This window comes from Lagopus muta, chromosome 23 (genome assembly GCF_023343835.1).
Source record: "Lagopus muta isolate bLagMut1 chromosome 23, bLagMut1 primary, whole genome shotgun sequence".
Lineage (NCBI taxonomy): Eukaryota > Metazoa > Chordata > Aves > Galliformes > Phasianidae > Lagopus > Lagopus muta.
The window spans coordinates 4,004,160-4,143,535 of record NC_064455.1 but is presented as its reverse complement, the minus strand read 5'-3'; the positions used below and the strand labels follow the sequence as shown (position 1 = coordinate 4,143,535).

General features: G+C 50.0%; 6 protein-coding genes across 22 annotated transcripts; 2 read left to right on the top strand and 4 right to left on the bottom strand.

Annotated features, from left to right (window-relative positions):
• Positions 1-50,075: 50,075 nt before the first annotated feature.
• On the top strand, positions 50,076-59,788 carry ZC3H12A (zinc finger CCCH-type containing 12A). Its single transcript, XM_048968884.1, has 6 exons — positions 50,076-50,227; positions 50,371-50,940; positions 54,990-55,129; positions 55,858-56,092; positions 56,629-56,735; positions 56,848-59,788. Exons 2-6 carry the CDS (start codon positions 50,414-50,416, stop codon positions 57,882-57,884), a joined length of 2,046 nt encoding a protein of 681 aa, XP_048824841.1. The 5' UTR covers positions 50,076-50,227; positions 50,371-50,413; the 3' UTR covers positions 57,885-59,788.
• Positions 59,789-67,261: 7,473 nt separating this feature from the next.
• On the bottom strand, positions 67,262-73,461 carry MEAF6 (MYST/Esa1 associated factor 6). 10 transcript variants are annotated; one of them, XM_048968920.1, is made up of 8 exons: positions 73,333-73,461; positions 73,094-73,209; positions 72,906-72,993; positions 72,670-72,715; positions 71,878-72,067; positions 69,225-69,254; positions 68,415-68,448; positions 67,262-68,020 (listed from the first exon to the last, which is right to left on the bottom strand). In XM_048968920.1, exons 1-8 carry the CDS (start codon positions 73,426-73,428, stop codon positions 68,012-68,014), a joined length of 609 nt encoding a protein of 202 aa, XP_048824877.1. In that variant the 5' UTR covers positions 73,429-73,461; the 3' UTR covers positions 67,262-68,011. The 10 variants fall into 10 exon arrangements, 5 of the variants coding, with proteins under 5 accessions (XP_048824877.1, XP_048824875.1, XP_048824879.1 ...); XR_007380980.1 differs by lacking the exon at positions 69,225-69,254 and adding an exon at positions 69,064-69,121 and having other exon boundaries at positions 67,940-68,020; XR_007380979.1 differs by having other exon boundaries at positions 67,961-68,020; positions 69,225-71,597.
• A 1,749-nt stretch (positions 73,462-75,210) lies between these two features.
• Positions 75,211-78,925, bottom strand: SNIP1 (Smad nuclear interacting protein 1). Its single transcript, XM_048968895.1, has 4 exons — positions 78,691-78,925; positions 78,515-78,611; positions 77,420-78,006; positions 75,211-76,755 (listed from the first exon to the last, which is right to left on the bottom strand). The coding sequence occupies exons 1-4, from the start codon at positions 78,846-78,848 to the stop codon at positions 76,491-76,493; spliced, it is 1,107 nt and encodes a 368-aa protein (XP_048824852.1). The 5' UTR covers positions 78,849-78,925; the 3' UTR covers positions 75,211-76,490.
• Positions 78,926-78,960: 35 nt separating this feature from the next.
• On the top strand, positions 78,961-82,090 carry DNALI1 (dynein axonemal light intermediate chain 1). The gene is made up of 6 exons (XM_048968916.1): positions 78,961-79,111; positions 79,178-79,311; positions 79,382-79,551; positions 80,029-80,207; positions 80,466-80,630; positions 81,980-82,090. Exons 1-6 carry the CDS (start codon positions 79,031-79,033, stop codon positions 82,013-82,015), a joined length of 765 nt encoding a protein of 254 aa, XP_048824873.1. The 5' UTR covers positions 78,961-79,030; the 3' UTR covers positions 82,016-82,090.
• Positions 80,664-94,498, bottom strand: GNL2 (G protein nucleolar 2). 2 transcript variants are annotated; one of them, XM_048968882.1, is made up of 16 exons: positions 94,355-94,498; positions 94,172-94,256; positions 92,346-92,440; positions 91,753-91,892; positions 90,457-90,641; positions 90,008-90,074; positions 88,616-88,774; positions 87,957-88,070; positions 87,160-87,288; positions 86,670-86,774; positions 86,414-86,572; positions 86,159-86,266; positions 85,413-85,846; positions 84,703-84,782; positions 83,928-84,022; positions 80,664-82,858 (listed from the first exon to the last, which is right to left on the bottom strand). In XM_048968882.1, exons 1-16 carry the CDS (start codon positions 94,416-94,418, stop codon positions 82,853-82,855), a joined length of 2,025 nt encoding a protein of 674 aa, XP_048824839.1. In that variant the 5' UTR covers positions 94,419-94,498; the 3' UTR covers positions 80,664-82,852. The 2 variants fall into 2 exon arrangements, with proteins under 2 accessions (XP_048824839.1, XP_048824838.1); XM_048968881.1 differs by lacking the exon at positions 80,664-82,858 and adding an exon at positions 82,942-83,123.
• Positions 94,499-99,446: 4,948 nt separating this feature from the next.
• RSPO1 (R-spondin 1) lies at positions 99,447-124,842 on the bottom strand. Of its 7 annotated transcripts, none has more exons than XM_048968911.1 (8): positions 113,674-113,753; positions 113,227-113,548; positions 112,683-112,860; positions 105,773-105,872; positions 103,676-103,867; positions 102,623-102,772; positions 102,087-102,275; positions 99,447-101,478 (listed from the first exon to the last, which is right to left on the bottom strand). In XM_048968911.1, exons 4-8 carry the CDS (start codon positions 105,813-105,815, stop codon positions 101,321-101,323), a joined length of 732 nt encoding a protein of 243 aa, XP_048824868.1. In that variant the 5' UTR covers positions 105,816-105,872; positions 112,683-112,860; positions 113,227-113,548; positions 113,674-113,753; the 3' UTR covers positions 99,447-101,320. The 7 variants fall into 7 exon arrangements, with proteins under 7 accessions (XP_048824868.1, XP_048824863.1, XP_048824866.1 ...); XM_048968906.1 differs by lacking the exon at positions 112,683-112,860 and having other exon boundaries at positions 105,504-105,872; positions 113,227-113,338; positions 113,473-113,548; XM_048968909.1 differs by lacking the exon at positions 112,683-112,860.
• Positions 124,843-139,376: the final 14,534 nt, after the last annotated feature.

Sequence of the window (139,376 nt, the reverse complement as noted above, 5' to 3'; positions counted from 1 at the left end):
TCTTCCATCACCAAGCAGCTCGCACTGATGGAGGGCAGCTCTGCATGAGAGCAGAGCCTGGATGGACAGACAGACAGCAGCAGTGGGTTTTGCAAAGGTAGGAGAGAAGCAATGGTGCCTGGTGTGGGGATGCTGGTTTCAGTGTGCTCACATTCACAGCAGTGCATGTCATGAGGTGGCATCTATCGGTCTCTGGGCTTCTCTCCATTGGGAAATGTGCACTCGGTTATAAAGCAGTTTGTTAAATTTGTCAGAACTTTAAACTTGGGCAGGGTTTTTTTCGCCTTTTTCAGCTGGAAATGCCTTTTGGTTAACAAATGCTTTGCGACAACAAATCAATGTTCTTCTGTGTAACAGAATTAACTCAGCTTGCACTGCTGCAGACCTGCTCGGCACTTATATGTCGATAACGAATCTTTTCATGGGTGAAATGAAGGACCTCAGCTCATTAGCACGTGCGTTTCTGAGTGTAATTTGTCAATAGGAAGAAGTTAAAACTGTCAAAAGGTGTAAAGGCAGTTGGGGTGAAGGAGAACGTTAAAGAAGAAAAGCATTGCTGGGCAAGGCGAGGACAAAGTGAATAGCTTGGTTGGAAGTGGAAGGGAAGCTCTGCATGGGATCCCAATGCCAAGCAGGGGCTGGAGGTGAATCCATGGCAATGGCAGAGGGGTTGGTCTGGCTGCAGTGTGAGATGAGAGCAGTGAGATGCTGAGAAGAGCAGCATCCATCAGGGCACTTCCACCCAAGTGTGTCTGCGTGTGGCTGGTGCTGTGGGGCGAGGGAACCCGAATTCCTGACCTCCTCAATTCAGGCCACAGTGCAAGTTGCCATGGTGACTCTCCGGTGATGGAGGCTCGCTGCCAGAGGCATTTCTTCATCTGATTTCTATCAGTTTTTAAAGAAGGTACAGTGGTGGTATCTCCTGCTCCTCTCGTGAAAAAGGCATTTAAACACTTTATGGACAGAACAGGCTTTGGTGACTTTGCAAATGAGGCAAACAAAGAGGCAGCATTGGACGCTGTGCTGAGCAGGGCAGTGTTCTGCATGGAGCACTGCTGCCTTTGAGCGTTGCCTCTGCTCCTGTGGGGTTCAGAACACAGCTGGGCTCAGCATAATGGACCCAGTGGGATCGTGCCTTGGTCCCCATGCTCACAGAATCACAGAATCACCGAATCACCAAGGTTGGAAATGACCTTCAAGATCACCCAGTCCAACCATCCACCTATAACCAATAGTTCTCACTAAACCACGTCCCTCAACACAAAATCCAACCGTTCCTTGAACACCTCCAGGGTCAGTGACTCCACCTCCCTGGGCAGCTCATTCCAGTGCTTGACCACTCTCAGAAAAGTAGTATTTCCTAACGTCCAGCCTAAATGGCTTGAAGCCATTCCCTCTAGTTCTATTTCTAGTTACACGAGAGAATAGGCCAACCCCCATATCAAGGCATGGGAGGACACCCAACCAGAGGCACCTGGAGCAAGCAGGAGCGTTTTGCAGTCTTTACACAACTATTGCAGGAGCATAAGAGCACAGATATCAGTAGCAGTGCTCTGAGGAAGAAGTGGCTATTGGTGGTTACTTCTTTATGTTTATTTAGCTAAGTGCCATACGGGTCTCAACAATGGCAGCGTTTCCACTTCAGCTCTAAGCAGACAGAAGCACCTCTTGTCTGAGTGAATCACAGCCGACTCCACTGGGGCCATTGTAAGTCACAATAAAAATGACAGACAGAGCCATGCAGGATGCCAGCCAGGAGCAGAATGGGTGAAAGAAAAAAAAAGGAAAATTATGGCCCTTATCGCTCACTCCTGAGAACAGCAGCCCCCAAACACCTCGCTGCAGTGGGACGGAAGGGATAAGGTGCCGGTTCTATTCCCACACCATGGTGGCCTTCAGCATCGTGGTGGTGCTTGAAGATATTTGTTAGGCTCTGGCTTTATTAAACAGCGCAAACACTGAAAAGCTGGCCTTACTGGGAAGGCTGGTGTTGTGAGTGCTGCACCTGATGGCAGGAGGTGAAAGGATTAGGGGGTGAGACCACAGTGAAGCCATCCCATCACTGCTGGGTGGCACAGCGTTGTCTCCTGGCTGTGACCCCATACCATGCCAAGCCCACTGCTACCCCATAGCAACCTCATAGCACTGGGGTGACCCCAAGGACCGCAGCATCACAGATCCACGGCCTGCTGCTGTGCTGCCAAAGCCCAGCAGAATTCACTCCCAGCACATAAAATGCAGAAATATGAGAGCTGTTTGCCAGAGTATTATCTAATCGTGGAGCTAAAGTGATGCGTGCGATGATACGGGCACATCTTTTACATGAGTAATCTGCGAGGAAGATGCTCTACATAAATGTCGCCTGATTTTGTTCCGATTTAATCCCCTTTATTTATTATCCTCTTGTACCTGTTTATTATTTCCAATTTTTCTTCCCTTCGCTGCACCTGCCACTTCCGATCCTATCACACCCTCCTTATGAGGACGATGAGGCACGCTCGTGTCGTTTCCTGCCTTCATATGGAAGTAAGAGAGAGAAGGAAAACAGACACTGTGAAACCTGCACATGCCTTCTAGAAATAGTGCTGCAGATCCACCTGGAGCAGAGCTCTGTTCCAGTGACCCGATGGTGATGGATGGGCAGTGATGTGATCCCCAGATCCCCATTCCCTATGGGTGCAGCCCTGGGAGTAAAGACTTGCTGCCACCACACTGCTTCTCTGTCCCTGGGATGTGCCAGAAGGGATTTCTGCATTGTGTTCTGCACTGGGGCTGCTTGGGGTGATGGCAGTGCCATGGGGACATGGGGTGAGGACGCTACTCTGAGCCGTGGAGGTGGCTGTGCTCTGAGCAATCAATCAGATATAATTACGCCAATTAGCTCCTTGACCTGGCGATGTATCCACAATGGGCAGAGGAACACAGAGCTGTTCCTGTCCTTATTGCACACCGGTCAGGCTGGGGGATACGGTCACAGCTTAGCACATAACCCGGTAGTTCGGTGATAAATGCTTCATTTTGTTGCTGTTTTAGCCGCCCTGCTTTGCGGGACTGATATCAATCCTCATTCCAATCAAAGTCCTTCTCAAACATGCTCCAGTGAAGTGGAATTTTCTGCAAAATAAGGTGTTATTAACCCAGCTCTCCTCCTCCCGGCGAGAAACGAAACCATTCTTCACCAATGAACCCTGCTTAAATAGCGATTAGCGGCGTTCCAGCAGCAAGACAAATGCAAAACCTGTGACCTTCCGTGCTCTGAGCTGCTGGGACTGTGGGAAGGAGGAGCAGCCTGCTTTTCTCCACCAGCATTTCAGCACGAGGTGATTTTTGATGTGTGTGCAGCCCTTCTGCTCCCTGTGCTGTCTGCTCAGCGGCCTCCCCTGCATGCGGCTGCTCTCGGGGTGCCCCGTATGGGTGCAGATTGGGATGGCCCAACGTTGTGCAGCTCTGTGTGCAGAAGGAGCAGCTTGCTGCAGCTCGGCAGCGCTGGCAAACAGAAGTGTTACAGCATGGGGAAAACATTTGTAATTTAAAAATTGTCCCTATTTCAGAGCGTTAAAAAAGAAACGGCGCTTTTATTTCAGGGTTTGTCAGGATTTTGTTGATGATGATTTCCCTCCGTTGCCACAGCCTCGCATGAAATAAATAATTGCTTTCTCTTGCTCTGCAATGTCTAAATTTGAAGAGAGAAAGGAAGACGTGATGGGGAGCTCCTTTTTCTCTTTGTAGCCTTATTCATTGCAATGTATCCTTTCAATAGCAAACGGAGGGGAAATGAGGGGAGAAAACACACATCACAGATTACTTTTCTTCCTGAACTCCCAATGTGAAAGACAATGTGAATTTCTGCCCCAGCTCCCAGCTGTTGCTGCACAGAGGTTTGGTGTTGCTGTGCAGCTCTGCCCAGGGCAGGATGCTGCTCCCTATGGCTGTGCCATGAGCTGCCAGGCATCCCAAGCTGCCCTGACCCATGCTTTGCTCCTGGGTTGGGCACCAGGAGATGCTGCACTGCTTCCCAACCTGCATCGCAGCCATCAGCTCCAAGGATTGGCTCCTAAAATGATCAAATCTGGAAACGACTGAAAGGAAAAGAAACTTTCAGCTTCAAAGCAAAACTCTGCCTTGTGGGTATCGGCGCAATCCTTGGCGTTGTCATAAGCAAGGATGTGATAATTAGGGATTTTTTAAAGGGACAGAACTATTTTATTTGCTTCCCTGCCGGTTTTCACGAGGCCATCAGTCATTGCTTCACTCAGATAGGATTTCTTATGAGCAGTGACAGGATAAATTATATGGTTCTCATCCAGCAAATCAACATTACAGTACAACATTATCTCTTGCGGAGCGATGTCTGAACAAATCATAAATTCTATCCAGCTTTATTAGATCTGCCTTGAACTCAAATGTTTTTTTTATTCCAAGCTGAGGTGTGGGATTTTTGTGCTTTTTTTGTGGTTTTTTTTTTTTTCCCCCTTAATTGTTAATCATATTAATAGGATGGGGGACAAAACCTCTGTTGGTGATGCTGGGTGCTGCTGGGCATTTTGTTGGAGGTTGCCATGCAGTCCAACCACACAGCATTGGAGCTGTCAGCACCACGATGGGCTCAGGGATTTATTGAGATGTGACACATTAATTACTGGCTTCCACAGCCTCCCAGAGGATCTCCCTGACAGATCCCAAAGGTGGGCTTTGCTATGGAGGAGATGGAGAGCTTCTGCCTGCTGTTCCCTATGGACCCTTTGCTCCATCATGGAGCAAAGCCATAAATCCTGGAGTTGGGTTGTCCAGGACCACTGCAATAAGCATGTATGTGGTGGGGAGGGCATGGCAGCAGCTTTCATATGGTTCATATAGGAGGCATTTGGGGGTAATTCCACATCCCTTTATTCTCCCAGGCTCATCCAAAGCTCCAAGAAATGAGGCTGGGTGTGTGGGATGGGGCGAGCAGGGCTGAGTTATTGTTGAAGTTATTGATTGAAGAGTGGGAGAAGTAGCATTAAAGCCTGGCTCTCTTCTGTTCTACTAGAGAGAGAAAACATTTTCTTAAATTATGTGTCAATAAATAATTGTTTGTAGGGTTTTTTGTTGCTCTAATACTGGCATTAGGTAGCTCCAAGGCACATTTCAGAGAAGTGCAGCTTGCTTGGCCTGTGGGGGGTACGGAGCTTTTGGCATCAGCAGCATGCTTAGCTAAGGAAGGGAAGCTGGGACGGCTCTGAGGAAAGAAAATTGCTTCAAAAGCACTCAGGATGGAAGCAACAGAACCTCTGCTGTGTGGGTACCGTGTCCATAGCCTGAGTTCTGGCTCAGCAGTGCTCTGCAGATGTCGGTGCAGAATCTGATTCCTTCCTTCCTTTGCGTTACACGGGCAGCAGGAGCAGTCTGCACCTGAGTTGGATGCTCACAGGTTTTTGCCTTTTACTGACGCTTGCAGTTGTAGAGCTGGGCTCTGGGTCTGGCAGTCCACACGCCGTGAGGCTTTTTTTCCCATCATTGCTTTCTGACATTTCCAAGGAAGTCGTGCTTCCTGCCAGCGCATCTCATTTTGTAATTAGATTAAACTTCTTCTCTGTGCCCCAAATTTTGCTGTTCAAGAGCAGAAGTCGGGTAAGAAGTGAATTCTCTTATTTCATCTGCTCCCAGAAAGTGAACAGCGGAGCCACTTACTGTGATTAAATTAATCACTGAGCAGAAATGTGCTTGTAATGATCTGCCACCAAACCGCCTCTGAGGATTTTGAACATTTTACCATCAGGGTCAGCAGTTTCTCACCCCTTTGGACTGCAATGAAAGGAGGGGCAGCTCCTCACAGCGGTGTTGCTCTCATTAAATGAGAAGAGGGTATATTGGGCTGTCAGGGCTGAAACAGGTCAGAACATCTTAAAAGCAGGAGGGGGCCCAGGGGGACTGTGAAGGATGCGCGCTGCAAAGGGGCTCTGCATGGTGCACAGAGCTGGCCATGCACTGTGCTGTGTTGCATCCCTGCTGCTGTGCATCCTTTGGTCCTGCAGGCCATCCCAGCCCCAGCAGGATGCTCTGTTTGGTTCAGCAGACGAAGCTGATGCTCTTTGCTTTGTCACAGGAGCAGAGCTGTGGGACAGGAGCCACCCATGGCACTGCATTGTGCTGGAAGGTGCTGCTCCGGGTGCTGCACCCTCTGTCAGGGAGCGATGTTCTCCTGCTGCTTCTTGCTGGGGTGGTCGGAGATAACATTGTTTCCCAGAAACAGGCACGAGATCTGAACTGACGTGCCGTGAGAAAATGAATTCGGCAGCTAATTTCCCCATGCACAGGTGGAGCTGAATGGAAAATGAATGAGCACTGCTGGCTGGAGCAGCGCCCAGCTCCTCTCCCAGCCCCAGCACCAATTGCTGCCACCACCAATTCCTTGGTGGGGGAGGGAGGGCGAGAGACAGCAAATGCAGCCCATGCACAGTGCAACACATTTGTTGTTGCATCTTCTGCCTCGTGAAGGTCATGGCATGAAGCACAGGAATAGAAAGTCTCGTGTTGTGTTGTTCCCCAGGCTTTGTTTACATCGTGATTACCTGCAGTGTGTTCTGTTGCTGCCAAAGCCTAATCTCTTGATGCTTCATTATTTTGCTAGATTTGTAAGAGCGATGATAAAAACAATTATTTTAAAGTAAGTAACCAATCATCAAACCTCTGGGTGCTGATACTGAAGAATTAGCTCAGCATTAATGCGAATGCAATAAGCCATTAATGTGGGCACAAAAGTGCACAGTGCAAGTCACTAAATAAGGGATGAGGGATTAGCAGGGAGGATTTACATAGCAGTAATAGCTCCATATTAGCACATCTTACATATGGCAATACTTCATTAGCAACTGAACTCTATGTGAAGAACAGAGGCAATTGTCACAGCCCCAGCACCAACTGGTGTTGTTTCCAGCACATTCCAGCACATTCTGGATGATCATAGAGGTGTTTTCCAGCTTCAATGATTCCATGCTTCTCCGTGGTCGTGGTTCAGTGGGCATGATGGGGAGGCATCGGTGATTGGACTTGATGGTCTTGGTGTTCTCTTCCAACCAAAGCAATGCAATGATCTCATGATTCCACTTGCAGGACCTTCCTGTCCTGGCAGGACCCAAGGTTGGTATGGAAGGGAGCAGCACAGAACAGATCCTGATGCAACTATTCTGCGGCAAAGCCCCATTCCTGCCTATAAATGCTCGACAGGTTATGGCTTAAGTAAGGGAGATGGCTTCTGTGAGCTGCCCTCTGGGTTCTGCAGGGAAATGCTGTGTTCCCACCCCATAATTCTCTGCCTGCTGCCGTCCCCCCATCAGCACGTACTCCTCGTTGTGCTGGAGCACAATCTCACTCTGAAAGGGTTCAGATGAAGCTGATCGAAGATGGATGGGGAGTGTTTTTCTCCCTTGACAATAGGCGTTGTTAAGGCTTTTGTGTGCAGCTCCTCAGCTTCTGAGAAATGAGCGTGTAATCTCCATTCTAACATGCAAAGGAAATCGAAAATCCATACAGGCCACTTTAAAACCTATAGATTTCAAAAGCTTTGTTCCCTGGAGTGCTGAGCACAATGCTGGGCACCTGTTGCAAGCAGGGCTGGGGGGCTGTCTGCAGTGGGGACATCACTGTGCTGTGCTCTCAGCTGATGGAGCTGCCCTTCCTCTGGAGCAGTACAGTGACCCTGAACCCATCACACAACATCTAATTTTGCAGTCTCCCAAGCAAGTAAAAGCCAGTCCAGAATCCTTTGAAATGGTCCCTTCAGGGACCTTTCTCATGGCACAGCGTTAAGCCTGCAGAGGTGACGTATCAGCCTGTCTGCTTTCTCTCCCATTCGTATTGAATGAGAATTTAGGTCTCTATTTGAACAAAACTCTAGCAAAATGTTCAAAACTAAGCAAAAGTAAGAAAGTGTTCAGCATTTTGGTCATGATGATGGTAGGAACTTAATAACAATTAGAAAATAAAGTACAGGGATCGATTCTGACGACTTGGAAATGCTTTAGATAAGTAACACGGAGTTTTCTTTCCTTTCTGCTTATATTTAGATCAACCTCACGCACAGAGGTAAAATCATTTGGGTTAATTTTAGAACCCCCATAATTTCTTCATTACTGTACTGCATTTCCAACCAGCTCTGGGGCCTTCAAGCCCAAGACAGTTGACTAAAGACAAATTAGAGTTTGTGCTTCCTTTGTCTGCTTTAATGAGTGGCTGCCATTACTTTTGAGATGCGCCCAGGACTGTGAGCTCTTAAATGCCTGTTTCCAATAAGAAAGATATAATTTCAGTACTTAATGTTTGAAGATTAATTACATAGCAGCCCCTCTGCAGCTCCTCAGCTTCCTTCCCCTTCTTTGTACGTGGATGAGGGGTCTGAATGTGGGGGCAGCTCGGGGTGCTGCTCTGGGGGTTCACATTCCCTTCTCTGGCCGTTCCTTTCCCTGCAGAGCAGAGCTGGGATGGCGATGTCCATCTGAGTGCAGTGAGGATGAAGTTTGCACATCAGAGGTGATTTTCAGACCTGAGTGCTCAGTGTTTTCCTTCCCTGCCTCTGCACTCGGCCCAACTGCATGAAGAACCGCTGTAGTGTGAGCGCGAGGTTGTGTGGCTTTCACAAGGCAAACACCCTGTAATAAAAACGTGGAAGCAATTGCAATGCTTAAGGTGGTGCATTTTTTAAGTGCTCCTTTTAAAAATAATAATGCTTTGCATTTGGCAGCCTTTAAGCCTCTCCTGGATGCACGCATTTGCCACCGGTTGATTGATTTCAGCAATTCTGCTATTACAGCAGAACTGGGACGTTGGTGGTCATTTATTCCTTGCTTGTTTGTCTCATGAAAAAAACAACAACAATTTGGATTTTTAAAATGATTTTAAGTGTTCCTTCGTGACCAGCCACCGAGAAATGTTTTATATCAAAATCGTGAGGTTCTGCATGTGGGTTTGGTAAGCAGCAGTCAGGCATTCCCTGTGGCCATGCTCTCTCCACTTGGCAGCACTCAGAGCACCTCTCCTCCTGCATTCACCTCTGAATTCACTCCCAGAGAGGTGTGAGGACGTGGGCTCCAGCCTGGCCTGGGGAGCAGCAGAGCTGTGTTGCTTCTCTGAATGAAAACGCTCTGTGCAGTGCAGAAGGCTGAAAATAGGCCAAGTTTCCCCATCTGCACCATTTGCATTAAGCACAGAAGAAGAAACGAAGCGTAACGCAGCTGGGAGTGGGACAAGGAGGAGAAGGGGAGAAGAAGCCCCAGGTCTGGTCTAGGGGATGGGGACAGTGGGGACTGGGGCTGGTCCTTGTACCTGTGTGGGATGATGTGTTCTGAGGGCATCATCCCAGTGCCACAAACCCACACCTCAGGGACCTTTGTCCCTTGCAGTGCCTCCTGTCTCCATGTCCCCTGAAGTCCTCTATGGAGGTGGACATGAAGGAGGGCAATGGATGGGATTCGTTTTGTGAATGATAGGCAGGAGCCCTCATTTCCATGGGTGGAACTCTGTGGTGAGGCACTGGAACAGGTTGCCCAAGGAGGCTGTGGATGCCCCATCCCTGCAGGCATTCAAGGCCAGGCTGGATGTGGCTCTGGGCAGCCTGGTCTGCTGGTTGGTGACCTGCACACAGCAAGGGGCTGGAACTGGATGAGCATTGTGCTCCTTTGCAACCCAGGCCATTCAATGATTCCATGATTCTATGTGCCAATTCCTGGCAAATAAATCTACATTTTGTATACGACTTGATTTCAACCTCATAGCTCCGATGTATATTTACTCCGGGGAGCAAGCACTGCTTGTGGTTTCCAGTACAGCACAGCTCATAATTTTTTCACACCTCTCAAAGCAGGTGACAGCTCACTCACAAAGCCCCATTCGTTTTCACACTGTGCACAAAGCGGTGCTTTTAATGTATGCACAAATAACATCAGAATGAGCCCGCAGACAGAACGCTGTCCCCATCCCACGGCAGTGATGAGCACCAAGCCCTGCACCATCCTGATGCCAGCAGGCAGCAAGACTTCTCTCTATAATTTCCTCTCGGACAGAGCTCTTAATTGCAGGAAGGATTGTTATGCTAATTGCTATTTTGCAGCGAGTTAATCCCGTGGTGTCGGACATCTAAATTAAGCTGTGTGCCACGGCAGGCGCTGCTCCCATCCATGTGTCACCCCACGGCCCCACGCTCTGCATGCTCCTCAGCCACTGTGTACTGTGCAGTCATCGTGCTTCGTTCAGTTATGGGTGTGTTGTGTTGGCACTCATCATTAATAACAACGCGGCGGCTGCTTCGTGCCGAGAGATGATTCATCATCAGTGGGAGCAGAAAGTCCGGGGGCAAAGTTTTATTTCTGACGTGCAGTGATTTCTCCCAGGAGGGTGTTCTGTCTTTTCCCTCCCAGGTGGGTGTTGGTTACGTCCCATCCACAAACAGCAGCGATGGGAATCAGCCGTGCCCCGCTCTGCACATCCCTGTCTGCGTTCCCTGCGTTGGTTTGTGCTCATCGTTAACAATGAATGCCTTCTGATCGGGTTGCAGCTCGTGGATTATTTCTGCACAATGCAAGGTGTGTTAAAATGTACCTTACTTCTAAAAATTAGATTTTATTTTGGGATAAGCCATTCAGCAATAAATGCATTTCAGTCACACTGAGAAGATGAAAGAGCCCGAGCCGCTGTATTACTTTAAGTAATCAGGCTCGAGGCTCCGGGCAGCCTTGCTCCCAGCTGACAAATAGAAGGGATAAATAACCTGGACACTAAAAGTTGCATTAGGCAAATAAAGATATCCCCAGGAATCATGTGTGACGTCCGAGGGGAGGCAAATAAACCCTGACTTGTGGACGGCCATCCAACCTCCCGGAGAATTGAATAACAGATATCATTACGGTGCATCTGACGCTGCTGTTAATGCCTGTCTGTCCTGCAAGCCACTGCTGTAAATACAACTTTGTGTGGCACGGAGCTGCCTGCAGCTGGTACCTGGCTCACAGTGTGGGGAGAAGCTCTGCTCCGTGTGAAATGAAGGGCCGTGGGGAGGCATGGTGGGATGGGTTGGGCTGGGACGTGGTGACATTAGGGGTGTTTTCTGACCTCGGTGTGTCTAGCATCTGCTGAAGTGCCTTTTGGAGATGGGAGTTCCATCTCCTCCCTGCTGCTCTCTGTGTCCCTGTGTTTTGGGGTGGATGTGCTTGCAGGATGCGTGCTGGGGGACAGTGATGCTGGGCTGTGAAACCAGTGCAGAAGGTGCTCCGATGCTCCCAGCCATTTCCTTCTCTGCTGCATGACACTGACATCAAACCCCTTCAATCTTTGCAGTTTTAATGCATGTTTAAGAGCCGATTGCCATTTTAAGGCACTTGATCTTTTTGGAGGAGCAGGGATGCAGGGGGAGCTGGGTTCAGGTGGCAGTGGTGTGCACTGGAAGGTGAAGCAGTGATGCTGTACCCCAATGGCCCAGCTGCAGTCAGACCCTGCAGCCCCCAGACTCATCGCTCCCATCTCTTTGCTTTGCAATGAAACATCACGTTTCTTAATCCCAGTGATAAGAATATAAGGAAATAACTTAAAGACAATGGCAGCATCCCACTAAGTGAGCACCCCCAAGAGGGCAGGCATGGCACAAAGCCACGTTAATGTTCACTTTTAGCCGCAAACATTACGGTTTTCAATTTAGCAGATGATGCTTCTGGTTAGCTATGTATCATATGTGCTGTACCTCTCTCTCTGGGTGGTTTCTCTCATCAACAGCAATAGTATTTTGCCAGTTATAAAAAGGCCATTTTTCTCTGAGAGCACTTTCTATTTACTGATCCACTGAAGCAGCATTGGGATCAAAATCATGCTCTGAAAAGTAATTGATATAATCAGCTGCACGAAGCTTGCTGCTCATGATAAAAGTTTTCTCTGGCAAGCTGTAGGATGCAGCAAAGTGGCATTGGGTCAACTGGTGCCATCAGCACCGTGCTGCCATTCTAAAACCCTCTGAAGTAGGATGCCCTGCGAATCTGCCAGATCAGGATGCTCAGATGGAGGCAGAGCTAACTTTGCTGGTGCAAAACCCAAGCAGAAAATGAGGGCAGCCCCAGGCTGAGCAGCAGAAATCCCCACTGTGTGCAGCATCCCCAGTGGCACGCTGCATCCCCACTGTGTGCAGCATCCCCACGGTACCCAGTGCCCAGGGAGGTGGGACCCAGGGGTTCTGGCAGTGAGGATGGAAGCATTAAGAGAGGAGATACAAAGGAGCAATTTTTCCTGGAAAGCACTGCAGAGAGATAACACAGGCTCCAGCTGCGACCTTCGCACCCGCCTCTCATCTGGCTGAGTTGTGCCTGCAAGGAAAGAGCCATCGCTCTCCAAAACACGCTTGTGAAAGGGCAAAGGCTGCAGTGAACGCGTTGCAAATGCTCTCTGTTTGGAGCTGCTGCACAGAACAGGGGGGGGTTGGAGAAGAGCTGCAAAGCAGAGAAGCGGCCGCTTCTCCATGCTGTCCCCATGCTCCGTTGGTTGCACCTCTGCTTGTCCTCTGGGCTGAGGATGTGGCCCAGCAGCTGCTGGCTGCTTGTGATCCTCACACATAGAGCACCACAAAGCTCCGCTCCGGAGATCGCCTTAAATTAATCAATTAGGAAAAATGAGCTGTGCGCTGTGAAACGTCCTTGCTCCATAGAAGTCTTTTCAACTATTAGTTCTCTCGAGGAGATTAATTACGAGCGCGCAGCGCTAATGCCCTTTTAATGGAATCAGTTATTCAATTTTAAGGAGTCCCCAGTACTGGCTGCGCCAGCATTAGGTATTCACTGTGAGTTCCAGATCAAACAAGAGAGGATAACGCTGATCGGGGCCGGGCTCTTTATTCTCCAGGATCTCCTGCTTTCGTTGTCTGCTCTCAGTGTAATTCCACAAACTAGCTTTTAACCTGCAGTAAAAAGGTTGTTTACAAAGTGCTTACATTTGCATCTCGGCTCCCTCCTCAGCTTAATGAAAGTGGAGATGTGCGCGCGGCTTCTCTGTGCCGCCGGGTTGAAGGCAGACCCCCCTGCATCCTGCTCTGCTTTCCCTTCCTTTGCCCATCTTTAGTGCCCACGTTTTTGGGTGCCCATCCTCAGGCCCGAGGTTGGGCAGCTCCCGTCAGCTTCGTTAGCAATTGGGGTAATTAAGGATGTGATGCGCAGATGTTCCAGCTCTGAGCACCACGAACAAATGCACTTTTTTCAGCAGCAGATTGCAAATGGGAAGTTGAAGGAAACGATCCCTGAAATGATTATGATAGGAACCTGATTAAAATGCAACCTTTATTGAATGGATTTAATCCAGGAAGCCAGCTTGCATCCCTTGCAACCTAGGGATCATACCTTGCTTGTAGGGCAGGCTACTTGGGTCCACCTGTAGCAGTGGGAACTGTTGGCACAGCCTTCCCTCCACGCACACAGATCTGTCTCCAGCGTTCCTCTTTTCCCACGGTGGAAACAAAACATTTGCTAAACTGAAGAACATTCATTAACATGCTATGGAAATGACCCAGTATTTTGGTTTCCCACTTGCCTAATTAGTTTTTGTAGATTAGCAAGTAGAACAGCTGAACAATCAATTGGACATATTAATCAGGCCTATTTTGGAAGCTTGAGATAGAGAATATGTTTCGTCTCTTCTTTCATTTAGGATATAATGGCTCATAAATGGACGCATACAACATAAATTACATCCTTTAACAAGACGAGAAGAGAAAGTGGAGAGGTCTAAATAAGGAAGGCTGGAGCACTTATCAGAAATTCATTGGGCTTCAGCTTGGCTCTGCATGGCATCACCTGACTGCGCGCCCTGTGCCCCACCTGGGAGCTTCATCTCCATCTCAGGGGACACAGAGTGGGGGGATGAGGTCCTGCAGAGCACCATTGGGGTGGGGGGAGGTTTGGGTGTCCCACCATCAGCACATCCCCATGGATACATCCAGGTCTCTGCCCTTAGCACAAAGGGTCTCAAGCTCTGCAGCACTTTCTATGGGGCTGCTCCCAGCTTGAGCTTCTTCCAGCTGCTTTCCTGGAAGCTGGGGAGCACGGCTTGTGTTTCACTCACACCTTTTTTAGGAGTATCCTAGTCAGCATCACTGACAGCTGCAGATGGGAGAAGATCTGGATCCTTTGTTCTGCATGTGGCCGTGACACCAGCAAAACCTTTTTTAGATGGCAGAACTGATGGGCAGGACTGCCTGGTGCTCACAGTGCCAAAGTTGCACTTCAGAGCGAGGTCCTTGGCTCAGGAAGGAGGGAATGTGAGCCTGTACTGCCAGCACCAGCAATCAGAGCAGCAAGGTCAGATGGGAGAGAGCTTTTGTAGCTGAAAACCTCCTCTAGCTCCTCCTGAACACTGCAGCTTCCTAATATCTGAGCAGTGATGCTGCGTGTAGGTGTAAGGCAGACATATATGTACGTTTCATACATTATTCCTATTTGCAAAGGTTCAATAAAAAATGTGTGGGTTGTTGCAAATTATTTCTACCATCCTTCTTGCAATGAAGTTAACAGCTGACTGCGTTCAAATACATCAGTTGTATAAATTCATAGGGCATTTTCATGTTTCAATCTAGTTATGCATTTCTAGTTGACCAAACATGCTCGAATTACCATTAACTGCAATCCTATCACTTGGTTCACTGAGCAGAAAGGCAATATCTGTGTTTTAACCATTGAAGACCTGAAACTGGAGGCAGCAGGAGGAGGGAGGTAGAGATGGTGTGGGTTCTGCACTCGTCCTGGTCCAGGCCTGGTCCTGGTTTTGGTCCTGTTCTGATGGTGGTGTTGATCCTGCCCTGGTCCTCGTCCTGCCCTGGTTCTGATCCTGCCATGGTTCTTGTTCTGGTCCTGGTCAGGCTTCTGTCCTTTCCTCTCCTGGTCTGCTGTGGTCCTTGTCCTGGTCTTGCCTTGGTTCTGATCCTGCCCTGGTCCTGGTCTGATCCTGGTCCTGTGCTGGTCCTGTCCTTGTCCTTCTCTGGTCTTGATCCTGTCCTGGTGCTAATCCTGCCCTGGCCCTGATCTGATCCTATCCTGATCCTGATCCTGGTCTTACCCTTGTTCTGTTCTGCCCTGATCCTGTCCTGGTGCTGTCCCTGCCCTTCTCTTGCCCTGGTCTCACTGTGTCACAGCCATCACAAGAGCTGCTCACAGTGCCAGCAGCCTCTCAGATCACACTGCTACAGTCACAGGTGCTGCTGGCAGCCCTCCTTTGCCACGATGCTGAGCCATCCCACAGCCAGAGCTTCACGCTCTCTTTTTCTCTCCCCTTTCTCAGCCAGAACACTCACTGTGCTCCGTATGCACCACGTTTTCTCCCCTGCGCCTGCGATGCTCTCAGCAGATCCCACTCTACCAAATGCTGCTTGGGTGTAAACGTGCACATGGGCAAGAAAGCAGCTTTCCTGAAGAGATGAACAGAATCAGGAATGAACCCAAAAAGCCAACGAAGAGGAGAACACAGCTCTGGAAGTCAACCCCAGTGACATGTCCACCCTCTGCCATTCCACTGCTCTGCATTCCTCATCACTATTATCAATCTTTATTGACACTGAATGTTTCATTCACTTGTACAGAGGTGCCCTCTCATCAATGCTGCAAATAAGGCTGCTGCTCACTGGTAGCCCTTCACTGGGGTGAAGCTTTCTAGCACCACAGGATAAAAGGTGTTCATCAGGATAATTCACCTTCATCACGTTCTCTTGTATCCTCGCTGGCAGTGGGCTGAGATGTGCCTTACAATCATTTTGGGATGGTTTGATGTGGGTTTTTCTCCCACCCGATGCAAGCAATGTGCTCCTTCACAGGAGATCACAGCACGGGGACCATCAGTCCTTCATGTATTAGTAATTACCTGGGAAGAAGCTATAAATATAATGAAATGCCAATGTTTCCTAAAGGCACCGGTAGTTCTTTTCAGGGAGATTCATTATCTGTGAAAATCAGATCAAATAAATAATGTTCTCCTGCAACACCGGGACATAACTCATAATTTCAGAGAGTTTAGGGAGGACCATCAGCTCATCAGCTCTCGCCTCATTTATAACACAGCCATCAAACCTCACCTCTTGCACAGTGCCTGAAGCAGAACTGGGGCTCCTCGTGCACTGAGAGCTGCCCCCCATGGCCGTGTGCCCATGCAGTGCAGGAACACCCTCTGCTTTTTCCCCTCTCCTCCCTTCCCATGCTCTGTGCCGTTGTCTGGTTCTCCCCTTTCGAGGAAGGTTTTCTTTTAATTAGTGCCTGGTCTCTGTTGCAACTTGACATCTTCATTTAATTTTGTTTGCAATATACACGAAGAGAGGAATGATAATGTAATATAGTAATGATCATTCCTGAGACAGTCACTTATTCAAAATATTACTCCTGTTTAATCAGTGCAGACGAGTGATTTATTGGCTTGCATACCCAATCTCCAGCGCTCCTCCATAATTAAAACAACCACATTTCCAGGGTCTGTCCACGTGCAATAAATAGCAGAACCCCACGTCATGATGGTGTTGATGCTGATGGGCGCAGATGATGGCCAGGTTTGCAGCAAGGTGGGTCTGCAGCCTCAGTGCTGTGGTGGCAATGTGTGATGGATGCAGTCCGTGGCCCAGGGGTGAGCCCAGGGGTACCTGTGCCATGGCATGGATGGGGGAAAATCCTCCCCTTGTGTCAGATTTCAACCAGCAAACTCCAAAAGTGCTCTTAAAAAAAGGGAAGGAAAAAAAAAAACAACCAACCACCAAACCAACACAAAACTTAGTGGGAGATGTCAGCTTGTCGCCGAGAAAAGAACAACTGTCAAAACCCAAAGGTTTTCTGCCAAAACCCACTGAAAAATGTTGGCTGGAAGCTGCAGTGAGTGAGAAGTGAGTCCAAGAGAGCATTTGGGAGTTGTCAGCCTTTTTTTTGTTTTTTTGGACAAAGATTTTAAATATTTTGAAGGAAGGGGACAGCCCTGGGATGGTGGGTGCAGAAGCTCCATCCACCGTGTGCTCTGTCCCCATGCATGGCCCCACTCTGAGCACAGGGATGGCTGTGGGATGCTCTCCTCTCAGGGGACTCTCAGCAGATGTTCCTTTCAGTCTAATATTTGCCTCAGCAGCTGCCTCCAGCATGCAGGGGTGAAGGAGTTTGCTTTCCCCATCAGGTTGTTCTCTGAGATAAGGGAATGGGGTGGAGAACTTTGGCTGTCCACTATGCCAGGTTTGGAAGGAAGGGGTTATGTTTCTCATGTGATTGTGGGAACGGGATGGGAATCAGGACACAGGGCTTCTCCCCTAGCTAGTTAAGGGGTCCCTATGGACAGGTGTCCTTATAGGATGTCCCTGTGGGATGTACCTATGTGGATGGGCACTGCAGGTAATGCTGCCAGCAGCATCCCCTGGGTGCAGCTCTTGGAATTGTTGTTGCAAAATGGTTGCACACATGGAGCGCTCAGCATGCAGCAGTGATTTGTAATTCCTAGAGCTGATTTTCCTCACTGCGGTCATCACAGCAGAGGGACAGGAAGGACCCCATGCAACCACCAGCCCAAACGTCACAGCGTTTGCTCTTTGAAACAGAGCTTTGGCTGAGGAGCAGAGCTGCAGCAAGGAGCCTGGAGGGAGATAAGCGATGTCAGCGCTGGGGTCACAAAGAGCCTTTGCCCAGGGTCAGAGCAGAGTGCCACTAAAAGCCTTCTGCCAGCTCCACATGTCTCACAGTGTGGGCACAGCAATGTCACCGTGCCCCAGTCACGGCTGCAGCAGCGGGGTGGCAGCAGGACAGCAGCACTCAGCACTCCCAGCTGTGTCAGCAGGACTTGTGGGTTGGTCTGTGCCACGCAGCCTGGCTCCAGCACCAGCACGGCCTCACACTTTTGCACTTTCCTTTTGTTTTAATGCCTGTGTTCCCTTCAGCCATAGTGTGCCTGATAAATAACACCGCGGTTCACCTCTGAGTACCTCTGTGTTTTCTTTGTGTTTTATCTGTTTGCAAGAGAGCAGCGTTTGCTGGGGAGATGTTTGGATCTGCAAATATTTGTCAGAGAGCTGCATGGCAGATGCTGGCACAGAAACACCTCACAGGTGTTGCTGCCTCTTGGTTCTTCTATTTTTGGTGCTGTGACCATCATCTAACCATGGTGCAGGATTGGTGGCGACTCACATTTTGGCAATGCTTGTGTCTGGGGAGAGTGGCACCAGGAGGGGATCAGTACAGCACGGTATGAGCCTGGTTCAGGTTTTGCAGCAATCCTGGGCTGGGAGAAAGGCTTCTGGGTGCAACACCCAGCATAAAAAGACTGCAGGAGTGAAGGGATCCCAGCAGGGATCTGTTCTCTGCACACTGCCCTGGAGCACTGCGTGGTCACAGCTGCTCAACACGGTGCTATTGCCACCTACAGACCCTGCAGCTGCATTTCGCCACAGCTGCAGATGCCTGGAGCTGTGAGTTGTGTGTGTATGCCTGCAGCTGTGTGCCTGCAGCTGTGTGCCTGCAGCTGTGTGCTGGACCAGTGCAGGAGATGGAGCTGTGGTCTGCAGCAGTGCTGGAGGCACTGGTCTGCCCAGGAACTGGGATGGGGTCAGATGGGATCTGATAGAGTCAGGTGGGTTTGAGGAGGATGGAGTGGGAGGGGGTGCAGTAGGAAGGAATGAATCAGTGAATCCTGCAGAAGCAAGCTGAGCCTTGGGTTCCCAGCCTAGGGAAATATCAGGGTTGGTGGGAGAGAGGAGCCAGAGTGCCTGTGCCACATCCATCTGCAGGACTCTGGGGTACAGACACCCACTGCGACCCAGAGGTGCTGCGTCCTCACTGCTGCTTATTCTGCACATTGACTTGCATTCTGCAGCCCTCATTGCTCCTCTGGTGCTGGTGGTTAAAGTAGGAATGATTCATGTGACCCACATTGTGTCTGGATGCTGCAAGTACGCAGGCAGAGCCCCTGGCAGCCTATGGTGGGACAGAGCACCCACAGCCCAGGGGGGGGAAATCAGGAGAGTCAGAGACAATTGGGTTAACGTGCCCTGAGTCTGAGTTCACAAATATTCCGAAGTATTTGGGGCACACATCAGCAGAAAAATTCTGATTCAGGTCATAAAAAAGAACAACAAATGAAAGCTGTGCTGGAGTGGAAATTACTTTCATCGTAAGGGGAAAAGAGTTTATGTGGATCTGTATCGCTCCAAAGTGTTTACATTACCTTCAACCCCGCAGTCAGGCCCTTGGCACACTTTAGAGTTAGGTTTAATTGCTGTTTAATCATTCATTATGTGCTGTAAAGGAAACGGAGAGCCACGCGCTGAGTGCTGTGCGTGCGGCTGTGCAGTGCAGAGCAGAACCGCACGCAGTGTTTGCAGCCCCACTTCTCCCCCTGTTTGTGCTGCCTGGAAACACAGCTCCTGGGCAGCCCCGTCTCCATCTGTGATTGCAAATCAGCAGCCTAATCCAACCCATCTTTTTTTTTTTTTCTTTTTTCTTTTTCCTGGAGATGCTTGTCTCAACCTGATTTGTAATCTGTTTTTACCAGCTGCTCCTGCTGCTGCCTCTTGCAATTTCTTTTCCACGTGACTTAGACTGGATTAAAAAATATATCTATCTGATTTTCCCTGGTGCCAAACATCCCTTTTGCTGGAGGCCACGTTGTATGCGTTGTGCAATACGATGGGAGCTCCATCAGCACAGCGGTCTCTTCTTATCCATGGGATTTGTTGAGTGCAGTGAGGTCTCAGCCTAACCTTCTTCACACCCTGTCCTTTCCCTGCAGCCCTAAGCTCGTTTAGGCTCTGGATCATCCCACAGCAGAGCTCGGCTGCCTCACGCCCCGCTCCATCCAACTCGAGTGACAGCACTGTACGTCCAAATCAGCGCTGTTCTATGCCCTGAATAAGCTTCGGGGAACAGAACCTCCTCCTGAAAGGCAGAAATCCTTCCAAAAGGGATTTTCAGTATTTCAGATCAACCTTACTAATGGTAAATCCGGCTATTCACTCCCTGAACTTCATGCATAGGATTTGACCCTTTATTATGTTAATGCCGGTGTTCAGAGGATGCTGCTGGCAGTGCTCTCCATTTCTTCTCATTGTCTGCCTTGAGCACCTGATGATGCTCCTGCTGCCTGCTCATTCCTCACCTTAGGGGGGGCCCTGACCTGGTATTGTCCCCCCATCTCCACAGTGACGGCAAATCACTCCGGTCCAGGTGTTCCTGAATCAGAGAATAGAATCATAGAATGGCTCAGGTTGGAAGGGACCTCAAGCATCATCGAGTTCCAGCCCTCCTGCCACAGTCAGGGTTGCCAGCTGCTAGATCAAGTGTTCAATCAAGCAGCCCAGTGCTCCATCCAGCCTGGCCTTAAACCCCTTTGGGGTGATGTCTGCACCAGCTCTGCCCTGCACACAGCTATGTCCCAGGGATGCAAACCAGGAGATGGGCAAAAAATTACACCAGGGACTTGTGAAAGAAAGAAAAGCAAGCACATAAGAAGCCTCGGAAAACATTCTGGAGAAATGTATGCTTGGCATTCCTGGCTTCTGCCTGTCTGGGGCTTGTCAGCAGCTGACAAGAAGTAAATGGAACGGGGCGGGTGTCCTCAGCTGCTGGCAGGAGCACCAGGCCCAGTTCCTGGCATCACTCAGCCCTGCCAGCACTGATGGGGCTGCGGAGCAAATGCCAGAACTACTCCCATTCCTCCTCCCCGACGGCCCTGAGAGCTCTGAGCAATGCATGGGCACAGCCGGGAGCTGAGCATCCTCATCAGAGTCATCCCCAGCTGTTGAGGGGGATGTGCAGAACTGCCTGATGTTGGTGAAGCCCAACATAGAAGCACATTCATGGGCTGAAGCACAGTGATGCTGCAGCGGTGGGAGCAGATCCAACCTCCAGGTGTGCTCCTGCAGGAGGAGCTGTGGTCCTCAGGGTAGGACCCCACAGCCCTGGCTGCCAGCAGTACACCTCCTGATGGCTCATCTTGCTTTTCCTGCCATCCCACCCCATGGAATCAGGGGAAATGAAATTACAGATCTATCCCCTCTTTTTACACAGCTGATGCGCTGATTACCTGTCAGTCAAGGAACTGCATTAACATCTGACAGTGTGTGCATAACAATTACCCCCATCAAATTAAGGACACCTTTCACACTCAGAGACAGAGAGAGGGAGGAAATTCAATCAAGATAATTAGTTCAATCAGAAAAGACCTTCTTTTCATCAAGAAGGGGGAATAGCGAGCAGCAGAAGCGGGTTCCTTCATGGGGTGGAGGGCTGCTTTCCCTCCAGCTGCCAAATTCCAGAGTTTGTCCCTCAAATAGCAGGTGGGGATGGGTCCAAGGGTGATTCTCCCAAATTCCAGCCCCTGCATTGCTCAGGGATTTATTCTACGTGGGCTCTCTGGGTTGTCCTTCTCTTGGAATAAGACTCCAGTGTTGGAGGGGAGGTTAAAGCAGAGGCGGGTTACTTTTCTTTCCCCCAAAATATGATCTGTAGAGAAATAAGCAAGGAAATAAAGCAGTCCTCTCTTAGCAGCCTCCCTGCCATCTGCTCACCACTACCAGCTGGCACCCACCCAGCAGTTTATATCTGCCCTTCGTTCCAGAGGATCTGAAGCATCCTGCAAACTTTGGGCAACGTTTGGCTCTCCTTTACACCTGTGTGTATGCATCCAGAATAACTCAGAGCTGACTCTGGCCTTCCATAAGCTGCCACTGGGGCTTTCAGCTGCCTGCAAACATCTCGTGCAGCTGCCTGGGGGGCTGATGGAGAGCAGGGATGACTTTGGGAAGCCCCTTCCCTGGCACCCCATAGCCCCAGGCTGTGCCATCATGGTGGGGTTTGTGGGTGTGGGGTGGGAAGAGAGGCAAATGCTGCTGATGTACCCCAAAGGGAGCCTCTGTATTTTCCTGGATGAAGAAAGATCAAAACATATTTTTTGCCATTAGCACGCTTTTATATATCATCTAATGAGTGAGTCAGTGAGGAAATGCCGGGGGAGGGAGCTGAGCATGTCATTCAGCACATGAAAGGCTGAAGGATCTCTTTGTCTGACTTACAAATTAAAGCACAAAGATGAAAGATCACTCCTGGCTGCGGATCACAACACAGCAACCCCAGACCTGAGTGGTGCTGGGATGCACCTGAAGCTGTGCTGCCCGTCTTTTCCTTCTGAGCACAAGAAGAAGGAACATGGAACAGCAAGGTGATCTCCAGCACATCCTTTCCTTGTGCAGGAATTGGGGCAGTGAATGAGATGAATGGGATAAGTCCATCTAAGACCCAGCAGCAGGCACTGCAACCCAGTGGTTGAGCATTCAGAATCCAGGTAGTTTAAGCCCTTTAAGAAACAAATGGTTGCACTCCTGCTCTGCTCAGTCACCGCTCAGATAGGCCTAAAATGCACCCTATAAATGATTCCAAAGAGGGAAAATCACACATGAGGGTCCCAGCTGAATGGTTGCATCCCATGCTGCATCCCACAGCAGAATGGACCTTATTAATGCTTGAAAGATCCCTGCAATGCTGCCGCCCTGCAGTGTCCCTAGGAGCAGCTCAGGGTTGGCCGTGTGTAACCCACGCTGTGCTAAAAGCATGGGATTTTTCTAGGAAATACTTCACTTAAGTGAGATCATTGATCTCCAAGAGTGCTTCTTTTTAAAGGTGTCTCTCAGGGAAATCAAGACTTTCGCTTGATTCATCCCCACTTGACAATCAAGCAGACACACACAGGCACAGATATTCTGCATATATATGTGCACACATAGACACAGACAGCTCAGAATTGGGAAGCAATCATTGCTGAGATTTATTTAACACCGCATTGCACAAGTTTGATAGCCGGGTTGGTTAATTGCTGCGCTAATAACACCCTTCATCAAAGAGACTTGCAGGCAAAAATAAAATAACAAGGAAAAAAAAAAGAAAACCAACACAACCCATAAGAAATGGCAATAAATGTGAGAACAGTGCGTTTCCAAGGCAGAACAGTGGGGTCTGGGGGCCGGAATGTGAGCACAGCAATACGAGGGGGGCCTGCAGCCCTATCCCAACTAATGGGGTGATTAATTAAAGCCTCCTCATCAAGCACAGCCCGCGGTGAAGTCGCTCCCATCCGCTGCGGACCTGTGACCACAATTCACGGCTGGTGCCCAGAGCACGGACGGAACTCATCAGAACAGCAGTAATTTGATTAGAAATTAATTGGGCGACATCGGAGCCTGAAAAATCTAACAGATTTGCTGCTGATAAAATTAAAATGAGGAGCGGAATTGATTAGCCCGTGCCAGAGAAGGAACCAAAATGTCAAAGGCACCAGCTGTACATTTGCATTTGGTACTTCACAAAGTTCTTACCAAAGTGAGCGAGAGATGTTTGACATTTCCATGATTTCTGCATTTCTAATGTTATCTTCTATTGATATTAATTAAAAAATGCAAGGGAGCAGCGAGGTGTGCAGTGCTGCTCCCTCCCCCTGTGCTGGCTGTGATCCCCAAGAGGGAGGGTGGCCTCATCAGTGGGTATTTCTGCTTTATTTGCCACGCGTCTCTACGTGCCCTGCAAGGAAGGAGTGTCAGAAAGGGAAGAGTTGCAGGCATAGTTGGCACACGGTGCAGATAAAGCCTTCTCCTGCAGCTGCAGTAGTGACTGCTTGCTGGTGTGCACACGTTTGTGCATCCCTGTGTGTGCACGGATGGAGCACGTGTTGCTGCTACCGCATGCATGGCTCTGCTTGCAGCTGCCTGCACACATCTGCATGCACTGTCATGCACTGCTCAGCCCACTGGTGCACAGGTGGGATTGCAAACACAAGATGCACGTGCCCAGGCCCGTGTCCCCATGTTGCAGAAAGGCAAGGTGAACACCTCGCTTGATTTACTGCACCGCTCTCCTTGGCTGCCCCTGTGTCATTTTTATGCTCATTGTGTTGCAAAAAAAAAAAGAAAGAAGCAGAACTACAAACCCTGGGTGAAGTTTTAATTGGGAACCGTTATTTTGAAACATTTCCTTCTGTAATTTGTTTTACTTGGGGACTTATTACTGTGGGCAAAGCCTATCAGGTTTATGCAAAGGTTTCTGCCATAGTCTGTTGGGATATTTTAATTTCAGTTCCACGACGAGGCGTTCAGAAATAGTGTGAATAAATAATTGTGAAGTTTCCACGTTAGAGCAATGGGACGTTATTAAAATCTGCACCAGAGGTAGCTGAGGTAGGTTAATGAATGAAGGATGAGGCTTCAAGTGGGGCTGCTCTGAGCAGAGCAGAAAAAGATTTCAGTTAGCTTCTTCAGTTTTAACAATGCTCTGAGCATCACCTCTCCCATCTCCAAGCCTGGGGGTATTTGCACTGAGCCCATGCAGGTGGTTGCAGCAAAATCTGGGGCAGAAATGCATGGGTTCCAGTGGTTCAAGTTCTGTTGGGGGAATGGAGTCACATTGCCACTGGCACCCCAACTGGTCGATCCCTACAGGCTGGAGTTATAAATAAGTCAGCTGAAAAGCAAAGTTCTCTCCAAGCAGAGCTGAAGGAGAGCCCATAAATTTTGCAGCCCGTGTCTGAAAATGCGAAGGACAACTTAAAATTCCCTTTTTAAAAAAAATAAAAAAATAAAAAAAACCCTCCCTCCTGGTTTATAAATATTAATTGAGTATGTAGTGACGGGAGAGACGCGGCGCCTCTGGCTCTTATCTGGGATTGTTTGACTAATATTAGCAACAGCTTAAATGCGACCGTCATTATTTGATATGACGCTAAATTAGAAAGCTTGCTCCTCGTGTTAGAGATTGGCTCAGTGAGGGCAGGGGAAATGCAGCTCTGTGAGTCAAAGAGTCATTCCCAGAGGATCTGTTGGTGCTGTTAAGCATCGCCACCGCCCTCATCCCCCATCCTGGCCCTGCAATGTCCCTCGGCTGTCCCTAGGGAGGAGCTTTGTGCCCCCGGCGAGGAATGAGGAGCAGCGATGGAACCATCAAACTGGCCTCCAGAGATGTGAAGGAATAAATGGAATATTTCCTCATTTCAGGATTGTTTCACTGTGAGCCACCGGGCTGTGGGGAAGCCTCTCGCAGCAGGCATCGTTATGATCCAAGCAGAGCTGGAAGTCATCCTACAGTACATTAATTGGATATCACTATTACACAGCTGTATTACACGCGTTGGGAAATAGGAGGCATTCGTTCTTTTGAATGCAAATCAGTAAATCAGCTCCCGGCTCCTTGGGTGCTGGTGGCTCCATGTGGGGCTCAGGAGAGCAAAGCAGAGCCAGTCTGCACGGCAGCAGGAAGGAAAGCTCTGCTCCACGGCCTCCTGCTACAACCCAGCTGCAATTAAAGCTGAGAGCAAACGACCCCATTCAGCTGTGCTGTAATGCTCCTGAAATGGCTAACCCTCACCGCACGTAGGAAATAGCCATTATCAGATACTACTTTTATTACCATGGAAACGGAAAGATAACACAGACAGGTCCAGCCACATCTCCCCTCTGAAGGAGGAAGGTATGCATTATGGATGGGCCATGCTTATGGATGAGCAACCGGAGTGCTGCTGGCCCTGGGTGAAGCTGCAGGCAGGTGGGGAAGGCCCATGTGTCTGACCATCCATCCATGGGTCTCCATCAGCAGCTCCTCATCTTCACTTCTGACTTACTGATGGTTAATTATTTCTCCCAAATCTTTCTTTGTAGATCCTTTTCCACGGCTATCTGTCTCGCTCTGGGTCAAGATGCCCCTAACTCTGTTCTTTAATCAGTTCACCCTTTAGCTATTAATTCCCATTTGACTTATAACATTCATTAAGCTACTGCGATTCCCTCACTTTTAGTTCTGAACATTTCCTGTTTCTTCCAAGTCTCTCTACTCACTCACCTCTTTGTTTCATTATCTGAGTACAGCATGGTACAGAGCAGCGAAACAATACATGTATTGCATCATATATAGGCAAAGAATGGATGTTGTAGAAATGAATATAAACCTTGTGTTTTTCCTAAACTAATTACCTAGGTCTGGAATCCCTGAGGATAGGAGGAGTCCTGGGTATTTACTAGCTGAAAGTGGTTGTGGTTGTCGACCCTGCACATGGCAGGGGGTTGAAACTAGGTGATCACTGTGGTCCTTTTCAACCCAGGCCATTCTATGATTCTATGTCAGGGATGGATCAGGTTGGGTACTGGGAAAAGGTTCTGCACCAGAGGGTGATGGGCATGGAGCAGGCTCCCCAGGGCAGTGGTCACAGCATCAAGCTGCTGGAGCTCAAAGAGCATTTGAACACTGCTCTCAGGCATAGGATTTGATGTTGGGTGGTCCTGTGTGTAGCAAGGAGTTGGACTCGATGATCCCTATGTGTTCCTTCCAACTTAGGATACTCTAAGATTCTTTAAGTCTATGATTCTGTGTGTATGAATGCACATGGAAACCCCAGCACAGAAAGGTTGGTGGCAGGGCCTGGGCAGTGCCATGTCCTCTGCACCCCAAGCAGAGCCCACAGCTGGCACCTGAGTGCCAGATATGGCTCATGTTCCTGTGCATGCTCCCCATCAATCTCGCACTCTGACAGATGCTCTCGTTGCAGCCAGTTGTTCTTTCTTGCTTGATATTAAATCTTCATCTCATCAGCACTTGACTGAATTTGTAGAAACAATAGAGAAAAGGGGAAGTCAGGCATGAATTAGCAGTTTAAGATTAGAAAACAGCCCATGTAAATCCCTGATCCACCCATCCATCAAAAGGCAATTACACCAAAACCCCGGGGTGACCCATGGCCTGCTGACTGCTTGCAGTTCAACCCAAGGCTGCTCTGCGGCACCTCTCTGCACTGCAGCATGCTCTTGTGAAACAAAGGACAAAGAAAATGCTCTTTTCCTTCTGGCTCCAAAGCTTGGGATTTGGGGAATTAAATGGTGTCAACTGTTCTCTCTTCATCTTTTCCCTTATTTCCAAGCAGTACTGGGAATTTATGGCCATGAAAGCGGCTCCTGGTACCAGCAGAGCTGAGCAGTGGGCATCTCTCCATTGATGCAGGTATGTTGGTGCTTTAAGCATCCAGAAATCTCCACTGTGTGACAGCACCCAGAAATCCCCGCTGGGTCCAATAGAGCCCAGAAATCCCCCATATCCAACAGCAGCCGTGAGCAGGCAGTGGAAGGGCTGCCAGGGGACAGCTTTGCTGATAAACCCAGGCTGCAAGGTGTGCCAGGTAGGAATCCTGACTGACACACTTCCTATGGTATTTACATGGGGTGCTAAAATAATAAAAGGGCGACCAGGCGTAGGCTCGTGTCGGAGCAATCCTGGCCTTAAAATATCCATTAAGCATTCACAGTGTTGAAATAGGAGCAATAAATAACGACTGAGCTTTAAAGAAGTCAGAAATAAAGCAGAAGTAAGGAAATACGGCAGTGGTTGATTTGTACCCCAGAACATACAGGGCTTTATAGCGCAGTTATTTCCAGGCGGTTTGGAGCGCATTGGCAACGTTTAAGTGTTACGGGGATGAGAAATCCTTGTAGGCACTCCTTGCTTTTGTGAGTCCCTTTGTGTGTATGTGGATGGCTGCAAATCCAGCTCAGTGTCACCACTTTGTTGCTGGGGAGGCCCCCCAGCCCCAATTCCCCTTGCAGCAGGGTAGGCTGTGGGACGGGCATGGATGGTTCAGGGAAGGACAAAGGAGAGAAAGCAGCTTCCATTGCTTCACAGCAATGATGGCAGCCAGAAATAATTAAAAGATAATTTGGGGGTTGTGTGAAATGAAAGCTTTCAGTGCTCTTTCCATTCAGGAGTTCTTTCTTTGGTAAATAGCAGAAATGAAATCCCCAATCATTTCATTTCCAAATGAAAAATGGCAGTGCTCCCTTTAGAAAATTTTGATATCTTTAACATTTAACAAAACTATTTTATTTTTTTTTTTGCCTGAAAATGTTTTCTGAATTCGTCATAAAATAATGAATAATCTCAATCATCCTGAAGCTGCATTTTACTGAGTGCTTTATTCATCAGATAAATACCACCCAGCTCTCTGCAGGCATCTTGCTTTGCATGAGCTGTTGGAGGAAAGCCCTACAGCAGCAGCACACAACGTGATTCCCCTCCTGCCCTACCCCAGGGGACAGTGCTGGTTTCTGAAGCTCCTTGGCTGAATTAATACAGAGGCATGACGATCAGGAGAGCCTGATGGGATTTAGGATGGACAAATGTCAACCTTGTTTTTCAGATCCGTGAGTCAAAAAGGACAGTGTTTGGTCCGAAGGCTCGGAGCACACCCAATGTCAAGGAGGAGGAAAGGCTGGATCATCAAAATGGGGGAAAAGGAAGAAGAAAGGGGAAAGGATGGACAAGGAAGAGCCCTTGCTATTGATTGCTATTGCCTACCTGGAAGTAGGGCTGTGCTGACGATGTCATGCTCTGAGCAGGGACACCACCAGCGCCCTTCTTCACAGAGAAGGCTGATGGCAGAGATGCTGCCCACTACTGAGCAGTGCTCCCACATCAGCATTTTCTAGAAGCCAACAGAATTCTGCGCACTTTGGAAAAAATGAATAACAAAAAAAGTGAGAAATCCCCTACAGAGTGCAGAAGCTACGTTAGAATAAGGTTTTATTCTTTATTCCAGAGTGCTTTGCAGCTGCATGTGTCGCTGGCTGGAGGAGATCCGCAGCTGCCTCCTCCCAGACGGAACATCATGGAGGATGCATGTTGTATTTGCTATTGAACACACAACTCTTAAAGCTGAAACAGAGCCAATGCACCCTCACTAATCGTTTTATGGCCAGGATATCAGCCAGCACTGAGCAATGCTACCAGCAAGAGCTATTGCCAGCAGAGCAGAGCTGGTGTCCCGCTGCCCGCGCAGCACCAGGTGCTGTTACACACACACTGCAGTGCCTGCAAAGCAAAAAAGGAATGAAATTTTAATCAGAGCTTCTACCAAGTGTGCAGAGTTGGAAAGGAGTGTGCTCCTGCACCTGTACCTTCATCCTCCTCTTCATCATCTCAGGTGCTGTTGCCTTCCAGGATCTGGTCCTTTCCCTAGGATTTCAAGGCACCCAAATTTGTCTTTTGGAGCAAGAGACCAGCTCCATCTCTAATTTATATCTTTTAATCAGGGCACCAAAGTGTGGGAGAGCTCAAGGGACCCATGTCCCTTTTTACTACAAAGTTATTGCTTTAATAAACATGGGAAAGAGGCACTAATGGACTTGGGAGCTTCCCTTGCTTAAAAATTTAGTAATCGAGCCAGCTCTTAATGAAACTGCAGATTAGTCCTAGGGAACAGCAGTTCTTACCTTGGAGATGTGGACGTGGGGAAATGCAGACAAAACAGCCCACCAGCATGGAGGCTCTGCATGGACTGGGGGTGCTGGGGCTGCCCTGTCCCAGTGATCCCATCTCCCTGTGGCCATGGGCAGCCCTTGCTCTGGGTTATGCACCGAACTCACCTTTACCAAGAGGTTGATGCACAGGGAGGGCGTGGGGTGCTGCTCAGAGCACGTTGTCATCATTAAACAATTAATTAGCCATTACGCAAAGCGTAACCAAAAGCTCCATGATTAGGCAAGTACCCCAAGCTGCTCTTTCTGAAGATGCTGTGCTTCTTTCCTGCCTTGGGCTGGGCCACCGCTGCTCTGCAGCCCTAATTCTGGCAGAAGTTTGGTAATGGCTGGCAATGACAGTTGGCCATCCCCACCCCAAAGGCAAGCTGCAGCCCTGCAGCAGCAGCAGTCGTCCCCATTCCTCCTTCTCCTTTCTTTCCAACAGAAATCTATTCATTAATAATGAAGGAGTGAGACAACAATGAGCAATAAAAGTCTGAGCAGTGGTGTTGAAGTCAGGTGGGATTTCCCCAGCAGGTGACAGCACATGTTGTCCTTGGGGCACACTGCAGAACCCTGAGCACTGAATTTGCACCCAGGGCTGCTAACAAAGCCCTGCAGTCCCTGCATCCAGAGATTTGTAACAGCAGATGTGTGACAGAGCACAGCAATTTGCTTAGTAACAATGTGAAGTTACGACCCAAAGCCTCTTCTTGAAAGTAATAGAGGCATTTGGCTAATCCTGTTCCACCCACTGTAATTTGATTTGGAAGCAACTTGAAAGCTTTATCCCCTCTGTGTTTGCCTTCCGTTGGTTCTCCCTTGCAGGGAATGGTGTGGAACGGAGCCCACATGGGGGGCTCTGTGCCTATGGAGCCTCAGCAGCTGGGGAGCTCAAAAAGCAGCTGGAGCTCCACAGCAAAAGGGCCATGGGGGGGAGGAAGGCTTTTTGCAGGGCAGAGCATCCGTTCGAGTAATAACATCCCCGTTAGAAACAACAACCCTAGTTAGACACAACCCTAGATAGAAATAAATAGTAAATCAGTGACCTTCCTGACCATTTCCCCTCCCAGCCTTGTGGATAATGGAGCTGTTGGCACAATAATGAGAAGGTTGGTGCCAGCCCACGGTGTGCAGCTGTGGCTCTAACACCCCCTGTATGCACACACAGCCCTTAATTTGAATTTAGGCCAGCTTTTCATGAAGGTAACACATGTTATCCATGATGGGCTGCTGCGGCGCTGCAGCTGCTCACCTGTGGGAATTCACCTTGGGCTGGAGGATGCAGGGGGATACAGGATGAAGGATGCAGGAGGGTGCAGGAGGATGCAAGAGGGAGAGGATGCAGGATGCAGAGGGATGCAGGAGGGTGCAGGGGGATGCAGGAGGATGCAGGGGAATGCGGGAGGAAGGATGCAGAAGGATAAAGGAGGATGCAGGAGGACACAGAAGAATGCAGAAGGACACAGGAGGCAACAGAAGGGCTGCACTGGGCACCCTGCAGCACAGTGACCCCATTCTGCCTTTTTTGGGCCAATTCTGGGGCTGTGCTGCAATGCACAGGAGGGACCTTGTGGTGTCCCCACCGTGTGCCCCCAGCTTTGTCAGTTTGGGCATCGATGATGTGGAGCATCCCACAGTACCACGTGTTTGCTGCTGTGATGTTCTGCTGCAGTGCTTTTGCACAATATATGTATTAGTCCTGCTTTGAGCAGTTTAATGAATCTGGGCCTTTAGGGAGAATTAACAGTGTATTAACACTGCATCTGAAAAATTAAAGGAATAGTCGAGCAAATTTCTTTTTATTGACTTTTAGTGAGCCATTTAATCCAAACATCTCGTTAACTGCAATATAACTATACTATATAATGGGTTTTGCAATAAGAACAATTAGCTTTGCAATTAGCATAAGAGTGAGCTCTCTGCAACCGCCTGCGATTGGCAACGGGCCTATTAACGAGGTGTCCTGCAGAGAAAAAATAATAGCATTTCAGAGGGGTGGACTGGAACCGTTTGACTTTAAGCACCAATAATATTTCTCCTATCGATTGGGTGTCCCAAATGATGTAGGGGTGGGGAGGGAAGGTCGGCAGCTCGCGGCGGACTCATTTCTCCTCCGTCATTGACGTGGAGTCCATCAGGGTGATTTGTGAGTGAGCTGTGGAGCCCTGCAGTAATTAGCCCATTTCGTTAATCCTTGTGCTGCTCCAGCAGCTGCAATGGGGGCTGGGGGAGATGTGCGGTCCTGGGGGGCTGCACGACCAATGGCACAGTTATTGCTGTTGGGATTTCCACTGCTGGAGGTCTGAGTGTCCCTATACACCACTGCAGCCCTTGGATGTGCCCAGGGACTGAAGCACAGGGTGGAATTGTGATCCATCTCCCACACAGCGATGACCTCCTCTTGCATAGCGAGCTGAAGACAACAAGGTTTGACATCTCAGGCTGTTGAATAAATAATAACCATCAAGGATGTCAGCATGCAGGCTTTATTCAAATCTCCGAGCCAACAACACTAACTTAAACTTTATGATGCACTGTTACAGCCTCTCAGAGCACTGCCTGCCAAACAATATGTTCCATGAAAACTGATATCATCTGCTTGTTATCTCCAGTGCAGCCCTGTAGTGCTGCTTTATTGATTTGCTGCACAATCACAGCAAAAAGTTGTCTTTTTTTTTTTTTTTTTCTTTCTCCTTTTCTCTTTTGGTATCTTTTTATGATTCCAGAGGATTTGTTTCCGCTCATCTGTCATTTTTCACCCACTCACATCTCGGCTGTTTTGTAATGGTAACAAGGAAAAAGAAGAAGAAGAAAAAAAAAGACCAACCTCACAACGCGCTGCTGATTCATTGGACCACATTAACAAAGAGAAAGCGGAGGAGTGGGGATGGTGAGCACTGCTGGGAGGGGACAGGTGGATGGATGGACAGATGGACAGACCTACAGGTGGACAGACCTACAGACAGACAGATGTACAGGTGGCCAAACCTACAGACAGACAGACCTACAGGCAGACAGACCAACAGGTGGACAGACCTACAGATGGACAGACCTACAGGCAGACAGACCTACAGGCAGACAGACCTACAGATGGACAGACCTACAGGAAGACAGACCTACAGATGGACAGACCTACAGGAAGACAGACCTACAGGCAGACAGAGCTACAGATGGACAGACCTACAGGAAGACAGACCTACAGGTGGACAGACCTACAGATGGACAAACCTACAGGCAGACAGACCTACAGGTGGATAAATCTACAGATGGACAGACCTACAGGCAGACAGACCTACAGGTGGACAGACCTACAGATGGACAAACCTACAGGCGGACAGACTTACAGTTGTACAAACCTACAGATGCACAGACCTACATGCAGGCAGACCTACAGATGGACAGACCTACAGGCAGATGGATGGATGGATAGGAACTGGAGTCATAAAACTCAACCATTTTCCCAATTATCAGGGACCACAAGAAGTGTTTCTCAACTGTTCTTTGAAGGCCATCGATGGATGAACTTTTTTTGCTTCTGCTCTTCCCCTGCATGCAGCACAGCTCTATATTAATTATTACATCCTGGATAGCAGTTAATAGCGCCGTGGTTTTCAGGAGTGAAAATCCAAGAACAGAAACTAGTTCTGACATTTTTAACTGCCAATGTAATTACAAACAAAGCGCTCCCGCTGACGGGATAAATAATTGCTGCCTGGCATCTGCTGATGTCGGAGCAACGCAGGGGTGTGCGAGTTTTGGAGCATCATTGCTCAGGGATGCAGGTTTTGGGGGCTCAGCACAGCTGGGTGTGCACATCTGGGGCAGCACGCAGAGCCTTGCTGCACCCCAATTCCTGAGCCTGGATGTTGCAGAGCTGTTCCCAACACCTGGGGAGCAGCTACAGCCAAAGGAAGACAGAGGCACCGATGGCATCACAGAGCCCGGAGAGAGCATCCTTCACAGTATCTCCATGGCAATCAGCTGCTTGCTACCTGTGCTGCTGCTCCTCGGAGGCACGGGCAGTTCTGCAGTGGCCACGGGCATGAGACTCAGAAATCAGTGAAACATCAGGGGAAAGTCAGCAGGAAGGAAAACCCAGCAGCAAAGTGGCCACATCAGCATGCAAAGCGACGGCACGGCGATGCTGCGTGCTCCCGCGGGGTGCATGGAGTGCACAGCCAGGTCTCAGCACAGCTCCCGCTCTTCCTTGCAACTTCACTTCGACTTTTCTTTAAAGGAGACAGGGATACAGAGGGGAAAAGTCTCTCTGCTTTTCTGATGCTGCGTTTCCCTTCATCACCGCTAACTGCGAGAGTGAGCTCTCACAAAGTATTAACGTGCACCAAAACCCCTCGTAAATCTCTGAAGCTACAGATGAGAGATGGCAGAACGGGAGATTATGAGTTTTAAGTTCCATTCATTATTTCTAATTAGAATCAAACTGTGCAGTCCCATAGCAGAGCTCACAGAACTGCCACCACCTGCACCGACTGCTGTCCGGATCTGAGCGGTGTTGGGCAGAGCTGGAAGGAGCAGCCCATGTTGGGTCACATTCAGAAGAGTCCCCTTTCACCCACTGGGATCTACGGCTGCTTTGTTAGGCAGAATAGATTTGAGCAGTGATTTATCACCCTCTCTGGAAAGGCGTTTTGCTCTGGTGCTCCATTTAGTCTGACTCCTGAAACAGCGGCAACGTCAGAAATAATTCCTGAAACCGACTGTGAAATTTCAATTCTGTCCCTGGGGGCACTGAGATGGATTGGGTCAGAGTGGGGCCAGCAGGGAAGTGGGGCTGAGCCACCACCACAGCTGCAGGAGGAGCTGAGTGGGGTGGAGTGAGGAAGAGGGATGCAGACCCTGGAAAGGAGTTAATTGTGAAGGATTTAATGGCCTTAAGTTGCATAGGAGAAATTTCTTCTCCAAAGAGTGGTGATGCACTGACAGACTGTGCAGGGAGTGGTGAGGTGACCACTGGAGGTGTTCAGGACCATAGGGATGTGGCACTGAGGGATGTGGGCAGTGCACAGGTAGGATGTGGCTGTGCTGCCAGGATCTGTCCTTCACACTAATGCTGCTCACTCCATTGTAACTGCATTTCATCACCTTCTCAGGGACTTTCAGGTTTTTCACAAGAGCTGTGGAGGGAAGGATGTAAGAATAAAAGAAAAAGCTCTCGGGTTTCCATTCAGTGCAGAATGACCTGGGCAGAAAAGGAAAACTCCTGAGTGATGAGACACAGCTGAAACCTTTGTAGCACACAGTGATGCTCAGTGCTGGGCTTTGTGTTTGCTTTGTGCAGGGTCACCTGCACTGCCCATTCAGGGCAGTGGGCTCTGCTGAACCCAGGCTGGGATTGCCTGGCCCCTCCTCAATGCCTTCCATCAAGTCAAGCTCCAGTGAGCCAGGAACCGAGCTGGAAAAGCCATTACATCTCAGCAAAGTGATATACACTGCTCTTAGCTCAGTGCTGTCTACCAGCACACAGACACACAGATTCCCCTCTCAATCTCATTGTAAGTCCATTTTTCATCACGCTGACAATGCTGGGCTCTTTTTGTAGCAGGCACTGTTTGCAGCAGGCCCTATTGCAGCACGCTCTGTGCAGGGCAAGTGGATGCAGGACCAGACCTCAGCCCCCACTGCTGCACGCCTGCATTCCCTACAGCAGCAGCACACTACCAGCTCATTAATTATGCCGTGTAATTAGATAACGCATATTCATATTTCAGTAATCACTGTGTAGTTCATTCTGCACTTCGCTCCTCGTGCTGCAGTGATGCAGCCTTTACCCGTTTGCTCACTCATAATGAACAACCACTTCGAATTTTAAAAAGTGGAGGATATCTTTCTGAGTTAATTAGCTTGAAATTAGCTTAATCACAGCTCATTTAAACTTATCTAAACAACAGCACGAGGAACTTACTCAGCTTTACCCCAAAGATGCCACTGCTGGGGATGCCCAGGTGGAGCAGGGGGGCTGCAGCGTTTGTGGTGGTGAGGAGCTCGAAGTTGGGCTGTAAAACACAATCACCACTCATAGCAGCACCTTCTGTGAGGTGCACATGGTGAGCAGCATCACAGCCCCGTGTTGCACTGACTGTATGCAACCTGTTGGCTTCTGCCCCGGCGGGATCTGCCCTGCAATTAGCTGTCAGGAGTAATGAATTAACCCTGAGTTTGATCCTGCACGGAGAAACATCGCACTGGAACGAGTTTGTGTGCTTTGCAGAGCTGTTGAACTCGGTGTTAGGTTGTAATCAGTGGGATGTCTGGGCTTTCTGGAGGTGAGTGGGAGCGTGCAGTACACACATTGATATTTGGAGATCAGAGATGGCTGTGAGCCCTGGAAAAAGCACAATAGCAGAGGGCATCAGAGCTGATGTCTGAGTCCTGCCCTGTGCTGTCCAGGCAGAGCTTGGCTGGAAGGGACTCACAGCCAGACCCTTGGTGCCACAGGGAGACATGGAATCGGGCTGGTGTTGGCAGGAGAGCTCTGAAGGCACCTCCCATGTCAGCACCACCTGTCTGCTCCCAGGGATGGGGAGCTGGATGTCCTCGAGAGATGCCTGGGGATGCTGCTGGCACATGGGTGTCCCGTGGCTGTGCCCACTGGGATGTGCCACAGCTCCTCGCTCCCCCTTCTGCACCAGGGAGGGAGGCAGCAGCCCACAGTTAGGAGCAATCTCCTTTGGTTCACTATCAGAAAGATACAAGGAAGCAGCAATCCAGGTCCCAGGATCCCACGTGCTGCTGGTTTGGAGTTTGCTGGTGGGGGAGGTGGGTTCCAGTTGGCCCCCATTTGCAGCCTCACTGCACAGGGCTGAGCTCATTCTGCAGAGTGTTCAGGCAGGTAGGCAGGTATAGCTCCCTAATTGCAGGTTTGCTGCATGAACAAATTATTTCCGCCATGCCAGCACTTAACAGAAGCAGCTCCCTTCGGGGACACTCTTATTTCCCATATCACGAAAAATGTAAGTACTGTTTAGGGCCTGTTTTACCACTCCTGTGTTTGTGCAGCTCTCATTAGGAACGGTGGGAAGCGTTGTGCTGCGCTGAGGGGCAGTGACTCCAGTGCTTTGCATCAGCACAGCACAGCAATACCTCCGGGCTCCTTCAGAGGAGAAATGAGCTCAGCTTCCACCACTGCAATGAGCTCCCCAGTCCCTCCGGCTCCTTCATTTAGTCTGCAGTTAGCAACAAGGTGAATGTTAATTCCAGACCATCATTTTTCTCAGTCTTGCTGCTGTTTGTTTGTCGGCGTGCTCCTTTTTCCGACAACAATGCACCATATGGTGCCTCCAGCGCTGGGACTGCAGCCATGGGGGTAACAGATGCAAAGTGGCCCCAGACAATAGATGTTGAAGTCTGTCACTTGTGGAGGAGTGAGAAAAGCCACCAAACACAACATGAAATATTCAGCAAACGAAGCACAGCTGGGGCAGATAAAGGCCGTGAGCTCCTCTGGGCAGCCTTTGCAGGACGGCTGGAAGGCACAGCTCCAAGAAGCAGCTCTTGGGTTGGTGGAATGTGGGAAGTGCTCTCCAGGTCTGGGAGCTCTATGAGGGCTCAGTTGCCTGATTTGCACAGAGCTCATACTGCTCATTAGGGAAAGCATTAAGATGTGACTTACAAATGACTGCAGAGTTCCGCAAATGTCACTTCAATCGAACCGTTATTAGCTTATTGATTTGTATTAAGCAAGCAGATAAATACTTAACGGCAACAGCACTCTCATCATAAAGTGAATTAGTGCTTAAAGTGTGTCTGGCTCATTAGCAGACTTAGTGCACCTTGTCACCACTCCCAGGACTGGCAGCCAAACCTCTTAATTACTCACTCATAGCAAAAGGGATCAGCTGAGCTGCCCCGACTGCAGAGCCGGGCAGAGAACAGACAAGAAATGGCCATTAGTTGGTAGAGGATGTTATAATTTTGTCCCATGGGCTGTTTTGTTTGCTTCATCAGTGCCTGTAGGAAAACGTCTCTGGAAGGAGAGTGGGAGCTGCAGCCACTGAGGCTCAGTGTTCCCCCTTCTGACCACTCGCCGTTCATACACCAGGACAGTCAGCTCCTATTCAGCCCCAGGTTTTCAGTTTCTATCTTAGTGGGTTTATTTAAAAAAGATCCCCGAGGTCGTGGAGTTCTTCCAACGTTTTCCTTTCAGGGGAGAAAATCTCTTTTCCAGTGTTTTCAAACGCTGTGAAACTTCAATCGATAACTGGGAAATGAAATTGCCCTCGGGCAGATTATAAACAAAGATTACCCCAACCAGGCAGACCCACTGCAGTGGGACTGGGGCAGCTCAGCCCCACAACCAGTCAGGGATTCACTGTACTGAAGTGGGAGATGCCGATGGGAGGAGGTCCCTGCTGGAGCACCCTGCTCACTCTGCTCCATTTGTGCAGCTTCTCCCATCCAGGATTTGGGTTTGTGGTTTCCCACTGAAGTGGACACCTCCACTGGGTTCATCCCTGCATGATGGGGCCGGCAGCAGGGCAGGCAGGCTGTGAGTGGGTTAGAAAAGTAATTAAAACTTGAGATGCCTTTCTTCTTGCAGGTGGGAACTGATATTGATAGCTCTCCTTGGCTATTTCCCTCAGAAAAGCGACTGAATATTAAAGAAATCCATTCTCATCACCCCCTGCGCTCTCCCAGGACTCCCCACTCTCCTCTTCCCCTATCAGCAGCACTTGTGCCCTAATCACATCAGACAGGGTTGAGCTGGGACGGATGGGCACACACTCACCCACAGCTCCGCATCCCTGCGTGGTGCTGGGAGCAGTCTGGGCTGATTTCCCTTAGATTTGAGCAGGGAGTGAATTGGAAGACATGAATCATCTTGACGCAGACGCTGCTGAGATGGATTACCTGGCTTGGCAGCTCTCTCCTCTCTTCCCACAGCCCTGCTGGCTCGGTTCCTTTCGGTGCAAATTTCCAGCTCCCAGAGGCAGGAGGGCTCCTGCTCCCTGTGCTGCTCTGTGCTCATGTCCCCAAACAGGGACTGCAGTGACCTGGCCACGCTCCCCCTTCACCCAGCACTGCCAGACCACACTGTAGTTCCAGGCTGCAGTACAACATTGCGTACAGCAGGTGCAGGAGGTTCTCTGTGCCCAGGCTGTGGGCAGCTCACTAAGCCCAGCATTTTCTGAGTTCTTTTTCCCAGAAGCTGCCTCTTTCAGGACACGGAGCTGTGATGTGCATGGAGGAGCCTTATTCCCCATGCTCAGCTGCACGGCCCTCATTAACACCTGGCTTTTGCCACTGCTGTTGGTTGCCCTGTGGCACCTGGGGCTGGAGGCACTGTAAATAATGCTTCTCTCTGTTTTATGAACCATGAACATCAATTTCTGCTGCTCTGACCAAGGCAGGGGATAAATGCATGACTTGCATACCGGCGTGGTTCCGCAAAGCAGGAAGCGCAGCCTCCACTCCAACCTGTATCACTGGTTACATATGTCCCAAAACCTCCCCACCTTAACGAATTCAGCACTTCCCCCCACAAATGATGTGTAAAACAGCCAAATAACCCCATCCCTGTTGCACGGTGATTGCAGCAATCAGAGGCCAAGGCTGGCTCGTGCCCAGGGACTGTAAATCTGGAGCTCTGCAGGCGCAGCCACAGGCTGATAGCAAGTGATTGCCCTTAATTCCAGCTCTTCCCCTGCTCCAGGAGGGTTCATCCGGAGCCCCCTGGTGCTGCTCAGCACCGCTAATCACAGCCCTGTGCATTGCCAGCTGCTGGCTGCCATCTCCATTTCCTTTTTGCCTCCACCTCTGCTGGCACTGATGTTACTGGGAGGGGGATTTTGAAGCAGGGGAAATGCAGGGCAGGGAGCAGTGCCTTGCACCGGGCTGGAAGCAGTGCAGAGTGCTGGGGCAGGTGCCAGCTCCCACTGCGCTCACAGCTTCACTCTTCCCCATCAGTCCTCTGAAGCTGCCATCCCCACCACCACCATCTTCCCACTCCTCAGTGCTCCCACTGCAGCAGTGGGGCTCTGAAACCCAATGGGGGAAAATGAGGATGTGGATTTGTTTGCACTGTTTGTTGGAAAGGCAGTGGATTTTGAGGAGCTGCTTCTCCCTCTCCTCTCCTCTCCTCTCCTCTCCTCTCCTCTCCTCTCCTCTCCTCTCCTCTCCTCTCCTCTCCTCTCCTCTCCTCTCCTCTCCTCTCCTCTCCTCTCCTCTCCTCTCCTCTCCTCTCCTCTCCTCTCCTCTCCTCTCCTCTCCTCTCCTCTCCTCTCCTCTCCTCTCCTCCCCTCCCCTCCCCTCCCCTCCCCTCCCCTCCATCTCCCTTTGAACAAATCACTCCTTTTGCTCAGTCCCTTTCTCTAATTTTGCTGAGCTCTGAGTCTCAACCTCCCGTTAATTGGTTTTGCCCATCTTTGTGCATTCCCTTCAATGCGAAAATACCGCACACCAAATTTTAATTTTGAAAGCCTCCTTGTTTGTTTTATATTGAAATCACCCACGCCGCTCCGGCCTCCAGAAAGAGACGCTTTCTCATTTCATTAAAAACTCTTTGTTATGATAAAAAGCGGCAGAAAAGAGATAAAAAGTGGTGTTTCCTTCAAGGCACATGAAAGCAGAGGAGATAAATCCCATGCATTGTAGGGATCAAACCCGCGTGGGGCTGCAGCGTGGTGATACCAGGAGGAGGGTGGGAGGAGGAGGAATGGAACAGATCCATGCCTCAGCCCCACAGCCCCCAGTGCTCACAGTGGGGGGCTGCGTGTCCCCAGAGCTGCCTTGTCCCCTCCTGCTGTCCCCTTCTGATGCATGGGATCCTCAGGAGCTGTGCTGGGGGTGGCACTGTGAGCCTGGTGACATCAGGTTGGGTGTGAGGCTGCGTGGGCATCGCTTGGGTCAGATGGACGCGGTGTCCAAAGCCACACTGAGGATCACTCCCTGGTTTTCCATTGCTCCCACCAAACAGGACCTGAAAATCAATGCAAATGGAGAAAAGAAAATTCCGGCTTTGCATTTGATTGCTTCACTTCTTTTTTTTCCCCCCCCCACCCCTGAACATCAAAGTGTCTTTCCTTTTCTTCTTGATTTTCCGTATTCTTTAGCGGTTGCTGAATTGCTATTCAGCTTTACTGATTTTTTTTTCCACCCGCTGCCATTGTAAAGGTCATTTAATTATTATTACAAAGAATTACAGAAAGATAGAGAGTTGTCTAAATGCCTTAAGCTGCAACAGGTTATTAGCATGGATTTTTTTAATGGCCGTGTTAAATGGATTACTGTTTGCAGCACTGCATTGAGGACAGCCCAGAAGTGTCAGGACAACACTGGGTGCGATGGGCAGCCCTGCAGGCAGCCCTGTAGCAGGAGGAGATGCTCCTCTGTGCATTCATAGATACCCAAAGGGATTTTGTGGACAATTTCAGAGCTGGTTTCCCAGACCCCTGCTGCTGGCTGTCAGAAACAAGAGATAAGCCATCCTAGTGAGTCCCGTGGTTGTTGTTTCTGAGTAAGGCTCTAAAAGATGATGTTAGATGCTGGCAAAATGAGAGGTCTTTTATTCTTCTTGAAGATGTAACATTGCTAATAGAAGAGCTGGTGATGTATGAAGGGTGTCTGGCTTGTAAAGCTGGGGAAGACGAGAACCGAATTGTTAGCTGGGTGGGGAGGAATGAGCACTGAGAGAAACATGAGCACTTAAGTGTAAAATGTCAGAATGCAAAGAGTACGTGAATACCAGTCCCATGGATGGCTGTCAGCCCCATGGCCATGTGTCTGCCCCATGGATGTGTGCCCTAAGGATGGGTCTTAGCCCCATGGCCATGGGTATCTGTCCCATGGGTATCTGTCCCATGGGTATCTGTCCCATGGGTGGCTCTCAGCCCCTCAGAGGGGCTCTGTCATCCACTGATGCCCTTTCCCAGCACACAGCTGAGCTGTGCCTTGCCCGAAGCTGCAGCGGTGGTGGAGGAGTGCAGCACCCAGCACAGCCCTCTAGGTGGGAGACTGCGAACGCAAATCCACTGCTTGTGGCCTTCCCCAAAGGTTGGGACAAGGGGTGACCTTCTCCTCAAAGTGCTCCTAGGTCCTTCTGGGGAGTGCTGGGCTCTGTGGGTGCAGCCCGTGTGGGTGCTGGGTTTGGGGCAGCAGTCTCAGATTGGAGCTCAGGGACCAGAGGTACCCATGCAAGAAGTTAGGGCCAACCACCATCAGGTTACTGCTGCCGATGTTTCTTAAGGAGCTGTTGCACACACTGTCCTTCTTTTCAACAGCACATCATCGTGCAGTGTCACTGCAGGATGGCAAAGAAAGACTTGGAAAAAGCTCACGAGACTTATGTCAGCTCTAAACATCAGAATGTGGGGGAAATTACTGTACAGGGAGCTCAAGACTACAAACTGAAGCAAATGTTTCTATTTCTGCTCATAAGATTCAGTCAGACTAGACCCAAAATGTTATGTGCCCTTTCTCACATGGCACAAGCTGAGCATTAGCCCATCAATAATGCACTGTCTCTTATACAGTGCATTCGCAGCCCCAGTTTTCGTTGCACTTCATAGCTGGGACAAAGAAGCAGAGGGTTTGGACAAATGTGTAAATGCTTCTTCAATCCTCTAGGTGGAAGACTGAGAAAAATCTAATTAGGGAAGTAACTTGTCCCAGCAAGCAAAACCACAACTGCAGTCACTCTTTGGCCTTCTTTGTTCCATGTCAGCTGTGAATCAGGCATGTGGGCTGGGAGGATGGTGTGGGTCTGCGAGGTCGTCCATTGAAACAGTCTGACAAACAGACCTCGGAGCCCACAGATGGATGTTGTGTCTCTTGACTCCTCTATTCCATATGCTGTTTTGCAATAAACACATCACTTCTTCTGTACGTTGTTGTGCAAAAGTGGAAAGACAGGCTGAGCCCCAGCAGCGTGCTCCCACTCCTGTGCATCGGTTGGGCTGAGCGGTGTGGGGCTGATGCAGGTCCAGCAGGGCCGTGCTGTGCCTCGCTGTAGGAACGCCATGCTGCAGCAATACCCTGCTGCAGAAATACCCCACTACATAAATACCCCATGGCAGTGACACCCTGCTGTGGCAGTACCCTGCTGCAGTCACAACAGCAGCAGAAACAGCCTGCAGTGCAGGGCAGAACCTGGCACAGCCCCACAGCACCGCGGCACTCCTTGCGCCGGGGAAATCCCCAGCCAAAGGTAGCGAAAGCACAGCGTTGCCCCACGGAGCCAGACTGCTTAATCCCCAGGTAAGTGGAGGGAGAGGCCAGCCTTGTTTGCACTTCTGCATAGCCCACATTGCACAACGGCTGCGAGCTGTGCAGAGCACTGAGCCTCTGCTCCCAAACCAGGTGGCTCGTGGCTGCCAGCCAAACATTGCTGACGAGCTTTGCCTTAGATAAGCAGGCTGATGGACTCCCTCCCTGCTTGTAGCTGAAGCAGGTAGGGGAGCAGCTGCTGGACCCAAGAGCTGAGTCACATCAGGTCGGCAAGCAGAGCTCTCACTGCCACTGACATCAGAGAGCGGTGCAGCACACTCATCTCTGCCCCAGGTGACGCACATCCATCCGGTGAGAAGGCTCTGAGGCTCTGTCCCACATCGTGCTGGCAGTGTAGTCCCAGCACCATGCCTGTCCTCCTGGCCAGGATGAAGGAAATCAGAGCTTCCTGAGCCGTGCTGGATACAACTCAAATGCTCCCAGGCACATCAGGGAACAGCAAATTATGTGCAGCTCTAACGGGAGCAGCAGGGCTGTGGAGTGAGATGCTGCTCATATTCCCAGTGCTCACTGCAAGCCCAAAACTCCCAAAGGAATTAACCTCTTGAGTTTTAGAAGGGCAGGAACAGGGGGTTCCTTCCCTGAGACCTGGATGCACAGAGTCCAGACAGGGGTCAGCATCACAGGTCATCCTGTTCCTGCTCTCCCAGCTGCTGCCAGGTGATGCTCCAAATCTGGGCCAGACCTGCAGCAGCAACCACGGAGCAGCATATGTGCCTTTTGCTCAGGAAGTATTGGAGATCTTTGCCACACATTTCAATCCTTCCAGAGACAAGCCTGTGGGTGACTGACAGCCCCAGCCCTAACCAGGGGGCACGCTGGGGGCACATGGCAGTGGGTTGGGAGCTTGGCAGGATCCTGTGCCACGCTCGTGGTTCCTCAGTTCGAAACGTCCTCTTCCCAAATGGCTGTGACTCCTCCAGAGGTATTTACTCAGTGCTAGGCATAAATCCTCTGCTCTTCACTCCGCTGTGCGTGGGATCAAATCTTCCCCGACACTCTATTTAAACATCTTACGTTAATTCCACAAAATGTTTGTACAACATCCATTATTCTTTTAGCTGTGAAGTGGCAAACACTTCCAGGCACATCAGAACACAGCAAATCCACGGCTGTGATGCTGCACCCAAACAACGCTGGGGCTGAGCAGGCGGGGGCGATTCTGGAGATGTTTTTGGGGAAGGGACTGCGGGTGTTTCCCAGCAGAGGAGCAGAGCCTGGGAAGGGCTGAGCACTCGGTCACTGGCTGCTGTCACTGTCATTGCGTAACCACCTGGGTTTCCCCACCATTGTTTGTTCTTCGTGTCTGTTGCTGTTCTCTCCTTTGGACTCCGCTGTGGTAAACATGAGGTTATCCTAACGGGGTCCAGAGCAGGGCTTCTGAAAGGAGAGTGATTGGGAAAGCTCTGGGTCTTTCTGTGGAAAACATTTGCTGGGGACTGATTGCTGGCACTTGGAAAGAATCATCTGGATAATCAGTCACGGATGCATCCTGGGCAGGATTTGCAGTGGATATGTGGGTGAATCACTTTCTCAGGCTCAGCCAAACCCTTTCTTTGCTGCCAGCACAGCCAGCAGTGGGTTTGGGAAACAGCACCATAGGGCTGTGCCAGTGCCTGGCTGTGAGCTGATTCCACCCAGCAGACCTTGGGACATGCTCAGTCTGGGGTTCCCAGTGGGGCAGGGGGTTCATTCTGCAGCTCCTTTGCAGGATCCCTGTCTCAGCATCTCCAGATCAGACCCAATAGTGCTGGGAGCCTCCAGGGCATCAGGGTGATATGAGGATCCTGTTGGATCTGTACCTTCAACTTCCAACGACGACACGGGTTTACAAAGCCAAAAAGATCTCTGAAGGATAGCTCAGGAGAAATAAATAGCCAGGGTGTGCCCAACCCAGCTGTCACTGGGGAAATGAGCCCATTCTCCTGGAGCTAACACCAGGACCAAAGGTGGGGATCAAGGCTGCTGTTCGGAGTGGCACCCAGGGCTGTGTCTATTGAAGTGTACAGGAGTCATGATGCCAGCCACATCAGTTCCTCCAGTGTGGTTCCTTCAGAGGGGTTTGCCCTCATCCTGAGCAGAGGAGCTCTGCAAGGAGCCTTAGGCTGCGTGGGGAGTCAGCACCATGCAGAGAGCTCCTAAACAGCCGGGAAATCAGTTCAGAATATTTCAGAGAAAAGTGAGCATGTATTTCTGCAGCTGCAAAGGGATCCCACACTCTTGGATGAAGGCAGTTAGCAACACCATCAGTACTGTGGGCATACAGGCTCAAAACACAAGCAGTAACTTCTGCAAATCCTCGTTACGCTTCTCCATTTAGTGCTCCCTTGTGCCGCTTTCCCTTTTTTTGCAGAAGCCTCGAGCAACCTTTGCCCCTTTCGAGTCTCTCTGGCCACGGCACAGAGCAGGAGGGCTGGAGCAGGGCTCTGCACCTCCACCAGTGCCCAGGCACAGCTCCAAGGGGAGCGATGCCGATCAACACTTGCTGACAGCCAGCAATGCTGCTGCCATCAGAGACGTCTTTATTGCAGCGAGTGAGAGGAGCAGATGGTCTCTCCGTCAGCATCTCCATAAATGTGAGTGCTTGTGGCTATAAAAGAAAACTGCCATAAAGAGATGTTGCTAAGCTTTCCTCTCAGTGTTATTGCTCAGCTTTCCTCATGAGCCACAGTGACCCTCTTCCAAATAAAGAGCATAAATCATTGCTTGCTTTCCCCTTTGACTCCTGGATGTGCTGAGAACTATGTCATAAATCACACTGCTCACTTTTAGAGAAAAACCAGCTGCAGCTCTGCCAGCCTCTTGGATCTGTACATCACCAGTGATGGGAGAGCTCCATAGAACTACTGGTGATTGTTCTCACCACACAGGAACATGTGTTGATAAGCAGTGAGACCAGAGGCAGGTCACTGGTTTATTTGCAGTCTGACTTCTGGGCTCCAGCCATGGCAAGCCGGCACCTTTCTGTTCTGGGCCGAGCACCCTGGCACAGGGAGCCCATGGAATTCCATGCAGCCCATGGGCACTGAGCACATCTCCAAGTGAACAGTCAGACCTCAGGCTGCCTGCAGCTCCGTGGCTTCAGGCAGAAGTTGTTTGCGTGGTCACACAGCGCAGCATTCGCTGCTGCCACTGCTGTCTGCCCTATTTCCTGCTCTGCGATAAGTGGGATTTAGGACTGTGGAGCTGACGGGAATGCACAGCTCCCGGGGCAGCCCAGCTCAGCCCCATCCCTCCCAGCTGCTGTCGGATGAGCTCAGGCTCTGAGCAGATAGGGATGTGCCTTCCCCTAATTGCCCAGGGCTTGTCTACACAGGCTTTTTAAGAAAGTTAACATGAAGTAACAATCTAAAGTGGATTAAAGAGCATTAAAACTCTGCATAAAACTCTCATTGAGAATTAAAGTGGCCTTAATTTAGTTTAATTTAGTCCCAAAGACTGCTAAATAAGGCCACCTCAATTGTCCTTAATTAACATAAGTGTTCCCATATAGGCATTTGTAAATGAGGTTTAATTAGCCCATTTCAAGAAGACAGATCTGAGGGAGCTGCCTTTGGTTTCTGTAGGCAGGCAAGCCAGGTCGGCGGCCACTTTGCTGACGAGGCTCCCAGTTGAGGCCAACCAGCAGTAGCTTTGCAGTGCTGGCATCCCTTCACCAGGAACTGGCCCCAGGCTAGCTTCCTCCCCAGCAGCAGATTGTAAGATCCTCACATCCCACCTATTTTGACTGCATTAAGTATACGAGTGGGAGATGAAAGGCTTTGCCAGAGAATGGGCTCTTTAAAATCTGAGATACGGGAGTGGTAATCCCTAGAAAAATCCCTAGAAAAGTGTGATGTCAGGACTTTATGGGACTTGTTTGCGAGCAAGAAACCAGACAGGAGAAGAGCAGTTCTTTGCATTGAGTCAGGAAGGAACTGGAAGGAGATGGAGCAGAAGCCCATCCCTGGGACAAGGCTACTTCAGGCTGCCTGGCCACCACCAGTGCTGTTGGCTGCTTTGGTTTCTTTTTGGCTTACTGAAAGCACCGATTCTGAAAGATAACCCTTCCGCAGCAGGAAGCACGCTGCTGTCCACCCTGATAGCCAGGTTCGGTGTATGACGTGGTCTGGCATCATGCTCCATCAGCCCTCTGCCTCCCCCTCTGCTCACCAGTTCCTTATCAGGAAAGGCCACGTGCCTGTGTGCTCCGCAGAGGGGATTTCCGCACTGCTTTCCTGCAGGCACACATCTCCAGCGACAGGGCTGAGACGTGAGCACCAGAAATAGCAGCCAGCAATGCCAGAGGGGCTGCTCTCTGCCCTTTGACAGAAAGGGAATGATGCAGTGCTCTGCCTTCTGCTCAACCCTCTGTCCTCTCCTCATTACCACTCTGTGCTGCCGTACCAAAGCCTGCAGCCCTCCAGCTCAGACTCCCACCCCTCTGGCACCAGCAATGCCTGTCCCATTGCCCCATTCTGCCTCGATAACCCGGCAGAATGAACACTGAACTGATGTCAGACCAATGAGGATCCGACCGTGTGGGACAGACTGGCGCACAACTCAGCGTCTTTGCGGTGAGAGACCACTTCCCCAGCACAGCACGGTGCTTGTCAGCATCGAGACAAGGAAGCAGTGTGTGAGACAGAGTGCACTTCAGCAAAACGCTGTGGAAGTGCTCATGTCCCACCATGGAATCTATGCAATGGTATTAGAGTGTCTCTGACTGAGTCGATGCTATTCGGGCTCCTCTGATCATGCCTTCCTTCTCCTAGACAAGTTCTCTGTTGTGCAACTCCTTCGGCATTTCCCAGCCCAGGACAAGTCACTGCTCAAAAAGTGATGTTTGTGGGCTGCTGCTGTCAGTACCTCCTCCTCCTCTGTGCTGTGGAGCAGAGTGGGTCCATATCTTTCCAGACCACGTCACTTAAATGAGAGAGGGGTTCTATCACATTGTACAGGATGGGGGGCTCTGTCCATCAGTGATCCAAGCAGTGGCTTTGTTCTGGATATCTTCATGTCCTCAGAAGCCACAGCCTCCACAAGAGTCTTTGAAATGCCAAACAATTGCAGTAAACTTTCTCTTCAAAGCAATTTGCAAATGTAAAAAATATCAAAAGTAACCACTGACAGTGCTGGGGTGTGGGCAGAGTCTGACCCCTTCTGACTTTTAGGGTGGAGAAGCCAACATCCCCTCTCTGCATCCTGGCTTCTTTTTCAATGAAAAAGGCAGCATATGATTGCTGTTTTTGCATAAATCAAAAGATCCAGCTCTATGGATCTTGCGTGGGGTATTTCCTATAAAAAGCACATCTGTGGCCATGCTTTTTAGTGCAATAGACTCGAGCCTGGAAGCAAAAGTACACAAACAAATGCTAAATTCAAGCTGACTGGAGAAGATTCCAAGGGAAAGAAGAGTTGGGAAAGCACCTACTTAAGTACTGACTAAGGATATTATCTCTGATCAGAATCTAGCCTCTGTGTGTGTGTGACTGTTGAGTATACAGTGCGGTTTCAGACATGGCCAGAGACAAGAAAAAATGATTGTTTCAGGGTAACCACAAGGAAGATGAATGCAAATGTATTCCTGTAACTGGGAGAGTTCCCTTGCTCCTAACTCGGGCTCTGGTACATGGCCTCAGGGAAGCAAATTTGCAACTACCTACATTTAATTGTTTAGGAGTGATTAATCAGAAGTCAGAGTGGAACAATTTTTGCACGTTGTGAAATGTTAGCTCAATTCCCGTAGTTACAAATGGTCCATCTAGTGGTTCTAACAAACAGCCGGTATCAGTCCTATTTGCTGCTGGGTGCTCTTATCTCCTTCAGAAGCCTGGTTTGATAAGCCTCTGCCGGCTGAGTCACGGCTACCTGAATCACATCAGGGTCAAAGCAGCAGCTTGGCACGACAAACTCATGCCAGACAGCCCTGTGTGCCTAATGTGGCATGTAGGCACTCTATGGGATGGCCACCTCCAGCCAGGATGGGCCACTAGGGCCAGCACCGCTGCTGCCAGCCCTGAATAACCCTGCAGCACCTGTCTGTCAGGTGACTGCAGTGTCAACAGTGCTGTGCCCATGCTTCAGCTGGTGGAGGTGCAGCTCGTAAAGGACATAAAAATACATGGAGCACCTTCGCTGATAGGCCTTGTGGCTGTACATTGTGGCTGAACAGTTTTGGGCCCTTCATTACGTGAAAGACATTGAGGCCCTGGAGCTTGTCCAGAGAAGGGCAACAAAACTGTGATGAGTCTGGAGCACGGGGCTTATGAGGAGTGGCTTAGAGAACTGGGGTGGTTCAATCTTGAGGAGGCTCAAGGCCATCTTGTCACTCCCTACAATGACCTGAAAGGAGGTTGTGGCAAGGGGGGGTCAGCCTCTGCTCCCAGGTAACAGTGGTAGGATGACAGGTGGTGGCTCGAGTTGTGACTGGGGAAAAAGGTTGGATATTACAAAATATTTATTCTCATAAGAGTGGTGATGCGTTGGCACAGGCTGCCCAGGGAGTGGTGGATCACTGCGCCTGGAGGTGTTCCAGAACCACGGGGATGTGGAACTGAAGGATGTGGTTAGGGTGAGGATGGGTTGGGATTGGACTTGGTGATCTTAGAGGTCTTTTCCAACCCTAGTGATTCCATGATTCGCACATTCCTTTTGCTTAAAGCTGGCTACAGCTTTACAACTCGTCACTTCGTTTCTGTCTCCCTCTGTTTCTCTCCTTTTCTAGTTTCGGATTTTCTGTGGACTGAAGTGTGCTGAAGTGCTTCATGACAGCTCGTAGGTCAAAGTCTGGTCTTTATGGTGCTGAGTTTCAGCAGGTGTAATGCCGCAGGTCAGGTGGGTGCTCCCTCAGCAAGCACCCAGCACAGCACCCGACATCTGCCTCTAACGCCGCAGCTGCACTTCACCTGAGCTGGTGGGAGGAAGTAGAAAAAAAGCCAGGGCTGCAGTCATTAGAATCATGTCTTTTAGTGGTTTTAACCTTAGAAGAGCAGCAGGCAAGAACAAGCTGGAAAGCCATCTGAAGAACCAGCAGCTCCACGCGTTTCTGCGGGGTGTGCCGACGTGTGCTCACCCAGGGCTTGGCTCCAGGGCTCAGTGGGCCTCCCGCACCACGCACAGCCCAGCATCAGATCACAAAATCGAGAGTAAACAACGGCCCTTGCAGCGGAGCAGGAAGCAGATGAACAAATTTCCCTTACGAACTCACTTGTCAGGGCACATCTGCCTTTATTGCAACACGATTTGCATAAAAGCCAGGTGTTTGCAGAAGAGGACCTGTCTCTACACCCAGCGTGGTTATTCTGCGAGGAGGCACTCGGCGAGGGGGGGCGGGGGGAGCTGGAAAGAGACCAAAGGGAACCGAAGGGGCCGGGGTAGGCGGTTGGGGCAGGGGGCGCAGCAGGCCGCAGCGGGCCCCACGCGAGGCCGCGGGCCAGGCTGTGCGTTAGGCCGCACGTTAGGCCGCAGCAGGCGGCAGCGGGACCCACGCGAGGACGCGGGCCGGGTTGTGCGTTAGGCCGCGCGTTAGGCCGCAGCAGGCCGCGCCGCCTCCCCGCCCCGCTCCGCCTCAGGGCCGCGGCCGGGCGTGGCACGGGGCGGACCGGGAAGCGGCCGCCGCTCCGCCCTCCCCCTCTCTGCCCTTCCGCGTTGGCGCAGCGCTGCCCCGGTATAAAGCGGGGCCGCCGCCCGGCCCGCTCTGGCCCCATGGAGATGCTGCGGTGGCTGCGCGGTGGGAGGCCGGTAAGGGTTGGGCTGGATTCGGGGCGGGGGTCCTGCGGAGGGTGGGGGGCTCTAGGGAGGGCTGAAGGCCGGGGTTGGGGAAGGAGAGAGAGGCCCTACGGGCTGTGCCGCATCGCCCCTAACGCTGTCGTTTCGGCCCGCAGGTCTGGAGTGCGAGTGAAGGCCGAGAGACAGCTGAGGGCGGCCATGAGTGCGGGCAGCTTGTCCTCCCTGCTGGGCTGCCCCGGCTGGCGTGAGGCGTTCCCAGTGTTCAGACAGCAGTTCAGTCGGCTGGAGGAGAGGATGAGCTCCAGAGATCCATGTGAGAGTGGTTACCTCAGCCTGGGCCGGGCTCTGAGCCGTGAGGAGGGCGTTGGGCCCACTGTGCTGGGCATGGAGCCCGTGGGGAGCCCCACACAGGAGCCCCCCGACAGCCTTGAGATGCAGCTGAAGGTGGACTTCTTCCGCAAGCTGGGCTACTCCTCTGAGGAGATCTATGTTGTACTCCAGAAGCTTGGTCTGAATGCTGATACCAACACTGTCCTCGGGGAGCTGGTGAAGCATGGCCCGGCTGAGCGAGAGCCCACAGAGACCCCTCAGGAGACCAAGGAAGCTCCTTTGGTCCCTCGAGGAGGAGCTGCCAACAAGACTCCTGCACCTGTGCCACCTCTGGAGGAGAAGGAGAGTGATAACCTGAAGCCCATTGTTATTGATGGAAGCAACGTGGCAATGAGGTGTGTCTGGGGCTTGAGAGTAGGCCCTTCTGGGGTAGTTTGTGCTTAATGTGACCCTTAAGTGCTCCTGTGAGGTGGTGATTTTCTCTATTTCTGTAGCTGTGAGGCGTGCCATGATCTAACAGCCTGGGGTCTGAAAAACTCAGGGTTTTTCACAAAAAACTACAACTGGATGTTCTGGTGGTGGCTGGTAATATTTTCCAATGTACATCACCAGTGTGTGTAGCTGTTTCTTGAGGGTGACGGCCCAAATGGCTCCTTCTACTTGTGGTCTCTACTAGCTCTTACTGTGGTCAGTACCTATTCTGCCAGTAGCGGATGTGCTTCATGGTTAAACAAAGTTTCCTTCCCTCCTGTAGCTGCTGAGGAGGATAACAGAAGATACATTGTCCTCTTACCTAATAGTTTTATATAAGCTTCTGTAGCACTGAGTTGCTCAATACCTAATTATGGGGTTAATTAGAAAAGGCTTTAATATGATTCCGTCTCTGGCGTTGGAGGCCAGTCTCCAGACTGGGAGTCAGGTATTTTTGTGCATTGTGGAAGATGCTCGAGTTTGGAACGGGCCACTCTGCTAAAGAGTGGCCAATTCTGCCACTTCTGACAGCTGTGATAGCAAGGCAGGGCTGCAGCCCATCTTCAGCATGTTGGATGTTCTGGTGTTGGTCGAGCAGGTTCTGTCAGACAATGTAGGAAGGCCACTAGAGTTGTCTGACAATAATTTGGGTTCACAGGAATCCTAATAGTCACGGGGCACAAGTATCCTTGCACTGGGCACTTTTCAGTTCAGTGTCCACACTGATTCTCCTTCCACCTTTGTTTTTGGTCCCCTTATGATGGGAGTTGCTTGCCACCACCCCAGCTCTAGATGTTGAATTTTCCTCAGCTGCACACAAATGGGTGCCATTGGCTTAACGCACCAGAGTTTGAAATTGGGCTCCATGGTTAAGAAGCACTTCTTCACTGTTTTAGTTTAATAGGTCTTGTAATGCATGTTTGTGTACACGTGCTTGCTTATTAAAAGAAATGAGTGCACATAGCTGTTGTGTATGTCATTGCAGACTTCTTCCTAAGGTGAAAGTGCTGAATGGAGACTTGTTTGCAGGTGTGGTTTTCACTGAGCCATGGCTGGCAGTTCTAAGAATAGAAGTGAGAAAAGCTGGGGTACGATCTGCTGTGTGCCCAGCTGACAGAGCCTCCAAGTCCCCATGCAAACATGATGCTCCCTGGCCCCACTCTGTTGTCAACAGAATAAAATATTTAACTTTGGAGTCTTCAGGAGAGTCCTGTGCTCAGCAGCTGTGCTGTTACCTGAGATGTGGAGCTGATCCGTATGATTCTTGTGGTGAAGTTTACCTTAGTTAAGTAGGTAGGCTTAAACAACAGCATTGGTTGCATTGATTGAATGAGGAACCTCTTACCCATGAGAGTTACCCCATAAAGTGCAGCAGATTACAGCAGATGTGACTCAGGCAGACCAGGCAGTAATAACAGTGGCAACAGGACAGAGTTTGACATGAGAAACACGGTCTGGCTTTTCTTTTTTTTTAAGCAACTTGCTAGAAGGGGAATTCCATTCTGAAACTTCCTGTATTGATGGTGTGTGATGTTCCCTGCTGATTCATTTGCAGTGTGTACAGCGGCCTCCCTGAACAGCTCTTGACAAACATATGCAAATCATAGTGGAAATTAGCTTTTACTTCCTTCTAAGGGAATTTTTTCTTGGCTGCTGCCAAATCAGATCAGCCTGGCTGTAGGCTCTAGGGTGGTAGCAGGGGCTCATAAATGAGAAATAAGCAGAGGATGTTAACCTGTGTCTATCCATAGTGAAAGCAGTCTGATACTGGCAGAGTTCTAGCTAATCTTTCCTGTGATTGTTAATGCTAACCTTTCTGTAACTTGGGATTCTTAATGGAGATAAGTGTCTCTTTAGGTGTGTGTTCTCTTGTTAAATGCGTCGTTCTTCTGGAATAGTTCATCTGGAACAACTCTTCAGTTCTCTTAATAGCTTCCGAGAAAGGTGGCTTGCTGGAACTAGAGCATGCAGGCTTGGCTGGGTTTGACTTTTCAAGTCCTCTAGAAAACAGAAACTGTTGGATTTGGTTGCTGTAGAGGTGGGTGAGGGGGGAAAAAACACTGAGCTTATTCAGCTAGGAAGTGGCTTTTTACATATGCAAAACAAATCTGGGTTATATTTAAGAAGGCTGGTGGACTTGCTTTGATATAGTACAGCACAATGTGATGACAGTTGGAAAATAATGCTAGATTCATAATTGCTTTACAGAAAAGCAGTATTTATTCCTAGACCTGGGAAATCTTGAATGTTTTTAATCCATTAATAAGATAATAGGTTTATTTCTATTTGAATGCATGCAGCTTTTAGTTTTCATTCCTTTTAATATTGCTTTTTTTCATGATGGCCTAAGAAGTTTGGTGTTTCAGAAAGGGGGGAGAAGCTTAAATGTGTCAGCAAATTAGTACAGGTTAAACACTTAAGCTTGTGACTTTGAGGACTGGGCATGAGCTCAGCAACACTGCTGTGTTGTGTGAGGTGTTGGGGCGTCTGGTTACCTTCCCTCTCTACTTTCCTTTCCTCTCTGGCATTGTGTGAAGATGCTTCAGCCATTTCATGTGACCTGTGCTTCAGCTTTGCTTGTCCAGGTTTGATTTTTGCACTGTCTCCCTTGTTGTGCTCTTTAGGGATGTGTTCACCCACTGCCTCTCAAGTCTCCACATCTGGGGGTATCTTCCCTGATTACAGAACCCTGCTGTGAGCCTGTGTACAACCTGCTGGGCTCCATGTGCTACAGGAGGCTGTCTTGTACCTCATAGTGCTTATATTCATCTTTCTCTGCCTCACCTGTGAGGTCCTGTGTGCATTCAGACATTGTCTAGCTGTGGTGTTTGCTTTGTGTTCTGTATAATGCACTGGGCTGTAAGTGTCTTGGAGTTGGTGTCCCTCTGTGATAGACAGGATGTGTTTGATTAAGCTTGTGTGCAGCTTTCAGCACTGACCCAGCTGTGCCCTGGAGCTGTGGGCCTGTTTCTAAGGTGCCTTTGGCTACAGAGCTCAATACAAATATCCAGAGGCACAGCAACGCAGCTGTGTCCTGTGCAAGTCCACACAAGACACTTTGCTTACAAAAGTGAAGATTAACAAACATTTCTCACAGATACCCCTAATTTGCTGTTCAATCTTGTGGCTTGACACCACTTATCTTCAATATAATAAAACATGTCTTGGTGTCACTACAAAATGCAGGCTTAGATCCCCAGAATGACAAATCAGGCTGCAACAGAGAGACATTGAAAGTCTGCCAGAGCCATTATCAACAGCAAAGCTGATAACACTGTAAATAGTGGCACTGATAGAACACGACTGGTAGTTTCCTCATAGAGGTTCTGCAAACTTACTGATATGGAGTAATGAATAATGAAGCAGCTTTTAATATTGTAGGTGGTTTCTGACACTGTTGCTAAACTTTGTTTCTTAGCTGCCAAGTGCTCTTGGGACATTGAGCACCGGTGAAGGGAAATGTTGATATTTCATGCAAATGTGCTATTTGCATGAAGCATCAGCAACTGAAGAGGCATCCTGCCTCAGTGCTGATGTCACTGGGGTAAGAGTGCACAAAATGGTGTGTTTTCCCTAAGTTATCAAAGCAGCTTCGTAAGCAGATCCCTTTGTGGAAGTGCAGTTTGCCCTGGCTTGGCCGTTGGCACACGCTAGCAGAAAAGGACAAAGGAAGTTCAAGATCACGTTGTACTCAGGGCTAAAAATAAAGAGCTGAAGCAAAAGGCCCTGCTTCAAAGGAGCAGTTACAGCTGCTTTGTTCTTCCCACTGAAAACTTGGCTGTTTGTTGGTGTACTGAGGTGCTAAAAGCAATGGTAAAACCTGGTGCTCCTCCTTGAGATCAGCATGTAATACTGATTCTTACTGCTCCAACGCTGAAGGTTGTTTTAATTGCTGAATCTGTTTGTTTAATCTGTTGCCTCACTGATCTGTGCATCACCTGAATATTGAAACCCTTTATTTTCTTCACTGCAGCCATGGAAATAAAGAGGTGTTCTCCTGCAGAGGAATCCTTCTGGCTGTGCAGTGGTTTTGGGACAGGGGACACAAGGATATTACAGTGTTTGTGCCGTCTTGGAGGAAGGAACAGCCACGACCAGATGTACTTATAACAGGTGTGGAAATATGAAAGCCAAGAGCAGCTTTTCAGGCTTATTGCTTTGTCGCTTAATGAGCTTGCAAAGTTCTGGGTAGTTAGTAATTAACTTATGAATGGAAGATCTGAGCAGTAGGAGATCCAATAAGCTGTGCTGACCAGTGAGATTTAAAGTCATTAAATTCTCCCTTAAGCAAGTTCTTGCCTGGATCAGTTGGAATAATTCAGAGAACAAAGAATGTAATACTGCTCTGCTTAACTTGTCCTTCATAATTTGAATTCTCCTTTCAGGGAAACACCTTTAATGCTATATTTGACTAACATGTTTGACACTAGAAAGTACAGAGTTTCGATGCACTAGAAGTAAAACCTCAATAGGAGTACAGTCAGGTTTCTTCAAATAGAAAGAAGTTTGCTCTCAGCTTATGAGGAGCTGAGATTTCCAAGTAAACCTACTCAAAAGTAACTTGTGCACACAGTGTTACTATAAAATATGCCAGTCTTAAATGCAAATCAGTACCTTGTATGCAAGATGTGGATGGGACACCCTGTGTTTCAATAGCCTCATGTTCCTGAGTGTTCCCAGATGGGAATCCACCTCTGATAGACTCAAAAGGTAGCATGAAAAAAGAGGGGAGGGTTGCAAAGAAACGAGTTGGCCATTGTTCTTTACAATGTTACCTTATGGGTGGGAAGACCTTTGTGCTGTGCACATTTGTGATGTGGTGACAGTTGTGTTTGTTGCAGATCAGTACATTCTCCGTGACCTGGAAAAGAAGAAGATTTTGGTCTTCACTCCTTCCAGACGGGTTGGGGGCAAACGTGTTGTCTGCTACGATGATCGATTCATTGTGAAACTGGCACACGAGTCTGATGGCATCGTGGTTTCTAATGATACGTATCGGGACCTGCAGAATGAACGTCCTGAGTGGAAGAAATTCATTGAGGAGCGTCTGCTGATGTATTCCTTTGTTAATGACAAGTATGTTCCCACTGTCTTGGCTTTCAAAGTGGTCTGTGGGAGCCTGCGATCTTTTTTAATGAAGGGAGGGTAACGAGGTGTGAAAAAGGGAAAAGGGTGGTAGAGAATGGGAGAAAACAATCCCATAGATACTTCTGTAGAAGGAAGAGAGACAGGAAGAACTCCTCCCTGGCTGTATAAGGTATGAAGAGCTGGAGTCAATGGCTGCACGTGGTTTGCAGGTAGGAGCTCTGCTCTGGAAGAGTTCTTGGGAAAGCTCTAGTGCTTGATTTCCTCCCAACGCTGTCATTGGCAGGCCCAGCCCCAAGTGCTGCTTTTAGTCAGCAGCACAGCACAAAACCTCTTCTGTGCCTGAGGAGAAGCACTTCTTTCCAGTCTGTACCAGGTGATAAGCAGTGAAATGGGAAAGTTTTTTAGGGCTCATAACTTTTAATGCTTGGTGAAATGGGAGACTTCTATAAGAAGTGAAACCCTGGCCCCAGAAGGTGAGCTGTTCCTGATTAAGATATCTATTTTTTCTTTTTAATTATTTTTAGGTTTATGCCTCCAGATGATCCATTGGGGCGGCATGGCCCCAGCCTGGATAACTTTCTGAGAAAGAAACCTGTGGTGCCAGAACACAAGAAGCAGCAGTGCCCTTATGGTAAGATTTGCCTTCTGAACATCAAAACTTCAGTCCCTATACGAGTGTAACTCGTGCATTTGGTAAAATTCAGCTGTCATTCCTTGCTATCTGTGCTTTTTTTTCCTTGCAGGGAAGAAATGTACTTATGGAATTAAGTGTAAATTCTACCACCCTGAAAGAATCAATCAACCCCAGCGCTCATTAGCTGATGAACTCCGTGCCAATGCAAGATTGTCTCCTACCAGAAGTACCAGTGCTGTCAAGGAGGAGAAAAAGGGCAAAAGAGGTTCCCAGGCAGAGCTCTTGTGCTCTGGGTCTACAGAGAGTGATAAAAGCTCTTTGCAGAAGATCTCTGCAGAGAGGAAAAGCTTGACACATAAAACAAAGCCCAATGATGTTCCGCTTCAGATCAAAGGCTGTGTGTCAGGCAGTGCTCCTGCTAACAGTGGGAGCCACAGGTCCTCTGAAAGGTACCAGCATCCTCATATGGACTCTCTGTCTTACATCTCTCAGGAGCATCTTGACTCAGGCATTGGGTCTCTGGAGAACCAAATGTCTGACATGTGGCCTTACAGATCTACCAGTCACTGTGATCACTCCCATGCCGAGCAGGTGACAGTCTGCTCCTGTGGTAGGCAGAGACCTGTCTACCCACACTCTCCCAGCTTAGAGCAAAACGGTCTGGTCTCTTACAAGCATGGTTCCCATAAATCTTCTGCCTCTGGTGCTAGCTTCTTGCAGTATAACCCTGAGATACCTCACTCAGGGCCACCTCACTCTTTCTCAGGCTATGGGGTACCTGTCCATCCAGCTAATGCTGGGCAGTACAGTCTCCCCAGTGAGTACAATGCCCCTTCTCTTCCTTCGCTTCATTCTCGTGAGTACTGGTCTGAGCCCTACCAGATGCCTCCTCCCCAGGTGAGATCTACCAGCGTGCGAGATCCTCACTCAGTGCAGAGAGCCCCAGGGCCAACGTATGGTGATTCCTGCCAGTGGACTGTGTCTGATCAGTTTGCAGAGGAGAGGGCCAATGTTCATGTCAAGCTGTGTGGCATATTCCATCCCCATTTAGTTGATGCTGTGATGAGCCGTTTCCCTCAGCTTTTGGATCCCCAAAAGCTTGCCGCAGAGATATTAACCTACAAATCCCAGAACCCAGGTATATGAAGCAGATGCCAAGGGTAGCCAGCATGCTAAGCTTGTGGGCAGTGTTTGCACTCTGTAGCTGCCATTCGAGGGCTCCTCTTTGTTCCCTGCAAGTCCCAGCTGGAGGCTGGATACCAGATGTGGCATGTTCACAGCGATTTCTGGTCTGGTCATGACTGTGTCCCTCTTAAAGATGTGAGAGTAGGTTATGGTCCCTGTCATCCTCAAAGGATGCTGAAGAGAATCTAGGTGCAGGACAGGAGAAAAGGCTGCTGTTTCAGAGCAGATCTTTCCTATGGGATTTACATGGTGAGTAAGGCACACCCTAAATTCCTGCAGTTCAAAACTGTGTATGGCCTCGTTCCTCCCGCTAGCTCAAGCTTTGTTTTGGCTTGGATTGTTAGCAGGCATGCAGAGGGAGGATTCTGTGGGGCTTGTGAAACAAAAACATGTATGTGAAACATACGATCTCTAGTTGTGTGAGGCTCATTTCTGAGGACTGAAATGTGTTGTCGAGGCTGTTCCTAGCTCTTTGCTAAGTTATCAATCCAACGTGAAGTTAGGTTTAGCTGTCTTAGATTTGACTTTATTGGTGCACTTGTTTAGTGATACCCCTCCCACTTCAGCTCGCCTCCCTGAGCTGAGGCAGTTCTATGATATACACCACAAGTGCTCAGCAAGCTGCTCAGCTCCTAGAAGCACTGGGGGTTAGGAATAGAATTCATCCTGAGAAAGGAAGGAAGACCCGACGCTGCTCCGAAGCTGCAGTGAGCTGTGTTTGCTGGAGAAGGCAGTCAGTTGTCAGGATGTGGATGGCCGTGCTGTTGAGGCTTCTCTAAAGATTGTCCTTGCCTGGTATCCTATCTTTGGCTATCTGTGTAACACTGACAAAGAGGATTTATGATACAGTGCCTTTTGTCTTCAGACAGCAATAGTTCTGAGCATTCAGTAAAACAGCTGCTGCCAATACTGTTCCTGAGGACTCCTTAATACTTTTCAAAGCTGTTGCTTCGTCTTCCTTCTCACTGATATTTTCCTGTCCCCTTCAGCTTTGTCAGACTGTAACAGCATCCAAAAATGTAGACTTACTTGGTAAGGCTGTTCCCCTTTCATTCCTTCTTCCTCTAAGAAGTTGTGTGGTTTTGTTTTTTTAATTGTAGATACTGTAATAGATTTTAAATATGCAAAAAACAACGATTGCTGTAGTAATTGGTTCTGGTCCTGGAATTTCACTGTGTTACGGTGCAAGGATGTTTCCTGCACTGCAGGCCAGAAGCAGTTGATTTGTTGATGCACATTGTATCTGTGTTTTGTGTGTTGGGTTTTTTTTAAGTACGTCCATCTCGTGGTTAAACCAAGGCTGTCGAGTGGCAGATCATCAAGGGGAGAGTGGAATACAGTGGAAAGCTGAGGAATGGTTCTGTCTATTACCCACCTTCCCTCTGTCCAAGGAGTGACCTACCCAAACAGGCACCATGTGCCGTAAAAACCACAGGGACACAGAAACCTGTATACCTGGTTAATGATGATACATTACAAATTAGTAATGTTTCATGTTAGTAAGCAAAATGCTTCTTAATTTTAAGTAACCTGATACTTCGTGTATTTGTAAATTACAGGAAAAAAGAAAAGAAATGGTTTTTAATGTTATTGTCCAACAACTTGATGCTTGATGCTGTTGTTCATTAGTGCTATCCTTGACTCAGCCACTGTGTTACTTGGCGTGGTGTGTTTTGTTTTCCTGGCAGAGTGCTGATATACTCCTGCAGTCGGAAGGCTAACGATTCCTGCTCCGAAGCTGACATGTTACTGAACTTTGTGTATCATTATGCAGTGTGTAGGTTATGTACTGAGTGGAGGCAGCTGTGTGGAAGCCGTGGCGAAGTAAGAACCCGTGTTATATAAATAAATACTGCTGAGTTGAACTTTGGGCTCTGCTGGCTTTTTGGAAGAGGTTATCCTGCCTCCCTGGGGTTCCTCTGATGCTCTCAGACCTTTGCATGGAATCTAACAGCAGCAGCAGTGGCTGGATGTCGTTAATTGATCTAAGATGGTAGGTCTTAAACTGCTTTAGTAGGTAACACGTCCAGTTACTGAAGTGAACCCACTGTGCAGGGGATGCAGTGGTTGTTAAGGTGCCACGAGGCTGCAGTGTGGTGGTGTGAGGGCATCTAACTTGTTGGTGTGACAGCTGTGCTGTGGTTGGGTGTCTCAGGTGATGGGGGTCACGCATTCCTGATCCTTCTGGGGGGACGTGTGGGTCGTGCAGCAGTTCTGTGGCAGAGCATGGAAACAAATGCACACGTTGTACAGTTATACAGCACAGTTGAGCCAGGTGTGAGCATGATAACAGAAGAACAGAGCAGCTGCCACGTCAAGCTTTGCTCTATAGCTTTGTTAGAGCTCAAAGGAGGTGCATAAGGGTATGAAGTGCCTGTTTCAGGTGCATCTGTTACCTGCTGTATGTAGTGCAGCATATTATGTGACTTGGCATGTTTTTTTTTTTATTGCCTTTATTAAAGGTCATGCTCTTAATTTAATCCAAGGCAGTGGTTATTTTGAGTTCATCAAAAGGCAAGGGAAACAGTTGCTCCTGGTTTTTGAAGTGAAGCACTACATGGAAGGTGATTTATCTGTTGCAGAGGACTCCTTTGGAGGCTGTTGTGTGAAACCTAAGGAAGCTCATGGTGCACTGTGTGTGGCCAGGACCTTGGTGATGGGAGAACCAAGTGCTGTGTCAGCTCTTAACCTGGTGGGGACTTCAGTTTGTTGTAGTGGGACCTGCATCTGCTGCTGTAGTTGGAGATACTTGGCTGAGTGCGACTTAGGGCACGCAGTGTGCCCAGCTCTGGGCTCTGCTGTTGCTGAGGGATTGCCAGCACATCCTGTGGCTCACTGCTTCCTGGTGCTCTGCAGGGGAGGACCTGTCACGACTGCAGTGTCTGCATGATTTCTTGTCCATCTAAATAGGTTAAATCTTCTTGTCAGCTTGCTCGTAAATTAAATGCAGCCGAGGAGGTCAGCTGCAGCACCCTGTGGGGAAGCTGTCTGTACTTTAATGGGGTGACTGTGCCAGGGAGAGGCCAGGGCAGGAAAATCTCCTTTGATGTGAAATAGAGGAGGCCGAGGGGCTGTGCTGTGGTGCTTAGAGGAGAGCCATCTCTTTCTCTTCCCAGCAGTGCTAGAAATAGGTGCAGAGGTAGTTAAACATCATCAAGGCTTTGCTTCCTCTGTGCAATGAAAGGAAGGGGAAGAGCCCTCCTTTGGAAGTCAGTGCAGCAGGATATCTTAACTTGCCCTTTCTTCGGAGTACTGAAGAGGAGCACGGTGCTGTGGCAGAGGTTGGGGCAGAGCCTGCTGCATTCCCACCTTACCTCTGTGTGAAGTGCAGCCTGGTCCTGGAGGCTCTGCCTGCTGTGCCCCCGGCTCTTCTTGCTGAATTACCCTGTGAGCTGCCCTGCTCTCTTCTGCAGGAGGATTTCCAGGCTGTGGCTGGCTCAGCTCTAATATTTCAGTACATCTTTTGAGGCAGGAATCTGACCTCCAGCTGGGGCCATGGGAAAGGGGCAGGTGCTCCTAGCCGTGTGGGGCAGGCTGTGCTACAAGGAAGCATTTCCAGCATGAAGGGTAGAGGGAGAAAGCAAGGCAGGAAGCAAGCAGAGATGCCTCAGCTGGAAAGAAGCTGCTGCTGTGAGATGGGAGAGAAGTGAAGCTGTGGGTGCTGCCTGCAGGCTTCTGTCAGTGCTCACCCTCCAGCCATGCTGCTTGACAGTGCTCCTCAGGGCCTTGTGCTCCTTAAGGCCAGGGTTTGCAAGTGACATTTTTTCCTTTAGGGAGCTGCATCAGAGTGGCAGAAGTGCTTTCTCCACCCCAGCAGCTCCTCAAGCAAAGTTCCTTGAGAGCAGCATGGAGCTCTGCCCCATGGCAGCACAGAGGGGAGCAGCAGCCAGCGTCATCCCACAGGGAAGCTGCAGAGCAGGAGCAAGAGGCTGCCCTGTGCTTCCTCTGGCTGCCTCCCCCGAAGGCCTACATTGCACAAATGTTTTGGAGTAAATGCAGTGTGTGCTGAAGCAATAGGTCAGGAGGATTTGCATGGTGTAGTGGCCCCAGGGAAAGGTTTCTGCAGCCTGGGAGCAGCTCTGGCTCAGCCTGGGGGGAAGAAGCAGAGGGTAGCTGTGCTGTAGAGCTTCACCCATAGCTGGGCCAGGGGCACAGAGCAGGCAGTGGAGAGGCTGTGCTGCGCCCACACCTACAGGTGCTGGCCTGGGGTGCCCAAAGGCTGCTTAGCTTGGATGCTGCTTTTCTTCTTGCAGAAGTTGACCAGTTTGTGGCTGAGTTTTGCTGCAGCAGTCCTGGGTGTGAGTAGCTTACAGGGCCCCTGCTTCTGGCAATTCTAAGAAGAGTGGGGCTGTCCCATTTCAAGCACGATGCAGGAGCCAGGTCAATGCAGGATGAGTCAGGCTGCTGCTATTTGCATTGCATCAGTTCCCTGAGGTGTGGGCACTGCATGGGCACGTCGGGAGGAGCAGTCCCTGCATGCAGTGCCCTGGGAAGCAGGGGCTGCAGTGGGGCACAGTGCAGGACTGGGTTGGTGGCAGCTGTTGCGCAGTGACACAGGGTTCATTGACAAGCAGCAGCAAACAAGTCTGCCTGGTGCTGGCATGGGACTGTGCCCACAGAAGCTGTGGGGCCGGACGCCAGTTCTGGCTGTAGGACAGGATCATACACACTTGGGCTGACCTTCAGCCACGTGCCAAGGCACAGTTCTGTGCTGATGCCAGGCACAAACTCCATCTCGCAGCAAGCAGCAGCTGGAGAGGAGGCAGAAGAAACATGGAGTTTTCTCCTGCCCAGCCCAGATAGTTGCATTCCCCTTTAGCTGGCACCTGTTGGGAGCTGCTCAGAGCTGGGCACGCCTAGCTCCACCACTGCCAAGCTCAGAGGCAGCTGGTGGTGGCCCTGGTGCTGTACCTACAAGGAAGGGCTGAGCACGGGGCTGGAGCTGCAGTGAGAGCAGCTGAGGAGCAGCTGGTTTGCATAGGCTGCTCAGAAGGCAGGATTATCTGCAGGGTGGCAGGAAATGCTGCTGCCACACGCTCCTTTGAACAGCACGAGCCTATCTGCACATCCACAATGATTTCCGTAAGTGAATCACGGCTGCAGCACAAATGCACCTGGTGCTCAGCACGGTGCTGGCTGCTGCCACGTGTTGGACTGCAGTGAGGGCCTGGGGCAGGGCTGGGCACCAGGAGCTGCAGGCATCATGCTGAATAAATGAGACCTGCAGGAAGCAGCCATCCTTTATTTCATATCAGCAGAAGAGAGGCTGAGGGCATGCAGCCCCCACTGCTCTGGGGGAGGTGGGTTGGTGTTGGCTGCTCCGTGCTCATGCTGGAACAAATCCCACCTCCCATCCTGAGCTGTTCCCCATGCTGTGTCCCTCCACCAGGGGCCTGTCAGAGTTGCAACACGTGTGGGAAGATGCTGATGGAGGGGATGTATTCATCCAAGAAGGAAGTAAATGGGGCAGTGCTTGGGTTTTGCAATCCCTCCGTTGCCACAGCTCCTCCAGCTCATGAAAGGTGATGGTGGGAACTTTCAGTGACCACAGTCCTTGTTCCGGGACACTCCCGAGGCGTTGCAACAGCTGAGGAGGATGCTGGCTGGGTCCCCAGGGAGCACTGCTATTGCTGTGGACACAGCAGTGACTTGCCCTGGGGCAGAGCAGGAGGCAGTGTGTGGCCTTGGGTGGTGCTTGGCTCCCAGGTTTCTGCACTGAGCATCAGGACAACTTGTAGCACCGTGTTCCAGCACATCACTGGCTGCAGTAAGAGCCACAGCCAGGACCCCATCTCCAAGTGCACGGGGAGCTGGCTCACTGCAAGCTGCCTCCTGGTGGTTTTGTGTTTTTGGGAAATGGCTGCAGTTCTGCTAAATGGGCTGGGCAAGGCAGGGCTGGGCAGGGCCTGGCTGGCACCAAATGCTATCAGATGAGGCTGATGAGATGGGCGCATACAGGGATGTGGAAACGTGAGAGGACTGCACTGTCCCAGTTCTGGGTTGAGCAAGCCCCTGGTACCCAGCTCTCAGTGGCACTTACAGCTCCTGCCTGGCACAGAGCCCCAGGCTTCCAGAAGCTGCCTGGGCATGGGATGAGCTGACAGCGTTGCTCCATGCAGCGGAGCCCTTTGGCAGTGTGCAGGGGCTGGGAGCCCCTTCCCCAAACACCAGCTCCTTGCTCCCCTGCTGCAACCTCACGGCCCCAGCTCTACCTGCAGGATCCTCTCCTTCATTCTCATTCAGCATCTCGGCTTCTCCCAGCAGCTCAAGGCTGTCTCTGCTGTCCCTCTGCAGGAGCTGGAACAGGGTATGAGTGACTATGTTGGCGGAGCAAGGGGAACCCTCCAGAGATCCTGAAGGCCCTGCAGGGGTACCCACCCGTTGCCGCAGCTCTTGCTGCTCCCGCAGCAGCTCCAAGAACCGACTGCTCCACAGCAGTTTCTCAGCTCCCAGCTCGGTGCAGAGGAAGCGGACATCATCCTCCAGTGCCTCCAACCTCCCCACTGTGGCCTCGTTGGCGTCACGCAGCTGCTGCAGCTCCAGCACTGCCCAGGCACCACAGCTCTGCTCCATCTGAGCTGGCACCAGAGCCTCACCTGCCCCTCAGCACCCACCTGTCTGCTCAGACTCCAGCACAGCAGCAGCCGTCCTGTCCTCCTCTTCCTCGCCCCCCTCACTGTCATGGTCCACCCCCAGCAGCTGGAAGGCACCATGGACTGAACCCCATTGTGTGGTGCCCATAGGGACCCTTCTGCCACCCAGCACTGCGTCACCATGAGTCCCCACTGCTGGAGAGCCCCTGAGGGCACTGGGGGGTGTGTGGTGGTGGTGGGGAGCTTTACCTCTTCAGCAAACTGGAAGGCGATGTCCCAGCAGCTTGTGTAGCACATCAGAAGGTACTGAGGGAGAGCAGAGTGCAGTGGGACCCACTGAGGATGAGAGGGTCTGAAGGGGGAGCAAAGACCCCACATCCCCAGGGCTCTTCACAACCTCCTGCCCAATGAACCCGGTTGCAATCCTACAACAGTGCGAAGCCCACACATGCATGCAGTCCCATAGTGAGGGAGCCCCATAGCACCAACCCACAACAGCCTCCAGAGCCACTGCAGCCCCTGCAGAGCTGTCCTGGAAAGGGACAGGAGCTGCCAGCACCCAGAATGCAGGAGCTGCCTCCACCACGGCCTCCCTGGGCTGTGCTTCTTCCTCATGGGGATCCTGCAGACAGGGAGTGGAATGGAGATGTGCTGCAGATCCCGGGACAGGCAGTGGCTGCAGGATGTACCCAGCCCTGCCAACAGGAGGGCGAGCAGCCCTCCTCCCCCATTGCTGTGCCCACTTACCTGGCAGTGCAGCCCAGCTCAACTCGGGCAGGAGGTGCAGGGAGAGCTGCTGGACAAGGCTGTGGAGGCTGCTGCTCCTCCTGCCTGCTGCTATGCCTTCAGCCCGTTGCTCAGGATTGCTAAATGCCTGCCTAATCCTCTTGCTGACGAGGCCAGGGATTAGGGGTACTTCTGCTCTACCTTCAGTCACCATAAGGACAGTGGCTGCTGGGCCACCACCGCTCTTTGCTCAGGATTCATCTTCTGCAAGCAAAGGACTTTATTGTAACTGTATTTGGCTTTCATTGGCATTGAGGTAAAGCCTGAGCAGCCAGGTTCAAGGTCAGGTGTCCCGGCCTGGGGAGCTTTACACTCTCCAGCTGTGTAGGAAGAGAAATAAAGGTCTCAAGAAATAGAGGGAAGGTTCAGGCGATGCCAGCCTGGCCCAGGCTCTGCCTCATGCCCCTGGTGCAGGTGACAGTGCTGCCGTGCTCAAACTGAGCAGACTCAAACCCCCATTACACCAGCACCTCGAGGGAGCTGATGCTGCAGCGCTGTCACTGCCGACAGCTTTTGCTCTGGGACGTGCAGTTCTGCTCCCTCTGCTGGAGCAGACCCCAGTGGACACCGTGGTTTCTCAAGTCTGAAAGCTGCAGCAGGACGGGACGGGGCTCCTTGAACACCGTGATGGGCAGCCATCTCCTCAATCAGAACCGACTGAGTCTGTTTGTCCCTTTCCCTCAGGGACAAGCACTGCTGGGGAAGGTTGCAGCACCCCCAGTCCATATTGCAGGGATGCAGAGCCGATGGATGCTTTGCCATAAAATCTCTGGCACGTGAGGCTCTGTGTGACATGGAGCCCTTTTGCTGTTTCTCTGCAGGGGAGACTTTCCAGCCCAAAAGGTCCAACGCTGTGCCTGAGGTCAGAGGTGCAGCACGGACCCCTCGAGGTCAGGCCTTTACAAACCTTGCTTTGGAACAGCAGCACCAGGGAAAAAGAGCACCAGAGAAAAGCAGCTTTTGTACCAAGGTCAAGTAGTCAGAAACCATCAGCTAAGTCGTCCTTTTTTCCACAGCTATAGCAAAGCAGGCCCTGTCAGGACTTTATGCTATTTCCTACACCTTCTATTCCTCTCTCTTTTACCTCTTAAGAGGAATAACTTTAAACACAAAAAAGTAGGGCAGCTTTACTGCTCTCCCATTAAGCCACTCTGTCCCAGCAGCTCCCTGTGGCCGAGCAGCAGCACTCACTGCTGTGGGCTAAGGCAGGAGCCACCAGGAGCAAACACAGAGCTGCCTCCATTCCCTAATGAGAAAACAAGGGGGAACTGCGCTCCTATGTGTTCACCTTCACCTGCAGGTCCTGCATGGCAGGGTTGCACAGGGGAGATGGTTGCTGCTGCTGCCACAAGGAGCTGCAATGCAGGACCCCAGGAAAGGAGAAGTGCAGCAGAGCAGAATTCAGGCTCCGCTGTAACAAGTGCACATAAAAGCACATGGAAGGCTGTAAGGCAAGTGCTACAACTTTTCACACAGCACTCTCTCCCTCTGAACTGTTTAAGCAAGCAAAAGCATCCCAGCACAGGTAACTGGCAATACCCAACACCTTCCCAATACCTTGGGAAAGGCACAGCTGCTTTCCACACACCGCTCTCTTGACTCGGCCGCTGTGAAAAGCACCAAACATTCACCCCTCTGTGTGCTTTCCCAGCAGCAATCCAAATTGCCCATCCCTTATCTGCAGGCACGCCGCCAGCAGCACTGAGGACTGCCTGCCATCCAAGGCCTACCTTGATGCAGGATTAGTTGAACATGGCTGGAGATTAATGCCTGGCAATCCTTTCAAGCACTCCATGTTATGTCTACTGCAGGAGAGCAAGCACAAATGATTCCTCCAAAGGGTCATGGGACGAAAGCAGCTGCTATGTGAAAGTGGAAGAGCTGCAGCAAACTCCCCACAAAGCTGATGGAGAATAAAAAGCATCGGGAGACAATATTTTGACTGAACAGAACACGGGATGAGAGACGAATGTGACTTTTATTGTTTATGTACAAATGAGGGAAGTTTGTATTAAAAAGAGAATCTACCCAATGTCAAAGATAGCAGAGAGCAAAGTGGCTCTGAGCTCCAGCCTCCTCTGCATCTAAAAGCACTGTGCCAACTTCAGGGGATGGCATTCAAAAGAAAAGTCAGAGAAACTGGATGGCCACTTTGTTCTCTGCTTACCTACAAACCAAACTGAGCTGTTCCACAGAACGAAGAACCTTCCTCTCTACAGGCATTAAAACAAACCAAAAGCCCATTTATTAAACACTTTGGTTTAAAAAAACAAAACAAAACAACAAAGAAACAAACAAAACCACAAAGCTACGTCTCAGTAACAAAGGGAACCTAAGTCTTACAGCGTGGATGGGACACAGTGAATCACAGCCCTATTCCAGCAGGAAAGGAAATGCCTCCCCACGGTTTTACAGAGGCAGCAGTAAGATCAGCCAATTGAAGGAAGCTCCTGACTGAGCTGGAAGCACAGAATAGCCAGGAATTGAGGACTTCTACTACTACACCTTCATCTCCTGTCAGTCAGGGTGTCTAAAAATGATGCAAAGACATGTCCAAGGCTTTCTCCCCCTTGAGTTGGTTAGAGTGGATGGCTCCCTTCTGCACACACGTGGCCAGAGAGCTGCCACTGTGCTCGTTCAGATGACTGGAGTTATTCTTGGTGGGGATTCATGTAGGACCGGATCCCAGAATCTTCAGCACTGATGTGTCTAGTAGTCCTGCAGAGACAGAAGATGGGAACGTTAAGACCTTTCTACTTCCACCTCTGCTGGCAGAGCTGGGATTCCTTGCCTTCTCTCATTCTACACGCCATGAGCTGAAGGCAAAAGAGAAAAGAGATTTGTTTTCAGCCCAAACCAGGTGCTTTTATTGGTGCACTTCATGACAGAACAGAAAGATGCAGAACAGCTTTTTTGTTCACGTGCACACGGCTGAAGTGCAACCTTGCTCCGTAATGAGCCCACCTGGGCTTATTCACTATCAGATCTGGAAGACAACGCTTACACTTCATCCCTACACATTCCCCAAGCACAACAAACAACATCTCCTATCACGGCAGAGGAGGCTTTCCAGGATGAGCAACAAAAACAATGACAGAGCACTGATACTTACAGCTCTCGGCTTTTTGTTTAACTTGAGATCAATCCTGTGGTTGGAAAGATAAGAGAAACGTCCATTTCAATACACGACACAAACAGTAGGTTGCAAAGAACCAGCTACTGAATATGGCACAGGCTACCACAAAGGCTATTCGGTTAATTCAATCCACATTCTCGATTGGGCTGAGCCAAATCACTGTCCCAACATTACAAGAGAACAGCAAAGAGAAGGAGAGTGGATTCTTTGTTCTTTGCCACAATGCATATTCCGTTCCATTCAGGAAAAGAGTTAATAAAAATCACAGGGAAGTTGTGCAGCACAAGGGAATACTGTTACACACGCATGCTCTACGTTCATTGTTAGATGTGTAACTATGCCACAGGTAATTATCCAGACATAGTGGCAAGGGTTATTTACTAGGGACAGAGAGAGGAGTTTAAGATGGCAGGGATTACAGGAGACAGAGGTACGGAGTTGGTTATGGATGTCCAGAAGGAAACAACCAAATCTACACTGATCTCCTTCAGAAGCAAAGCCAGAAGAATCAGTTTTTAAAGGACACGTTTAAGTTAAAGAGTTGATCTACTTCAAAAACGGAACAGAGAGGTCAAGGAGAGTGAAGTTAATTTAATTTTGCCGAAGTTATTAAATAAAATGTTACCTCCATCACGCTTTTCTGTTTTTTAAAAAAACTTCCCAGCCTAACCTAATATACATACCTACAATTAAACAGATAAACTATGGGTTAGAAAGGTCTCAAAAGGCACATTGGTGTCTACACACTAACAACACAGCACAAGTACTAATTCAAGTCAAACTTACTCAAAGTCATAATCAAACATGCCAGACGGGCTGAGGGGCAGCATTTGAAAGGAAGAAAGCAATAGAAATTAATACACTAACGAATTAAATAAATTAGTCGATTAGCCACCCTAGCGAGAATACTACAAATAAATAAGTAAATAAACAAATGAAAGCCAGTGTTCAAAACGCCACAAAGTTCTGAAGGGTAACTTGAAGGTTCTGGAACCAGAACAGGGCACAATAACAACAACATAAGAAGCACTGCAGATCTGACAGAGTCCCAGCCCCAGGTGGATGGTGGGGATGGAGGTGTTAGGAGCGGTGTTACGCTGCGTGCTGAGGGCTGCAGAGCTCACAGATCAAAGCACGGATTTGCTCACAGAACCCAACGGGTGCTCAGGAAGCAGTGGCTTTGGCTAGATTACTGAGCAAAGCAAAGCTTGTTCAGGCAGAGGTGGAGACAACCATGAAGCTACGTGGCCACGCAGGCGCTCGATGCTCCCTCAATGCACGCCCATCTCCCCTTGCACCCAAACATCCCTTTGGGAGCTCTCAAGTCCAACCATGGCTTGCTGCATTCCCACCCCACCTGTCAGCACCCAACACTGATGGCACTGCGCTCTGCCCCAAAGCTCACTGCTCTGCTTGGCGCTTCTCAGCGCTGGGTCTCTAAGAGGAAGGAGGGCTGTTTTCACCTGAAACACTTTTTAGCCATGAGAATCATCATCTGGGCCTTCTGCGGTCTGAGGGAACAGAGGGTGGCTTCAATAAAACACTGCCACGTGAGCTCCTGCTTTAATGGTCAGGAATTAAACCAACTATTCACACAAGCTCTGCTCAATCTGAATCCAACTCTCCTCGCTGCCACTGGTGGCACAAGAGTGAGAAAAACTGGAGCTACGTGGAATCAGTGCACCTTCAGAGCATCCATTCCCAGCACCTCCCAGTCCTTCAGGAACAGGTGAGCAGAACTCAAATGCATGCTGGAAATGAAAGAGCTTCTGAATGAGCTGTGCCATTAAAAAGATTGGGACTGGCTTTTGTTTGGTTCAAACCTTGAAGATCATTTGGGCTCTTCTGCTGAAATTTAGGGGACAGTCGTTAGCAGCAATCACAACTTCTAACAGTTTGCATTGCAGACCAACGTAATTACTTTCCACTACCTGGCCTTGTTAAGCATTACACAATATCTGCAAAATCCTTTCTGTACTTGGATGCATCTCTTAGGATGATAAGAATTGCCATACCAGTGCAGACCAGGGCTCCTCATGTCCAATATTCTGTCTCCAACAGTAGCCCGTATCAGCTGCTTCACAGGAAGGCATGCAGAAGAAAGCCCAAAGCCACACAAGCTTCCAGTAGGGCAGTTTCTTCCTAACTCTCATCACTACAGTTTGGGTTATGTAATGGAGCAAAAGAGTTTATATTATTTATGGCATTTGCACTGGCCCCCACTGTCCTGCAGCAGATTGCTTCGTGCTCCATGTAAGTGTTCAGCAGTGCTCTGCAATCTGCTCTCATGCTGTACCTCAGTTGTACAGATGCTTCTCTGAAGTGGTTTAGAGATGTGCTCTGCTACTTCTGGCCTTCCTCCCAACTGTCTGCAGGCTAAAAAACACTTCTGAACTGCTTCTGATTCCTAGCTCAGGAGGAACCAAAAAGGACATCCAACACTTTGGGATGTGTGCCTGATGAAGGCTGCTGCGGGAAGAAAATCCTGACCTAGCAATTAAAAATGCTAATGACAGAAAACCTAACTAAGAAGAAGCAGTAGTTAATTAGTTTGCAGGCACTGTACCTACCTCGGTGTCTCTCAGACCTTTTCCCAGCAGTCTCTGTGACATCTATCGCTGCTATTTAAAACATTTGCAATTGTATGGGAAGGCTCCTCAAAGAGGAACCTCCACCTGGACCCAAAGCCAATGAGCTCAGTAATGATACCTAATGTGCAGGTTACACTGAGCCAGGGAAAACAGCATTGGAATTCAATGATTCCCAATTTCTGGGCCGTCAGCCCACTGTGCCTTGAAGGCACGCCTTAAGGAATAGAAGTGGTCGCCTAAATTCAATCATAAAGAGTTCAGGAGAGCTGTTTCACGTGAGTTTCAGGGCAGTTTAATAACAAAAACTAGTGGTCTGTATGATAAAGCAACTTGTACACGCTGTAATCAAACGACTCTGGGACATGACAACAGAAAAGGTTTGGAGTAGAAAATGTAGTAAAGATACTGAGAGTCAGCAGCCCCCAAAACACTCTAAGTTGTTTTCCCATCCTCCTTCTCCAGAGAAAGCAGTGACATTCCTATCTTCCTTGGCTCTGTAGAAACCAAGGAACAATCACAGGAGACCAGGACTGTAATCTTCCTCTACTGCAGGGAAGACAGCTTTATTCTGCTTGAAAGAGAAAAGAACCGACAAGGCCTGGTCAAAAACACCACCGTCTCTGAGCTTTGAGTACCCTGTGCTGACTGTTGAGCTGCCTCACATGCCTTCCCCTCCCTGACACAGCAGGAGCACAGGCTGCACACAGCTTCCAAGCAAGTGATGTAACCAAACGACCTGAACACTTTGTTATGCTCACAACTTATCAGCTCCCTTCACATAATTAAGCCCGTTCAACAAGAGCTAACCATTCCCAGTGCGTTACTAAAAGGCTGCTGGTGCCACTGACCTGTGCCGATTTTTGTTCTTCCGTTTTTTGTGGCTGCTGTGGTGGCTCCCAGAAGTGGAGGAAGCGGCTTTTTGGGGTTTCACCCCCTGCACAGATCCATCCAGCTCCTCAGCATCCTCCTGGCTGGGTTCGTTCTCCTGGTTGTGGAAGTCTGGAGAGGTGTCGCTTTCCGTCCCGCTGCCCGGTTCACCTGCAATGGGATGAGAAGCAGAGCAGCCCTGTGGTTACGTCCCCACACTTCACATCTCAGGCTGCTCCTGCAAAGAGTCGGGGAGAAGAACTACAAACACTACAGAAACTGAAGTTTCTGGTGCCAAGAACTGGAAACGCAGCACCTGATCAGCACACGGTGAACCCAGAGTTATAGAATCATAGAATCACCAAGGTTGGGAAAGAACCACAGCAGCACCCAGCCCAACCATCTACCATCTACAGTTCTCACTACGCCACGTCCCTCAACACAACGTCCAAACGTTCCTTGAACACCTCCAGGGTCGGTGACTCCACCACCTCCCTGGGCAGCCCATTGCAGTGCCTGATCACTCTTACAGAAGTTATGGCGACAGCAGAAGGAAAGGTCTGCAGCCTCCAGAATTGGAGCTCTCATCTTCTCCCACAGCCACGTGCAACTGATGGAGAGACACAGGCACCGAAATGCATCGCTTCAGTCCTTGTTTCTCCATTCAGAGCAGACAGCAGAGCCCAGTGAAGCGAAGATGGGGCCGAGCTGTGAGGAGAAGTTTAATTCTTCCCAATTCTGCCAACGGAGGAAGAAAGGAAAAGGTGACTTACGCTTCTCAATGAGCTGATCCTGAACTCCAGCTAACGCACTGACAGCCTGGAAAGATGAAATGGGCAGTTAATGACAGCAGGGATGTTGCTTAACAGATGTCTGTGGGAACTCAGCCCCGTAAGGATGTCACAGAATCCCAGAACGGTCGAAAAGGAGCAATGTGAGCAGAGGGTTGGAAGTCGATGAGATGTGCAGGGTCATGGGGGGGATGGGGGGGTGTCCCTGCAGCACTCACCGCTGCAGAAGTGACCGAGGATTTGCTGAAGAGCCGCTCAGCCTCCTTAAACTTGCGGTTCCGGCGGTCGTTTTTGCTGTTGGAGTTCCTGCAAAGGAGAGAGGAGGATGGAGGAGGACCGGGGATGGGGGGGGGGGGTGGGGGGGGTTGGACGGCGGTTGGGGAAAGGAGGGGAGGTTGGTCCGTACTTCTGGTTGGTGAGGTAACGGTCCCATCCGCGGATGATGTTGCCGTACATCTGCGTGTCCTCCAGGTAGCTGCCTTCGAACGCGTAGATCTGCCGCTCCAGGTTGGCCAGCGTCTCCTGCCGGGCAAAGCGCTGAGCGGGCCGGGCCCCGCCGCACGGCGACGGCCGCGACCGCCGTTCATCGCCCTTCACCGCCCGTCCGCCCCGCCGCCTCCCCGCCCCGCTCCGCGCCCAGCTCACCGCCAGCTCCTGTTTGCGCTTCACCAGCTCGGCCAGCTCCCGCCGGGTATCGGGGATCTGCGGAGGTCCGCCGGCCTTGGCGTGCAGCGCGGCCATGGCGGCTGCGGCCCTGCGCTGAGCGGGCGGGGCTGCGGGGAGGAGCCGGCGGGGGGCAGCGCTGAGCTCCGCGCCGCCCCGATGGGGAAACGGGAACTGCGAGCGGAGCTGAGGGCCGGCGGGGTTCACAGGATGGCCGGGGTTAGAAGGGACTTCAAGGATGATGAAGTTCCAACCAACCCCCCGCCACACGCAGGGCCACCAACCTCCCCATTTCACAGCAGCCCAGGCTGCCCAGGGCCCCATCAACCCGGCCTTGAACACCTCCAGGGATGGACGGGGCATCGCAGCCTCTCTGGGCAGCTGTTCCAGCACCTCACCGCTCTCATAGCAAAGAACTTCCTGACATCCAACCTCAGTCTTCCCTCCCTCAACTTCAAACCATTTCCCCTTGTCCTGCTGTTATCTCCCCTTTCAAAGAGTTGATTGCCCTCCTGTTTGTAGGCTCCCTTTAGGTACTGAAGGCTGCCATGAGGTCACCCCGCAGCCTTCTTTTCTCCAGGCTGAACAAGCCCAGCTCCCTCAGCCTGTCTTCTGCAGCCCTCTGATCATCTTTGTGGCTCCTCCAGACCCTCTCCAACAGCTCCCTGTCTTTCTTGTACTGGGGGATCCAGATCTGGACGCAGTGCTGCAGATGGGGCCTCACAAGAGCAGAGTAGAGAGGGACAATCACCTCCCTGTCCCTGCTGGCCACCCCTCTTCTGATGGAGCCCAGGATCCCATTTCTGAGCTGCAATGCACACTGCTGGCTCATGTTAAGCTTTTCATCCATCAGGACCCCCAGGTCCTTCTCTGCAGAGCTGCTCTCAAGAACTGCTTCTTCCAGTCTGTATGGATGCCTGGGATTCCTCCAGCCAAAGTGCAAAACTCTGCACTTTGCTGTGTGGAACCTCATCAGGTTCACCCAGGCCCACCTTTCCAGCCTACTGAGGTCCCTTTGAATGGCACCCCTTCCTTCCACTGTGTCAACCACATCACTCAGCTTGGTGTCATCAGCAAACTTGCTGAGGGTGCACTGGATTTGGGGCTGTGCTTGAAGCAGCGCTCAGATGGAGGCTGCAGCATGAACCAGCAGGCACAGCAAACAAGGCCAACCCCAAACCCAAGGCTGAACCCCTCTGCCCACTCAGCAGCACAAAGGCAGGGCTCTCAGGGCTCCTCGCTGCTCCACACCCAGCTTCAGAACCTGAATAAGGAAAACTCGCACCGAAATGAAGGCAATCAATGATGAGACCTGAGATCAGATGCTGCGCCGCTCCCAGGCAGAGGCTGATGTTGGTTCTGTCACCGCTCGGCGCAGCGCAGTCCCACCGTCAGCAGCCTGTGCTCCCCTGCCAGGCAAACCATCAGCAGTGGTACAGCAAAACAAGAGCAGTGCTGCTGCACCACACGGTAACCCCAGCCTTCCCTCATAGCTGAGGATTGCCGGGGTCACTTTGGTGTTTCCTTCACAGGGACACACGCAGCCCAAGCTGGACGAGATGCGCTCACAGCCCTGCAGAGCAGCGAGGCAGCTGCAGCCCTACCAGCACCCCAGGGGTCACTGAATCCATCCAGTCCTGCTGCTGCTAAAGGATCAATAGTCCAGTAACAAACATCTGCATGAGTTACAACGATCTGCGAGTTCTACAGCTGTTAAACCTCTTAACAGCTGCAACACATTCCCTCAGGGTCAGCATCTCTCCCACCTCTCCCTTTCAAATGAGTGCATCTATTTCAGAGAACACAAAGGGGGAAAATGGGACATCAGAAAAACATCACAGCTAAAGGTAAATAGGGCTAAATTTACAAATTCTTTATTTAAAAACCTCTAGAGTGTGTATATATAAAGGAGATCCTCCTAGTCAAGATCCGTCCTGCTTACTATTTGAAAACCTACATCAGCAGCCCATATTTACACCATAAATCCAGTGTGCATACAGCACAGCACGTTTGTATACACAGTGTATGTACACAGCATGTCAGAACAGTGTGTGTGGCCACAGAACAAACACCCAGGCTGAGCAGTCAACAGTGTAGAAAGTCTTATGTTTCTTTTATCAACCATAGGAAGACGACATCCACAAAGATGCATTTTCTTTCAGTGAGTGGAACTGGTTTTGTTTACCTCTTCCTAAAGCGTTGTTTTCTTTTCCAGTAGGGCAGAATGTTATAAACCAATGATAGTTCCATTTTACTTTTTTAATATATATAAAGAAAACTTAAATAGTGCAAACCAGTAAAAACATGCCACCACATAACAAGTACAATTACAAACAAAAACATTAAGTTACTCATGGAGCTGACAGAAACAAAGGCCCAAGCTTTAGGAGGAGAAACTCAACATCCATCACAGTTGCAGCGTTCTTTGCTGCAATGCACACTGGACGTGCACTGATGTAGACCTCAGCCCTCCCAAATCATATTATTGCAGCCTAAAGCCCCAGGAAGCAGTTCCTTTTATTTGGACTTACCTTGGAACAGCACATCCTGGTGAAATGCCCATTGCTCCGAGTGCTCACAGTGCAAACCAACAACCCAGGACACACAAACACCTGGGGGGCTTTGCAATATTTCTCTTTAGTTAAATTCTCCTGTCCAGAACTCCTAAATGGCCAAGGAAATTTGGCAAACTCTACCAAACAAGACATGTTACAAAAAAATGCATGGGGTTACACTTTAACTAAGATCTCAGTTCAGTAGCATTCTCAAAGGTTTATGACAAAACAGTTAATAAAAATATTTTTAAATACGCTTGCTGCGTTCTACATCATTTTTTCCAGAAGAAGAAAGTCTTTGAACATTTGCTGAACGTTTCCAGCATCAGAACATTCACATCCAGGTGCCCTTTTTGCTTGTTAGGATGGGAAGAATGACCTGGATTTCCTGCAGACCTACCAGAGCCAAATATTCAGTGGAGTCCCCCGAAATAAACCATGAGAACCATTCAGCAACAGAAGAAGGACTTTAAGGCAGTGAGAAGCACCAGCGCTTTGATGCTCCAACGTTTACATCCCAATGCATGTTTTATTGAAAAAAGATTTCCCTCCCCTGCTCCCCGTCCCCAGTTTCCTTCTCTTCTGTTAACTGTCAGACTCTTCCTCCTTCTCCTCCTCTTCGTCATCGTCCTTTGCGTTGGCCTCAGATTTATCTGAAGATTCGTGGAGGAGAACGTATTCCCTGCTGCTGAATCCAAATTTCAGTACGTCCTTCTCTTTCAGTTCGTAGTAACGCTGCGGCTCAATCCTCTGGTTGTTTAGAAAAGTACCATTGCCAGAGCCAAGATCGATGATATACGGCTTCACTCTGCGGCCAACCGTGCCGTCGGCACGAGTGTGCTCCACAAGCCTGGCAAAACAAGAAAACCCACATCATTCTGATCACAACACAGGGATTTTCCAACCCATCAGCCTCACTGCAGTGCATACTTAACCGTGCTTCAAAGATCTGAGCAAGAACAAGGAGAGTAATGAGAGATGGGACACGGAAAAGCTCCGATTCTGACAGAACTGCTTCACCCCTAAAACTTCTTATGATATAACACAGTAATTCCTGAAACAGAACAGATGGCTGCTCCTTAAGAGAGCAACTCTGCCTCCAGAAGCACGCAACCCCTGCTGTTTCCAAAGGAGATCAGCAGTCTTTGTTGTGAAAGACCAAATGAAAAGCTCTCCTTGAAAGGTTTTTTACTGCCAATTCCACCTGCTAATTACTCCAGATATAGATGCAGTTCTGTATTTAATCCTGCTGTGGCTTACTAAAGACTATTTCTCTCACTAAAAGGCTCCTTACAGTTAAACGAAAGGAATTATAGATATTTCTGATTATTGCTATGCTAATATGCTCCAGTCATACCTCAATTCCATTTACCTAAAAACCTCTCAGCAAAACGCACTTTCTAATCTAATGGAATCTAATCTTTCTAATGCACATCCACTTTGTTTGATTTTTTTTTTGCACACGAGTGACCAAATAACCCCGATCTACCAGCTGGATACAGAGCAATACTGACCGGTACTGGAACACAGCGTGCTGCTTGGAGCAGGAGGGATGGTCGATGGGGATATCTGCTATCCTGCGGTGCCTGCCCAGGAGATAAGCACTCTGCCTGTGAATGTACATGACTGGCAGGAACTCATCATTTTTGAAAGGATAGAGGCGCCATCGTTTCTTTGGAATCCGAGCTTCTGGAGGCTCGCTGTACTTGATCACGACGCCTCGGAAAGTGTTGGTATCCTCCAGAAGGGCACCAGACAGTTCAAAGCTCGGTTTTTCTTTGTTTACAGCTTTATCTTTTGGTTTATTATCAGATTGCCTGTGTTCTGGATTCTGGTCAGGACCGCTGCCCTCGTTATTCTGTCGATGCTCTCGTCTTTTCTCATTATAGAACTCCCTCTCTGCTTGCTGCTCACGGATGTTCTGAACATCTCTCTCTCGCTCGTGGCCTCGACCCCCAGGCCTTTCACTTGGATTTTTCCTCCTGTCTGAGTGATCTCTGTGCCTGTCTCTCTCACCGCTTCTGTCTCTCCTGTGTTCCTGCTCTGATGCGTGTCTCTGCTTTCGCTCCTCGTTTCCTCTACGAGGATGGTCATCTCGTTCCTGAGGAAAAGAAAATAAAAGACTTATAGCAATGGAACTAGAATAAGAATGAAAGAACAGCAGGTTCAGTTTCAAAAGAGATCACAGATCAATATGTGAAAAACAGAGACTGGAATATGTGACACGTATATCTAGATAAAGTTATTTCCTTGCAAACTGAACTTGGGCTGAATAACGCAAGACTGAGGGAGAGCAATGCATCAACATCAGGAAAAAGGAAGCTTTCCGGGTCAGCCTGCAGAAGTGACAGAGGCTGGGCTCACTAAAAGGTACAAATAATCAGTTCCTTATGGCACAACATGAAGCAGGGAGCAATGAGATATTACACTCCTAAAGAGATGCTCTACAAGGATCAGAGGGCTTCCAGACCAGAAGCCGGTTCCGTACCTCCACACACAACTCACGGCAGCAGCAGGACGCACCCCGGGCCCCGCCGCCACTCTTGTGTGCAGAGCCGAGCGGCGGGCAGCTCACAGAGCCGGGCCTCGCCGCTCCCAACGCCATTTACCTGCTTTACCCTCACAGCCCCGTGATGCGGACTCCGGCTCCGCCTGCCGCGCGGAGATTTGCTCCTCCGGCCGGATTTGCTCTTCCTTTTGGGCGATCTTTAAGACAAGGACATGAAAAGTGAGCGGGGCCCGTGGGCTGCGGGCCGCGGCGCGGGGCCGCCAGGAGGCCTCCTACCTGCTGCTCCTGCCGCGGCTGCCCCGCCGCTCCTCGGCCGGCGGCGATTGGCTGCCACGCGCCGAACGGGAACCGGACCGCCGCGGGCTCCGCTTCTCGGCCTTCACTGCCACCTCCCGCCGCCGCCGCTCCCGTCGCCGTTCGGCTGCGGCCTCCATGGTGCCGCGAGCCGCCACAAACGGAAGTACGCGCCGCTTCCGGCCCGCGCGCAGTCACCCGGAAGTACTTCTCCCAGAGCCGCTACGTAACGCGCCTGCGTAGGCACGCTGCCTTCCGCTCCGCGCATGCGCCTTACGGAAAAAAAACGAGCGGCGCGGTTGCCATAGCGACGGCCGCCGCCATGATCCCGCCGCCGGACTCGCTGCTGCGCTACAACCCGCCGATGCTCGTCAGCCGCCGCACCGAGAAGCGCTCTCCGGAGGTGAGTGGGGCAGGGAGGAGCGGCCTGTGCCGAGCCCGGCCCGCACCCACCGCTCTCTCCCCTCAGGCCCTCCCGCTGAAGGCCATCCCGCAGCCCTCCCCGCCGCCGGGTCCCGTTCCGCCGTCTCGTCCTCGCACGGCCGCCGCCGCCACGTCAGCGAAGGAACCGCAGGAGATCCTGAACGCCATCCTACCGCCGCGGTGAGCCGGTTGGGGATCCGCCGAGCCGTTCCTCGGGGCCGCCCCGCTGAGCTGCTGCTTTTCTGTGCAGGACGTGGGAGGAGGACAACCGGCTGTGGGTGCAGGAGGTTTCCAGCGCTCCCAGCACCCGGCTGGACGTCGTGCAGCTGCAGGAGCAGCTGGACCTGAAGCTGCAACAGCGGCAGGCGAGAGAAACAGGCATCTGCCCCGTGCGAAGGGAGCTGTACTCACAGTGCTTCGGTCAGTGCTCCTGGTATCCACACAGCTGCCTTAAAAGCACAGCCTGGAACAGGCATTGTACACATATATAAAAGATACAGGGGCTCAGCATTGTGTTAGTTATACATAGCAGTTAAGTTAAAACCCTTTGCCACTCCTGGTGTTGCTGGTCTTCTGCCTGCAAGAGATGGCTGTTTGGTTAAACCGAGCTCTGCTGGAGTGCTGAAAGCTGCATAAAACCATTACGGGTTTGGAGGGTTTTGCTGTTATGTGTTCTTACCTTTCTTGTACCACCCCTCTACTTCATGCCTGTGGTTTTGTTAGGTAGCACTTGATGCTACAGCTGTAATACAACAAACAAAATTATGACCGTCTCCAGTTAAATCGATGCTGCTTTTGTGGTGCAGAGAACAGGGCAAAGACAACTAGCCCTGCACATTGTGCACACCCAGCATTCCCAACTCAGTGTAACTCTGTCGCTGTACCTTTTCTTTAAAGATGAGCTGATCCGTGAAACCACAATTAACTGTGCAGAGCGAGGACTGCTGCTGCTTCGAGTCAGGGATGAGATCCAAATGACAATTGCTGCTTACCAGACGTTGTACGAGAGCAGCATTGCCTTTGGCATGCGGAAGGCACTGCAAGCAGAGCAAGGCAAATCTGACATGGAAAAAAGAGTAAGCTGGTTTGTTACCCTTATGCTGTATGGCATGAAGAAAGCTATGCTATGAGCTTTTGTATCAAAATCAATTATTTCTGCTTCCACTGGATGGCAGTAAAGTGTATCCAATACTTGCCTTAAAGGCTGCGTTTCATAAATGATCTGCTACTGTTCCTGTAGCATTTTAAAGACCGTACAACATAGCATTGTCTCAGCATAGTAGAAAATTGATTAATAGCAAACAAAACATGAGAGATCTGTATTATTTTCCGAGATTGAAGAGCTAGAAGAGGAGAAGCGGGAGCTGGAAAGACTGGTGAGCGAAGAGAAAGCAAAATGTGAAGCTATTGAGAAACGTGAGATTGAAAGGCGACAGATAGAGGAAAAGAAACACACTGAAGAGGTCCAATTCCTGAAGAGAACCAATCAACAGCTGAAGGTTAGTAAAGAAATGCAGTTCGAATTAGTGATGGTAAAGCCAAGCATTTTGCAATTAAAGATGTAAAAGGAACTAATTTTATCCTTTCAGTTCAATAGGAGTTCCATTTATGATGCATTTGTATTAATGCTTTAAGTTCTCAATGAAGTGGGGAAAAGAGCACAAGTTTTATGCTTTCTTACTACAATTATTTAGCAGCAGACTTGTAGTACAGTGAGAATGCCCTCACACGTTCCTGCAGCTTCCCATTTCTATGTAAGATAATAGAACTATAGACAACACAAAACCTAGGAAGGGTGAGCACACGTCACTGACATCTCTAGCCTCCAGAAATCTGTTACATCACATTTGAAGTGTAATTACTGTGATGGAGGTAGAAGCATTCTTCCTATTCACTTGTTGCTCGTGGAAAACACTTTATGTCCCATGGTGATCTCGACTGGATTACTGAAATTGTTTTGTATCTGAAAGGAGTAATTCTGTATATGCTACTTTAATGAAAGCAGAGCTTCTGTCAATTACTTTGCTTTCAGAAGGGAAAAAAAAAGTGTAATCATAACCATAAATGTTTCTGGCTAGAGCTGAAATACTTCCTTTACACCAAGCTGCCCTCCTGATCTTCAGTATTGTTACAGTTTTTCCTTTCTAAACCATTAACAGCCTCAGGCCATCTTGAAGTGTTTTAGGGCACAAAATACAGTAACTGTTGGAGCAAATATGTGCAGGGCTGAAGCCGTGTTTCCTCCTTGAAGTATTTTAACAGCTGTGCGTGTATCACTGTGGTAGTTTATTTTTATGGCAGCTTTAGGAAGAGAGCAATCTGAAAGCCCTGGAAGCCTCACACACTGCATGCTTCTTAAGCTCTCTGATCAATCTCTTCACTGGGCGTCAAGTTGTCTCAGGAACTGAAAAACTTGCTGTTCCCAGCTACTTCTGTCCTCGAGTCAGTTTGTGTTCCAAACCCCAGAGAGCCAAATATTTAATTTAGCTAACATAGTCCAGCCTGAAATCAGAGAATTCAGACCACTGTTTCAACAGCTTTTATTTAATTTCCTCCTCAGTGCTTTACATTATAAAATGAGTCTTTCATTGTATGGAGCCAAGGCCAGCTCTTTTCTTCTCAGAAAGCAACAAGTGTGTATGCCAAGAATGAAAAGCTAATTTATAAAACATGTAGTGAGGAATGGAGTAGCTAGGGAAAAACCCCTGCTCTGTTCCTCTTGAAGTACCACAGCATCACTCAGCTCTTCTCTTTGAATATCTAACAGACAATTTATCACTGCTCAGCCACACAGTTTTTATTTTCTAGATTAAATCTAATTTGACTGATTCTCCCATTTGCTTTTCAGGCTCAACTTGAAAGCATCATTGCACCAAATAAGTAAATTTTTTGTTGGCCTCCAGGCCAGAAGAGCTGTCAGAGCACAAAGTTTGCAATTAATGACAGAGATTTGTCTTCATAAAACAATACTGAACTTTCACTTACCGGTAACTGAAAGCAGTCTAATTGCATTATTTCTCCCTTTTTCTCGTTAAGAATTGAAATTTAAAACCTCAGTAACAACTGTGCCTTCTTCCTGTGCCATCACAGCATTCAGCTCCTCGATATGTGAACATGGCTGGGTCTTGCTAGTTGGCAATATGCTGGATGATCTTCAAAGCAATAAACTAATAAATGCTTTTCCAGGCAAGCATCTCTAAAATTTTTACTCTGGAAATGTACAAAATTCATTCAGAGGCAGTTTATGAGGTGTTTACACTCACGTGTGTCACATTCACTGTTAGGTTTTAGGTAGCTCTTGGACACAAGGCAGTTAGAGAATACTTCCTGAGCACGTGCAAGTCAGTGTTATCTATGTACCAAAATCCTTCTCAGCAACCAGCAGCAGTCACCTATGATGAGCAATACCAAAGCTCTCCCTGTGCTTATTTCTAATGAAACAAAGATGTATCCAAGCAGCACTTCTCAGTGAATGCAAACGACAGTTTCAGCTGATATCTGCATAACCAGCTAGTTATAATCAGCAAACAGGAACAGGAAGAGAAGCTCGCTGTGCTCACTGAAACAGCTCCATAAAGCTGATTTCCAGCAGACCAAATCTGAAGAACATTTCAGGAAGTGTTTTTTGCAAATGCAGTGTTTACTGGCCTTAGATGATGTGGAAATACCACGATCCAGTTGCATAAAGAACTTTCAGATGATGCAGAAAAAGAACGAGATGTTACTCCTGGGAACCAGACAGACAAGTCAAACTCTGCTTTGACTGGGCACTACAAGTTTTATATTAAAAAAAGCCACCGCATACTGGAGCTGTTTTATGTAAAATTTAATAGGATCAACAGTTATTGCTTATGTTTATATTTTTTGTGCTTTGATCTCTGTGCCTCCGAGCCACTTTTTTTCTTGTTCTTATTCTTATTTTTCACGTTGTGAGTTTCATAATACCGGACTCCAACTTTCTTGGAGCGCTGCTGCCTCTCAGCTCGTCTCCTCTGTAATGCACACAAAATGTGTTAGCACGGCCACAGCACCCACTGCCTGAATTTGTCTGCATTCTTCCAGTGTTCACTTTCCATTCCACAAACCTTACGTGAAACAAATCATTTCCTATAAACCATTACTGATGTGAACAAACAAACATCTATAAAGAATCCACCCACTCAAGCTCTTAAAACATCACGTGAGAGGATGCAGTTTAATCCCTACAAAAGTGGAGGAGAATTACAAGAAAACTGATGTGCAGGAACTGTGACCAAACACGCATGAATAGAATTCAGTCTTCCACTGTCAGTCTTCCTCTGACAGTCCATATATATTAATACCCCCCCCCCCCCCCCCCCCAAAAAAAAGCCAAACCAAAACAAACAAATCCTTGTGCAGGATTTGCTTACACATCACTTTAACATGCTGCAAATACCAAGTGAAACAGCCTGTCTAGACTCAACAAACACAAATAAGAAATAGGAGCAGCAGCTCTTGCTGTAGACAGAATGGAACAGCCACTGATTTTTGCCCATCTAGACCCAAGTTTTCTCCTCTGTCAGATTTAGATCCCTGCTCCCTTACCAGCATGGCTAGGTAAGCAGAACAGCTCTCTACAAAGGATTTCCCTTTCATTTCCCTTTCAACACTGTCATTGTTACCTGCTGGCTCCTCTAATGGCTGTATGGCCAGCTGGAACAACAGACAGATGATGTCAGGTCTCAAACCTCTCCAATAACAATGGGCAATCCATGCAGGAAGAAGCCAGCCCAATTACTCCGCTCATCTATTACACAACAGGAGATCACACTTACTTCTTTGGATGTCAGCTTCTTGCAAGGCTGTTTACCCAAGTGGTCTTCATCATCCTCCTCTTCTCTATTCCTTTTTCTTTTCTTTACTGTGCCACCTGCAAACAGCAAAGATCATGTTCTGCAGCATCTTCCACAACACCCACATGCCCACAGAATTAAGACTGGGGTCACTGTCCCATCCATTTCAGCAAAGCAATCCTTTGGTGGTATTTTAAGAGCTTTTACCAAAAAAAACGTGTCCATCCCTTACCAGAAAACCACTTCTGGTAAGCAGATTGCTTAAAGCCTTACGTAAGTCTAGAAAAATATCAATCTTGTCAGTATAGGATTCTTCCACATTATTTTGCCTTTAATCAAACTTGCTTTGGAAACTGAAGACAGACTCGCAAAAAGTGACCACAGTAAAATCTATAGCCTGAAGTAGCTCTGTGCTTTTATAATGTCACAAAATGCTTCCACCCCCTGCTGTGTAATACCATACCATGTGGAACGGATGTTGCTGAGACTGCAAACCACCCACAGCACCATTCTGCTGAGAGCACAACATTTGTCTTTATCTTCACTCAGTAGTTGAGGGCATGTTTTACTATCCAGACCCTACAGTCCTATAGAAAGGTCATGAAGCAGTGAAGCCTTGGGTTCACAAGCAGAGGTTTAAGAAACAGCTCTGCAGAAAGAAGAACTTGCAGTCAGGAGCCAATGAAAACCTTTAATCCCTATTTTCTCTCTCATTGGATTTCCAAGCACAGATCAGGAACTTCTAATTTTGTTTTACCTTTCTCTTCATTTTCTTTGGTCTCTTCAGCCTTCTGCATGGATTTTGCAAACACTTTTTCACTCAGCTGCTTGGGGATTCTACCAAAGATAAAACAGGCGATAAAAGAATGTCATAACACAAAATGCAGCCATATCTAACAAGTGATCAATCTCCAGTAGGTCCCAGCAGCCTGTCACCAGCAAAGCCGCAGACTCTGCATGGAAGAAATATTCCAGTAAGCTGATTTCTAGAGTTACTGGACTTGTGCATTGCACAAAGGGCAACATTTAACACTTCACCTTGACATCTCAGTCCTCACGAACCTGGGGGATTTACTCTGCTAAAACTGGGCCTGCTACACAAGCTGGGATAGCCTTGTAAATGCACAGACTCAGATACAGAGAGGACGCTGCCCTCTGTATTACTCAAGAAAGGTCAATAGCAGGGAAAAATGCAAGGGAGAAATACTGCTCCCCACAGGTTTCTAAACCATAGCTGAAAAGGCAGCTTTCCAAGAGTGAGAAAACTTTGTTATTATGGCCAGCAGGAACTCTTAGAACATTCTCTCAAAAACAAACTGCTGCTTAGCCAAAGCTCAAGCATTTATGGCTCAACTAGCGAAGCCATGGCAATGCGGCATAAATGGAGTGAAACTACAACAGAAACTTATCGTCTCCTTCCCACCCTCCCCCAGGAAAACGCTCGAGTCACTACACAGATTCAGATACCTTATTGCTGAGAATCTCTTGGCTTTGGCCTTATCCAGAAATTTTTTGCATTTTGCAATCTTCTCCTCCAAAGCCTGAAGAACTGCCTTCGAGCTTTCCTTGGCACTCGGTACAGTTGGCTGTGATTCTGCCTCTACTGAATCTTGATGTTGCTCATTTTCCTCTTCCTCTTCTTCCTGTTCCTCCTCTTCAGGACAATCGCTGTCTGTTTCATCAAAGCCTGGCACATCTACAGGAATTAGGTCTTCTTCTGAGAACTGAGGTGCTACGTTAATCCTCCCAAAGTTTTGCCGAACGTTTGCCATGAGTTGCTTCATTTCTGTGTCTGTGTTGTTCTTCTCTTCTGTTGCCTCCATACTTGATGCTACAGACTCAGAAATTTCCTTCTCGTTGTTAGATTGGCCTGATGTCATTGCTCCTTCCAATGCAGGTGGCTAGGAGAAAGGGCATAATGGATATATCATCCACAGCCTGTCCAAACATCCCTTTGGACAAAGCCTAAAATAACTAACATGGTCATTACTGACATTTCTACTAGTCAGACGATTGGAAAACAGCTCAGATGTCTCTGTGGAAGAATTCTTTGCTACCTGCTCCTCTCCATGTAACTACCAAATTTAAATGACTATCATCTGAATCACGTCAGGAAAAGCCCAAGTTACATTGTGCTCAGGCAAAAGCACCAGTGGGTATCATGAACAAAAGGGAATAATATGCAAGAAGAGGCACGAGCTTCACATCCTCACCTCAGAACCTGCTTCTGCATTTGGTGGCTTCACAAAGAATGGAATTCTGCCCCTCTGCCAGTCGTTGAGAACCATCTTGCTGACAGTCTGCACATCAGGCTCACCACCCTGAAAGAATTCAGTAACAGTTTCTGTCCTTGTTTGCAGGGCATCATCTTCATATTATCTCTCTGCAACTGAATCATGTTTCCCATGTTCAGTGCAGAAACAGACCCCTGTGCTCTTCCAACCCATAAATGGAGGATGCTCTCAAACCTTTAGTAGTTTTCCAGTCCTAGAAGCAAGCTTCTCCAGGAAATCTTCTGTATCTTCCCAGAAATCAATTTTGTATGTCTTCCTGATGTACTCTGGTTTGGCTCTTTCTAGCACCGCACTGATGTGGTCTTCAGGGCTCTTAATCTTTTCAACTTGAACCTAAAAACGAATGCTAAAGTTTATCAACCCTTTGGAAAGTGAACTCACCACACTGAAAACAGCAAGAATTCTCCCTGCACACAGCATAAATACGTACCACTCCCTTCAGAACAATGTCTGTTTCTGAGTCTCCAGATGGATACACAACCCCTGGGCAGTCAATGAGAAAAATCCTCCTCATCAAAGTAATGTACTGCCACACCTGAAAGACACCAGTGGTCCCCATGTTATCTCCTCTCACACACAGCTGTTAGTTCAGCTTTTCAGTGCACAGGTTTAACACACAGATGTCATCTCACAAACCTGGCATTAGCACAGCACTGAGTCAGAGCAGCTGAGCGTTCAGATCGCACAGCGCTGCAGAACAGGCAGGGTGGCAGGCATAGAAACTCAGAAATGCTTCTGTGCAGCAGCACTCCAGAACAATGCCTGGCTCATCAGCCACCCCTCAGATTCAGGGTCATACAGCCTGTATAATTTCAGTGACTTGAAAATGTTAACGAGCCGATTTTACATCTATTCTGCCTCTGACATTTAATATTTTAAACATTATTTTTATCATCTTCAGAACAGCAGCGTCTTCCTACCTTGGTTTCACCTGCAATGGGAGCCACATTGCAGACCTTCTTAGACCGCAACGTGTTGATCACTGAGCTTTTGCCAACGTTTGGGTACCCAATAAATCCCACACTGATCTGTTTCTTGTCAGAGTGTAACTGTTAAGAAAGGACACATCATTTTAATACCTCATAGAAAATGACAGTTACTACTGCAGTCTTAACAGCTTCTGGTCTTGTATGACAAAGCAAAGGCAGCTCCAAATCTACCAGATTAAAGAAAACTGAGATCAGCTCTTTTCTATCAGGAGAAATGTACAAGGGCAGAATCCGTCTAAGAACTCCAGCCACTGAAAGAGAAGGAAGATGTGAACCCAATGTGTTTCTTGCTGCTTTAAACTTATTTGTAAATGCCTTAAATTAGAAACCTTTTAGACTGAAAAACAAAGCAAATACAAACAGCAGCAGGGGACAGCAGACAGCTGTGATCTGGAGGCAGACATTTTCTCTTGTCTTGAGGTCAGTTACTTTCTTGGGAAAGTGAAGGTACTTAAAAGGAGCATCCTAATACAACATGCATATATGCAGGACATTAACAGGCCTAAAATACATTCCCTTCCTCTATTCATTCACATCAGACCTAAGAGAGCCAACTGAATACTGTCCAGGGGTAGCATTTCCCATTTCCACAGAATGAAGCTTGTTTGCTGACAGAACAGCCAAAAGAAAGTCTGCTGTACCCCACACATTAAAACAGAAGAAATCCCATATTAACCCCAACCCCCTTCCAACCCCAAACAACACAAAGGCCCACGGTTGTTCTGTACCTTTCCAAACTGCCTTAGAAGCTGTATGAAAGCACCTTTGCCAAAAGGGTTTGTGAGGCTGGCGTGAAAAGCAAGTGTTGGGTATTCCTGGGAAAGGACAGCAACCCAGCGCTTCTAAAGAGGAAAACACTGCTCAGTTATGAATGCTGTGCTGCAAAGGTGGGGAAACAATTTGATGATGAGAACCCAGCACTTTCACTGGACTCACATACACAACTGTCTATAAAAAAATTGCCATGTAAGAACCTTTGAAGCATTTTTATCAGCCCACCAGCTAAAAGCACTGGCTATTGTTTTCATAAAGACAATTTCCCCCAAACGCCTTCATTGCTAGCTAATTAGTTTAACAATATAAAACAGACCAGCTGTGGTGGATATGGATCTTAAATGTACTAACATTTAGCATACTCTGGAGACATCAGCTGAACAGTTAAATCCAGACAGAGGAAATAGGGAATTTGTGGCTGATGACTGTTGCTCAACTGAGCCAAACTTGGACTGATTTAAATGGTCATTGTTACTTTTATAGCGAGCAAGCAGAGAGTTCCCACTGACCCAGTTACATTATGCCCTAAAGAAACGAGAACAAGGACTGGCAACAGAATTAGAGGCTATGAAAGGAACAAAAAAAACATTAAAGGGACAAAGGCTATGCTTACAGTAGCCCAGGTAGGAACAAGATCACATTTGTTCAGGACAAAAATGAGATGTTTCCAGTGTTTCTCCTTTTTCAGATAAGATTCCACATGAGGGGAGCGAGTGCCCATAGGATCTCTGGCATCAAGAACTTGAACAACAACATCAGATGAGTCTATCACCTGGAGGAAAAAAAAACCAAAATACATATATATCATACAGAAGGAAAGTCATCATTTCCAAAATACAAATTAGTAATTTCCTACATTCTTCTCCTTATAGCATAAAACCTTATAGCCCTTAGGAACAACTGTTACTTTCCTGTAATGATCTCAGACTCTGCTCTCTCCTCCCTGCTCCCCTCCAAATTTAGGCTGGACAGCTGCGAGCAGCTTTTATGCACTACAGCTTGTAGGAGCACTTGGGAAGGGAAACACTACAACCAAACAGTGAAGTTATTTGCTTTAGCAGACAAAAACAATGTTCTCCATCCATTCCATAAAGGATGTTTGCTGGATCAGTATGAAACACACAACCAAGTAGGAACCTGCTGTTAGTCCACTAAGCATCTACAGCAGGGAGCTGTCATTTCATGACTTGCTTCAAGCCAAGTGAATTTGTTTCACAGCTATTTCCTGCATTTTTGGCAGAATCCTATTGAAATCTGTTTTGCTCTATCATTCCCAGCATTTTTTAGGCCTAGATGAGAAAGTTCTAAGCTGCATTCAGAAATTCAGAACAAGAAGTCAAGCAGTTTAACAACTAACAGTCACTGAGAGCACACAAACTGCACCTACCAAGCTAATTCATTCTCAGACTCCACTCCTCTAGCAGAGGTGGTAACTCATGGAGAACTGAAGGTCAAAGCACTCCAAAGATCTTATGACACGTCCTTGAAGAAACTTAAGGGCATCTAGCTGGTTTATTTGTGGTAAAGCCCCAGGAATTGTTCATTCTGCCAGCTCAGCTTTCAATCCTATATTTTGAGGGTGTTTGTTCCACTGGAACAAGAGCTTAAGAATCAAGCTCAGTCAGGCAGAGACTTGAAAATCAATCTCCCTTCTACTCTACAGCTGTTTTTTTTTCCTGTTCTAGCTGATGGTCTGGTTCAACACCAGTCCAGTGTTAGAAGAGAGTGTATGGTGATGTATTTACATCAGTCAGTTCAGTTAGGCTGACAGGAAAACAAGCAAGAGAATTATACACTCAAATAGACAGACACTTTTGTTCTAAGAAACTATACAGCAAATTCAGCAGATCAAAAACTTTCCTAAGGTGGCAAGATCATAAGTGTACTATTTTCAGAGCTTTTCAGAGCACTGCCACACAAGATTGCCAAGCTGTGCTGCAGAACTGGACTTCATAAAGGCTAAAAGACAGACAAATGCCTGCTGCAAATTGTAAGTGTTGCTTACCTTGTACAGCTCACCCCAAATTCTTTTTGACTGTCCTTTCTTAAATATTTCCTCTTGTGCTTCATCCCTGGAAGTGGATCACCAGAGACATCAAACAACCACAACAACAGGGCTGCAGTGCTGTCTTCTCTAAAGCCAGTTAGCCATTTACAGAGGGAAGAGGAGATTAAACCCAGTCCCTTATTTAACCCAGTATCTGAGTTCACAAGTTTTCAGATATGCAACAAGCAATGAATTAGCAGTGAAGACAGAAGGGTCCCATGGAAGCAGCAGGTCAGTTAAATATAGTGGGACAGAACAGCTTAAAATCCAGCCAAATTCAGCTTATTTCTCGTTGCATCCTCATCAATCAGCATTGATAGAGGTACCAGATGCACTTTTTTTCTTTAAGTGAATGAAGCTGATGTTTAAGAAACGTAAATAGAGAATAATTTCTCCTTCCTATCTACCTTACACCAGTGTCTTCTGTGACCAGGTCTCTGTCTTTGCCCTGATCATAACATTCTGATGAGGCTTCTGCGTTCTCCAGCAGAGACTGCACATCACTTGCAGCAAGGTTTGGCCTTTTCCTCTGTGCTTTGGGGCCAAACGTTGTTTCAAATGTTTCTGTGTCAAGAATGTGAACTCTGGAGGTCTGTGGAAAGATGGAGTGTTAAAAAACAAAAAAACAAAAGAAGAAAACACACCACAATCTCTAGTTTTCCATCTCTGGTGACACGCAGCCAACAAGACCTCAGTGCAATGCAACTCTGTAACCTCTAACAGGAGTTGTAGGCACTTTCCTAACAATGTTTGAGTTCTGCAGCTTAACCTTGAGAAGCACAAACGTGGATATTTAACAAGCACCAAAACAGCTGCACTTGCCAAAGAATTATGCTTCAGTTCTTTCTGCATAAATGATGTCAAAAGTAATTAAGGCTACAATGATGACAATTCAGCTGCTATCTTTGATCATTTCTTATTTTTCTAACAAGTGCACAAATCTCGCCACATTCACAGGTTTTTGTCAGGGATAATTACAGTCCAAACTGTAGAATTTGAAGCTCGTAATGAATGCCAACTTTTCTTGGAACGTCACACAATTCATAGCTGAAAGAAATAATTTGTTTTTGTAACACTTATTTTAGTTTACAGTAACTATGCCCTTCATTTAGGTAACATTTTTATGACACAAACCTGGCAACTTCCCATGTGAAAAAGTATCTAACAATAACCCAAAGCAATATTTCAGACATTATGAAAGCAGTCTGGTAACAACTCAAGGTTTACGTGCTTGAAACTCAATTCTCCTTGAAACAAAGGCAGCGTGCAGAACTCCTGATTCAAGATAAAAAGCACACATTTGAGTTCAGACATTCACTGCATGAAGGGGCACATGCTAACAGAACGATGCTTCTGGTCTGATTGTCACATCAACCACTGGAAGCATTAGAACATGAGGTGGCAAGCTGAGATGGTCGTTTTCAATGCCATATTCTAACCTAGAGTGCTTTGAAGTAGATTTCCTGTGAGAAAATGTGAATTCCATAACACAGACCTCACAAACCACAGGGAAATAACACACTGCTTCTTTGCCTTCAGCATCTGCAGTGTTGTGGCCTCAAAAATATCCCACCCCGAGACATTTGCCCCAGTTCCTCCTCCAATGCTTCTACAATCATAGCAAATTTCCCACTGATAAATAACATTCATGATACCTCTGTGCACACAACAGCCTTAAAGCAGTGCAGATGAATGATACTCACGTGAGGTTTAATCCGATCGTGGAAAAGGGACATTGGTAACTTGCTTTGCTTCATGACCACTCTGTATGGATCTTTCATGACAGTTTCCATTTCTTCTTGAAATTTTTGTAGGGATGACTGCTTGATCACACGAGTATTCCCTGCATGTGAAAATCAATACTGCATCTACACCACTCCCCATCTTTAACTGCTTCAGAGAATCTGAGTATGCTATGAAAATATAAATACTTCAACTGGAATAAAAAATACCAGTAGTAAGAAATAGAAGATTTCACTTGAAAAAAAAATATTTGAGATTGGCATATACAAAGCACCTCCTTTCCATCAGTCAAAGTACCCCCAAAACACTGAGAATATCTAGGTTACAACATGTACTTAACAGCAGCACATGGAAAGCAAATAGCCAATGTATTGCACGTGCAAAGTGGAAGCCAATGAGCTTGCCTGTTATGAGGGGTATTTCACCTTCATTTCCAGGTCTGTCCCACACAATGCTGAAAGCACAATTCTGAAATAAGCACAAACTACAACCCACAAAGTTCAACCAATTTCAAGCCACCTGAATTGAGAGCCTGAAAGCTGAGAAAACTCACCAAACCATTTAATATTTGGTTCCACTCTTGCAACTGTGCCTGGTGCCACTGTCGACTGATACTGCAGAGGTTTAATCACTTTGCCACGCTTGTTTCTAAGTGAAAAATGAGAATGCATGTAAATACACAATGAAGCCATACGCCCCCATAGCACTTTCATTCACTAAAGCCACCTTTCAACCCCTCAGTGCCAATCCAAGTCCATGCTTGCACAAAGATCATAGAATCCTAGAATGGCCTGGATTGAAAAGGACCACAGTGACCATTGAGTTCCAACCCCCCGCTGCGTGCAGGTCACCAACCAGCAGCCCAGGCTGCCCAGAGCCACATCCAGCCTGGCCTTGAATGCCTGCAGGGATGGGGCATCCACAACCTCCTTGGGCAACCTGTGCCAGTGCCTCACCACCCTCTGTGTGAGGAACTTCCTCCTAATATCCAACCTAAACCTCCCCTGTCTCAGTGTAAAACCACCCCCCCTCGTCCTATCACTGTCCACCCTCATAAACAGCAGCACAGCACTGCTACTTGGACGAGCTATCACACCTGCTGGCACACACTGCCCTGCAATGATCCTAGGCTGATATTTTTTTGTTTGCTGTGTCAAATCACTGAGAAACGTCTCTGAAAAACACCTCACTAAGCATCTTTGTGTTTTGAACTCTACTTATTTATCAGAGGTGGCTTGGGGTCAAGCTAAGTACTTCAAGATAACTGATAAAAGTTAGCATGCAACATACAAACACACATACACACACACTACAGTAGCTTTCCTGCAGCACACCCCAAAACTCTCAACTCTCACTCCAGCTTGACTGAACTCTTCAAGAGTGCATACGAATATCTTATTGGGGTGCAAGGCCTACTTAAGCATGACTTCCAAAGACATTACTCTCTTTTCTTCCACATGCAGACGTGGAACTTTTGCAATCATTTCTATCCATCAGCCTCTACTGAACACCAGCCAGAAGAGACACTTCCACCTTGAGACTTGGATTAAACTTAGTCATTTTTCACAATGTCATACCTCCCCCAGTCATACCTCAAAACAAATCAACAGCTGGCAAAACAGAACTGCTACTCCTAACCAGCAACCTCAGAACCCCCACAGCACCTACATCGTAGCAGAGGTGCATATTTATAAGGTAGGAACTGTGCCACAGCTGTAGGTTCTCACATGGGTTTCTCAGTAAGAGCCATACAGATGTCAGGCTCTTCAGGCATCCTGAGGCGCACATTGGTTGGACATGAAAGAATTCTGAGTATTTTGGGATTTGTGACATCCCAATGGGGATCATCAACTCTTTGAAAGGGGAGCTAACAGCAGGACAAGGGGAAATGGCTTGAAGTTGATGGAGAGAAGAATTAGGTTGGATGCGAGGGGGAAGTTCTTCACAGAGAGAGTGATGAGGTGCTGGAACAGCTGCCCAGAGAGGCTGTGGCTGCCCCGTCCCTAGAGGTGTTCAAGGCCAGGTTGGATGGGGCCCTAGGCAGCCTGGTCTGGTATTGAATGTTGGTGGCCCAGCATGTGGCAGGGCGTTGGAGATTCGTGACCCTTGAGGTCCCTTCCAATCCCAGCCATTCTGCAATTCTGTGAATGGGAACACATCAGCTGTTCCACATCACAGCTTTCCAGCTACATTCCCTGACACACATCGATTAGAGTTCAGGATCAAGTTCCCCAGCTCACACTATTCCACAAATCAGCCCAGTAACCAGACGCTGCCACCACACGAAGCCCCAGCAGCCGCCCAGTGCGTGGCTCCCAACCACAGCACACGAAGGACAAGGGCACTCCGCTACACAGCACCGGGCAGGGCCGCGCTCACCTCCGCTCCTTCTGCCGGTACATGTTGAGACGGCGGATGGTGGCTCGGTCCCGCATGTTGTTCCCGCCCGCGCCAGCCACGCGATCTGAGGAGAGAAAGCACTGTTTAGACCCGGGCGGCACAACTCGGCCCGGCCCGTTACCATATGAGACGACACGCTTAAGACCGCAACGCCGCACGTACCGGGATTGGTGCTGGCGCGGGACGGGTTGATGGTGCTGCGGCCTTTATAGCGTGGCTTCACCATGATGCCGCCGGGACCGGACCAAACGGAGACACCGCTGCACTACACGCGCGGCTTCGAGCCGGAAGCAGCGGCACATGTACTTCCGGCGTGGGGGCAGCGCGATGACGTACTTCCGGCGGCTCCATTTCCCGACTGCGCAGGCGCCCCCAGGTTGCTATGGCAACCGCAAGGCACCGCCTCACACGTCCGGTTGCTACGGCATCGCGTGGGCCTCGCCGCTCCAGGGCCTGGCTCTACCCCCGTTACCCGCTGCTACCCATCGTTACCCACCTCTCCCCACCGTTACACATCCCGCGGGAGAGGCCAGGGGATGCCGGTCCCCATAGGGGCTGTGCCCGCACCCACCGCCCGGCCTTGCCCGCCTGCTGCCCGCAGGCTCCCGCTGTGTGCCCGGGGGCGCGGCCTCCGGTCCTCCATAAGCTTTCTTCTGACTCCTTCCCAGTCCCCGGCTGTCCGCCCTGGACAGTGAGCAGACTGCAGGCGTTTCAAAGGGCTGTAACAACGAGAGTGCTGGCACGGGAGCCCTCATTGTTTTTGAAATGTTGTTTGTTCACAGAAACATAATAAGAATCATTTGGGAGCTTGGCATTAGGACTTATTTCCATTTACAGATGAATGCATGCGGTCAGCAAAGCGGTCTGCTGATGCGGGGATGCTGGGGGGAGCGCTGGGGAGCGAGCTGCAGGCAGCGGCGTGCACTGGGGTGTTTACAGGCACAAAGTTGTTTGTCCCGGGCTCCTGGCATCGACTGGTCAAAATCACAAATGACAACACACTCATTTACATGCACGTAAAGAATTGCACGGACCTTGCAACAGTCTAAACGGAATTTTAGGCAAATTACAGCCCTGAAGACTATGCTACGTTCAGCCAGATTTCACTAGAAATTGGAAAGATCCACACCTAGGAGGAATGACCCAAAGCCTGCTGAAATGGTGTTAATTCAGCGCAGAGGTTGGGCTGGGAGCAGGCAGCTCTGCACGCTGGGGAGTCGTTTGCCAAAGTGAAGGTCTGTCCCAGCGTCCCTGAATAGTTATTAGTGGCAGAGAATTCACGGCTAGTTCAATTTCCTCGCAGTTCTGCTAATGCTCTGCTAAATCCAGAACAATAACAGAGCTTCCGAGATTGTGTTCTTTTAATGATTTTCAGCATTTTGCTTTTAGGTAGCGCACGGTTCCTTCTGCACAAAGTAGTCCTAATTAGTCAGACTTCTGAGCTGCTTTGTGAGATGGCAGTCTCGAATTTTCAGTGTGTTTTGTATAAGCCTTTTTTTTTCTCTTAATGGAATTATCTGTGCCTCGGGCCTGTAACAAACACAGTGATGTGGGCATAAAAAAATCAATTCCAAATTGTAGATAATTGTTTAAACTATCAGACTGGAGGCTTATGTAGAAGAGTTTTCTCAGGACAAGTGTGTTTTCTATTAAAGTTGATATTAATCTGTCAGAAAATCCTTTTGATTTTCCAATTTTTAGACTAAATAGTTGAGTAATACTCGCCCTGTCCTTCCCCGCTCTTTCTTCCTTCTCCTTAAGAAAACACTCCTTTTATTGTTTGCAAAATATCTTGGAATGCATCCAGAAAATTGCTGCCTCTTTCTTTTAAAGAACAGTAATAGCGTTAGACACGAGGTTATGTCATGGAGGGCTTTTATTGGTAATGCATCTGAGTTAATCAGAAAATTCCCACTTTGAAAGCTTTGGCACAAGCAGCTTTCTCTCCAGCCTCGCTTATGGTGAGCCCTGTCATCCAAGCCAGAGTGGGCCCCATGTTTTCTGTCGTAAGGAAACACGATGCTGATAACATATGGGAATTGTATTCAGATTGGAAGAAATTCATTTTTTCAGCTGTACCCACCTCTCAAGTTTTTCCAGACTAAACTTACTGAGGCTAACTGCTAGCATTTAACTTGCAGCATCTCTGGAGCTGTGGTTTTTGGACTTGCTTATCAGCTAACATATGGGTCAGATTAGTTTATTTTACAACTAATTTCACGTTGCTGTGTGATTCACCAGCTTTTCATTTACCATTGATGCATACTCTCAATTTTTTAACTTTTTTTCTCTTCTTTTTAAGTTACTGGCAGGGAGATGTTGTCCATACCACGTGCTGGGTGGGACAGGGGGCTCAGCAATGTGCACCAGGCCCAGCGGATCTGCCAAACACCCTCACTTCCATTGACAAGACCAGCCTGACCACTGCTGAATTGAAAGCATTTGGAATTTTCTGTGGCCTCTTCCTTGTCAAAATCCCAGTGTATGTGGTTATGTGATGCCATCAGAATGACTCACTGCCATAATTGCATATGTTCTAAGGGGTTATTCCCATTGTATTATTAAAAACTAGTGATGTTTGATTTTTGGCAGGGACTGTCTTCCTTGTACGATCTACAGATTTTGTCAATTAAATGAAAGAAAATGAGATTTCCAAGACTTCAGTACAAGACTGGACTTGTACTCAGAGCACTTTTTCAGTGTGCTATTGAGCTACTTTGCTTCATTTAATCAGTTAAAAGCAACATCAGCCATCTTACTCTCCTTGTTGCAGCGACTCCCTGCAGAGAACAAGGACAGAAGTGAGCTTCATAGCTAGCCTTTAAATGATCCAAAGCACTGCCAGAAGGTAGGTAATAACCCTCAGGTTATTTATCACACGATCATTTTCTCGACTCGGCGTCTCACAAGCTCATTCTCAGGGATATAACTTAGAGTGGGAGGCAGTGCTCCTTGGCAAAGGGCTCCAGCTCTGATAACTCCCTAACTGAAAAAAAAACACACCCAAGAGCGATCCCAGATATCGTTGCCTTGGATTTTAAGTTCCTCCTAGCAAATACAAGCAAGAGGGGAAAGCTAGAAGGAGGAGATAGGAGAAAAGTGAAAAGAAGCAAAAAGGTGAAAAGGGACTTTGAGAAGCCAAGCTGCTCCGTGTCCCCAGAACTCATCCCTCATAACAAAAGTTGTGCTCAATCCCATGCAGTTCTCATAGACTTGCAGAGCCTTCTGCGCTGCTCTCTGCACTTAGGCTGGAGCTGCAGATCTCTCTCACAGGAATCGTTTACTAACAATCAGAAATTGAAAGCATTTGCATGTAAAGATCTTACTTTTGTGATTTGATTTTGATAGTCTGGAAAAAAAATGACTTCCTTTCTGGAAAGCTGCACGCGCTGCATCATGCATCTTAGCCTTGCGTGTCCCTAGATTTCACATGGCCTTCATCAGGCTACGCCAAAGGGATGGCAAATGAGGCTCTAACCAGCTGATTTTGCTTGTGCTGTAAATAGCCATATCATCTACCTGATTGTCTCTGTTTTCACTTAGAAAGATGCTACTGCTCTTCTAGAATTCCAGAGATTCTGGCAAGCAGCTCCATCTGTGCCACGGTTTGGCATTCAGTTGGGTATGATATATTATTATCTTTATAAATGCCATTGAAGTGATTTATTGGTGGTGGCTGATTACACAGAGATGGTATTTCTGTAATTTGCCTAGAGTTTTTATTTTAATGCTATCCCTAACATCTCATCCTATGGAAACTATTGACATCATAACACGTGCGAGTAAATATGTGTACAATATTTCTTCTAATGTTTTCAGACAGCGTTTCAGCATCCCACTACATTTCCTTTCATCAAAGCTAAGATTTCTTCTGAGTGAGAAATGGTTTTAACATAAACATGAACTAAGAAGTGTATACATTGCCTCCACCTCCACAGGAGTGGAAAAGTAGTAAATGGTTGTTTGAGGAGTAGGTGTGCATGCGTGTGACTTGACTGCAGCTGATGAAAAACCCTGCTTTATACAGAGGGGATAAGACCATAATACAGCCAGCCTGTGTTTGGTGCAGTTTGTCTGCCACAGCTCCTAAACCTTGGCAAATTAGATGGAAATGAAACAGTTCCAAAAGTGTGGCTGCAGGCTGTTAACGCACCGCCCCTACCCTTCATTCCCTGTTGTTCAGGGAGAGTTGCCCCAAAGCTCAGTCAACTGCCTAGCAACTCTCCTGCAGTTTTTGAGTAGGTCTGTCCAGTGTATGAACAAAGATCTTTTCTATGCAAAGAAACTTCTGAAAAAGGAGCAGCCTGTCTGTCTGCACACCTAACAACTATTTCTCCAGCACCACAAGTGTGGAACATGGATACACGTGGAATCCAGAGCAACACTTCTGTGCCCTGACCCCTATGGTCATGGATGGAGGTGGGTGGGAATGTGACTTGAGGAGAGACCTTCTCACTCCTGCTTTCTAGCTAATTTCAATCAGTAGGGATTTGACCCCCGTTGGGGTGAATAAAGCAAACAGAGCTTGTTCAGCAAACCCATTTATTTATTAATGTGTTTAAAGAAGCATATTTTACAGTGATGCCACGGAGAGAACACCACAACAGGTATTATTTGGTGGACTGAAAGAGAGCAGTCGTGTGGCTGTGAGTTGAGATGACATCAACCTAAGGCAATCTCTGCTTTCGACTGTTGAACTCAGCGTGCAAACCACGTTGGTCAAAGGCAAAATGCTTCTAAGCTCTTCCATGAACCAGCTCTCTGAGAGTGGGAAAAAGCACTATTTTTAAGCTGATTAAAAAAAAAAGAAATTTGACTTTTTCTTTTTCATATTTCCCTTCTAAGTTTTCTAAATTTCATCTTCAACCATCCGTAGTGAAAAATCCTGATTTTCCTAATACACGTTTTAAACTTTCCTTTGCCTTTCTCCCTCTTTCCTCCCATTTTGCTATGAAAAAAAGAAAAAAAAAAAGGAAGAAAAAAGGGAAAAGGGTGCAACAGAAAGAAGTTCTTCAGTTCTTCTAAAAACTCTAGAAATGTCTACAAGATATGCTGTGTTGATTTATTATATGCAGTCGAGTGTTGAAATATTTGTGCTAGTATTGCCATGAGTTACTGTAGGGAATGCAGTTAGTTAACAGAGCCTTAGTGTCTAAAACCTTACTAATGCACTCTCTCTTCTCTTTAATCCTTGTTGAGAACTGGATTGAGATACTGAAGCAGGAGGGAAGGAAGAGGAGTTCCTGAATTAGCAAGCTGAGGTTTGTGAAAGGGTTACTGACTATTGCTGCTGGAAAGCGGAAGGGAAAAATGAGTTTGCTTACATGCAGTGCCAGGTTGCAAACAAAATACCTATTTCACAGGCTAGCTGAGGCTGGAGAGCAAAATGAGATCTGATCTTTCAGCTGGGAGGCCTTCAGGAATCGTCTGAACAAGATCCATAAACAACTGGAAGGATGACTTTAAGAACCTCTCTCTCTCTGCTTGGTATGCTGCTCGTTTATCATTGTGCTGAAATGGAATCCCCTTTAAAAGATATAACGGCTTCTTGTTTACTTAAACACAAAGTGGATGATGGGCTGAAAGGTTTTGCTGCCAGTGGAGCAGCCATGGAGAGCTTGGTACAGCCCTGGAGCTGGAACAACTATGCAGCTCCCACGTTCTGAGCTAAGCCAAAACACCGGGACCTGGTGGGGAGGCACCCACCTCCACACGAGGCAGAGGTGGTGCAAAACAAGGGCAGCAGGACTCGGCTTTGTCAGGTTTAGCTCTGGAGTGAGCTTTTCCCTTCCCCTTTCCCTTCCTGGGGAGCCAGGAGCTCTGGCACAACGCTGGGGACCGTGGCACCTGCCTGGCTCCATCCCTTGGAACAAAAGGAGTTTTGCTGAACTCTAGAGGAACGAAAGGTCAATATTTATATTGAGGAAGCACGTTTTAAAATAGAAGGGAAATGGAGCAATGTGCCATGTTGTGGCACGGCCAAGGGCAAGGCTCCCCATGCAGAGAAGCCCAGTGAGAAGCGTGCGCCTGCTGCAGCCTCGCCAGGTCCCCACCGAGCACCATGCTCCTGGTTCCTCTGCCTGGTGCCAATTCTTGCAGAGCAGAAGTGTTTGTGCTGAGTCCAGGATCTTCCCATCGGTGACATGGAGACTGGTGGCTCCTACCAAACTTAAACACTTTGCAGAGCCTGAGCTTTGCCTTCCCCCTCCCACCTTCATTCCCTCCTGCTGTGCATTTGGGTGGTGGTGGGACAGATGGACAAGCCTGTCCCTGGCCAGGAGCAGAGCCTGGGAGCTGTGACTACAAACAAAATCACAGCATTTTGCAGCCTGCAGCTTGCCATTAGCTCTCATTGTCTCAAGCCAGGTCCTCGAATGGCGACTTCCTCAGGGAGCAGCGCAGTCCTGTGGGGGCAGCAGACTGAGCTCTGGCTGCAGCACAGCCGGCAGCATTTACTGGGATTTTCTTAAAGCTTTTGTCAGTTTCCCTTCCACAAATGAGTCTCTGTCCTGTGGGACACCAGCCTCCATAGGGGCCAAGGCATGAACCACACACTCAGGAAGCCGGTTGTCGTCTTGGTTGTTTTGTTTTTTGTTTGTTTGTTTTTTGCTTTTTTTTTTTGGTTTGGTTTTGCTTTGCTTTTAATTCGAAATAACTCTTTGAAGCAGATTCAGGGCAGATACCACTGACCTCTTACCACAAACGTTTAACATGTATTATTCTCAATGATAAAGTCATACAGCTTAAAACACAAAATAAAGGGTTGGGGGGGTAGAGAAAGAGGACACTGCCTTTGTGTGAATCCAGTTCCCCAGTCTGGAAGAGCAGAAATCCAGTCCCCGTGGCTGGCTGGGCACGAGGCAAGTGTCCCGTGGCCCCATGCCCCCATCCTTGGTTCATCCTCACCTCTGGTCCCGCAGTGTCCCACTGCCCCAGTGGATGCCATCCATGGTGCTGGGGTTACCGCCTCCTTAAGTGTTGTGGATGTGGCTTCTGTCGAGTCTAGTCTAGGAGTATAGCTCTGTCTTTCTGACGTGTGTAATGTTGTGTAGCAGTGCTCTGGTTCAATAAAGCTTTCATATACATAGCAGCAATGAAGTCTTGCCATCAGGTGACGTAAAGGGGCAGCTATTGGGCAGGGCTGGCGGATGTGGTGGGGGCCACAGCCCCTCTCTGTTTGCTCTTCCTCTTCTTGGTGCCAGACTTTGCATCTTTGGTGTCTTTCCGATTTCTGTTCCCATTTGTATTATCTTGCTTTCCTTGCTCATCCTTTTTCTTCCTTTTCCCTGCAACAAAGCAAAAAGCAGCAAAGGAGGATCAGGCCTGGATCTGTCTTTGCAGTTTCCAGCAGGACTCCTGATGCATGCATTTCCCCGCTGCTGCCCGAGGCCTTTTGCTGTCACACTGCTGCCTGCGTTGCTCGCAGCCAGGTGGGGCTCAACCCTCCCTGCTCTTACTCACTGCTCAGAACCGGTTCCCCTCCAAGCAGCCAACCCAGCCACAATCCTGTGCACCCCATAAGAGGATGACCAAGCCACCATTCATCCTATTGACACTGCATTTCCAGGGGAAAGCACAGACCTCAGCACTCCCATGAAGGAGGCGACAACTCCCATTGCTGCAGCACACAGAGATTGCTCAGCTGCCTCATTTGCTAAAGTACCCACATCCTGCAGGGCAGGCAGCAAGCCATAGGGCCAAGGGGCTGCCCAGATGCTCCATCCCATTGGGGTCCCTCTGGGGTCCCTCCCCATTAGGGAGCTCTGCACCCTAAAACAAATCACCCGCGCCATACAGAGGTGGTGGGATTTACATTTACAAGCGCTGGACCGTTAGGCTGAACACTGCCACATAAAGAGGTGCTGGGGGAAAGGAGGCAATGCTCCACACTCACCTTCGGGGCATTGGCTCTTCTGCACAGTGCATCTGCGCACCTCCGTGGTGGCGGGGCACAGGGACACGTCCCCAGAGGGAGCCTGCAGGATCCGCCGCGTTCGGTCCTCGTTCCCCTTCTTGAAGCCACACAGCTTCCTCTTCTTGGAGCAGGGCCCCCAGGGCCCCCACTCACTCATTTCACATTGTGCTGCCAGATAACAAGAAAGGCCAGAGGTATCTCTCATTTCTCTCTGCTGCACCTCGGGGAGCCCTCCCGCCCCTCTCCCAGTGGAGCCAGAGCAGTGTGTGCGTTTCCCCAGCAGTTCCCAGGTTTCCTGGCACCCCCTTTCCTACCACACCATGAGCTCCGAGTGCTCCAAAAGCAATTTGCATGAATATTGCAGTGCCCATCCATGCTGTGCCCAGCCAAGGGCTGTGTACAAAGCTGCCTGAAGCATTTCCCGTTAGGCTCCAACACAGCATCCCCGAGGGGTTGGTTTGATCACTTAAACCAACTTGTAGCAATAAATGCATTGAAAGCTCAGTGTTGCTTACCAGGACTGCTGCACTCCATGGTGCCGTTGGCAGCAGAGTAGCCTTCAGGGCATGTGACGTAACATCTCCCTTTGTGCAAATACAAACCTTCCTTACATTTTGTGCAAAAGTTTCGGCTGAAGCAGGACTCACAGTTCTCGATTTTGCATTCTGGAGGGAAAAAAAAACCAAAACCACAAAGTCGTCATGAAGCCTGACGCAAACAACGGCTGGCAGCCCTGGTGAGCAGAGCAGCACACAGGAGCTGTGATTCACACTGTGTGTGCGCCTGGGCTGAGGCTGCAGCCATGCAAGGGGTTGAGTGGGCAAGGAGCAGGTGTGGGCAGAGGCATCATTGAGCACCAAAGGCTCAGGGAGCTCCAGACAGTTCCCCACAGTTTGCTCCTGGCTCCACTGAGAGTCTCTGTGTGTCCTGCCAGCCCTGCTCATGCAGATTGCTCGGATGCTGGTTTCCTCTGAGCTGCTCCCTGCTGCAGGACAGAGCCACTATGCTGCAGTAGCTGCCAGGTGGACGTCAGGCAGGGTGGAAAAGGTTTGGGCTTGTGTTCAGCTCGAGCATCAGTCTGCCAAACTGGGAAAGTGCAGAGAATAAAGCCCAGTGTCAGCTGCTCCAGCTGCAGCTCCAGCATGTGCACCAAAGAAAGCGAGCTGGATGGAAACCTGGCTGTGAGGTGGTTTGCATAGAACTGCCAGGGAAGTGATTGCATTTTTCCACACCAGGCTTCTTTCTGGTGCTCTGGCCGAACAAGGCAGAGCTGGGCTGAGGATCCCGTTCAGAGAGATCATTTGTTATTCAAATGGGCAGAGAGAAGAGCAGGTACTTGTGCCAGCACTGCTCCTCCTGCTCCCTTTCAAAGACAAGAGGTGTCAGCATCCCTCTCCTCCAGGATCCCACATCACTGCACCCGTATGGGGCAGAGGGCACTGTGATAGAGCAGTGCAGCCCTGCACACTGCTGGTGACACACTTTGCTTTCATGGACGATCCATTCACTGCTACCCCTGCCCACAGCATGGACAGGGACCTGTGGAGGATCTCAGTGCTGATACTCACTGATGCACTTGTTCATGTCTGTATTGCGAAGGCCGAAGTATCCCAGTGGACAGGATGGGAGGCAGATCCCAATTTGCCGGATATCGTTCCTCTCCAGAAGGATGAAGAGCTTGGGGGAACATCTCAGGCACCCGTTGAACTCAGAGCACAGGTCGCAGCCCCTGGCACAGCCCTGGCTCAGCTCAGTGCTAACTGCAAGAGCAGGAGAGAGAGGCAGTGGTGAGACGGGCATCGCTGCTGTGCAAGAGCCTCTTTGGAGGGCAGCCAGCAGCTTCCTGGAGACAAATCCCCTTCTGAGGAAAGATGCCATAAATATTTGATGCAAAGTACGAGTTCACGTCCTGACACAATTGCTGCCCAGAGAGAACAAATCAAACCCAGCTCAATAATTCATCAACCCTGTCCCTGTGCGTGGCTTTGCCTGGGGGATGCCTTGGTCACCCTGCTCTGCCTGCAGCTCCAGCACCACCAGAACCAGGGCTCAAAAGCAGCCACAAGCTGCAAGCAGCATTCAAGCAGGACATCACCATATCAGAGGCCAGACATCAGTACCACCCCAGGCACCTCTGGGACAAGCAGGGAACAGAGCCACACAGAACCAGAGGGAAACCATCTTCAGAGAAGCCTGCCTCGTATTTCTTGTCAGGCTGAGTCCCAGCTCTGTCTCACCATGACCCCTCTGACGCTCGCTCTATCTGGCAATGCAGGAGATTTCTCTGCCCCCAAAATAGAGATGTGTTCCCAGCTCCTAAGTTTAGTCCAAGAAAAATTCTCAATCCCCTGTCTTGAGAGTTTTCTGCTTTTAATTATCATATAAAATGCTGCTTGTTTTGAAACCCGTAGCATTCTTTGCAGGCTAGAATGCAGGTTCTTTTTATTAGTTTATTATGCAAGCAGTGTCCTTGTTTATAGAAAGACTGTGTATGTTAAAATGTATTCTTTTAAATGCCATGTTTACTACACTTCAAAAGCAGGAGAGGAGCACCAGAGCATTCCCAGGCCAGACTAAGTGTTGGAGAGCTCTCCTTGCCCTCCTGCAGACCCGGGGTTCTGCACGCTCCCTGCTGCCTGTCCTCACCCTATAACTGGTCCCAGCTCACCTGCAGGGTGCAGAGGCAGCTGCAGCCTCGGAAGAGGAAGCAGAAAGTAGAGGCACCCCTCGCCTGGGATCCTGCAGTGCCCCGATCCCAGGAGGCTGCTCCATGTCTGGGCTGTGACCTCCATGCTGTGTTTGGGGCTGCAGGCCCTTGGGGGTCTGGCCCAGTCCCTCCCCATGGAGCTGAGGTCTGCCTCTGTGGCAAATGCATGAGCCGAGACTCGCTGGGAGCCACGCTAATAACATTAGCCATGACATCCAGCTTTCCCTGTTCTCACGGAGCTCCAGCAGTCAGTTTTAACATAAAATCATTTTTTATATAATTCAATTTAAATCAGTTCTAATGTAAACCAGTTCTAAAACGAGCTTGCATAAAGGAGGAGAAACCCATGGGGCCGCTCTTGTGCCTTTGGAGCCAGTCGAGTCCCTGGGTGGGGCTGCCCAAAGCCTGCCCTGGTAATTAAAACCTGCACTTCCCATGCACCTCGGGTTGCAGCTGGATGGGGGCAACCAGGAGAAGAGGGACTGCAATGGGCAGCAGCCTGGGACAAGGGGAGCACCTGGACCACATTGGGCTCCAAGAGGCTGTCCACGTATGGGCACATATTCCTGGTCTAATCGGGCAAACACTCCCATTCTGCACAGGCAGACATTCACTATTTGCATGGACATTTGCATTCCCAGTCTGCATAGCATCAGGAGAAGGAGAGAAGGGAAATGTTTCATACATACTTCGCCTTTGCCTCTTGCCCTTCACCACTTTGCTGCCGCCTGTTAGATCCATCGAGCTTAGAAAAACCACCACCACAAACAGTCCAAGCTGCATAGTAACTCTCCAGCGCCGCAGCCCTGTAGCGCAGGGTGATCGGAGTCCGTGGCCACTAAAACCTCCTGGGCTGGCTCAGAGCTGAGAGTCTGTGTGCGACGCCTGGTGCAGGACCATATCCACCAGCTACCACTGCAGCAGCAGAGACCTTAGGTAGCAGGTAACATGGTTCTACCTTCATCCCCATATGGAGCGCAGGAGCTCGGGTCCAGTCCCATCGGGGGGTCGGGCAGTCAGCGTTAGCTGCTCGGAGTTTCCACGTGCAGGTGCAGGAACTGGAAAGAAAGAGGAGAAGGGATTAACTCTACTGCATGACAAACACCGGTCTCCATCGTTCCCATACAAAGTGGATTGGGTTGGCATTGCAGGGAGTCACGGAGCAGAACTGAGGGAGCAGTACATGGGGGGAATCCCTCTCCAAGCCCACCTGCAAGTCATTGCTTGGCATAATAACAGCACATGGCTTTCCCAGGGAAATGCCTGATGCGGTCATGCCATCTGCTGATGCTGCACATGGTTGTAGCTCTAACATGTTTATTGTAGTGCCAGTGCTCCTCAGCAGATGGTTGCTGCAGGCTGCCAGGAGCACAGGATGTTTCCCATCAGGTGGGCACCTCTGGGGACTGGGAGTAGAGTTGGGCACGGAGTGACTCTGAAGAGCTTGGGGACTTGTCTCCAAGTTTGGGGATGGGCCAGGATTGTCCTGGACCTGCTGAAACGTTGCATTTTTGCTCTTAGAATGATTGCAAACTCCTGAGCTCCCCTTGGAGCAGCACTGACACAGCTGTATGCTCTGCATCAGCCAACAGACACGCTCAGAGCAATGAGATGTGCAATCAGGACAGGTGACGTGTTTCTCTGCTTAAAGTAATGGGAGAAGAAAGAAAAGCCCAATGCAGAGGTCTGTGGGATGCTGAGCTGTTGCAGTGATGCCAGACCCAACCCACGGCGTGCAGGGATGCTTGCAGTTCTGTTGGGGGAGCAGCACTGTGCTCTGCTCTGGGGAAAGGCCACAAGGGTGGCTCTGTGTGCACTGGGAGCGGAGGAAGTGTGACTTCCAGGCTGAACAGAAAGCTCTGACCCTGCACAACGGGGCTGTGCTCCTCTCTACGCAGCTGGCAAAACACAGCTCAACCAACTGTTGCCATTGTGTGGGAATAAAGGTGACAACATTCACTCTGTGAGGGCAGTAGAAATAGAAAATGGTTTTAATCCCCTTATAATAACTGTGCGATCACCAGTGCCCCGAATGGGCAGCAGTGATGGGGCTGGAATAATGCCCAGCTGCAGCTTGTAGCATTGGGAAGGGGTGCAGGACCCCACGTTCAGCCATGCTGAGGGGTCACCCTCCATCCCACAGCACACCTGGATCCCATGGCTGGAGAAACCATGGGAGCCATCCAGCTGGAAGCAAGCCCTGTGCCCAGAAAGATGCTTCCTGCACCCCAGCATCAACACTGAAAGCCCACGAGCAATCACACAAATGATAGAAAACACACAAATGATAGAAAAGCTCTTCAATGCCTCTCACAGCAGCAGTAGAGGGGAAGCTGCTGGAGGAAGCAACCCTTGCAGCAGTGCAGCTAGATGCTGAGATGAGTGGGAGCTTTGGGGCAGCGCTGATTCCAAGCACACCAACACTGCTGGGAGGGCACCAAAGGGCACTGCTGGCATCCGCCTGCCCGACAGCTTTGAACTTTTCACTGTATTCATCCTGCAGATCCCCTGAGAGCTGCAAGGCGCTGCCCATGTGCTTGTTGTTACAGCCCATGGCATCATCCAGGGGATTTTCAAATAAATAATTAGGCGCTTGTGTAAACACCAACTTGTTCTGCACTTCCCAGCCTGTTTACTGCAAGCTGCTTTATAAACACTGTCAAGTGCTTAAGCTGGGCTGTTTGGGAGTGTTTACCGGAGAGGAGATCTGTGCAGGGATCACACCGTTGAGCTGCTGCAGCCTCTCCCTGTGCAGCATTCACTGGCATGCACAGAGAGGTGAGGCAGTGTGGATCCTCAGCATGGCATTGCATGGCACAGCACAGCACAGCACCACATGGCACAGCCTGGCATAGTATGGTATGGCAGGGTACAGCATCACACACATGGTGCAGCATGGCACAAAATGATGTGGCACGGCATAGCACAGCTGTATAATCAATGGATACTAAGATGTTACAATCACAAAATAAACAAGAGAATTAGGCAAAGTAAATTACGATAACAAAAGAGAATAAATGGAAGGCTTACCCTTATGCTGGGCTCACCACAAAACACCAGAAGGAGGGATCTCCAGATGAGACCCTCCCCCACTGGTAGCCAGCTCTTAAATAGGTCTAGGAGGGGTGCAGCCTGGCTCCACCCCTTCCAGCAGCACAGGTGAATTGCCTTCACCTGTGCTCCTCTGGCTGGCTCATGGCTCACCTCAGGTGATCAATCAGAGGTTCAGGCCGTGACTCAGTAGTTCCCATGCACACAGCCCAACATGGCATGGCACAACACGACACACACAGCACAGCGTGGCACAGCACACGGCATGGCACAGTATGGAACAGAACAGCACAGAATGGCTTGGCATGGCAAGGCACAGAATGGTACAGCATGGCATGTTGTAGAACAACATGGCATGGCACGGTGCAGCACAGCACACCAGGAGGAGCTCAGGGATGCTCACCAACAAGAGCAGTGCTGTGCCAGCGCAGCAGCACAGAACAAACTCTTCCCAAATTAGCGCTGAAAGCTGCACCAGCAGAGCACTGCCACCGCTGCTCCGACTGCACTGCTGCTAATCCCTGCAGCGTGAGGGTGACGCGTGTCCCAGGAAGTACAAGCTGAACCAGCTCTGTGTCCTTTGCTGTTTACACAACAGTCACGGTACAGACAAACCTCTCCTGGTGCGGGGACAGCAGCAGGGATGCTCTCAGGGAGCAAACACTGCCCTCTGTGCCAAGAGCCAGCATGAAGCTGTGCCTCAGCTGCACAAGCACAGGGGCAGGGAGTGCCATGGGAAACCCAGAGCTCTGAACGTGTGCATTTTCTCCTCCTCATCTCCTGGCTGTTGTGCACTTTCCACGTTCATCTGCCTCCGTGTGCCCATGGTGTGCCCAGTGGGAGAGGAGCTGAGATCCCAGCACTTCCCACCCTCAGGACACAAATTATGATTCTTTACACTATTCCAGCCATCAGTCAAGCTCAGGTTGCTGCAAACAATTCCCAGTCTAAACATTAGCAGGATTTATGCCATTATCCCATCGACAGGAAGAATTTAGGGTAACCCGAATTACTCTGAATTCATTTATGGAGAGACCTGGCCCCTGCATCTGCGATGACAGTAAGCCTTGTTTGCAATTCAATCAGGATAAATTGGTCCTTGGGAGATCCGATACAAACCAGAAAATGTAAACCATCCAGATAATTTGCCATTAGTCCTCCTACACACAAGGTGAGAAAGACCAACATTATATCCCCAGGATATTCGAGACCTAATCCGCAATAACTAAATTGCTGATATATTGCCTCTCGCTGGATGTATCAGGCTATCAGTAATGTAAACGGACTCTCCAAAGGTTTACTGAAGTGGGAAGAGAAGGACCAGATGTTGGGTGAGGGCTGGAGTCAGGACAGCAGCCGGGAGCTGCCCGTGGGATGCTGGACAAAGGAATTTGAGTTTCCACATCCTTGAGATGGGCAGATAATTTGGATTTCACCTTGGCAGCCTCTTTGTGGGGCGTAAAGATACCAGGAGACCAGATTGCATCCATTTATTCTGCTTTCCCAATGATGATGTTCCCAATTTCTGCTGCAGCAGGGCTAGGTCCCACCAGGTGGGACATCACCAGCTGGAAAGCAGGCATCTTTTAAACAAGCAGAAGCCCACACATGCGTTTATCTCACCACATGCCTTACCTTCCCTTGGCAATGAGATATCTGAATCTCATGGGCTGTGCTGGGGCTGGGGCCTGGCTGCAGCCTTTGGGGGGTCAGAATTTAGCACACTACACAGGCGCAGGGACCAAGGTCCCATCTGGCACCTGCAGAGCTCATTGCATCAGAGCTGAGCACAGGCAGGAGGAGGACAGAGGGCTGAGCACCAGAGAGCAGCTCAGCACCAGGACTCTGCAAATGCAGAACTACACCATGCAGAAGGCAGGGGCAATGGGTGAGGGCTGCAAAATGCAATAGCAGCAGCAACATCAAACGCTCCACCCATCTCAGAGCCTCTGAACAGCTCGCTCCCATCACCAGTGAGGGCCTGAAGTGCAGAACTGGCACTGCAAAGGCCATTTTCACCAAGAGCACATCATGCTCATTGATGGGAACCCTCTTACTGCCTTTCCGAGGGCAGTTTTCTCTGCAGCAAGGCAGAGAACAGCAACGTGCTGCACAAGAAGTCATTTTGGAGCACCCCATGCATGCACGACTTGGGCATTGTGCTCAGCCCACGAGTGGCCCTGCGCAGCGCATGTAGAGCCACTTTGTTCTGCCTAATCCCTGAAGCAATAAAAGAAGGCTGCATTAAGTCAAATTTCCGAACCAGAAGGTCTTCATTTGATATTATATCCGAGTGCCAAGTTTTGCAAAATCCCTAACCCATAAACTTCACTGAAAAAATAAAATAATAAAAAACAATCTGGCAGCGGCGTTCTCCACAGCATTGTTGAGGTCTGACTCCTTCCACCAGCTTCTGCACTGCATTCCCCCGTATCTCAGAGCCGTGCTGTGACCCCATAAGTGGGGAACACAGGGAACAGTTTCCTGCCTGCGGGTGCCCCTCTTCCAGGTGGTACCACGTATCCCCAGCGCCCGCTCTGCTCTGCTTGGGCACCTTGCACAGTGCCCAGCACAGTAGCAGCTCTGAGTACGACAGCAATTACTGGTGCCACAGCCTTCGCTCTGGGAGTGCTTGTGTTCAGCATTGTAAAACGCCAGGAAATGTTTTGCTGGGGGATTTCCACTGCCCTTCTCGCTAGCGCAGGCAGACGCAGCGGGCTGTGGGCTGTGCCATGCGGCTGCTCAACCTCCAGAGCAGCTGGCAATGCATTGAGGCCATCCCAACGTCATTGCAGAGCTGGAGCCTGCCTGAGAGCTTAGATGGGGTCACCAAAAAACCCAGTGTGGTTGATTTAACTTCACAACAGTAATCCAACCTCCCCCAGGTGACAAGCAGGGACATGGTGCACTACAACAGGAGCAAACCAAAGCAACATTCAGAGCAGGAGTTCCAAAGCAGACCGTTTCAGACCATAACAAGCCAGGTGGGCTCTGAAAATCAGAGCCTTCCACCAAAAGAGCTCCTCAAGAAACAGCCCCGGGAGCTGCACTGCTGCACAGCGGGGTGCTGAGTTTCACTGTCAGCATGGCCAAGCAAGGGCTGACAGCGATGTCATACAATTGACTCTAAATATATGGTTTTTAAAAGCAAACTTCCAGGGCTTACAGGAGCCCAATGAGTCACAAACTACTGTGTAAGCAGCTTCTCCAGGAGAAGGCAGAGAGCAAACCCAAGGCAAAGGCATGGAGCAGCACCGAGGGCTTTCTGCTCAGCCATAGGCAGTGGAAGCATCACTAGGCTCCCTGCAAGGACCCCCCCGTGCTGCCTCTCCTACTGACATGGCACCACCTGGGAAACCTGAGCCTCACACGTTTCAGGAGCAGAATGAAAAACACAGCTGGGAGAAAACAGCCAGCAGCCTCTGCATGGGGCATTGCTGCTGCTGTGCTGGCAGAAGGCAGTGAGCAAGGCAGCCCCAGCTTTCGGCTATTGCTGCAAATGCATTTGAGCTCTGTGTCTGAGGGGATCACAGCATCTCATGCCCTGAAGCAGTGGGACCAGCGCTGAACTCCACAGAGCCTGACATAACACAGGGTGGTTTGCAGTGAAGACTTTCTGCAGTCACAGGGGATCATCCCCATGGACATTGCGGGCATGGCTGCAGAGTTGCATCTAGAAGAGGCTGCAGGCAACATGGGCACCTCGATGCTATGGGAAGCTGACAGGTGACCCTGATCTCCCACCCCTCTGCTGTCCCCTTAGCATGCTGTACATTATATCCCCTCTACCTTTTGCTTTATCAGCAGCCCCGTAGCTCAGGCAGAAAGGTGCTGGTTCAGCTCAGGTCCAGCTCAGGTGATGGGAACACGGAGTTTTGCTCCGTGCCCTGCAGCCACCTGTGCACGCCGCGTTATTTGGGGTGTGTTGGTGGGGTGGCAGCCCCGTCTCTGCAGAGCACTGCTCGCTCCCTGCCGCGTCCCTCAGGGTGGTGCTGCTGCTCTCACAGTGAGGCTGGGTGCACATCCAGCTGCAGGGAGCCTCGTCCCCAGGGGGGCTTCCAGGCATGGCTCAGTGCCTGCATCCCACACAGCCATCACGTCCTGGCCCTGGGTGGGCAGGTGGAGTGAGCTGGCAGGGAGGAGCACGGGGTCACAGGTGGACTTCAGACAAAATAACTCAGGCTGGATAGTGCTGCAGGCAGAGGTTTTGCTGCAAACATTGGGTCCTCGTGGGTCTCAGCAAAAGCCTGGCCACCAAACAGCACTGTTAAACACTGCCTCAAGATCCCAGACCTTCAGCTTGCGTGGTTATCTGCACCAATGCCCAGCAACCTGTGCAAAGGAGATCAAAGGCTCCATCCTGCCACACTGTGCAACATTGCTTCCGCCGGCACTGCCCTGCTGTAGTGCCTTTTTCTGTAAAGCATTCCTTTAAGCCCAAACCTGAACAACTCCTTGCCCATCTCAAGGCGAACACACGTCTGAGCCTATAGAAACCATAGAAGCCCAAAGATAAAACTTCCCAGTGTCAGCAACACGTTGTGCCCTGGCTCCATAGGTGTGCAGGACCACAAGGACGGGTCAGACCTGGCCGTGACCTGGGTGGGTGCTGGGGACACCCAAGAATGGAGCCGTGTCCCTTCCTGCCCATGGGACAGAGCCTAACCAGTGGCTTGTTCACCAGCACCCAGACACAGCAGCACTTCCCCTGCACAGCGGCGCTGGGTGTTAACGCTGATGTCTAATTATTCTCACGATCACTGCTAACCATTTTCTTACCAATCCCACACCCCAAACCCCAAGGAGCACGCACTTACCCCGCACTGCTCGGCTGCCTGCTGCGTCCCCATGGGTCCCGTCCTCTGGAGCAGGCAGTTTTGCATGCAGCAGGACAGTATCGAGGCAGTAATTACTTAATGGGTCAGTTCCCTCATTGCAGGGCACAGGCACGCTCCTCTCCGCCAGCCACTGGGACAGCAGCAGCACACTGAGCAGCTGTGGGACCACAAAGCCAGCCCTGAACCCGGCACCAGCAGCACACCGAGCTGCACATCCGACAGCACACCGAGCTGCACACCAGGCAGCGCACCGAGCTGCACGGCTCGCCCCTCCGTTGGGGAGCTTTGCAGCGGCACGGGGCAGAGCAGCAGCCCGGCTCCTTTGCGCAGCCCCTCTCACCTTGGGGGTGGGGGATCCCGACAGATCGGGCTGTGATTTCTCACAGCTTTCATTGTCTGAACTCATTATCCGCGTTGCACAAGGCAAACCCGCAAGTCGGATGCTGACAAGGCTCGCGTTCCTCATTAGCAGCCCACATTGCAAAAGCTTCATCTAAACAAACATGCATTCTGAAACCCTTACCTCTGACTTGTCACTCCCTCATCACTGCTGCAAAGGCTCTACTGGTTTTAAACCACTACCAGACCAACTACAAAAATCCTCAGTTCCTCCAGCGAAAGTTACGTGCGCGTTTCTGTCAAAAAAAATACAAAATACTTTCATGGCGAGTTCATGGAGCAGGCTGGTGCTCTTGGGTCTGGGGGCTCTGTTCACGTGTCTGTAAGCAGGTTCCTAACAGCATCCCAGGCTTTGCGCAGAGAAACAAACCCTTCTGTGATGTGCAGGATTTCAGCTCGTAAAGATCGCCCAGGCTAGTTCATACTCCATCAGCCCACGCTGCTCCCTGTGTATGCAAAGCAGAAAGTATGTGATCATATCAGAGCAATTTGCACATTAATAAATCCAGGTCTCAATGCCGTAGACTCCATCCCCATCCACCAGGTAGGGGTTTTTTATTATTATTATTACCAGAGTATCCAGCTTTGTAAAGGCATCTAGTGCAAACTCCTGCATGAGGGAATTCCACCCCACTAGTACCACCTCCTAAGACAATATCCAGCCAAAATATTGTGACTGTTGCAAAACCCGGACTGGAGCTCCACAAAGGACCTTCCAGCATTGCATCCAGAGCCAACGGGGTCTCAGTAAATTACTGCAGAGTGACACAACATCTCGTTTTCTTTGTAGTCTTTTTTATTTATGACAGTTAATTCCGAGTTATTACTAACATTTCAGTGGTAACTGGCATATGAAGTCATCAGCTGTCACAACTGCATCTGTTAATAAACATGTCAGATATTAAAAGCAGCTTATTATTCTCCGGAGGGGGGGGGGAGACATCGAGCTGATGAGCTTTACAGCCTGGTTATTTTTCCATCCCTGTAGCTGTGCAACAGGAGGAAACGCTCACACATGGGAAAGCACCATCCTCACCATGGGGCCGTGCTGCTCCCTGCCCCGAGCCCTGTCCCCTCTCCTCCTTGCTGTGTCCCTGCTCCCTTTCATCTCCTTAACACAGGGGTGATATGGGACCAACTGCTCTGTATGGGGCATGTGTGCAGGGGAAGGGTGGCACCTCCCTGGTGTCCCCAGGAGCCACCATAACTGGTGGGCTGGTCAGGATGCAGCTGGGCAGCACCCAGCACCTTCCCTGCCTGCACCCGGCTGTGCCTGCTGCAAAGGAGGACCAAGAGAGCGTGGGCAGCAGTGGTCCCCAATGTCAACAATCCTCACCCTTGTTTCTGTGGGGCAGACATGGTGCCAACCACCCTGGGTTCATCCCCCAGCTCTGGATCCAGAAGTCGGGGTCTCTAGCCCACTCCCACCCATGGCTGGCTTCAGGGGGACATTCAAGTGTTACACATGGGACAGCAATGGCCATACCAATGTCTCCCTTCCCATTCATCTCCACCATCCTCAGCACATGAGGATGCAGCACGTCTTCTTCCTGCCTGACTCCATGGCCCTGCCTAAGGCTTTCCTCATCATAATGCCTCTGCCTGTCTCCGTCCGGAGGCAATGTTGTGGTCTTTGAGGGGTGATGTCAGCAGTGACACCATCCAAACTTTCTACGTGCGGGTTAGTTGGAATCACCCAGCAAAGCAGTTCCCTCGCAGCCCAAACGTGTGACTGCAGTGAGCAGCAGCCCGTGGAGCTGAAGAAGGCAATGCACCAAATGCTCCATCTTTGCTTTCCCCCTTCCGGCCACCGTTCCTCCTCCAGCCATCAATTCTGTGCTACAGTATTGATCTGAGCCAGGAGACAGCAGATTATCCCCAGAAACCACTCTCAGTGGCTGGATGAGAGATGGATGTGACACTTGCTCTAGTTACAGCGCTGTTAATGAAGTCGAGAAGCAAAGTCTCTCCTGGGTTGGGATGAGGCAGGCAGGAGGACCCCTTAGCAGGCATTCCTTGCTCCTGCAGCCACCACTGCCCCAATGGCAGCTGTGGCCATGTGGCTCCAGATGGCCCCGATCCCCCGGGAAATGGCTCAGCATCCCTCCCATCTGAGCACATGGCAGCCTTCATTGTAGGTGTGAGATCCGCTGGAGCGTATGCCATCGTCCTTCTGTAATGAGTAAAATTCTGTCTTTGCCTCCAAATTATCACAGGGACATTACAGGAGAGCAGGCTGTGCCGTGCAGGGTGTCTAAAACTGCAGAAGTCTCAAAGAAACGAGGAGCTGCACTGTCTTCACTTCATCACTGGGGTCTGCATTCTTCAGGTGGGAAGACAAAGATAGGAAACAGCCCAAAACACACAGTGAGGAAAATTCAGCATATGCGTATGGTAGTTTGATTTGTCCTGAATTTTCTTTGGCGCTTTGTTCAGTATCCCTGCTTTCCTACTCATAACCAGCGCCTTCTGAGCTCACTGCTGTCTCACAGGAGCATTACTGAATGTGGTTTGAGATGCAAAGTGGGCAGTGCCATCGGCCTCCATATCAAAGAGCTGCTCTACTTCTGAATGGAGATTTCTGCTCTCTATCCTAGAAGTCTTGAAGTGATACCCAACGTTGCTGAGACAAAATCCCATAATGGAACCTAAGAGCGAGCAGCCTCATGGACAGAAGCTCTGCATATTATGCTCATGTGGGATAACCAAACCTTTTCCTTCCCAGCCTCTCTCAGCCCAGCTGACAGACATAGATCGAGTTTCAGTGCGGAGCAAATGTTTATAACTGAGCAATAAACCCCTGAAGACAGAGCTTTATGGACAAATCCAGCAGTGGGAACGGGGCTACTGGGCACACCGGTAATTAGCGAGCAGTGCTGGGTCTGACTGAAGGCAGGAGAGGGGCTTGCCAGCTACCTGGTGTTAGGAGGTATCATTGCAGAGGATGGTAAATCACACTAAATCCTGCCTTAACACCCTGCACAATAAATCCAGCACCGAGTCCCACATTTCTCCCCCTTCTGACAGGCAGCTAATTTACCGCTTTGTTTTTCTTTCACTAATGGCTGTTGAGGCTGATCCTAAATTAATCCTGAACAGGCTGTTTCTCTCTTTTACAAAAGAACAAGAAATTCCACATTTTCACGGGGTAAAAAAGCCAAGCTGCTCCCAATTGGAAGCAGAGCTGCTGTCTCAGAGGTTCCCATCTCAGCAGGTGCCGGTGCAGCAGCAGCACAGGGGCTTCAGGAGGTCCCACTCCTCCTGCTCAGCCTCCCCAGGGCTTCATTCCCAGCACCATCTCTTCTTGCTTACAAGCGGCCCAGTGCAATCATGGAGAGGATCACCGGATTTACTCCTCCAACAGCAAAAGCATCAGCCTCAGCAGAGCACCACGCTGCTACCTCTAGGAGCATTGGACAGATTGCTGGCCAGTTTGCCATCCTACTGATATTTGCTTTCATTATTAAAGTGACACAAAAGGCCTCTGCTCTGAACCCTGAAGACCTGGTGCTCCCATCCAAACCCATAAATGGGAAAGGCATGGGAAACCTCACTGAGTGCCAGGTGCTCCTTTGTTTGGGGCTTCCCTGAGATCCTCCCCTGGAAGCACTGATACCTTTCGGCATCTGAATTCAGCAAGTTTTGTTGTGTTAAGTAGCAAAGTGAGCTGCAGGTCTAATGCTCAGCCACCAGAACACCCCAGCCTGGGTGATGCTGCCTGGCTGGGCTCCAGCCGTCCCCTTGCAGAGCTTCTTGTCTCACTCCTCACAAAGCAGCGCTGCGCCCACCCCAAAGAGGAGACTCCTCCAATTTGTACAGAGAAAACAGAGCTCCCACAGCCCCAAGCTCACATCTGGGGCACCTGGCTTCCCTTCCCATTGAAACTCTGCTCTTATCCTGACCAAGCTCCCCCAGCTACATCTCCTGCCCCACATCTCCCTGTGCCCCCAGCTGCTAGGTGACAACACCCCTGAGCAGAGTCCCCACCCCTCCTGGGGACACCCAGGTTGACACCATCTGTGCACCTTCTCCCTGTGAATGGCACATCCCCACCCTGCAGCTCCAGTGCTGAGCACCACAGCTTGGGGCAGACCGTGCTCTGCTCCGCCTGACATTAACCCTATCTGCAGATACCAGTGCCTACAAGTCCTCAGCTGGCACATAGGATGCATTACTCATGCCCCGTGCCTCATCAGCCTTTTGATAATATCTCAGCATAAGCAGAAAGCAGAGAAGACGCTCACAGAGACACCAGGAGGAAAGAGAGAACTTGCTGAAATCAACTCTGAAGCGCTGCAGCTCCAGACCTTCCCTGCTCTGCTTCTCCGCACCCTTCTTTGACAAAAAGGTTTGTTTTGCAGAAGGCTTATCTAGCGCAGGATGATTGATAGCCTGGGCAATTGTTTTTAATAATATCTGAACACCTGCAGTCCTCAGTTCCCGGTAATACAGTTATACCAAGTGCCTAACTTATTGCATAAACAACTGCTCTGGTTGCAAAGACAACTATCAAGTTCCCAACGCAGCCGCACTTGGGGGTCACGCACAGGGGCACGCAGGATCATTCCTCCCACACGGCCATGGGGAGCTGCTCTGCTCTGGGATCGCTGCAACGTGCTGCTTTTCTCCATGCTACAACACCACGGGCTCCTCGCTCACCAGGCATGAGTGGGCAGGCGGTGACTGCATGCGCCAGCAGCACACGTGCATGCACCCAGCAAGCAGTCCTGCTCTGCAGCATCTCGTCTCTGCCTGGCATCACATGCATGCTGGGAAACGCTCCTTCTCTCGCTCGCTTCGAAGGGCCTTTTCCCCTGTTGTTTGAGGAATGCTGTTTGAATTAGCTCCACGGATTGCAAACAGACCCCGTTGTTTTCCTTTCCCGATGCAGGGAGGCTTCTGTTCTCTTTGGCCTGCTGGATTAACCAGGGGGCCTCACACGCTGACCCCTCTGCAGCTCAGGGAAGCTAATTTAATCCCAATATTGTTACAGATCACAGCAGGACAGATCTCGCAGATTCCTTGAGGCAAAGCAGCTCTCTGGCAGGGACAGCAGCGCTCTGTTTGTGGAGGCAGGAACTTCTGCAGTTTTTTTTTTCTGTAAAATTTCCTCTACAAAACACAGGAGGCCCGGGAGCAGGCAGCAGCAGGGGGGTTCACAGGGGCAGCTTTGGGCAGACAGTGGTCATGCAGGGAGCTGCTCCTCCTGCATTGCACAGAGCTGCTCCTCCTGCGTCCTGTAGCATCCCTTGGGAGGGTGGGGGCCATAAGCAAAGGTGATGCAGCCGAGCATCAACTCGCTATTTCTTTTCCATGATATTTTTCCCATGGCACGCGCACAAGCCCAAGAACTATCCTATGGATCATCCACTGTGCTGCCCCATGTGCTGCCCCATGCGTTACCCCATGCATTGCCCTCTGCTGGCTCTGAGTTTATCACTCTTCTCCAGCTCAGCTCCTTCTGCAAATGGGACATAGCTGGGAGATCCTTCTCCCCACTGCCCTTTCCGCCCTGCAGTGTGCAGGTGCTCAGTGCTGCAGGCCCTGGGCAGACTGCTCGCTTCCACCCAAAGTGGTTTGCTTCAGGAAAAGGCATCTTTGTAGCAGGACAATCATCTAAACCTCACTTGTGCTTTAGTGTGTGCCTTCACTCCCCTTCTTTCCCTTTGCACAAAGTTGCAGCTCTTCTTTGTGTTGATCTCGCCAATCTATGATGCTCCAGCATTAAAGTTGAATTATTTAACAAACCCACAGGAACCCTAATCTTAATACATCAGTGTATTTCCAAAGTGCATCACCTGGGCTGAAGCACAGGCTGTTCCATGGGGAGCACCGCCCCTGGATCTCCCAGCCCTGCTATGGGATGGGCTGTGCGGGGCAGCCCTGCCTCTCCCAGCATCACTTTGAGGGGATTTGATATTTGGGAAAAGTGAATTGCTTTGAGACACTATTAAAGTCAAGCTAAAATGATGACAGGCCACAGGGCTGGAACTTCCAGCACATCCCATAGCTTTCCCCAGAGCTGGAATGGGGAGAAGATCAGGCAGGAGGACACAGAACGCAGTGCTTTGAATTGAGGGCTGCTCTGCAAGCAGCTTCTCCCTCCCTGGGCTCCTGGGGCACCCGAAGAGCCACCAGAGCCCATCCTTCCCTCAGCCACCAGCGGCTCTGGGGAACATTCCTGCTGGCTGACATTTCCCAGGGCAGTGAGGGAAGAGGAAAAAAAGGCACTTTTCCCAATATTAATTCTTGCAACATAAAAAACAAACAAACAAACAAAAAAACCCTACCACTCCCCAAAATAACCGCAATAGCTGTAAAGCCTGACACGGCCAGGGGGAGAACGGCTACAGCTTGGCTTGAAAACAGCACTGCCACCCCCTCCGAGCGGTCGTATCCCAGATGTGAGACACCATGTGTGACAAAACCCAGAGGAAGGACACGCAGGAGGCCTGTAATTGCTGCAGATTCCCATCTCAGCATGGGGACACGGGCGGGTGACCTTGGAGTCCCCAGCACCGGTGATGGCTGCAGAGGTGGCCCTGTCCTCATGTCCCCATGTGCAGCAGGAGCCGGGGGAGGAAGGCACGAGGAAAGGAGGGAGGAAGGCACGAGGCAGTGAGGAATATCACTCCATGGAAATCAGGGCGAATAAGTAATTTGTAACCATATCACAAAAGCTGTCAGTATGCGCTTGCTCTCTGAGCCGTTTGCAGTACATCTGTAATGATTTTAGTCATAATTAAAGATGGTATCCTGTGAGCACGCGGAAGGAGCATGGCTCGGGCTGTGCATACGGCCTTAATTCTGATGCACTGCGGCTTTGGAGAGATTTCCAGCGGAGCCGTCAGCTTTGCTGGTGCAGAGGGGATGTGCATTGTGTTTTAAACTATATAATTAATTGAGTGCCATGCTCTGTAAGGAGCGAATTCTGCCTAGAGATTTGGGTAATTCTATAAACATGGAGAAGGAGCAACGCCCAGCGCTGGGTAGGGAGGGGATCGCAGTGTTGGGAGCGGGTGCTGCAGAAAGCTGGGGAGAGGGAAAGGCTGAGATGGGGAGAATGATGGGGGGGGGATGTGAAAGTGGAGGGCTGGGTGCAGGGTGCAGCCAGCGCTGCCCTGCAGCCCTGGTCCAGACCCATTACTTCATGCTGCACATGCACTCCGCTTCGAGCTCCGTGTCTGCACGGAAAGAGTCTGTCCATAGTTTAAATATCTTCAAGATGACAGTGCGGAGAAGAGAATGGACTGTTCAGGGCTCGAAAAAGGATGGCAGAGCAGAAAACAATGGTCTGAGGCAAAGGAAAGAATGCTTCAGGAGCCCTCAGCCAGAGCCGCGCAGGGCGGCGGAGCAGATGTAGCGACGTCTGCTGCAGGGCTCAGCGGCTGGAGACAGTCAGTGCAAGTTCAGATGAGCCATTCTCTGGGAAAATGCAGTGATGCCTCCAGGGAACGGCTGAGCGCCTCTTCTCATCTGCATGAAATATGTCCCAGAGCTCAGCCACCACCCTCCCTGCAGGGACACCCATTCAGGGCAGCCCCGCACCCTGCAATGCTCTGAGGGCACTGAGCCATGAGGTTCAGAAAAGGTGGGTTGTAACAAAAAAAAAATCACTGAAATGACCAAGGGCTCTGCAGTAAAGCTGTGCCAAGTATGGGTGTGTGGAGGCTTTGGGCAATGGGCAGCTCCCCTCCTCCTGGACAAAGGTTTGCAGTGGCCGCTTGCCCACTTCCCTGCATGGGAAGGTTTTGATGATGGGGAGAGATGCAGCAGGCACACAGCACAGAAGGCAGTCACTCCCAAAGGGACAAAGGCACGGGGCCATTGCAGAGCCCTGGACGTGTCCTGCTTCCATCCCACGTGTGGAAGAGCAGCCTCAGCCTGGGACAGGCAGAGCAGAAGGTTGGAGCCCCACCAGAAGTTAAAGTAAATCAGAAATGAGTATCTATTTCCTTGCTGTGCCCTTTCCAGTCTCCTCCAGCACTTCCAGGTGCGTGCAGGGGGATCAGTGCATGAGCAACTCATTGCTGCAGGCAGGAGGTCCCATGGCCACCATCTGTCCCCAGCAAACAGGAGAGAAGCTGCTTCCTGGAGCTGCCCTTCCATTTACCAGGAGGGGGGAGAAACACTGCAATACTTGCAGTGTCAGCAACAGAGCTACCACGGACCTGACAGCCCCTCGTGCAGCCTTTGCCCTGGAAGCTTCGGGGTTTCATTTCCAATTAAGTTTTTCATATGGTAACATTCAGAACTTTGATGCTACTTTTGCCTAAGAGAGAACATACTTTCACTGTTGTGCCCAGCCCAGGAATGACTTCTCCACTATTAAAATGTAATTTAATTTATCTGCATGGATTTTGTGATGACTGGGATTTGTTCTAAGGAGACCTTTAAAGGAGAACTTTTGCATTATTAAATGTATGTGCAAGGAAGCTGAGTTCTGGCATTCTCTGATAACCAAATTTCTTTTCTAGCCTCCACTATATCCATCATGATAAAAGCCCCTGCCAAAGCCCTAACTCAAGCCATGCTTCTGGCATATTGTGAAACGCATCGGGGGGAGAAGGAAAGAAACCCACAAGATGCTCCAGTGCGGTATTTTTTTTAATCAAAGTTTCAAGGATATTGATGGTTTACCTCATAAGGTAAACATTTGTAGCCCAGTTGCTTTTCCCAGGGCTAAACCAGAAACAAGTGGCTCTCAGAAACTGCAACGAATTTGCTCTGACAGACTCCAGTCTGCTTCAAAATGAGTTTTCTTAAAACTCTCAGCCTTCCTTCCACACATGGGGCAGCAACGTGAGGGGGCTTCCTGGGGGCTGCAGGGTGGCTGTGTTTTTGAGGGATGAGCCCACTCCACCTGCACAGCACAGTGCTCGCCCCCAAGGTCACTGTGTGCTGCAGAGGACGTCCTCCCCCCTGCTCCCAGGCACCCCCAGGCTCACCCAGAAGGTGACAGAAGGGCAGCTTTTGAGCTGTCCCTTGGGGTGACACAAGTCCCCTCCACCTAGTGCAGGCGCCATGTCCTGCAGCCTCCCTAATAGCACTGCTCCTGCAGCCCTCCTGTGCTGGTTAACCCCACACTGAGCTGCAGTTGCACTATCTGGAATAAGGGAGCAGGAGAGGGGTGGGGGCTGTGGGTGCCAGCGCCTGTTTGGGCAGCCTGTGGGATCCTGCTGCTCTGCCTCCTGCATGCTGCATGCGCAGCCCAGGTGCAGCACGGCTCTCAGGGCTGCATTTGTCATGCACAGACAGCTGGCTGCAGGTGTCACCCTGACAGCCATCCTCCTTGGCAGAGCTGGCGTCGGTGCACACCAGCTCCAGCTCCATGATCACTACATGTTAGAAGGTGGGAAGGATCCTGGGGCTGATGTCTGCCAGCACACACCTATATGCCAAGAAAACCTCGGCAGCCTGAGCTCCAGATCCTCTCTGCTCTCCCAGACCTCCCTCGAGAGTTCACCATGTGTGTGCCCCCATTCCTAACTGTCCCCAGCACTCACCCAGCCACAGCTCAGCAAACCCACACCCCACCGTAGGGAACAGCACGAGTGATCTTCAGTTCAAGACTCACAGTGCTACTGTGCTCACTATTAAAAGCTCCACGCAGAGCATGAGATTTCCTGCACACAGAGAGGAAGGTATCTGTTTTTAGTGCCTAATTTTATTGCTTCCCTAATGTATTAGCTCATGGACCAGAGCCATGGCAAATCGTGCCGTGAAAAGTGCTCTTTTCCCTAAGAGTGTCTCCAGGGCATAACAACGGCTCTGGAGCTGGGGCAGAGCCAAGATACTTTCACCACCAAAGCTGGCATCGCCCCGGGACTGTGTGCATGGCACAGCACCATGCTGGCAGCAGCTGGCATGGGAGGACGACGTGCCCGTGCAGCCCTGGCCTCCGACCGCACAGAGCTGCTGCTCTGCCTTGTGTATAAGTCAAAACCTGTACACCGCTTGTTACAGAGATGCTCGCTATTTTAACAGGCTGAAGTGGGAGAAGGGAAAGAGCTGCCAGCTCCCAGCTGGACTGTGCTGTGGGAGCTAATGGAGGATTAGCCCGGTAGCGTGTCTTTACAAATCGTTGGTTCCCAGAGTACACAAGGCAGAGCTCTGAGCGCCTCAGCACAGAGGCAGAGACAATTATTTTGGGGAAAACGACTGTGTTTTCCAGCAGGGCGCGCACAGATGGGACCCTGAGCACAGCCCTCCTGCTGATGCTGCCAGCTGAGCCCCACTGTCCCCACACTTGTCTATCCCAAAGCAGAGAGGGTTTGCAGAGCAGGGCTGCTCCAGATATCTGCTGGCATGACCTGGAGCAAGAAAACCTATCCAGGAGAGGGGAGGCTGATAGGGATGGCTGCTCTGCTCAGCGCAGCCTCTCTCCAAGGCGTCAGCCAACTCTCAGGCTTGGGATGGGCTGCAGAGCACCCATAGAGACCCATAGAGGCCCCAGTGCGCACTGACCAAGGACACAACATAACTCTTCAAGCCTCCCAGTGCAGCATTGCACCCTTCTCCAAAGAGGGGGGAAAATCCAGGACTGCCCCCACTGCATGGGCTCATGCTGGTGCTGCCCATCCTTGAACCCTGAGCTGACTGCTGTCACCACATCTCACTGCCACCGCATCCCACTACCACTACGTCCTGCTGCCACCACATCCATTGCCACATCCCGCTGCCACCGTATCCCTCTGCCAGTCCTGTGCTGGAGGCTGCAGCACACAGCAGAGCTGCAGTACCAAACGCCAACCCATCCCGCTCCCCGCACCCGTAGCTGCCCATTGACACAGGGATGTGTTGGATGCCCTCCCCATGCTCTTCCATCAGCTGTCCCCCCCTACCAAACCTACACTGAGTGCACAACCGCTGCTGGGAGATGAACATGTACAGAGCTGCAGAGGGCATGGGGTGAGGAGTGCTGCCCACAGGGCCAGGGCTGCCCCTGTGCTGAGCTGGAAGCGCTCACTACTTATTTCACAGCAACTTCCGACATTTCAGAAATTGTTTTCTCTCTGGCTTGGAATGAAGACAAATATTTCAGAAATTTCCTGGATAACATAAAGTTTAAAATATCCTCCGAACTAAAATAGAACGGATAGGCTATCTCAGCACTTGTGTTATGTCACACTGTGCCAGCTCATGGTACGCTGCGCGGGATCACGGATGGCGTACCGATATAAACAAAAACACAAGGGACGCCAATGAAGAGAGGAGAAACGAAATGCCGAAATGAGAAATTCTCTAAAAACAATTTTTTGTTGTTGTTGTTTTTCTTCTGCCTTGTGCAAATTAATTCTCCGTGGGGAAGCGCTGGGATTTTCTCAAAGAGCACGATCTGGTCTGGAGGAGGAGGAGGACCGCCCCAGAGCGCTCCCAGCAGCACAGCGTGGAGCGGGGCTGCCTGCGAGCCACCCCCGGTGCCCTTCCTGCCCCCTCCTCCCTCCACCTCTTATCTTGTTTATGGAAAGCCAAAGCGAGCCCCGCTCCGCGCTGTCGGACGGCGGAGATAAAGCCAAGATGGATCAGCCCAGCGCGGAGGTTCACCGCGGAGAGCAGCACTGCAGAGCGGATGGGGCACCCCGTGCCCATGTGGAGGGGCCGGCTGGGATCTTACCTGGACTTGGCTCCTGCTGTCCCCGCACATCTCCCACCCGGATGGCTGCTCAGTGCCGGCACCGCTGTCCCGCACTGGGGCTCTGCAGCAGGCTGACCGCCGGGCGCCCGCTGGCACCCATCCCCTGTCCCGTGCCTCTCCAGAAAGGCTCTGCTGGGAAGCAGCGCCGAACCTCATGTCTCCAGCGCTGTATCCACCCCTTCCCACCCTCTTGGGGTTCAGTCCTGCCAGTTCCACTTGTGGGCTGTCCTCACCACTTTGGGCCTTTCTACCGCTCCCCTTCTTGTGGCTCTGGATGTCACCACAGACACGCTTTTATGAGAGTGGGCTTGTGCAAGGCTTGTATAAAGTGTTCTCAGAAATACGAGGTCCTGTCATTTGTAAAACTAATAAAAACGTCCAATAATTTTTACAAGGGAAAAATGAGTCATTGGATGGCACATTTCTCATTACTGGCATTTTACAATTAAAATGAGTATCTATTGAATCAATCCAAAGCTCTTATTGTTAGCAGACACTAATAACTTCCTGAGCTATTGAAGATACTTTTTTTTTTCTGAAGAAACATGACCCCTGACCATTGCATTTCTCGTCGAGAGTGGTATCCAGCTGAGACCAGCTCTGCTCAGCTCCTGCTGGAGTGGTTTCAAACACATCCTGATGAGACTGGTGGCTATAACTGGGTGGGAAATTGTTTTTGAGCCCTCAAAAATGTTCAAGATTTCAAAATTTTTCCCGTTCCACATGGGGATGAATCCAGAATTGTTCAACATTTTTTTTTTTTTTTTTTTTAATTTTAATGAAAAAAAATTAAAAAATCATGGAAACCATCTCCGGAATAGCCAATAGCCATCGGTCACGCTGAGCAGAGCGGAGCGGGGATCCCGCCCGCCGCGCTGGTGGCTGCGCTGGCACAACCACTTCTCCTCCCTCCCAGCATGGGACGCCCATCCCGGACCTCCCCACCTTCTCTGGTGACAGATGAATCCAGGACAACTTTCCCGAGTCACCGCAGCATCCGTGCATCCCTCAGGCGAACGCCAGCAGAGCCATCGCCACCTTCTGCCTCGGGAGGATGGGCATTTCGGCAACTGCTCACGCTTTCAGAACCTGCTAGAAGCTTCACGAGGGTTTAGAGATGGCTGGTGTTCAACAGGAGCTACACCCATCCGCTGCTGGCTCTGAAATTAGCCACCCTTCGCCTTGGGATGGATCCTGGCAACCCAACCAGCTTCTGCTTTGGGTGCTGCACAGCCGCAGTGGTGCTGTAGGGTTTGGCAGAGGGGTCCCAGAGCCCTCCTACGTGGGTGCGCGTGTTGGGGAGAGGTCGTGCATGCTGAGGGCAAAAGGTTGCTAACAAGCAATTAAACAGGGGCTACTGATGGAAGAATTTAACAAAACCAGCCCCGCAGCAGCATGGGGCTGCAGCCACAGCTTGGAGGCTCCGGCAGCTCCCGGCCATCCCTGCTCTGCCCATGGCTCTTTGCCTCTCCATGAGATTGTTCTGAAAGTCAACTGGAGGGCAGGAATAATTTCTGAAAGCTGCTCCAAATGACACAATATTACTCAACTAAAAGCCTGCCTAATTTCTACAGCACGGCTTCCAGAGAAAGCTGCTGCTATGGGACATAGCAGGAGGGTTCACAGCCATGGCCAGCTGCAGCTGGACTCCTGTTGCCTGCAGGAGGTGGTGCCAAGGGCAATGGCATCCACGCACAGGACAGTGGCACTGGTGCAACCTCAGGAGTTCTCGCTCACCCAGGCATTCTCTCAGATGCTGGGATGTTGCAGCAGCCATTCCCCAGGATGCTTGCTCCCAGCAACCAGCACGGCTCCATGAAATGGAAACCCAGGGCAGAGAGGAAGGCCCCATACATCAGTCTGGTGGGACACGGCATGTGGATGTGGCTGAAAGCACTTGGGCTTTGGGTGACCTGATGATTCTCTCCATGTTTTTGCTGGCACGTGTTTAGAGCCCTGAATTTCTGGGCTTTTTGGGGTGTGCTCTTTTCCCACATGCAGCTACCTGCATGTCCCCAGGGCAGAGAAGCCTTTTCACTAACACAACACCAGAAAAGAGAAGCCAAATTCTGCCCACGTGCATCAAGAATACAATGAGTGTCTGCACAGGGTCGGACATCTTTCCTCCAAAGTCCCAGTGGAGCCCAGGCAGCCAGGCTGCTGTCACTGGTGAGGAAGCTCAGTCCCTATTTATACAATCAAGCACGTGTAAAGCTGATGAAAAGCTACCATGAAATCCCATTGCACAGCAGTAACAATGAGCAAGTGCTGGCTTCCAACACTGAGCGCCCTGCCAAGGAGCAGGCGAGCACCAATCCTGCTGGGCTGCAGGGTCCAGATGCTGCTGCTGCTGCTGTCACAGCTCCTCTTTGAGCAGGTCTGCATGAGACTGGTCACAACTCAGCCACCTCTCCCTGCCTGCTTAAGCCCTTTGACAAAAATGAATGCCCAAAGACTTGATGGAGACTCCACTTGGTCCTTGCTAGAAGAGTCCTTATCTGTAATGAGCAGTGGGCTGGCACAGGCACTGTGTGTTTGCTGGCTGAGCGGGTGCACCAGGAGGATGCTGGGCTCTGCTTCTCACGCACCACATGCTCCTTTCAGGCTTAGTTCCCCCATTTTCTCTTTGGAGGAGACAATCCTCTTGGGAAAACACCCTGAGAATAAGGATGCAGGGCCCAGATGCTGAAGACAAGCAGATGAAGTTGTTTTCCATTCTCTTATTGTGCAATGGCTGCAGAGCTGGAGACGCTTTTCCTTTGCTACTGAATGTGGGGGCTGGGATGACAATACGCATTGTCGTTTATAAGCACTCCATGTCTCTCCTGGGAGCTACATGCGTAAATTTTATATTTGCTTTAGCATCCTTTTGCTCTCTTGCATTTTGCATCTCCCTCTCTGCCTGTGCTGTCTAACTGTGGGATGGATATCTCCAAACGCCCAGTCCCAGGAGCACTGCGTCGGTGCTGCTGCCATACTCCTCTCCTCCCACTGTATGGGAACAGCTCCTCCTCGAACACAACAAACTGCTCAGCAAACCCATCCCAGCCAACCATCTTGCTGCTGCCAGGTGCCCGAGCAAAGTGCTGAGGACATGGCTAAGAGCCTGCAAGAACCGATAAGCCCTTCCCTTTGTGCTTTGCATTTCCCATTCAAAATTTTATAGGATTTCCCCATCACTCGGAGTTAGGAATGTGCTCCCCAGCCACCGGTACCACCAAGCTGGCCATGGGAATGGCTCTCACGTGCCATCACAGCTCCTGGCCCTGCAGGGCTGCCTTGTGCCTGGCCCCTCTGCCTTTGGTGTCCCCGCCGTGGGGACTCATCGGCTGATGCCGCAGGATTTCCTCGCCCCGCCAGGGCTGCACAATAGCGGGGACAGGCTGCTCCGCAGACACCCTAATCCCTGGGTGATTGTGCCGTGCTTCGGGGGGGGACAGCGGCTCAATGATGCTTTGCAAGGCTAGCAGGAACGTTAATCCGTACAGGAGGAAAAGGTGACAATTATTGAATGCCGTGGCTGGGAGCTTTTGTGCTGCCCTTGGGATGATGGGCTCATCCTGGGCAATGGTTTAGGCACTGATGAGGACCTGCGCTGCATGGGGCCACCTGAGCATTGCCTGGATGCAGGCATAGGGTGGGAGTAAGGACAGCATCTGCGCCCTGAGCCGTGCTGCCAGATGTCTGCGCAGCCTGGCCCTGCTTCTGCTCTGTCCCTTTGAATTTCTATCCGAGGAAGGGAATTTCTGCCATCATCCAATGAAAGCACAAACATGCACACGGCCAGCGCACCCGCGGATGGCTCTGGAGAGCAGCGGAGTTTCTTATTGTCTGCGTTCAGCTTCCAGAAAATTGGGTGTCTCTTACAATTCAGAGCTTCCCTAGAAGAAGTGCAGTTGATGAGCTCCTGCTCTCCGGCCATACGCAGCTTTAACAAGGACAGCATAGCTGGCACATTTGTCATCCAAGGGAAAGGCTGGGAGGGGTCACACTGAGAGCAGCATGCCCTACAACCTGCCCTGTGCTGCAAGGACCCTGTGTTGTCCCCACCTGACCCTGGGCACGACCCTGCTGTACACCGATAGCCAACAGCATCCCAAACACTGGACCGGTGGCAGCAGGGACATGTGAGTGGCCGGAGCAGGGGACAGAGCAGTGAGCAGACACAGGGCAGTGGGTGTAAGTGACGCTGTGTGGCTCATCTGGCCGCGTGCATGTGTGCTCTCTCCTATGTGCGTGTCTGAAGCGTTGCAGCTCCGTGGATTTCAGGCACCGCAGGCAGAGAGTACAAATCTGCATTTGATTAAAAGAGGCCTTTGTAATATAACCTATATGAGACTGCACTTAACACCCATCATCCTGAGGAAAGCCCAGGCACTCCTCCAGCCCGATGGGCTGCGTGCCTCTGGGGCAGATCTCCCAGGGACATGAGACTGCCGGGGCAGGAACTTGGACTGAGTTTCTGTGTGGATTCTTCCCCCTTCGAGAGAGGCACAATGGGGCTTTGCATGAGTGATACAAACATGCCAGTTGTACTTAAGGTTGACAAATAATGTAAACCACACAATCTGGTTTGAGGGAAACGACTTCACCACAATTTATTTTAGTGCTTTAAACATCACGCCAAACTCTGTAGTGAATTGCTAAATTAATGCCGGGCTGCCATCTAAATAGACATCTTCAGATCACAAGCATGTTATAGGGGGAACAGTTTCCTTTGAAATGGTTCCCACAGCTTAAAGGCTGTGCAGAGAAAAAATGTGCCCAGGATTCAATTGCTGCCAACATGTGGTGGCCACATTTCTCGGCCGCTATTGGCCAAGACGCTCTGCAAAGCTGAGGAAGCATCATTTGAGGTGGACTGATGAACCGGTGATTGTGGAGAGGCAGGGAATGCCATGGGCAGATCCCTCCAAGGAGAAAGATAGAGCAGAAGGGCACTCACTCCAAGCTCTTGGTTTGGAGGAGGTGTGTTCTGTCCAGGAACCCTCTGCACACTTTCTGTGCTGCTCGTGATGAAGCAGAGAGCCCGGCAAAAGCACGATGGATGTTTATTCTACTCATGATTTTCCATCAGCTTCTTGGGTGATGTAATCAGCACTGCTGTGTTAACTCTGCTCCCCTGGTGGCAAGAGATCAATGGCAATTTCCACCCGCTTGCAGTGGTGTCCCAGATCTCATAAAAGAAAAGCTCATCAGGTTCATTGGGCAGCCAGGCTGCCTAGGGATAGGGCAGGCTCACTGGTGCTGCCAGGAGCTATAAGCTGTTTTAATACCTTTCTCATCCCAAAGTCCACGAATGCAAGTGGGGGGTAAAGAGAGCAGAGGTGAGCCTGTCCCTCAGCAGGCTGGAGCAGCTGGGGAGTGAAGCTGGGTGTGGAATGAAGGATGTGCTGCAGAAAATGTCCTCATCCTCATCCTCATCCTCATCCTCATCCTCATCCTCATCCTCATCCTCATTCCTCATCCTCATCCTCATCCTCATCCTCATCCATCGCCATCCTCACCAGCTGTTCCCTGGGTGCATCCAGCTGCTAGGTGCTGCAGAACTCATGAGGACAAATGCACAGCCCAGCACTCACCCCAGCACTCTGCTGAGGTAATAGGGCCAGGAGAGCTGCCCCCTGTAGCCCTGGAGCAGGGAGGCTCAGGGAAGGCATAGATGCCACACGTGTGCTTCACATCTGCCCTTCAAGCTCTGGAGGTAGCCTTGCATCCAGCAGGCAGGCTGCTAGCAAGTACCCCATAGACAAAGGATGAGAAGACAAAGGAAAGGGAAGGGAGCTGTCACTTGGCCACTGTTCCCACCCAGGCAACTTGCTTTTTGTTTCCCCATCACCAACCCGAAATCCATCATCCATGCTTTCGTGGCTCGGTCGTTCTTTCCCCTTATGGTTTCCTTCAGCTGAGCTGGAGGAAGAATAAAGAAATGTCTTTCAGGGCCCCAGCCTCTTACAAGGCTCATAAATATGTCTCTGCTTAAAAACTCAAGGATTAATTAACTCATGAGTATCTCCCATCCAAAGCTCTGGGAAAGAGCACCCTCCTGTGCAGGACGCAGCCCTTCTGTGGGAGCAGGATGGGGATGGGAATGGGTGCATGGGTCCCCAGCTCCCCACTGGCACTGCTACCACCAAGCCCCCAGCCTCATGGCTGCTGTGGGGCTGCGCTGCCTTTACTGTGTTTTCAATTAAGAGCAATTAGACAATACCCACACTTGGTGGTCTGTCATAAATTTTGTGGCTGATGGTGCCATGGGGAAGCTTTGAAGCAGGGGTTGGTGGCTCTGGGCGCATCTCAGGGCTGGGTTTGTGAGAAGTGCCAGTCACCTTCCTCCCGTGTGACCCCAACGGGTGCCCAAAATGCAGTGCTGCCATTGAGTCCTGCGCCAGGCGAAACGCACTGCATTCATGGGTGCTCCTCCCAAGGGGGGCAGGGGTGCAATGCTCGATGCCTGCACAGCACCTGGCCTGCATCCATCTGCCCTGGGGTCCCCTCTGGTTCCTTCTCCACACCCCAGCATGGTCATGCCCTCGCAGCCCCTGGGCAGGGTGGGTATCCACCGCAGCCGTTTGGTCCTTGGCACAGCGTGACCGCCCAGCAGTGGCCGGTCCCTGAAGAGCTGGAGCTGCCAGGAGCCACTCCTTCCTCAGTGGGTCCGCGCGGAGCTGGTACGAAACAAACAACTTTTGCAACATGTTTTGTTTTCCATCATTACATTTTAAAAAGTAAATAAATTAAAGCCATTACACTGCCACTTCGCTATGTCAAGTGTAACCTGAGTGCCGCTGGCACGGATGCAGCACGCGTTCTCCCCAAGGCTTTGTGGCACTCAGGAGCAGCGCAGGGACAGTCCCTGCCATGCCACCCCTGTGACTGTCACCTTCTCTCCTGCTGACCTTAGCCTGAGGCACACAGGGCTGGAAGGGCACGGGGAGCTGAAGCACAAAGGATGGGGTAGCGTTTGTAGGGCTGGCACAGGGCTGTTCTCCACCCGTCACCTGTTGCATCTCCCACCTGCAGAGCTCAGGCACAGGGCTGGAAGCATCTCATCTGCCATACTCACACCTATCCACTGCAGGCAGAGCCAGGCTCTCATACAGCTCCAGGGTGATGCACTCCAAATCCTATTGGAAACACAAAGCAGAGAGGGGACCGCCCGTGCTGGGAGCACCACCAGATGCCTGCATTTTGTCCTCTCCATGAAGGATGCTGTCTGCACCAGGGACAGACCCTGATGCTTTTGGCATCGCACTCAAAGCACCCACTGATGTCATGTGAAGTGCAGCTTGGCCTTGGGTGTGAAGGGCTTGGCGTGGCTTCCATTTGGCCTCCTCGCTGCTTCCCTCACTGCTCGGGGACGTGATTAATTTGCTCTATTGGAGGGGTAGCTTTCAGCTGAGAAGCAGGGATCTTCTGGTTTACCAGTTGGTGAAAGTGGCTTCCGAAGTGCAGGCCTCCCCTTCTGCTCACAATCTGATTAAGGAAGAGCAGCAGCAGCCCCGGGTTGCTGCCATCACATCACTGCCTGCTTTCGTCCCAACACCAAAATGTGTGAGCGTGGCAGCAAGCCCGGCCTCCATGCAGGTCTAACGTAGAGCAGTTGCCACGAGCAGCAAAAAGAAGAGGAGCTCGTACTGTAGGAGCTGCTGCTGAGAAAGTGCTGCAGAAATCCAGCTGTGCTTTCATCTGGGTGTTCTGTGTTGGGCACTGGGCAGAGGGCACCGGGCAGCCCAGGGGGAGAGCAGCACGTGGGGCTTCGCTCTGAGCCAGAGAAGAGGAAACATTTCAACAAACCATTTTACCAGAAAACATGCAAGTGACTTTTTAAATAACAACATCCAAATGAAAACAATGTGAGCTTCAAAGCCTGTCCTCGAGATTCTTTGTGGTTCGGGGATTTTCTGAAAGGAGGACTCCTTCTGAGCCCGGAGAAAGCACCCAGACCCCCTCTCCCCTTCCCGGAGGTGCCTGCAGTGCCCACCCTGCTCAGTGCTGAGGATGCTGTGCTGCTTGGGGCTCTGCTGCCGCACAGATCGGCTGTTTGGTGGCTGCCCCTCTCCCAGCATTTACCAGTAACAGAGGCAGGAGCCCTGACGAGAAGCGTGGCAACTGCTGTGGTTGCTCTAAAAGCGGTCTCCTGTTACCGAAATGTAAATGTTGACGTTTTAGGAGAGGAGATGCTGATGAAAATGGAGCTGGCCCTGTTTGTTTGTTAAAGCAGCTATTTTAAACAAGGTCTGTTCACACAGCTTGCAATTCGGAAGGAAGTTTTTCCAGCCATAATATCCTAGCTCAGCGCTGGGCAGACAATGGTTCAGCAGTTGCCCTGGATTAGCTCAGTGAAGTCACCCCACGGAGCCCAGGGAAGGGCTTCTGGGAAGCGGCGGGGTTTAATTCAGCGCCGCGGGGCAGGCGGGCAGGGGGGGATGTCCTGCAGTGCTGGACACCGCACAGCTCTGCGTCTCAGGACAGCCCTCAGCACATCCCTATCTTCGTTTTTCCCCAAGGAATAAAGCTCACCTTTAAATGTCACCTATTGATTTATTTGTTTTTTGCAAATGCAAAGCATTTTTTCCTTAAAACGCTTCCCCAAGCAGTGAACCTGGGGCACGTCTATGTCCCTACCAGCAGCACCGGCAGTGGCACTGCTCTTTAGCAGCACTGTGTTCACTAACAGAGCCAGAACGATGAGAAGAAGCTCCTCCTGGAGCTGGGGAGGTTGCACGGTATCTTTCAGGGCTGTGCTCTGTGCTTTGACCCGGGCTAAGCACTGTGCCATGCATCCTGCCCCGTGCCATATCCCATGCCATGCATCCCACCATCTGCCATGCCCCATGCCGTGCCCATCACCCTGTGCCATTCCCTGCACTGCAGCCACCGGGTACTGAAGCCCTGGCGTCACATCTGCTGCTCCCTGATGTGTTTACTTGGGGAAGCAGACGGGGCTCTTAGAGGGTGGCGGAGGCGGCAACACCAATTCCTTTATTCATTACAGTCTCATATACAAATAAAATCTTTACAAGCTTGACTTGAGCTTTTAAAAATGCCGTTTAGGACGTGTCATTTGTATTGTCTGCCTTCTGCTCCCTTGCACCACGGCTGATCTCAGCGGCAGTAAAATCCCTCTTCCACGTAAAACCCAAATGAGTTTATTTTATTTGCAGGGCAGGGTGAGGGGAGCATTCACCGAGCTGCTCCCGTTGTACCTCACAGCCCTGGGCTGCAGAGATGACCCTGCGTGTCCCCTTCATGCAACATCCCATATGATTGTACTGGGGGAGTCTCAGAGAGTGGCTGTGGTGTTGCCAGAGACATTAGAAGGAGATGCAGAAGGTTGCAGCGAGGAAATGCCCTCCCTATCTCCAGCTGCTCCATGGGTGCCAAGGTGTGAAGGTTCTGACTCCAGACGTGCACATGGAAATGCTCCATGAAGGGGAATGAATTGCAGGAGCACTGGTCTGTAGCATGAGGTTTCTTTTGTGAAGGGCTGGGATGAAGCTTTCCATTTCTTCCTCCTCTTGGTGAATCTTATTGTGATTAAATTAAAGGAATTCTCGTTAAAATGTTAATATCCTTCTAAGACTGTTAGTTGTTTTTCTCAGCTCTCTCTGGTCTCCCTTCAGAGCTTTTGCTGCCTTTTCCTAACGTTTTCCAGCTTTTCCTCTCTTTTCTCACCGCCCCCTTTTTCCAACACTCACTGGAAAGTTACAGCCGCGACTGCCTGGTGGCTGCAGGCACTGAGTCACACGAGGATCCCCATTGCAGCTCATAAACAGGAGAAACACACTGCTGCCTTGGGCATGGGGCTGTGAACTGCCACCCCCAGCCCTCCCAGGGGACTGCTCCAGGGGCTCAGTGTGCCCTGGTGCCTGGCAAGGGGATGGGTTGGCAATGGGATGGGGATGGGAACAGGTAATGAGATGGGGAAGGGGATGAGATAAGGATGGGATGGAGATGGGAATGGGGATGGGAATGGGGTTTGGATGGGATGGAAGGGGATGGGAATGGTGTTGGGATGGGAATGGGGATGGGAACGGGTAAAGAGTTGGGGATGCGGATGGAGATGGAGACAGGAATGGAGATGGGGACAGCTTTCAGAGTCGGGACAGCAGTGTCTACAGACTCTCTAAAACCATACTGAAAAGACCAGGAATGATATTTATTTTTTCCACAGCAAAGGAAAAATATGATTATTTGTGGGCATTTTCCATTCAGGAGCATCCAACACAAATGTATTGTTCCTCTTTGAATTCCCAAGCATATGGCATTGTGTGCTGTTAGAGTTTAATATTCTTTTCATTACTGATATCTAATACAGACAAGTCTTGAGGGTTACACAAAACATATGTGAACCTAATTTGTTTTTACTGTGCCACATGTTTTTACTCCCTGCATCATTCAATTAGCTTCTTTTTTTTTTTTTTTCCTTCTCAATCATGTGATCAGCAAAAACTTCATGCTATTTTTAAGCATGGTAACAAAGTGAAAAACACATTTACTGTGACTGCAAAGTACGAGAAGTGTAGATTTCCCCTCCGCAAAAATAAATGTTACAGCATGAGAACAAAATGTGGTGCTGCTGCTATGAACATTGCATTTCTTTAGCAGTGCAGCTTTTCCAAATGTTGTACAGCTTTTTAGACAAATCCCTGAGAATTCTGGGCTTGAGATAATTAATCTGATTGACAGAGATGAGAACGAGCCTTGCAAGTAGAGAGATTAGTGGCCAGCAAATGCCACCTTCCCCTGTGTCATGAGAAACTTGCCATCTTCCTGCACCTCTTCATCCCTTGGCACCTTTCCCATCTCTCTGACGTCTCTTCCAAGAGACCAACATGAGTTCATTGGCTACGTCATCTTTAATGATTCTTCTCTTCCCTGGTGTTTTCATGGGATCAGTATTTGTCTGGAGATGCAAAAGGCATGGTTAGCCAAAAAGTATGGTTAGCTGTGGTGCTTGGCTCTCTGCTGGGCAATCAGGCTCCATCAACTGCTCAAATTGGGCCTGAGTTTGTTGGGGAATCTGGGAGACTGGAAATAAGGGGAACTGGGAAATGGGAAGAGTTTGGGAAGCTGTGTGCAGGGCTGTTGTTGGGAGAGAAGTTATGATGAGCAAGAACTGAACGACAGCCAGATGGAGATGTGGATGGATCAGAACCCAAGCTCTCTGCCCTTCAGTTCTTGGAGATCAGCAGGGAAACAGAGGCTGTTTCCCACCCACCTGCTGCCATTGGGAGCCCCCTGCACACCAGGGCGTGGGTGTTCCCTGTGCAGCAGAGCTGCTGATCGCCCCAATGCCAGTGGGTGCCTGATGGCCAGAAGAACCTGAGCCTCAGCAGCTCACCATGCCAGCGAGCTTCAGACAGCCCCACACGCAGGAAATCCTGGTGCTGCCACATGCTGCACGCTCCGTTTGCACACATGTGCCTTATTAGCAGTGTCAGAAGCCTCCAGCTTGTGGGTGACTGCTAACCACAACCACCAGCGTGAACCTCCTGCTTGGGGGTCATTCACAACAACCCGCAGAAATGCCTCAGAGTTGGGCCATGTTGAAAGGAGCTGGTGGGTTCCTAATAAATAAATAAATAAAGTAGAACCCCTTTATTATTTACTTATTGGGCCTCCTGGAATTTGGGAGTACTGCAGTAAAAAGACTGGGGACATCTGGAACCCCCCAGACCAGGAATCCAAGGGTGGCCGTAGTAGGACAGTCCGATTTGTGGCCTGAGATCGTGTTTTCCAGGCTCTGTCTGCTCTGTTGCAGGTACTCATGGGTGCTCACCTACCCAACGATGACCATGGTCTGGTGTCTGAGCCATCAGGACATCTAAGGCGAGCCTGACCCCAAGCTACAGACATCCTCACCATATGTCTCTATCACAACAGCTGACCTACCATTGCTGCAGATGGTTCCAATTGCAATTAAAGCATAGAAGGGATCAAAAGTTTGGGCACACTATGCATTAGAAATGCACCTTCATCTCATGCCTTCCAGCATTACAGACTTAAGTTCCTTCCATCGCAGTGAGGCTGTGAGATCTCCTGCATGCACACAGGCATAGCAGAGCTCTTACTTTGGGGATGTGATATTACAGCAAAGCCCCAGACAGGACAAGATGAGAGCCAAGCAATAGTTCTCGGTGGGTCAGCAGCTCCAGGCTGAACTCTAGGAGGCAGTTCTTCACCCAGCAGTGCTCCATCTGAGGCACTCGTGCACTGTGTGGGAGCCACACCATGGGAAACACACAGCTGGGTGCTTTTCCCTCCATGCACCCATCTGTGGAATGGGAGAGCAGAAGCAGCCCACCTAAGCCGAGGAGAAATTAAATCTTACTTTATAAAACGTTGCATTGCGTGATGGAAAGGAAGAACAGGACAACCCAGCAGCATTCCCAAGTTTCTTCTCCCTTCAGGAGGAAAACTCTGCAGAAACCACAGTTAGGTGTTGGATGGGGACCCCCAGCTTGCACTGCAGGCAGAGGCCAGGCTGCAGTGCACAGAGCTGGGAGGGTGCATGCCATTTGAACCATGGGGTGCTGCACCACACATCTGGGTCAGATACTGCCAGCATAAATAATCCATTGTGCTCAGGAGCCTGAGTCAGCCGTGCAGCTGGGTTCTCCGGCAGGTCAAGACTCATGCTGGATCTGTGTCATGGAGTGTGTCTAACCTGAGCTTCTTTTGTTATGGGCAGAGCCCAGTCTTCAAAGGGTTAAGGGTAATTTGAATGATTCCTTTTGTTTAGATTCATTTCAGGTTTCGTGATTTCTGTTATTACTGCATAAAATCACTTGCAGGCACTCGAGGTGGGGGCTGGAGGGAAGTATAGCTGTAACAGATGTGAGCTAATTGGAAGCACAGCAGCAGCACCAGCAAGTGCTGCGCAGCGCTTTGGAGGCCGAGAGCAGCCACAAAGGCTTTGTCACACCCTATCTGTGAATTACACTGGCCGCAGGGAGAAACAGCAAAGGAGAAAACATGCCAGGGTAGGATGGAGAATGCTAAATAGCGAGGCCGAACTTCAGCCAGCATCTCAGCCCTCCTCGCCCTGGGCCACCGTCAGCTGAGATAACAGCACCAGGTGCTGCCCAGCTCCCAGCTCCTCGGCTGTGCTTTGAAGTTGGATCCTTCTGATTTCTGTTCGGTTTACAAATAAAGCTGGCTGTGCCAAGGCAAAGAGGATGATGCCTGCGGAAAGCAGCCCGGTCTGGGTGCGACTGCTGCTGGGATGGACAGAGCTGGGGGCAGTGCTCGGTGGACGAGCAGTGTGCTGCCAGATAGGGACATCTGCTGCAATGCCACATCTGGGATGGGACAGGGTTGGGATGTGACAGGATGGGATGGGACACCTCATCCTACAACCAGTTGAGGAGCCAGCCTGCTGCGTTCCTTTCTGCTGGAAAACATTTGCTGTACCACAGCTCCATTAGTCAGGGCAAGTCTTAGAGCTGCCAGATTATTCATTGCAGTGATTCAATATTCATAATATTAATAAATACCACTCGGAGAGCCATTCAGCAGGCTGCAGTGAGGCAGGCTGGCAGCTGCTGCTTTCATAACTTCACCACCGGCTGCTCCTTTGAAGCAACACATTGGAGAATTTTGGGGGCAGTTTCCAAACATGGATTAAAGCCCTAAAATCCCATCTGTGCAAGAAAACTACAGTAGCAGAGTCATTCAGCTGTCAGTAAACCACACAAGCTTGTGACAAGCATCACCTCTGTATTCTTCCAGCAGCAGGGCAGCTCCCATCACTTCCAAACGCTGCCGTGAGATGCCACTGCCACCAGGGATGCTGCTGTGCGAGCTGAAGGCCACAAAAGAGGGTGGCAGAGAGGTGTCAGTGAGGCTCCTCCAAGCCAGCCGCCAGGTCTCTGCCCCACTGGTAGCCCCACAGCTCCGGCACCATCATGCTTTCTGCCTCCTGCTGCCCACCAGCCTGCCTGCAGCAGGGAGCAGAGCACAGCCAGGCTGCCTGCGGGGCGCTGCTCAGGTCTGCTTTGCTTCCCCAGAGCAGAGCAAAAGCTCCTGTTACAGTAACACCCACAGGAACAGCCCCACCATGCTGAGAGGCACAGGGTGCCCCAACCTGCCCCAAACCTGTGCTCCACCCTGCGAGACTGGGGGAATCTGAGAGGTCTGCACAATAAAAATTCAAAGCATCCCAATCCAATAACCAGATGGAGCTGCAGGTGCTAATGAGATTGTGCATTGTCTGTCGTTCCCCAGCTTGCATCTGTCAAGGGCTTTCTATGCCCCACCATGGCAACATTTGCTTTAATTAAAGAATCTCCGCGCTGCACCAGAGGGCAGATTCACCCCAGCCAGGATTTGCTGCATTCACCGAGCTGCTAGACAGTCTGTCTCTTGCTGGGGATTAGGCTCCGGGAAACTCTCAGGCTGTTTGGCATAGAAAAGCGGGAGAGTTTCTATGGGACTTTGAAGGACATAGTTCAATTAACTTTTCTCACTCTCTCTTTGGGCCAGACACAGGGTACGTCTGGTGGCTCGCACCCCCGGCAGGTGATGGGGCTCAGGATTAATTACAGAGCTGACATTCCCGGAACTCTGCTCTCCCAGGAAAGCCGCCGGGTGCTGGGAGCTGTCGGTTCCCAGCCGCCTCCTGCTCCTCT

Coding starts and splice junctions, on each gene's coding strand:
- ZC3H12A (XM_048968884.1), top strand. CDS start 50,414: ATGAGTGCGGGCAGCTTGTCCTCCCTGCTGGGCTGCCCCGGCTGGCGT. Junction 50,941..54,989: donor GGAAGCAACGTGGCAATGAG/GTGTGTCTGGGG, acceptor TCTTCACTGCAG/CCATGGAAATAAAGAGGTGT. Junction 56,736..56,847: donor GAAGCAGCAGTGCCCTTATG/GTAAGATTTGCC, acceptor TTTTCCTTGCAG/GGAAGAAATGTACTTATGGA.
- MEAF6 (XM_048968918.1), bottom strand. CDS start 73,428: ATGGCCGCGCTGCACGCCAAGGCCGGCGGACCTCCGCAGATCCCCGAT. Junction 72,716..72,905: donor CCTCGGTCACTTCTGCAGCG/GTGAGTGCTGCA, acceptor TCATCTTTCCAG/GCTGTCAGTGCGTTAGCTGG. Junction 72,068..72,669: donor GGATCAGCTCATTGAGAAGC/GTAAGTCACCTT, acceptor ATCCCATTGCAG/GTGAACCGGGCAGCGGGACG.
- SNIP1 (XM_048968895.1), bottom strand. CDS start 78,848: ATGGAGGCCGCAGCCGAACGGCGACGGGAGCGGCGGCGGCGGGAGGTG. Junction 78,612..78,690: donor AGCCGCGGCAGGAGCAGCAG/GTAGGAGGCCTC, acceptor CTTGTCTTAAAG/ATCGCCCAAAAGGAAGAGCA. Junction 76,756..77,419: donor CACGCTGTGTTCCAGTACCG/GTCAGTATTGCT, acceptor TTGTTTTGCCAG/GCTTGTGGAGCACACTCGTG.
- DNALI1 (XM_048968916.1), top strand. CDS start 79,031: ATGATCCCGCCGCCGGACTCGCTGCTGCGCTACAACCCGCCGATGCTC. Junction 79,312..79,381: donor AACGCCATCCTACCGCCGCG/GTGAGCCGGTTG, acceptor TTTTCTGTGCAG/GACGTGGGAGGAGGACAACC. Junction 79,552..80,028: donor GCTGTACTCACAGTGCTTCG/GTCAGTGCTCCT, acceptor TTTTCTTTAAAG/ATGAGCTGATCCGTGAAACC.
- GNL2 (XM_048968881.1), bottom strand. CDS start 94,418: ATGGTGAAGCCACGCTATAAAGGCCGCAGCACCATCAACCCGTCCCGC. Junction 88,775..90,007: donor TTTGGGGTGAGCTGTACAAG/GTAAGCAACACT, acceptor TTTTTCCTCCAG/GTGATAGACTCATCTGATGT. Junction 86,267..86,413: donor GGACTGGAAAACTACTAAAG/GTTTGAGAGCAT, acceptor GAATTCTTTCAG/GGTGGTGAGCCTGATGTGCA.
- RSPO1 (XM_048968906.1), bottom strand. CDS start 105,597: ATGCAGCTTGGACTGTTTGTGGTGGTGGTTTTTCTAAGCTCGATGGAT. Junction 103,868..105,503: donor GGGCAAGAGGCAAAGGCGAA/GTATGTATGAAA, acceptor CTGCTCTTGCAG/TTAGCACTGAGCTGAGCCAG. Junction 101,479..102,086: donor GAAGAGCCAATGCCCCGAAG/GTGAGTGTGGAG, acceptor GCTTTGTTGCAG/GGAAAAGGAAGAAAAAGGAT.